Consider the following 144,179-nt stretch of genomic DNA (forward strand, 5'->3'; position numbering starts at 1 on the left):
AACATCAGGGGTAGGGTCTCCTTGTATTTAGACCAAAGCTTTTCCGTTCCATGTCCCTCATATTTTGGTGGGCCTATGTAAACAATAATTGCCACTCTAACACCATTTTTACTGTGCTCCTTTGACTCTAATCCTTAAGAGAAACAAACCACTTAAACTTTTGAGGTAAACTTAAACTAATATGCATGTGCATGAAAATATAAAAAAAGTACTTTGCCTTCAATGTTTAAGGAGTTACATAAGTGTTATGTAGTTAGATTACTTTGTGTGCTGCTAAGAAATATTATGTACTACAATCTGGAGACTTGAGAGACAAAGCAATTGTACATAGGTTCTGTTTTATTTTTCTTAATGTTCTTTGGCTGAAAGTTCAAAGTTAAGATATCAGCAATAGGACTACTGAAAATTCTGTTTATGGATGATTGTCCTTTCACTGTAACTTTACCTTGTCCTCCTTTTTGCATCTTTGTTCTCATAATTAAAAATAAAAAATTAACAACCCCAAGGATTTTATGGTGCCAGGAAACTTTCCGCTCAGTTGTAGATGATAGATTCAGGCCTCTATCTTAAGATCTTGGTATTTGCACAAGTCTTAGGATGAAGCCTAGGTCAGCATCTTTCTTTACGGTTCTAGTAGTTCTGTTCCATCACTGTTGTTGTAATCAGTCTTCTGTAACTGGTGGACTTGGTTTTTGCACAAACCCTAAACATTATATGGGCCTGTTATACTGGCAGGCTGGGGTGCAAAAGGTGGTTGTTGGGATACACTCTGGGAACATGGTGGAGGGATATTGACACAGGTGGTAGGATTGGTCCTGATTCATTGTATCTCTGAAACCCAAGTATGAAGAACTTTAAAAATCACAATAGTTTCAATAAAATAAAATAAATATTAAGAGTTAAACTACAAAAAAGAAAAAAAAGAGAAGTCCTCTTCTATTTTTAAGGCATATGGGGAAAAATTGTTCTTCTGTACAAGATCCTTAACTGGATTGTGGACCAGGCTTGCCCTGCTCTCCCAAAGGATACCTTGAGCTCCATTTCTTGTCATTCTCACTCATCACACTCTATTTGGGGGACAGACACTCATTTTCAATCTTCTCTGTATTTTGACCAAAGTCCAAACTGGTTCTAGGTTACACAAAGGTTTTCTAGTTTATCTTTCTAGAACCAGAGCTGACCTGATATTCTCAGAGTCAGTCCCTCTCAAAATGTTCCACTCTCAAAGAGAGGAGTGCTGTGTCACCCCACCCTCAGGCCTTCACAGTGAGGAACTGGGGAGCCATAGCTGATTACGCAGTGTCTGAGTCAGGGATGTGGCCAACAACAGGGTCTTATGAGGAAGCTGTCTTGTGATTTCCCAGTCTTCAGAGTCAATCAAATGTGTATCAGAATAACAGGACTGGTCTAGAAAATTCTGAGGCTTGGCTCCATTCTGAAAGGTCCAAATTGGGCTAATTTGAGGGTAATGTTATATTACATTCTATAATATATTATATATCTTCCATGCTTCCCAGGAGATAGCACCAAAAGCAGAGTGTATGCTTAGTGTGTAGGAGGCCCTGAATTCTCTCCCACTATACCACGTGCCCCCCCCCCCCCAGTGCTGCCTGATGTTGGTCTGGTGGTCCTCAGCATGGCCAGATCCGAGTCTATCATAACTCTTGGTTTGAACCCTGAACATCTCACTTGCACAGCTGTTTGAGTATTTACAGGAGTGACTGCTTGGCTCTCTGAGCAGTGGGAGGTCAAAAACCCACCCATCCACCCAAGTTGGAATTGCTCAAATAAAGAAGCTGTGTAAACCCCCAGGCCCCTTATTTACTAAGTATAGAGTCTTGGAACAAAGGGCATGTGAGTGGATGGAAGAGCATGTGGTATGATTGGGCAGCACTGAAATGTGCTGGAAAACCTTTTCCCTTCTTAGCTTGCTCTTAGTCCTTCTGATTATGTTCAAGGAGAAAGTATCAATTGGGTGGATTTAGTAGTCGTCAAAGCAAGAATCATTGATAATCTTCATTTTGTTATTGTTTTGGGCCACACCTGGCAGTGCTCAGGCTTACTCCTGTATCTGTGCTCCTGGATCACTCCTGGTCCAGGTGCTTGGGAGACCATGTGCAGTGCAGGGGATTCAACCCAATTGTCTGCATGTGAGGCAAGCTCCTTCCCCATTGTTCTGTCTCTCCAGCCCTTGTTTAATCCTCTTTAAAATGGTTTCCTGTTCCATGCTTTGTGAAACTGGCTTTGCATTAGTGGTAAAATCTTTTTCTTTTTCTTTCTTTTTTTTTTTTATAAATTCATGGCTGTACCTTGGAACTATCAGAGGATCTTTAAGAAACTCTACTGGGGCCCGGAGAGATAGCACAGCGGCGTTTGCCTTGCAAGCAGCCTATCCAGGACCTAAGGTGGTTGGTTCGAATCCCGGTGTCCCATATGGTCCCCCGTGCCTGCCAGGAGCTATTTCTGAGCAGACAGCCAGGAGTAACCCCTGAGCACTGCCGGGTGTGACCCAAAAACCAAAAAAAAAAAAAAAAAAAAAAAAAAAAAAAAAGAAACTCTACTGACTGGATTTTTGTCTTGGGAATTGGCATTTTCAAGAGTATAACAACCACCTTTCAGTTATAGTACAGTGGGTGGGGCATTTCCCTTTCACACAGCTGATCTGGGTTTGATTCTCAGTATTCCATATGGTTTCCCAGGCCACTCCAGGAGTGATCCTCGAGCAAAGAGCCAGGCATAAATCCTGAGCACTGCTGGGTGTGGCCCCCAAACCAAAACAATGGAACAAACCACCTTCAGAACAAATCCCACCTTTATTAAACTATCAATGAGATATTCCTCCTACTTTTGGGCATGTAGAGGATCCCAGCTAGGGATCTAATTCAAACTCACATCCTGGTTCATCTGGCATCTGTGAGCTCGATGATTTCTCCTTTTCTCACAGCTCCAGGCTCACCACAGCTGACAGAAAGGCTGTGGTGTGGCGTGTGGCCTAAGAAACCTCATGTTAAAGATTTCTACAGCTCTGTTATGATCCTGCTTCTCAGGGACCGAGAGTACCTGAGTCTTCAGAATTCAGAAGTTTCTGGCATATAAGATTGGCCTTTCTTTCCCAAAGAGGGGAGAAAAAGATTTTCAGGACCTTGGACAGAAGCAAGGCCATCTCGGAAGTGCCTGGGAATTGAATTTCCCCCTGCTTCTGAACTAGTAGATCCCACTACTTACCGGTGATTTGGGAGAAATGGAGGCATCTGATACCGCACTGTGTCCCCAGAAGGCTGGTGGATACTTTAGGGCAACGATCAATGATCATATTTCTGATCAACGATCCTGCAGAGCTGAGTTGCCCTATTGAGCAAAGACAGGGCTGAAACTGATCCGTCGAGACTGGATAAGTTGAACAGGACACTGGAGTTTCCTGGGGTCCTTTCTAGGACCCCAGGGTGTGTCTTCTCCAGCACTTTCTCTGCATTCATATCTTCAACCCACAAGGTCATTTGACTATTTATTTATTTAATGCTGAGTAAGAGGCCCCTGAGCAGCGACTGCATTATGTACTGGTAGCATTTGGCTAGTCTCTTCTCCACCATTTTCAGCACCAATCCTGCCTGGCACAGCTCACAGAGCTTCTTTCCCTCCTGTACCAAGACAGTCTTGCCATCACCAGCCAGAAAGTCACAGTCGACTTAGTAACTGTCACCAGTTAAACCTTGGGGGCACTGGCATTGTCAGGGAGAGAGCAAGGCATTTCCTAGTGCAAGGAGGAAACCTCTCTACAGGTATGACAGCACACCTCACCCCCATGTACTTGGAGGCCATGAGCCAGTGGGCAAAGGTGTTTAAACAAATCTAGATTGGGCAACGATACTTAAATATTTCTGGGTTGACTTCCCTGTTTGCACAGGGAACCCTGCTGATAATTTGGGATAATAAGGGAGCAAATGCCTGAGCCTGATGTTCAATAATGTTCCTCCTTAGACTCTTTTTTTTTTTCTTGTTCTTATAAATTTTTTGGTTGGCTTCATGCTGGGCTTGTTTATAGAAGATGCACTTGCTTAACCAAATGTTAAATATGAAAACTCAGCATGTTAAAAAGAAAAAGAGCAAGAGGGGCCGGAGTAATAGTACAGTGCTAGGGCGTTTACTTGCCTTGCACGTGGCCAACCCAGGATGGATGGTGGTTCAATTCCTGGCATCTCATATGGTCCCCCATGACTGCCAGGAGCAATTTTTAAGTGCAGAGCCAGGAATAACCACTGAGCACTGCTGGGTATGCCCCACCCCCCCCCAAAAAAAAAAAAAGAAAAAGAGCAAGAGTTGCAATCTTCCTGTTTTTTGTTTCTGCATTTGCAAGAACAAGGGACATTGAAACTGTCTCAAAGGGGTTGGACAGGAAACATTTGGGGAGGGTACCACAATTGGTCATTAGGGCTTATTTCTGACTCAGGCATTACTCCTGACAGTACTCATTGGCTACATGTTAGGCAAAAGCCCCACCCATTGTATGATCACTCTGGCCCCTTGGTAGGAAAAAAAAATTAAAGTAGGCACTTTGAAACTGTCTCAAAGGGGTTGGACAGGAAACATTTTGGGGGGTACCATAATTGGTCATCAGGGCTTATTCCTGACTCAGGCATTACTCCTGACAGTACTCATTGGCCACATGCTAGGTAAAAGCCCCACCCATTATATGATGATCAGTCTGGCCCCTTGGTAGGAAAAAAATTAAAGTAGGCACTTTTCTTGGGTCTTACCTGCACAGAGAGTTTTATTTTTGAGGCCTGATACTTTTTATGCAGCATCTCAAGAGGTACCCAGGCAGGGCCATAAAATAGAGCCATCGAGTATTAGGGCCTATTGTTTTTTGATTTCCCCCATAATGGGTTTAGAGACCGGTTTCCGCCTCAGTATCCTCCTTTGATGAAAAGACTAATTGGAGCACTGGGCTAATGTGGGATCAAGAAAGATGTCATAGTGATTCTCAGAATCAGATGGAACTGAGCTCCCCTGTTATAAAGGACTCATTTACCCTGAATAAGGTCACTGTAACCTCTGCCACACTTAGTTATTTTCACCTAAAAAATGGGGTAGTAACACCACCTTTCAAAACTGGTGTGTGTGTGTGGGGGGGGGGTTAAGGGAAGAGGATTGTGTTAGTTTTATGCTTATAATTCCCCAGTGGATTCCCATATGGGGGGCCCTGGGCTCTTAGTTCTGTATGACTTTGCTTCTGCTTACCACACCCCCTTTGCTTTGTTCCTTAGACTTCTTTCCCTGAATCACTAACTATTGGCAGTGCCAGTCTGTTGACTCTGCAAGCATCAAGGTCATCTCCAGTGCCAGACCTTTGTCCTTTCTGATCCCTGGATTCACACTGTGTTCTTTGAAGTTGGGCTCTGGCTCTGTGACTGCCTCCTCAGGAAGATGGACTTGTCTAATATCGCTGCTGGCCCTGGTTGTTCACTCTCATTTATTGCTGCACACTCAGCAGGATCTGAAATGTACCTATTTGCTTCCCTGTGGACTGTCCCCAAGTGTTGTGAAGGCAGTGGGAAAGGATTAACTCTGCACCAAGATTAGATTCTGGTTCTTTGTACAAACTCCCAGATGAATGAAGAACCATGAATGTCCTGTACACGGAGATGGATGAGTGGACACTCCATGTCCTGAGTCTTGCATTTCCCTCCAGAATGTTTCCTGCCAACTGACAGTCTGGTTTCTGGAGATGTTCTAACCATCAAGATCAAAAGCCAGCTTGTGAAGATATGGAAAAGATGATTTTCCTCCCTTGGTCTCATCCTCCTCTCCCCCTAGACCACACTCGATAATGCTCACTCAGGACTTATTCCCGGTTCTGTGCTCAGGAATCATTCTAGGTGGGCTCAGAGAGCCATATGGGATATAAGAATTGAGCCCAGGTCTGCCACATGCAAGGCAACCCCCCCCCCCCCAGTGTATTATTGCTCTGGTCTGTGAAACAGATGGTTTGGGAATGTACTAGAAAACCTCTGTGGAGAGGATTTGTCTAACTTGTGAGTCTTTAGACAGGAGGTGGGAGGGCTAGTAGAGAGGGAAGTTCATGGACTTGAGGTTTTCTTCTTTTCTATTTTTAAATTTTTTTTTGCCTAAGTGTCATAATTTCCCAGATCTTTTCCAGCTATTTCAGGATCCTAAGCGTTGAAGTGATGCTGACTCTTTTGGGATTGCTTCCTATCTACTTGACTCTCCATGTGTTTTTCGCTGTTTAGTACCTTGAGGGTCTGACCACTCTGGCTGCATTTCTCCAGCCTCTCTCCCCAGCTACTTCCATCAGAGCATGGTCAGTGGAAGCAATGACATGCTCCCGAGGAAAGGAGAATGGAGTGAGGAAGGAAGAAGGGGGTGGGAGTTTTCTATTTCCCACTTCCTGTTTGGCATCAGGCCCCAGGCAGTGATGTGAGGATGGCCCACTTGTAGATATTCCCTCAAGCCCAGCCCTCATTCATGCAGTCACGGTAACTTGAATTTCTTGTGTGACTCCAGAAGGCAGGTCAAGTTTCCTGTTATTTCTAGTTCCCACTCATTTTTCATACTGCATTTTGGTTAAATTCATTAGGCCATTTTGGGGGGGGGCGATTAGGGATTTGGGGCCATGCCCTGCTGTGCTCGTACTTACTCCAGGCTCTGTGCTCATGGCTTACTCTTGGTAGTGCTTGGGGGCCCCTATAAAGCACAGAGAATGAAACTGGAGTTGACTACATGTAAGACCAGTCCCTTCACTTTCATGTTTTCTGCTCTGTCCCATCCTCACTAGTTGTCACAGATTCCAGGTCGACATCTTGATTGAAACCATGGGATTTGGTTCATGTCCCAGCAAGGCTTTGTTAGCTACTCCATAGAGTCAGAGAGGCAGATACTAAGAGCACCCATGCAAAACCATTTGTGGATTTACTATGCAGTATCACCCTTGGTCTTGACGTTTTCATTCCTCATTCCATAGCTCCAGCCTCTCTGGTTCTCTCTCCAGGGGAAGCAGTTTTTTTCTTTTTGTCACATCCTTTACAATGCACTAACTCCTCCATAGAACTGATGTGAAGGTATCACTCTTCCCTGTGGCCTCGTTTTGCTCCTTTTTTAATCAGAAAAAAATTTCTTTCTTGGGCATGACAGTGACACATTCTCCCAATAAACCCAGGAAATTCACAGTGTCTATTTATCCCAGCAGAAAAGAGTCTCTTTTCTCCCCCCACCCCCCTTGCTGTGTCTGGCAAGTACTTGGATTAATTGCACCCCCTCAATTCCCCTCCCCCCTCAAATCCCCTCCCCCACGTTGAGGTGTCATGTTTAGTCGAGTCACTAATAAAAGGCTTATTATTTAACAGTTCTACCTCCATAGTCCGACTTTTATCTTGCTCCCTGAGTTGGGGAACAAAATTAATGAGGACACAGTGGACCCACTGAAGAGATTTCTGTTTTCGACCTTCTCAGCACATTTGTAGCATTTTTGTACTTGGCTCTCAGGGTGGAAGTTCATTTCAGTCTCTGAGTCGATGCAAAGATTGGTGACAATAGTTTGTGGGAGGCTGTCAGAGCTGATGGTGGTTTGTGGGGGCAACGTATAGTGTGTTGGAAAGCCGTGGTTTGGCTTTCAGAAAAAACATCACTGAAAAAGAAATTTTTTTCCCTACCTTCCCAGGGAAAGGTCAAATCAAGTTTTTAATTATGATGTTGTTATAATAGATCTCATGCTCAGATGACCTGGGTTGGAAGAGTTGAAAATATGATGCAAGGTAGCCAGCTGGCAAACGGGTGCAAATCCAATGTGACCTTTGGGAGGAAATGAGTCAGAATCTTGCAGAGAAGGCAGGGAAGTGGGCCAGAAGGGGTGAATAAAGTATTAGGGGGTCTGGGTTTACAATGGGGCACCATAATTGACCTCTCTCAGTTTGGAATCATCACCTGTGAAATGTGTAACTGGAGTTTAATTTTTACTTTTCCTATTAATAATTGCTCCATGAAGTCATGAAGTAGGCATTGGGATTATAGTTAATGAAGTGGACATGGACAGAGAGAAAGAAAGAGAGAGAGGGAGAGAGCGCTACAAAGTGGCTCAGCCTTTAAAGTTGAAGCTATCTGATTGATTTTGGATCCTGACTTAACTGGCCACAAACGCTTCCATTGACCTTATAGGGAGCCTGTTGGTGAGGGGGGAGGCAGAATAAAGTTCCACACTGTTTTCTCTAAAGCAGTTTCTCAAGGACCTTCAAGGGCTTGTTCCAGGAGAGACATCTAGTAAGGGATGAGGTAGGGCACAAACTCCAGCTTGACTTCCAAACCCAAGTTCTCAGCCCTGGAACTAGATTTCCACTTAGCATTGGAACCATCGCTGTCTTGAAGACACAGAGCATGTGTCAAAAAAAAAAAAATTAGAGTCAGGTTGGCACCTGGTGAGCTCTGGGAGTTCACATACTAGGAAGCAGCATCAATGATCTCAAATTCTGCAGTCAATGGAGCTCACCAGGAGACGGAGAACACTTCTGGCTCATTATAATGTCAAAGTCAAAGTCAAGAGGCCCTATCATGGCATTTTAGAGTTCTGCTGTTCTCCAGCCCTTAGGGAGATGCTGAGCATTAGGTGAATACCAAGTTTGAATTTATTAACCCACAAACAAGTTGAAACACAATTCTTGAATTAAGACACTACCAACAGTGACTACTTTTCTCTGGTCACCTTTGCTTCCATGCTTGGTACTGAGACTCTTTTAGCCCCTTCTAGAAACTCCTCCACCCCCAACACACACACACACACACACACACACACACACACACACACACACACACACCCCACTACCACCACCACCACCACCATCACTACCACCATCAGCACCAATACCATAACCACCACCACTACCACTACCAACCCAAGGTGAACCAACAGGCAAGCTGGGCTGAATTATCTTGTGCCTGTCGCAGAGTCTGTACCAGGCAGCCGTTGGTGCTTTTGCTGGTCTGTCATTCATGGTCTGGTGCCTCCATCCTCCTCCACGCAGTCACTCCAGTCCTGGAGTTGTTCAGTAAAGAGACACAATGTATTTGTGTCCCTTCAAGCCCCAGTTAAGGACACATATTGCATGGAAAAAGGATGCTAGTTAGCAGTCATGGAAAAGGACCTCACAGGCAACTAATGTAAGGCAAAGGCCATAGGGCTGTGGGTAGTAGCTGTGAGCTTTTGTTATTCTCTAGGTTCACTTTCTAAAACAGGCCCAAAAGAAAATGCTGGTAAGTTGCTTTTCTTAAAAAAACAAAAATCTTTTCATTATCATTCACAGTAATGACTATCAATAAGAATAAGTGAAAATCTCTTCAGTGATCAGAAATACAAGGAGCAGGAGAATCGGGGGGGGGCACTCAGAGGCATTCTAACCAGCAGAAACCAGTCCTGAGGTACATTCTAGAACCATCTTTTCAAGATGTTAGCTCAAAATCATAAATATAGTTAGGAGGGAGCAAGAGCCAATACTACTGGATACAGCTTCTCTGGCTTAAGAGGTGGAATCAATGAGTTGATAGGGAAAACATTCCAAACACACAGTGGGTTATTTTTTACATTTTAAACAGCTACAGTTCATTTGCACAGATGATTATAAACAGGGCGCGGGATGAGTGGCGTGTCCCATACAGAGTCCCCAGCCTCCACATGTTCCTGCTCCAGAGGGACTTGCTCTAGTCCTGATACATATTGCACTGTGACTTGACCACATGGCAGCTTGGGCTACCAGTTTTCTAAACTCTGCATTTGGAAAACAAGTATATGGAGAGAGAAAGAGAGTAGGAGACTGGGAGAGAGGAAGAGAGGGATAGACAGAGTGAAAGAGAGACAGAGAGACACAAAGAGAGAAACAGAGACAGAAAGAGAGAAGGAGAAAGAGAAAGAGGATTGGGGTAGACTCAGCCACTGGTGTTCACCAGGAGACACCAGTTTGCTAGTCCCTCAGAAGATGCCTTTGAGCTTATTCTTGACACAAAGGGTGACTCTAATGTTTCTTGGACACCGTAGGGCCCAGAATCTGGTTGGTCTTTAACAGCAAGCTATCTAGCCACACTGGCTCCCCCTCACCACCCAAATCCAGCATCCCATTCCAGTGCTTGTTCCTCCCCAAGGGAGTGCTTAGTCTTCAGCATGGGTCCTTCCTGAGAAGATCCTTTGCAGAAGTACTTGGGTTCTGCTGGAGTTTCCCCTTTGCATGGGCTTAAAGCTCAGCTGTAATTTCAAAGGAGTAGGAAGGAGAATCACTGAGATAAGACCTGGCATGATATAGTACAGAGACTTTGGCCGAAGTTGAAGGATGGTGTCCTGGGAGGGCTCCTCTGCCCAACTCACTTATGCAGATTCCCTTCAAAAGGGGATCCCAGCCTTCCAAGTTGGGAACAAAAATACAGTAAAAATTCAGAAGAAGGCACCTCAGAGTCTCTGATCTGCTTTTTGTTTTTGATAATGCATATAGATTTTGGACTTTTTAGGGCAGAGCGTTGTCACATCCAGCTGTGCTCAGGATTACTGAGCTTACTTTTGGCTCTGTGCTTTGGGATCCCATTTGACAGACTAATGATCAAATCAAGGTCAGCTTCGGTGCAAGGCAAGCACCTTACATACTGTACTATCCCCAGTCTCATGATGTGATTCTAAAATAGTTTTCAGAGACTTTTTCCAGAACAGGAATAGGGAAGATTGGAAATGGTTAAAGAAGAAGAACCCCAGGTTATATTTCTGTTTCTAAATGTGCCTGGCTTCAGAAAAACTGGGTGAAGGGAGGAAGAGAGAGAGAGAGAGAGAGAGAGAGAGAGAGAGAGAGAGAGAGAGAGAGAGAGAAGAGAGAGCATACAATTCCCCAGGAAGCTTCTAGTAATTGCATTCTGAAACTGTTCTGTTTGGGTAGGCAAGGGGAGAACAAGTGAATAAATCCACATTTTTTTTTTTACCATTGTGCAAAGGGTTAAATAGCTTCTCTGAAACTTGCACCACTGTTGGAGCCACAGGTATCAGAGGACAGGTTGGCAGGCATTGTGGGCACCTTTCCATGGCAATTACGTCTATATGTGTGGCCCGAAAGGCCACACCAAATGCATTGTGGGGTAGAACTGAGAATGTCTTTCCCCACTGGAAAATGCCAGTTTCTGGCCCTGGAATATCAGATCAGAAGCCACTGATCAATCACTCTGGGGAGTGATTCAGCAAGCAGGTGGGTGGAGTTGACAGCTGGATACAGGAAAGGAATCTCCTGGAAATGTGGGTGGAAGCACCCTAAGAAGCTCAAGGATAAAGGGTTCATTCACCAAGGATGTAGGAAGGCATGGAAACAATGGCAAGATTGGGCTATATATATTTTTTGTTTTCCTGGGCTCAAGAATTCCTCCTTTCCCCTGCTCTACCAGGCAGGGTTTTTTGTTTTGGAGGCAATAAATAAAATCTACCTATATACATATGCTGAATAGAAAGATTACACCACACACCCTTTAAGTCTGAGGGTCTGATTTATGTGGGTTTGGAGTCTTTCTGCAGACGTGCTGCCAGAGTTTGGAGAATTCAATACACCTCTGTTCCCACAATGTCATTCTGCTTCTCAGGCTACTTCAACACCACAACTCTGTCTAGGACAGTGGGCACCTTGGGAAAAAAAATCCAGAATTGATTGCCAGTGTTTGCTTCTTAGGAACAGCACAGGGAAGCGATGGATGGGCTCAGCTCTTAGAAGAAGAACAACACGGCTTGACTACGTGCTACTGTGGCATGGTGTGGCACAAAAAAACACACTTGGTCATGGTGGAGGGTGCCAAAGGCTAAGTCCTAAACTATTTCTCTATGGTGTTGCCTTTCTGACCATACAACCTTCAATGGCATTTGCAAACTGGCAGGAGCTGGGACTGTCACTACAGCTTGGTGAAAATAGATGTGCAAATGGAAACATGCTTCTCTTTCTTCTCCTCCACCTCGTCTCTTCTACCAGGCCGGGAGTTGCTCAGTCTGTTGGAGACAGGAAATTAGGAGAGCACACTCAAGGTGGATCAGCCATAGGAGGCGCCACTCTTCTCTCTGGAAATGGATCAGATAGAGGCACTAAGTGCCATCAGCTTGACCGTCATGGGGAGACTTTTATAGGTTTCCCATTTTTGTCGTACTGGTATACCAGCATCTTGATACAGTGTGAGTTGGCTGGGGAGATCCAGGGGCTACTTGTTATGGAAAAGTTATGGTTGGTGTAGAATTGCACAGGTTGCTTCTGGCACTTAAAGAAGGCCTTGAGCGTGGCGGCTGCCATGGCGCGGAACCGCTTGCTGATGAAGCAGTAGAGGAAGAAGTTGATGGCTGTGTTGAGAAGGGCCAGCATGTTGGCGACATCGGACATGATGTGCACCAGCCAGCGGTTCTCGATGGGTGCCCCGTAGAGATGATAGAGGATCATGATGATGCGGGGGGCCCAGAGGGTGGCAAAGATGGAGGTAATGGTGAACAGGATGGCAGTGGTTTTCCCTGTCGAGTAGCCACGGAGGCGGAAATTGCTCTTGCGCCGGAGTTTGTACACGATGATGGAGTTCAAGATGAAGAAGATGGAGCAGGGCACCAGGTAGACGGTGAAGCAGTGAATCCAGATGAGTACGTGATGCAGGGAAGTGCTGATGTAGTCTTCGGTCCAGATGTTGGGCCACCAGTAGTAGGGAATGCTGGTCAAGAAGCAGGTGGTGTAGACGCTGATGATGACTTTCCGAGTGCGGGCTGGGTAGGAGACAGTGTGATACTTGAGGGGGTGGCATACAGCGATGTAGCGGTCAATGGTTAAGGGGACGGTAATCCAGATGGAGGTGTGGATGGACGAGAACTCCAGTACTTCTATGATCTTGTCGGGTATCCGAGGCAACTGCATATTCAAGATGAAGTCTTCTAGCAGGAAGTCCACGAACACGATGAAGAAGAGGACCAAGATGTCAGCAGCGGCCAGTGCCAACAGATAGTTATAGGAAGACTTCTGCCTCCTGGCCACCAGCTGAGAAAGGATGATAACCGTCAGGATATTTGCTGTGGAGAGAAGAAAAAATCTGGCTTAGCTCTGAAGCAAGATGACATATTGGTTGCTTGGGACCCTAGGTACCATATTATTATCTATATTCTTTCTATATATCAACATATATTTTACCATATCTGGTCAGTTCATTGGCAACCTAGATGGAAGTAAGAGAGGGACTTTGCAGGGATCCCCTAGCAGTACGCATTATGCCCATATCTAGAGATGAGCTTGACTGCATCTGAGTATATGGTGATTTTACTTGTTACTCACAAAATTTTGGGAGATGACGTACACCTAGAACTGGAGCTCAGGAGCTTAAAGAACTCACTTAGAGACAAATAACAAGTTATGGGAACAGAAACCAACCTTCGATCCTTTCATCCCCAGCCCTCAGCTCTTTTCTTTTGGTTTTGTTGGAATGGGGGAGGGCAGGAAGTTGGGACTGGAATGGCTTCTATACAGCACCGGACACAATGACCTTTTATGAACCATTTTAGAACTTGGGTGATAGGACCTCTAAATCCTTTTAAAGTGAATTTAGAAGGAAAGGAGCAGAGAAGATCATGCCCTTCAGTTAATTTAAAAATAAATCATATTTATTTTTAGAGTAGGTCATCTACAAATATGGTACATAATTAAAAATAATAGCAGGGAAAAGTGAATTTTCTTCTGCTTTCGGGTTCCAGACACCTAAGTACCTCTCTCCCTTTGGGGAAGTCACAGCAAACAAATGATCTGAACTTATATATGCACATATATAATCTATAAACGGTGTGTGTCTGGTGTTTGGCCCCAGAGTAGTAATCTATCTTGGCTCTTGAGGTTAGGTTTATTCTGAAAATGCATCCATATAATTTCTGATCTGCTTTAAAAACCAATGTCTCTGAATAAGACATATCTGGAAAGCACTGGAGACTGGCTATAAAATCATTCTTTTGTACTTTTTTTCTCCTCAGTTCTCACAGGCAACTCTGAAATTGGAGCATTTTGCTTTTACTTTGTAAACAAGGGTCTCAGATAGCTTATGTTCCCTGTGTGTGTTAGAGCTGGGTTGCTTTCTTTCACTCTCTCTTATTTGTTCTCTCTCTCTCTCCCCCAGCCTTTTAAAATATTAAGCAAGAGTTAGCATGGAACAGTGTCTTGTGATAAACACATCCTAATGTACTTGCCACTAAATTAAGTTTTCCATGTTTACTTCAGTTATTTATTCCCCCCCAATGGAACCTATAGATCAGGCTAAATCTTCCTTGAAATTGGCATTTCTCTCTCCCTCCCTCCTTCCCCCTCCCTCCTTTCCTTCCTTCCTTCCTTCTCTCCCTTCCTTCCTTCTCTTGCTTCCTTCCTCCCTCCCTCCATTCCTTCCTTCCTTCTCTCCCTTCCTTCCTTCTCTCCCTTCCTTCCTTCTCTTCCTTCCTTCCTTCCTTCCTTCCTTCCTTCCTTCCTTCCTTCCTTCCTTCCTTCCTTCCTTCCTTCTCTCCCTCCCTCCCTCCCTTCCTTCCTTCCTTCCTTCCTTCCTTCCTTCCTTCCTTCCTTCCTTCCTTCCTTCCTTCCTTCCTTCCTTCCTTCCTTCCTTCCTTCCTTCTCTCCCTTCCTTCCTTCTCTCCCTTCCTTCTCTTCCTTCCTCCCTCCCTCCCTCCCTCCCTCCCTCCCTCCCTCCCTCCCTCCCTTCCTTCCTTCCTTCCTTCCTTCCTTCCTTCCTTCCTTCCTTCCTTCCTTCCTTCCTTCCTTCCTTCCTTCCTTCCTTCCTTCCTTCCTTCCTTCTCTCCCTTCCTCCCTGAAGTTACAGCGCTAAAGTTTTCAGGGCTGAGTTGGAGCACTCTTGTTTTCTATGATTCAGAACTTTCTATCTCCCCGTTTCTTTCTTTCTTTTTTTTTTTTTTCCTTTTTTTAGTTAGCACTGGGCATCAAACTCATGATAGAAAAACAGGAACTTTTGCCACTGAGCCCTCCCTGGGCCTGAGAGTGAACTTTAAAGAGCAAGTTCTACATTTGAGTGAAATCCTATTGATCAACTTTATTTTTATCATGGTTTCAAACCTAAGAAATTATACAGTTTTAACCTGTGTTTATTCTGTACGGGGTGAATGGGACTTGTTGGACCACACCTAGCTGTGTTTAGGACTTGCTTCTAACTCTATACTCAGGGCTCACTCCTGGCTGTGCTCTAGGGACCATAGGAAATGCTGGGTATAGACTGTATAGGCTGTATACAAGGCAAGTCCTTATTCTCATAATATCTTTATACACCTTTCTTCTTTGTTTTGCACTGGGGCCCCTTGTACTTGTTTGTGGTTGCTGAATTGGTATTTGAGAGCCCACCAGGGCCACTTCTGACAGTGCTTATGGGGCATGTAGTACACAGGGCATAAATTTCAGGGTCTCAGACAGAACAGGCATACACCACACCACTGAGCTATCCTCTCAGCCCTCCTCCCCGCTTTTAACAAATTCAGTCTTTCCCTGTTCCTTTTTGCATCCAACAATGTGCTTTGAAGACCAAGTTTGGTTGATACATGGAAGACCAATTTACTAATTTTAATGACTATGCAGTATTCCACCTTGTAAACTTTCTGTAATTTATCCACACATCTACATGTTATATACAGACATAGTCATATCATACACACACATAGTCCTATATGTATACATATGAATTAGATACATATACATTATACACATACATAAAATGTATATTCAAATCAGTTCCAGGATGTTTCTATTTTAAATTACTGTAGTTAACACATATGTATATATAACATATACACATATATGTATATATTGCAAATACCAAGTTGCATGTATGGTATACAGGTGAAAATATACTTATTATGTTTTAGAGGCTGCTTATCTTTGTTTTGACCATATGCTGCTAAGTTTCCCTGTAAAGTGGTTTTACTAATCTTCCTTCTAATAGCAGAGTGAGTTCAGTTCCCTCAAAACTTGATATTTTCAGGCTCTTTCTTTTCTCTTCCTCCTCCTCCTTTATTGTTGCTGTTGTTTAAAGTGTGTATCTGAATGTGTTGTTGTTGCTGGGAATCAACCCCACTGTCTCTTATACGCAGTCATGTATCCTACCACCCAGCCATACTCCTTGCTTATTTAAAGCATTTTTTGAAGTTATTGCATAAATTATCCAGGATAGGGAGAATTATGCATTTTAAAAATACTCTGTTATTTCTGAGCAGGGCCAAATAAGTGTTATATTGTACTCACTAGAGAAAAAAAAGGGTAAACTCTTAAGTCATGACTTAACAAAAGGAACATATTTAGACCAAATTCTTTGTATCTGTTAACCAGAAGTGTTTGAAATATGTTATTAAATTCAGCTGCATGTACACATATGTGTGTATTTGCATACCTAATATGCACTATGTCCTGGGAAAAGATCTGAAATAGAAATGGTCCATTTTGTTCTTCTTAGGGCTTATAGTTTACCAGGCAAGGAAACTCCAACTAATGAGCCCATGAAGAAAATATATAACCAGGGACTGGAGAGATAGCACAGCAGCGTTTGTCTTGCAAGCAGCCGACTCAGGACCTAAGGTGGTTGGTTCAAATCCTGGCATCCCACATGGTCCCCTGTGCCTGCCAGGAGCTATTTCTGAGCAGATAGCATGAGTAACCCTTGAGCACTGCCGGTGTGGCCCAAAAACCAAAAAAAAAAAAAAAAAAAAAAAAAAAAAGATATAACCAGAGGCTTTAGTAAATTCTAGTCGTGATTTGTGGGAGCTTTTGGGCAAGTGATATTCAAGCCAAGAATTGGTGGACCAGTAGCAGGGAGACAAGCCAAATGGGCAGGTGGAAAAAGGGTTCTGGGCCTTAGAGACAGCATGTACAAAGGCTCTGAGGCAAGGTCAGTGGGGGAGAGTCAGGATTTTGAAGACAAAGAGGATGTGTATAAATGTCCAGCTGTCCCATATGCATTTCCTAATGCTCTTTTATTAAACAGCCTTGCTGTGTTCTGTTGAAGAGTGTTTCCAAAATGTTTTATTCATTCAGAAAGCCTTTTCAGTCAGTCTCCAGCATCTGTTTTGTGTGAGCACAAGCCCAAGTGGATACATGTAGGCACTGTGGACAGAAGTCCCAGGCAAATGTATGTGGTGGAGAGATTCCCACAAGGAGAAGGCCTGGTGGAGCAAGATGAGCCAGCCAAAGTAAGCCAGCCAAGGCTATGGAAGCAGGTTCAGTCTGAAGTCAGGCTCTTCTGATCCAGTAAAACATATATAGAGCTTGAGGGAGGTCCATCCACCTGATCAGGCTTTCTGACTTTGGATAGAACCAAGAGCATCAGAGTTCAATGATGAAGGATGGGGTGACTTCTGGGCTGGGATTTCTGGGGCTCTATTCCTCTGTACCTTGGTTGTCTTATTTTCTTCGTGGGTCACACCTGGCTATGCTCAGAGGTTTCTCCTGGCTTTGTATTCAGGAATCACTCCTGGCAGTGCTGAGGATACCATCTGATATCAGGATACCACTATTTGCAGACTATCCTTCTAGCCCTGGTTGTCAGTTTTCCTCCTCCTCCTCTTCCTCCTCCTCTTCTTCTTCTCCTCCTCCTCTTCTCTTCCTCCTCCTCTTCTTTTTTCCCTTCCTCCTCCTTCTTCATTGTCAGTTCTTTCTTCTTCTTCTTCTTCTTCTTCTTCTTCTTCTTTTTCTTCTTCTTCTTCTTCTTCTTCTTCTTCTTCTTCTTCTTCTTCTTCTTCTTCTTCTTCTTCTTCTTCTTCTTCTCCCCCCTTTCAAAAATGGAATTAATACCAAAAATCTTACAAGATCCTTCTTAAATAGTGGAGATTAGCCAATCAGACAAGTTTCCTTTCATATTGGGTCAGTCAGAGAGTGGTGGAAACCAAAGAGAAATGCTCATGGGTGCTGGGAGGTATTTCAGTAGTTAGGGTACCTGCCTGTGCCTGCTGGGTTTGAGCCCTGACACCACCTTCCCGGTCCCTGCCATTGCTTTCTGTGACTCCAGAGACCTTCTTCCCAATAGCAGCAGAGTGGCCCTAGCATAGGCCTCTTCAAACCCTAGCACAAAACCACAAGTTGGGTTGGCTGAGTATCCTCAGAGCAGTTCTGGGGTCCACTGAGAAATTCTTGGGAGGCCAACAAAGCAAATACACAAGAACAGAAAATTCTTGAGAAGCTGAGATGGCCACCTTAGAACAAAGTCAAACTGGAGACAAATGGGTTGTTGGCAGCTGGAAAGGATGCATTTGTCCAGGAACTAGGGCAGGGGATGCCCACAAAAATATAGGGGAGTAAAACCTAGACTTTGGGGACAAACAGTGTTTATGGTGGAAAAGAAGCATCTTTCTGGTCTGTTTATTACACCTCGCCCAATTCAGGCACAAGGAATCTGGCCCAAGCCCAATAAGGAGTGAAAGTTTGAGGGGGCAGTCTTGGTACATGACCTGGTTTGTGCTCATTTTAGCTTCTCAGAGAGGATTCCCAGCAGGCAGAAAAAGGAATTTCTGTACCCTCAGCTTGTCTCAGAGTTAGAAAAGTGCTCTCATTTCTCAGAACCTCTTTTTTTTCTCTTCCTGAGGCAGCACCCATACCTTCTGTTTCCCAGCCCTGGCTCCAACTTAGAAGGAGGCAGTGGGAAGAAGAAATGTTGGAGTTTCCAGAAATATTTCGAAAAGTGACTCTCACTATGGTCATTTACTCCCTGGAGGAATCCCTGTTCGAGGTGTGGTGCTGGATCTCTTCCTAGGCAAACTCTTTCTAGAGACTTCAGTCCCATCTAATTACTGCTTTAAGTTAGGCACGTCATCAACTCCAAGTGAAATTGCTAGGTATTCATATCTGACATTTCAGTTAAGTTTCTAGTAATTGCCTCTCTGGAGAAATAAACCAAGTCTCCCACTTCTTATGCTGGTGTAGATGAAGAACTTGAAGAGAGCATTTGGAGGCGATGGATCCAGGGCCCCAGAAGGGAGGGGAACAAAGCCCGTGTGTAATTTTACAGAAATGCCATGGGGAAGGTAGTTTTCAAGTTTTTTCATTTCCACATGACACTTTCCCCTAAAGACAGGAGGAGGTGGGGACAACATCTGTATGTACATCTAAGGGGGGCAATTAAGTAACAAAATCCAAGTTCCTATGACCAAAAATTCCCATTTTATAGTGTTTTTCTCAAACAATGACCCCAAACCATCATAGTGGAAAACTATTCCCCCCACTTGTCAGCCAGTCTCAATGAATTGATGGTCAAGGTGTCAAAGCTTCGTAAGAATAAATTCTTTCTGTCAATGGTGTCCTGGACAGGGTTAAGCTCTCAGAGGAACATAAAGCCAGTGTTTTGTGATGGCAAAGCTTCAGGTGATGTTATGGGGAGAATTCATTTCCTGTCCTTGGCAGCTTATTGTGTTCAAACTTGAGAGGATTTGGGGTGTGACTGGAAGTAGGACGTATGTTGGGTCACCACTGAATGGTTTATTGGAGCAGAGGTCCCTTTGGGGTCCTTCTGTGTCACTGAGGACTGAGTTTCCTGCAGGATCCGTGCATAAAGGTAGCCTGGACCAGATGTAGCATTCACTGCTGAGAGCTCTGAGTTCGTTTTTGTTCTGCATCATTGCCTTCTGGGTGTCTATGAAAATGATTATTTCGGTGACTAAAGTAAAACGCATTTGCAAAATATATTTAAACACTTGATCAGTGCATAGTAACATTATTTGATATCAGGTTTTGGAACATTTACTATGAACAGGGCGCTTCTCAGTACCTTCCATGGAACATTACAAACATTCCATTCATCTGACATACTCATTTGACACGTTTGTTGCTGTTTTGGAGGGTGCTTGGGGGTTACACAGTTCCCAGGTCACCTACTTGCAATTCTGATTTAAGAGCACAGAGAGGTTAAGTTATTTGTTTGAGGGTATCCAGTGAGCACATGATGAGCCAGTGCCTCTAACTAAGTGATTTTGGTGTGTTTGTTTCTCCTATTTCTGAAGTAAAAAGCCAAAGTCTGCCCTGATCCCATATTTCAGAAAGAACACAGTATCTGGTATCAGAGGGAAGGACCCCAGTTGGACACACAGAAAGCCTTGTTTAATCTTCACCCCTGGAGTTAGGGTTGGTTTTCTAGACTGTGGTTGGAGTGACACTGCATGACCTAGTCATTGAATACTGGCTTTTGGGATGTTCCCTCTTGGAACCCAGCTGGGCCAAGGCCAAATGACACAGTGAACATCTGGTTGAAGGTCCTGGACAAGCTCATGGCTGACATCCAACAGCAATTGCAGCCTGGTGAGAGAGCCATGACTAGTCCACTGTCTCATCACCCTCTGCCTGCAGCTGTGTGAGACACTACAGCAAAAGCCACCTGGCTGAGCCCAGTCAGTCCAAGGCCCAAGATCATCATCAACTACTGTTCTCATCTTTTAGTTTTGGAGTGGTTGGCACTCATTGCTGCTCACAGATCATTAGCACAGATGTTCCTTAGCCATGTTGGTGCTCCTGTCTCCAAGATGGTTCCATACCTATAATCATCATAAGTATAATTAGGAGTATTGATTATCATCACAAAATGAGATCATTCAATTATACTGTTGGGCAAGCTTTTCTTTTTATCCAAATTAGAAATAAGTCATGGATTTCCCCCACCCGGAGGTCAATAATATTCATGAAATATTCACCTATGGCTGGACTTAGTTTATTTTTGGTCATAATAAGGCTCCATCTTTGTCTATTTCCGTAGAGTAAATGTCCCAAATAGAAATGCTGGTATAGGAGAATAACAAATTTCTCTCTCCCTTGTCCTTCCCTAAAAGGCAGCTAAGAGAATTTGTAAGAAGGCAAAAAAGTTCAAGTTGAAATTATCAAAGGATTTAGATAAGACACCTAGAAGAATTTAGTGATTGTACTGAGCCCAGTTGCTTGGGGCCATGCAGGCCTAGGGAGAAGCAGCTGCTTATCTGGAATGATTACTTTTCATGCTTTCCTTCCATGGGTCCCTGTTCTCCATCCTAAATAATCTTGTGGATTTCCACAGAGAGTCATCCCTACCCTCCTCTCTACCAGGTCTCCGTGACTGCTATACAGCCCCCTCTCCATTCAAGCTCCCATCAGTCCTGTTCTCTAGAAGCTCAGCTCTTCTCCTGCAGTTGCACAAGGACCCTTGACATCCAGAGCAATTGCAATGGGGGTTATTTCAGCAACTCTTGGAAGGAGGCTGAGGGACCAGGTTTTAGGAGAAGCAATTTCCAACCTCCCAGCCCAGCGTCCTGATTGAGATTGGTTGGGGGAGTGAGCTAGACCTTTGTGTGGGTCAGGGCATGGCTGCTTGGGTTCAGTCATCCTTGTGACCTGCACAGTTCTGGGACTTGGAGTAAAGGAAGTGGTGCAAAGGAGAGGTAAGGCTCACCAGGCTTAGTGCTTGTCCCTAGGTCTCTTTGATCCTCCTGGGGATCTCCTGTTGAGTCTTTTTGAAAAGGATTTCTTTAGACCCATGTCTACTCCTCCAGGTGGCACTGCCAGCTGGCGAGTGTTCATCCTTGTGCATCATTGTTCCATTTGCCCTAGACCAGAGGGTGGAAATGGGGAACATCTTTCCTGCCATGGAATGTGAGGAGCATGAAACAGGCTGTGGGTCCTCACTCCCTGGGAAAGAAGATTCTTCCAGATGGGCATCTGTAGGTGAACCCAACTTCCTTTTCCTCTAACCTCTTCTTTATTTTTTTAGGGGGTCACACCCGGCAGTGCTCAGGGGTTACTCCTGGTTCTACGCTCAGAAATCGCTCCTGGCAGGCTGGTGGGACTATATAGAATGCCGGGATTGAACCACCAACCTTCTGCATGCAAGGCAAACGCACTACCTCCATGCTATCTCTCCGGCCCCCGTCTAAGCTTTTCTTTTGGTATGGAAAAGCCCACCTGGGTTACAGGACCTTCCCCCACTCTGGTGAGTGGGATTCCAGAAAATAAAAAAGCCTGGTTTGGAGTTTTGGAGAATGAGCACAGGACAGGTAGACAGTACTTGGCAGAGAGAAAACCTGAAGCAAAAAGCAGGCTGACTCCAGTTAATCTTTTCCTCACTGTTTGGTGTATTATTTCTCTGCTGCTGCTACCCTGCTTCATCAGACCTGTCTGCCTAAGGGGCTAGAAACATGGTGCCTGGGGCAGGCTCACTTGTGGAATTTTATTTTTATTTTACAGGCATCCAGGTGGGATCAGTTCCTACATCTATGTCATAGATGTCATAGATTCTATGACATGGGTTGGTTCCTGAATCTGTGAGACAGGCATGCTTGGAGTCACCAAGCATGCTTGGAGGCTATTATGAAGATGCATGGATAAGTTGGGTGCATGCTGGGCACGGTGAGCACTCAGCCCTTCTGAGCTTGCTGAAACTTTCTAGAGTGGAGGTGGGGAGGTCAGGGGCTTAACAAGCAGTGCTTAAGAATTCTGGGGACCCCATGAGCAATTCTGGCCAACCAGGCTGTTGGTCCTGCACAAAGCCTGATGATTTGATCCTGCTTGGACCCTGTGGTGGCTAGAATACATGGGGGGTCTCCAGGACAGCACCCCACAATGATCAGGAATAATTAAGCCTAGTCTAGTACATGCTAGGCATGTGCCCTAACTGCTACACTCTCTCTTCACTCCCTTGGCTTTTTGTTTGGTTTTGGGGCCACATCCAGCAATGCTCAGGGCTTACTCCTGGCTCTGCACTTAGGAATCACTCCAGTGGTCTTGGAGGTGTCAATAGGATGTCAGGGAATGAACCCAGGTCAATAAAAGTTATGCAAAGCTAGAGTCCTCCCCACTGTACTGACACTATGGCCCTTTTGGCTTGTTTATGGCCAGTTCAACAAACAAATACTGAGTCTAAGGAATATCCATTCCCTCTGTGGGTCGTTTTTTGAGTGCTTAATACCCTGCCCAGAAATTTCTCTCTGCTGCTATCCAATCTCTCTGCTGCCACAGTGCCTGCCTCCTGCCCCCACCAGTTTCTCTGCTGGCTAGGGAGGGATGCCAGTCATTATCTGTGGGACAATGCCCCCAAGAGTCATTATTACATGATGACTCAGCTCTCAGTTAAATTCTCTGAAACCACTTTTGTTCTGGTCAAATGTTTACTCCTTATTTTGATCACTCTCTCATTTTCCTGGCAGCTTCTCCATGTTCTTCTCTAGGACTTTCCTGGTAGAGAGGGAGGCCTCTTTTGGTTGCTCTCTAGACTACCAGAGTGGATGGTTTTAAAACTGGGATCTGCCTTTCTTGGATTCCTCTTTCTAAAAGGGATTGATGCCAACGGGGTGAGAGAAATCATCCATTGTGAGGCCTGAGGCCCCTGTTGAAAGGTATTATATCACCATGTCTGGGTTCAGAGTGTTGGGATGCATTAATGATGCCTGCTATGGGCAAGGGTGGGGGAGCTGGACTTCTGGTACAGCCTCCTTGGCTTTTCTCAGAATTTAACCACAGAGTTGTTTTCAGTGTCAGTTGGAAGAAGAGATTTGGCAAGGCTGCCATGTCTGGCAGTTGGGACAAGTGGGTCTGCTTCCAGGCTTCCAATCATTTGTCTGTCTCTTGATTGTCCAATGGGCTTCAGCTTTGTGGCCGAGAGGCCGGTGTCTTTGGGTATCTATGACAACAGTCTCAAGTGGGACCACAGTCAAGTTCACCAACAGACTCAAAACTGTCCCATTTGTTTTCTTTATTTTTCTCTTTAGATTTTGGGCCACATCTGGCTCTGCACTCAGGAATATCTACTGCTGGTGCTTGGGGGGACACTCTGGGCTGCTGGAGAATATTGCTGGGTTGGCTTCATGCAAGGCAAGTGCCCTCTCTGCTGTGCCATCATCCAACTCCTCTCCTCACTTGTTTTCTTATCTGTAAAGAGTGATTTTCTGATGTCAGCCTCTTTGAGTTCTACAATTAGCTTCAACAGGAAAGTGTCTGTCACTATGGGCAGCACTCAAAGCTGCCTTATAGCATGAGTTCTGTTTATTGACCATAAAAGTGTGGTAAAAGAAAATGCCGGGACCCGGGGAGATAGCACAGTGGCGTTTGCCTTGCAAGCAGCCGATCCAGGACCAAAGGTGGTTGGTTCAAATCCCGGTGTCCCATATGGTCCCCCGTGCCTGCCAGGAGCTATTTCTGAGCAGCCAGCCAGGAGTAACCCCTGAGCACCGCCGGGTGTGGCCCCAAAACAAAACAAAACAAAACAAAACAAAAAAAAAGAAAATGCCCAGGATGATTGTGCATCAGGCACAAGTCTCTAATGTACAGGCCAGAGAGGGATATTCAGAGGGTGAGCATTTGCTGGGCTGGGGGTGGGAGGAGAAGCAGTGTCTGGGAAGGTGCAAAGGCTGGGAATTTTCTGGAATAAGTTTCAGATGTGGAGATGGATGCAAGGGGGTTTTCTCAGCTCTGGCTGAGTGTGTGTCCCACAAGGGACAAAATGCCCCCAAATGAGAGGCATTGTGTCAACAGCCTATCTGTCACTTTCTAGCTGGTGTGTACTTGCGTAAGTTGTAAGATGGCCACAAACTTCAGAATCTTTTTTTTTGTTTTGTTTTGTTTTGGGCCACACCTGTTTGATGCTCAGGTGCTACTCCTGGCTAAGCGCTCAGAAATTGCCCCTGGTTTGGGGGGACCATATAGGACGCCGGGGGATTGAACCGAGGTCGCGATCTTTCCTTGGCTAGCACTTGCAAGGCAGACACCTTAATTCTAGCGCCACCTTCCCGGCCCTCAGAATCTTCTTATAGGAAAAGCAGGTGGCAGTGTATTATAAGGGGTCAGGTAAAGAGGGCAGATGTGGGGATCACAGGGTGAGCCCTAGCAAGGCTCTAGCTGCAGTGTGTGGAGGTGACCAACAGCCTGGGTCTGCTGCAGGTGAGAAGCCTTTGAGGAGGAAAATGATTCTAGGATCATTCTAGAATGAGTCTTTCTTAGACTCAGTTGAGGCACATACCCTTTGACTTCCCCATGCTGTAGCATTGTTGGGGTTCTCATGGAAACCTCCAGATACCCTCTGGATATTGGTGGTGACCGTTGTGCTCAATTGTGATGGGGAGGATGGGACTCCCTCCTCCTACCCTACCTCCTTTTTCTCTCTCCCTCCTTTTCTTCTTTCTTTCCTCCCTCCCTTCCTTTCTTCCCTCTCTCCCTTCCTCCTTTCCTTCCTTTTATCCTCCTTCCTTCTTTCTCCTTCCCGCCTTCCTTCTTTTTTCCTTCTATCTTGCTTCTTTCTTCCTTCCCTCCCTTCCCTCCTTCCTTTTTTCTTTCTTCCCTCCATTGCCAGGGCATGACTAAGCTTTTAGGGGGGGGCTCAGCCCACCAGATGTATCCTCAGATTTTCCTGGTAGATAGAACAAATTTAGTCCCCATGGGGTTCCTCAAAAGGCCCACTGTGGATGCCTTTTTCCCCTGCGTGGATGGTTGAGGAATTTCCAAAGAGATGCCTGGCAGTACATTTCCAGCCAGTATTTGACTATCTCTCCTTTGTATATATCAAGCAAAATAATGGCCTCAATCAAATAATTTGGCTCAGAAATTCCAGCACCAAAGATTATTTGAGAACCTTTTTTCTGGATATAGCCAGCCCTAAAAGCAAAGACAATTTTTCTCTCTTTTTCAAATATGTCTTTGCAGCTGCAGTTTCTGGTAATCAAGGGCATAACCAGAATGCAGATCTTGACTATTGACCCTCCTTTAGAAATAGGGAAACTCATTTTTGGGGATTCAGCTCCTCCCTTCACTTAACCTCTAAAACAATAGAGTCCATCCTAAAAGATCAAGTTTCTAGATATTTCCTACTTCCTCCTAATCCTGATTTTACATTTGAAGTAAGTTTGAGTGTAACCTTCTCTCTTGTAACTTAGAATTTTTTTTCTTTTTGTTTTTCGTTTCTTATTTTTATTTTATCAAACCCTTGTGTCGAGGGCTGACTTTCAATAGATCGCAGTGAGGGAGCTGCTCTGCTATGTACGTAATGTAACAGAAGTTTTACAGTCACACCCATAGCTTAGGTATTGTTGCTTTTGTACTATGCTTTGTGATTACAATTATTCTTTACCTTTGGCTAATTTTACCCCTATAAATTCTCCTGCTCGAAAAATTAAACTTGTCACACTCTGCCAGATGATGTGTTGACCCCACATACTCTGTGTGGTTTCATTATTTCATATTCAGCCGCTCATGTTACCCATTTTCCTCTCGTGACAGGACTCTGTCCCACTAGGATTGCTGAGACACAAGATGCCTGCAGCACTCCATCCCTCTCTTCCTCTCTTCTTTCTCTTTCTTTCTTTCTTTCTTTCTTTCTTTCTTTCTTTCTTTCTTTCTTTCTTTCTTTCTTTCTTTCTTTCTTTCTTTCTTTCTTTCTTTCTTTCTTTCTTCCTTCCTTCCTTCCTTCCTTCCTTCCTTCCTTCCTTCCTTCCTTCCTTCCTTCCTTCCTTCCTTCCTTCCTTCCTTCCTTCCTTCCTTCCTTCCTTCCTTCCTTCCTTCCTTCCTTCCTTCCTTTCTCACATGGTAATGCTTGCGGCTTACACCTGGCTCAGGAATTACTCCCTGGGGGACCATATGGGGTGTCAGGGATTGAAGCAGTGTTGACTGTGTGCAAGGCAAATGCTCTAACCACTGTACTATCTCTCAGGCCCCTCACTGCTTTCTCAATGCTCCACTAGGATCCACTCAGAGTCTCTCCACTGCCCCTGCAGTAACAAATGCTGCTCTTCACTGCCTTCTCTTTTGAGCTTGTCCCAGGGCGCTCAGCTTCAGCTCACGTTGTCCATCAGGCTTCCAGCTGGCGATGCTTTGCACACAGGATCCTCATCTGTTTTCACCGCTTTGTGGACCCGGGGTGATGGTCACTTGGTGCCAGGGGACCCGCAGGACGTCAGAGGCTTCCGGGCTCTTCATCTGGAGTTCACTGGGTGTCAGAGGCTAATTGTGGCTCTGCTCGGGTTGTCGCTGTTTGATTAAACATCTCGCACTAAGCACCATCCATCTGCCTCTCCATGGCTGCCAGGGGGAGGTATTTTTAGCTGTGGGCAAATAGCTTATCAGTTGTGCAGACAAAATGCAGCCAACACCAAGCCTTCATTTGCTGCTGCCTGTCTTCCTCGGTGCAGGGCAAGGACAGAGAGCGAGACCTCAAGGAGTTTGGGGTGTGAGGAGTCATTCAGTAAATACTGACTACATAGGCTCCACCAGTACTGGGTGCTGTACCAGACAGGGCTGCTACCATGTGCTAACACATCAGCAGGCCATATCTACAAAGTGCTTTCGGTTCCTCACCAGCCATGGCCAAGCCACTTTCTCTGGACTTTCATGTGCCACTCAAGAAGCCTGGTGCCCTTTCCCAGTGCTAAGCCTACTTGCTTCAAGGGAAGCAGAGAACCCATAGGGGCGGCTTGATAACACAAGTGAGAGATCCACAGAGACTTGGGTGTTTTCTTGAGCTTTGAGGAAGAGCTTAAGAGTTTGCAGGATGATGTTAGGATGTAGGATGAGGACTCAGGAGGACCAATACCCTGATCCACAGTGGTCATGGGCAGAGAGAGCATGGATCTGAGATGGACTTGGGGGCATAGAAGGCAAGTGAGACATCAGGTAGTCCTCTCAGCTGCCTTTCTAGCCTTGAGGATCTTGCTTGAGCCTCTTCCCTCTTTAGGCGGGATGTCCTGCAGCTAAGCCATGCTCTCTATGCCTATTGGCTGCTGGGGCAGGGATGGCAGGAAGTCAGAAGCATGTGTTCTGCAACTGAAGAGGCAAAGCAAAAGAGGTGACAGTTGGAGTAGAAGTGGACATAGGCTGCTTTGTTGAGGCAAAGGTTCTAGAGCAGTGGTCCTCAAACTACGGCCTGTGGGCCACATCCTGCATTTGTTCTTATTTTGTTTTTTTCACTTCAAAATAAGATATATGCAGTGTGCATAGGAATTTGTTCAATTTTGTTTTTACTATAGTTTTGCCTTCCAAGGGTCTGAGGGACAGTGTTGGCCCCCTGTTTAAAAAGTTTGAGGACCACTGTCTAGACGCAGGGGTCTTAAACTCAATTTACCTGGGGGCCGCAGGAGGCCAAGTCGGGGTGAACCTTGAGTGCAAAGTCAGTAGTAAGCCTTCAACATTGGGGGTGTGTGAGCCAAACAACTAAAACAAAACAAAACAAAGATTCCTCTAGGGCAGGGCCACAAAATGTTGTACGGAGGACCATTTGCAGCCCGCGGGCTGAGAGTTTGAGACCCCTGGTAGAGTATGTGGTTCATTTTTTACTTAGCAGGTTCTATGGCAAGAGATGCCTACCAAAATCATCACCCCTTTGATCAGGGAGTAAGCTTCCTTGCCTAGGTGCAGGGGGGAGGCCCCGGTTCTATTCCTGGATCTGTAGGCTCCTTTGAAGACTACCAGGAGCACCTCTTGAGTAACAGAGCTGGGAGCAGCACTCAAGCACTACCAGGTGTGTCCCCCCCCAAACAAGTCAGAAAAGTCATGTAACCCTGGTGAATGCCATTCTGATGAAGTGAGAGGCATTTTCTGGGGTGCCCAGTTCCATCCCTGAAAAAGGCCAAGGACACAAAGAAAACATTCTAGGGCTAGAAGGCTGATGTTCAAACTTAACCACTATAACCACTTAACTACTATATGGTCTAGTGATGTGACCTTGGGCAATTGATTTAACCTTTCTGGGTCTTGGTTTTTGCTTCTCCATCAAGATATGGCATCTGTCCCAAGCATGTGGACATTCAAAGGGAACATTCAAAGAGAACATTCAAATAGTGATGGCACTATGCACACAATAAACATTTTAGCCAGTGGTCCTCAAACTATGGCCCGCGGGCCACATATTGTATTTGTATCTGTTTTGTTTCTTCATTGCAAAATTATATGCAGTGTGCATAAGAATTTGTTCATAAGTTTTGTTTTTACTATAGTCAGACCCTCCAATGGTCTGAGGGACAGTGAACTGGCCCCTGTTTAAAAAGTTTGAGGACCCTTGTAATTTAGACCCACTTACAGGTTAGAGATGGTACAAAGTGTACAGGTCTCACTTGTTAGGATGACTATAATGACAAGCCCTTACACTGTTACTATTATGCTGTAGTGCTCAGTAAGTGTCCAAAGAAGGAATGAGTAACTAGTCATGAATGATGTAGCAGAGTGTGACCTCACAGATGGGTTGACAAAGAATTTTGATTTTTTTTTTGTGTGTGGGATTGAATCCCAAGCCCTCTGGAGGGGTGTTCAGGGCTTACACCTGGCTCTGTGCTTATGGGTCATTTCTGGCAGTGCTCGATGAGTCTTGGGTGCCAGGGATCAAACCTGTGTCACTCCTATGCAAAACACCCACCTTAACTGCTCCCTGTGCTTGCTTTCCAGTGCCAGTGTTAAGAGTTTTGAGTAGCTGGCAAGATTACTAAGGGTTTAGTGCAGAAAATGAGTCAAGTGATGTGATCAGGGGAAATTGGAAATTAATTTAGTGTTTGATGCACGAGATAAGTTTTTGGAGACTATTTGCCCCTTGAGAAGATGTTTTGTGCCAGAACTTCCCATGTGAATCCAATTTGGTTTGACAGAAGCATAATGTAGCCCAACTGTCACACCTGGATCAAGCTCATGAGAGAACAAGACCCAGTGCTGGAGCTTGAGATGCTTTGCTCTTACTAAATAAATGATCCCAGGGCAGCTCAGAGACATATCCTGCTCCATGTTTCCCCTCATGGCTTGGAGCCAGGATGTAGAGACTCAAACAGCAACTGGGACGGGTAGTAAATAGGAATGCAAAATAGGGATTTGTGGGGGAAATTTACCCTACCTGTTTTAGGAAGACGGGCACCCTTTCATTGCATCATGATTTCCTATGTGGTGAAGTCTCCTACTGTTTTGAGAGAGATGTGTGAGCAACATATAGAAATACACATGTGTGCTCACACATACACCTGGTCCAAGGTCATTGACTTAAGCTTCTGTGTTAGAAACCAAATCCAGTCTCTTTGCATGACTGACTAGACACTGCTCCACCTCCACCTCTGCCGCTTGTTGTCAGTGCCCCTGCATTTCTTTTGGTGAGTGGTTACTGAGGGCACAGTGCCCTTTCCCTAGATAGATTATTATTGCTCCCTCAACCCTTCCTAAATATCTTTCTGGCATACCTCACAGCCAAACAGAATTTTTATGTCTAAAACCTTCCAAGATCTTAGTGCACTGAGTCAAGTACCTCACTGGATGAAATTCATAATTTGGGGAAAGGTCTTTCCTTCAAGAAGTTTTATCATCCCTATTCTTCAGAGTCCTGTCACAGGGCAGTCAGAGAGGTTTTTCACCATCAGTGTTGAGGAATAAAACGGTGATGGTTGGATGAATTGGTGGGTGGGTAGATGGGTGGATGGATTAATGGATGGATATATGAATGGGTGGGAGGATGGATGATGGCTGAATAGATAGTTGGATAGATAGGTGGATGAAAAGGTGGATGAATAGGTGGGTAGATAGGTGGATAACAGGGGATGGGTTGGTGTAAGTATAGGTGAATGGGTAGATGGATGGGCATATGGATGGATGGATAGATGGGTAGGTAGGAATATGGCGGATGGGTGCTTGCTTTGGCAGCACATATACTAAAATTGGAAATATACAGAGATTAGCATGGCCCCTGCACAAGGATGACACACAAATTAGTGAAGTGTTCCATATTTAAAAAAAAGAAATATGGTGGATGGACAGATGAAGAGATGGATGGATGAGTTGATGGGTAGATGGATGATCAGAATGATGAGATGCACACATAGACAGACAGATGAATGGATGTATGGTTGAACACATGATAAATGGTTGGACAGATGGGTGGATGGACGATCAGATGGATGGGTATGTACACGTGGATGGATATATGGAAAGATGGAGGGAAGGAGTAGATATTTATGATATTGCAATATAGGATGATGACTATTCCTTTCTTTGCTTTTTTTTCTCTCTAAACTTATTATCTCCTTGTGGTCTCTTGGAAACACCTTTGCGTTATTTACCACACCACCTGAAATTTCATTTAATTGGTCATTGACACTTAGCTCAGTTTCCTTCACTGTGCAATGGATACAATAGTCTTTCCCCACTAGACTTGTTAAGTCACAATGTCCATGACTCTTTGACTAGTAGCTACTCAAAAATTCATTGCAATAAGTCATGTGATAGGCAGACATTAACACATGAAGAGGTTAAGAAACTCAGTTCTAAAAAGCCAAACTTTGTGGAAGAAGTTGGTCCCATTCCTAACTTCATGATCCTGGTTGTTTCTTAAATACATTGTGTTTAACGCTCCCCATCTGTAAACTGGGTGTCATGATATCTGTCTCAGGGGGTTCTTGTGGGAGTTATACCAAGTAACATAACCTGAAGCCTGCTAGTGAGAGGAAACAGCAAGTGACAAAGCTGAGAGGCAAGAGAGCTGGAATGGCAGTTGGAGGAGCCAGCACAGACTTGAAGTCACAGCCTGGGGGCTTGTGAATGCTCTAGACTGTGAATGTATCGTTGAGCATTCTGTTTTGTTTTTTTTTTTTATGTCACACCCGATGATGTTCAGGGGTTACTCCTGACTCTGCACTCAGGAATCACTCCTGGTGGTGCTCAGGGGATCATATGGGATGCTGAGGATTAAACCCAGGTTGGCCACATGCAAGGCAAATGCCCTCCCTACTGTACTATCATTCCTGCTCTTTTTAAGTTTTTTGAGTCAGCGGCCATTTTTATAGATTGGGGTCCTTTATGCCAGTGGAGGATGGGAGTGTTTTGTTTTGTTTTTGAAAATTAAGCCATGATCGTGCTGGGCCCACCTCTCCACCGAGCTTACCCTGTATCCAAACCCTCAGCATATCTTGCTTCTCTCTGACCAGGGCTCTCCCTGCTGGAAAGAGTGTGGAGAGGAATGAAATAGACAGTGGTTGTCTCAAACTGTGGGTCAGGGTTAATTCCCTTTGACAGTCACAGAGAAGGAGAGTCTTTAAAAAGTTAGAGACCCTCTAAGAATAGAGACGAGGAGGATTGGTCCACAGCAGGAAGCTTGGCACAAAGAGTGGGGGAGTGCAGTGAAGGCAGGGCAGGGACCACTATGACAATGACAGTAGGAATGATTACTCTGGAAAAGAACTGGGTGCTGAAAGGAGATACAGTGATAGGCAGGATACCCTTTCAGTAACATACTGCAAATCACAATGTTTAAAACAATAAAGGAAAAGAGAGAGGAGACAGAGAGAGGAGAAGAGAGAGAGAGAGGAAGAGAGAGATAAGAAAAATGTCACAGAGGTAGGCAGGGGGAAGGGTTGAGGAAACTAGGGACATTGGTGGTGGGAAATATGCCCTGGTGAAGGGTGTTGGACACTGTAGGACTGAAGCCCAATCATGAACAACTTTGTAACTGTGTATCTCACAGTGATTTAATTAAAGAATTTATTTAAAAAAGTTAGAGAATTTTGCTAGGTCAGATTATGAGACCAGAGAGATAATATAGGGGTTAAGCTGCCTGGTCTGTGATCATTGGGCTGAGGAATGGAGGTGCCTTTACAGCCTTCGTGGAAAGCTATAGAACTGGGTTGCTTTTGTAGCCCTCTCAGATACAAAAACTGACCAGAGCCCCCATCTAATATTTTCCTGCATGATGGGGACCCCCCCTTCCCAGGATCTGGATGTTCAAGAACATGAGACAACTCCCCAGTCACACAGTGGACTGGTGCCAGCTCCTGAGGCAACCGGACAGGTGGACACCTGGCCCCAGCCTGGGACTCACATTCCCTGGCAGATGTGGGGCTCCAGCGGCAACCCATATGCCTAGGATGATGTGGACAGATCGGGGACAGGCCTTGTCCGGAGATGCTGTCTAATTACCTGGGGGCCTCGGGAAGCAATTTTCTGTGGTTGGAGAAATTGGTTTTTGTGCTTTCAGCTCATGCACACAGCCGATGACATGTGGGTCAAGGAGGGATAATTATATGGAAATGGCTTTATGTTTGGGAACTTCGACAAACACAGAAAGAGAGACAGAAACAGACAGAGACAGAGTGAGACAGAGAGGCAGACAGACAAAGAGACAGAGGCAGACAAAGAGAGACAGACAGACAGAGGGAGATAGAGACAGAGTGGGGAGGGGTGTCCTTGCATGGCAAGTGAGGGTCAGTAGGTGAAGGATGATATCTTGCCCACTATGCTGGCAGGACTAGTCTTTCTATCTGGCCTCAACACCTCTACCCCCAACTCCTTGGGGGAAAGGTCATCAGGTCTTTCTGGTGGAGTGATCCTGAGCAAAGTCTCTGCTGTGTGACCTTGGGTCAATTGCCGAAATTCTCTGTGCCTCCTTTTGCACCTCAGAAGTAGGACTGACATAGAAAGCATGCAAAGATGTGGCATATGGCCCCCACTAGCCAGAGCCTATGTTCCCCTCTCTGCCCCCTTCCACACACCCCTCCTACCTTCCCAGCTCCAAGAAACGACTATACTAGCACCTCGTCCCCTTCCCTATGACCCCCTTCCGCCAACACTCTTGCTCTGCTTCCCCAGGCCCTTCTTCCTGCTCTGCTCTGACATTGCTGTGTCTGGATGGCACAGATCAGCCCTTCACAGCCTAATGCAGCCTCCAGGATGACAAATGGATGATGGTCCCCTGAGGCTCAGCTGCCCAGGGGATCATCCATTTCTCCTCTGACACAGCCCCACTCTCCCTTGAGAGGAGACTGTCAGTGCCTCTAGGACAGGACCCAGCAAGCTACAGGAGGAAAACCAAGAGACACTTTTACCCTCCTCCTTGGAGAAAGAAGAGAATGAGTAAATAACAGTCCCAGTAGCCGTGAGAGCGATGCTGATGAGAAGTCATTCTTTACTTTTGCCTGCTGGGAGGGATGTGGCCTTAATAAGAAAAAGAATTCCCTTCTCTTTAGCAGGTTTGCATTATCTGCTGGTGACAGTGAGGAGGGTTTTTTACAGTTCCAAGTCGTGGCTGCTCATGTGTTCACTTTAAAGATAGGTGTCAGGGCAATAGGACAGTGGGGAGGGTACTTGCCTTGAACGTGGCTGACCTGGATTCGATCCTCAGCATCCCATATAGCTAGCTCCCTGAGCATTGTCAAGAGTGATCCCCAAGTGCAGAGGTAGGAATAAGCCCTCTGCTGGATGTGGCCCCCAAACAAACAACTAATAATTAAAAAAAAGATAAATGCCATCTAATTCTGTATACTGAGCAGGGAATTTAGGATTTGGGAGACTTGCCCAAAGTTGCAATGGCTAGACCAGACTTTCAACTTAGGTTTTGTCCACCTGTGAGACTTGAAAGAAGGATGGGATTCCAGGGCTCTTCCAGTGGATGGCAGCCTTTCTGGAAGGCTTGAAGCCCTGGGTTCAATCCCAACACCATCCCACATGCCCAGGACCACTTTGGTTACACTTCCCACTGGCGTTGTAAGCAAGTATGAGGCCTTTGGAACTAACGAAATGAAAGCAAGTAAGTGTGTCACCCCCAGTTATCACAGCAATGGGGAGAGGGGTTGGAACTAAAGGAGGAAGAAAGCATTGGGATACCCAAGTGACTGCACACAGTATCACCCCACTAGCCTGCAGAACTAGTCTAGTTCCTCGATGCCCTGAGCAGACTGTTCCCTGGATGCCCAGAGTTTCCCAGAATGGATGGGCCACTCTGCAGTTGAACTAAGGTGGGATGGCCTCTTGTTGGTCAGAGAAAACCACAAGGGAAAAGGCACAAAAGTGTGAAAACTTGAATCGTTGGCAGGAGTGTCAATCAACAGGCATGGCTGGTGCTAGGTTGAGTGGGAAATGAGGCCTGACAAATTCAGAATCTGGTGCCATCACCTCATCGAAACTGGAACCCTCCAGTTTCGTGGGGGCCGAAGGAGCCACCTCCCACCCCCCACCCATGAAGCAGTAGCCTTGCCCAAAGAGAAAACGTCAGGCAAATGTTAATTATCACCAGGAATTTCCAGGGAAACTTGATTGGAATTGGGAGCCAGAGAGCAGAAAATGAAAAATAGCTGTTAAGTTCACTTAGAGCCATATTCTCCAAAGCACTCAGCAGTGAAAGATTCTAATCTCATCACGTGCCTCTCCATTTCCCCCCCAGATGAATATGGTAATAGATTTCAAAAATAAAATACATATTTGGTCCATTTTCTGGGCCTCATCAATGAGCATACCAGGTTTGGACACTAAGGGTAATTTGAACTGGTTGCCTCTAAATTCATATCAGGTGGATACTTCATCTAGATAATCTATGAAAGATACAACCCTGTCTTTTCTCTCTCCTTGGGCAGTGGTTTAAAGGGGGCAGTTTCTGGCCTTTTATTCAGACTGTTTCCAGTATGAATCCCATCTCTGACACCCAAGGGGTGCTTGGTAGAATATTTGTTTACTACAGCTTCTTTGTAAAACGTTTTAAAATAAAAACACTGTGGTGTACAGCATTGTTCGTAATACAGGCATGGAATGTTCCAACACCAATCCCACCAATGGTGGGTCCTTCTCTCCATCCAAGTCCTCATATTCCCCATCCCCAAGTTGTTCCTTAGCAAGTCCAAACAAATTCACTTCATATTGCTCGTTACAACACAAAGGCAAATGGCATTACCAAGAAGTAGATCAATAGGAGTTCATCTGAAATCATTGTTATACTTTACAGTAGTTACCTACCTAAGTCTCTGTTATCATCATGGAATGCTTGAGGGTCCATGGAACATCCTTAGATCTGCTCAGCTCTCTACCTCTTGATCCCCACAAGTCTGTATTTGTTAGGAAACACAATCTGTTTCTTTATTTGACTGCAATACTATCGACAAATCAACATCACTCATGTCAAGCCAACTTTACAAAATATCAAAGGTACTACATGCATCTTTCCTTTTTTTTTTTTTTTTTTTTGGTTTTTGGCCACACCTATTTGATGCTCAGGGGTTACTCCTGGCTAAGCACTCAGAAATTGCCCCTGGCTTGGGGGGACCATATGGGACACCGGGGGATTGAACCGCGGTCCTTCCTTGGCTAGCGCTTGCAAGGCAGACACCTTACCTCTAGCGCCACCTCACCTGCCCCATGCATCTTTCCTGATTAGATATTTAGTATCCTTTATTGTATCTACTATTCCATAAATAGATATATTATACTAATATATTATCTAATGCCTTATACTCTCCAATGAATGCCCAAAGAATAGATCAACTATACTAGTATCTAGTATTCATTTAACTCCATGCTGTCATTAAAATGTCTGAAATGAAGGGATACTTAAGAAGGCTTAGTTATCATTATTTGTAGATGATGTAATAGACTTATTAGAAAACTCAAGAGAAGAAGCAGAAACATTATTCAAGCCAGAAAGGGAGTCCCATAGAGGACCAGAGAGGCCAAAGCAATGGTCTAGTGGATAGGGTGTTTGGCTTGCATGCTACCAATCCAGGTTCGATCCCTGGCATCCCACGTTGGTTCCCTGAGCTATGAGAGATAAATCTCTAAGCACCACTGGATGTACTGTCCACCACCCAAAGTAAAATACAAAGAGGACCAGAATCTTTATATATATATATATATACTTTATATATATACTTTATATATAAATATATCTAAGGGATATGTCTATGTCTGTCTGTCTGTCTATCTAATCTAGACCAGAGTAATACCATTTTAGTAATACCATGTTTTATAGCATAAGTTTAGACACTAAGCCCTATGAGTAATCATCATAAGAAAGAACATTTTAACTTTATGGTGCTTTATGGTGACAGATCTGAAATTCAAGGTTTTAGGCTACTGGACAATGTATACAAATATGGGTCCGTAGGCCACACATACAAAATTAATAAATGCTAAGTGTTAATTACACCTCAATTAAAAACAAATGAAGACCAAAGCTCTTTGATGACAGTGATGGTTGGATCAAAAATGGACTAACAATAGAACTATGACTTGAGGTGGACTGGTTGAGTGGGGAAGGGGGGAGCAGCCTAGGGATAACAGTGGAGGGATCTTAGAACTTTGGTGGGGGCACAGTGTAGCAGCAATGCAAGTTAGAAACCATAATATTGGTTTGGTTACTAAATATGGATATCAATAAAGAACCTCCAGAAATAAACATTTCTTTTTAAACAGAGGTGGACAATCTTGAACACTTCCATGGTGCAGTAATGGTATATCCAAGTCATACACTGTTGTAACTTTGTTACCTACTACACTATAATAAAAATAAACTGTTTTTGTTTTATTATTTTGCATATGAGAAAAGGACCAGATGGGGTGTCTTAGGTCAGCAATGTGCAAGGCAAGCACCCTACCCCTTGTATTATCTCTCCAGCCCCATATATATTTTTTAAATGGATTGAGTAACAAGAAAAAAACCTGGGCCAGAGAGATAGCATGAAAGTAAGGCGTTTGCCTTTCATGCAGAAGGACGGTTGTTCGAATCCCGGAATCCCATATGGTCCCCTGTGCCTGCCAGGGGTGATTTCTGAGCCTAGAGCCAGGAGTAGCCCCTGAGCACTGCCAGGTGTGACCCAAAAACCAAACCAAACCAAACCAAAACAAACAAACAAACAAACAAAAAACCAAGAAGAAACCTAACTCCATAAAAAAATCGGGAGAAGAAATGAACAGACACTTTCTCAAAGAAGAAATACAAATGACCAAAAGGCACATGAAAAAATGCTCCACATCACTAATCATTGAGAGATGCAAATCAAAATAACAATGAGGTACCATCTCATGCCAGAGACTGGTATACATCACAAAGAAAAGCAAGAACAATCAGTGCTAGCGGGGATGTGGGGAGAAAGGAACTCGCAGTGCTGATGGGAATGCTGTTTAGTCTAGCCTTTATGAAAAACAATATGGAGATTCCTCATAAAACTGGAAACAAGAAACATATTGAGCTCCCATATGATCCAGCTATACCACTCCTAGGGATATATCCTAGGAACACAAAAACACAATACAAAAATGCTTCTGCACACCTATATTCATTATAGTGCTATTTACAATAGCCAGAATCTGGAAACAACCCAAATGCCCAACAATAGGTGAGTGTTTAAGAAACTATAGTACACATATACAATGGAATACTATGCAGTCATCAGTAAAAATAAAGTCATGAATTTTTCCTATACAAGGATGGACATAGAAACTATTATGCTGAGTGAAATAAGTTAGAGGGAGAGAGATAGACACAGAATAGTCACACTCATCTGTGGGATTTAAGAAAAATAAAAGACAGCATGTTAAAATACCCAGAGACAATAGAGATGAGAGCTGGAAGGACCGGCCCAGGATATGAAGCTTACCACAAAGAGTGGTGAGTTCAGTTAGAGAAATAACTACACTAACAACTATCATGACAATGGTGGTGAGTGAGAGAAATAGAATACCTGTTTTGAATACATGCAGGGGTTGGGAGAGGAGGGAGATGGAGATGTGGGGCATTGGTGATGGGAAGGTTGCACTGGTGAAGGGGGTGTTCTTTTTTATAGCTGAAACCCAACTAAAAACATGTTTGTAATCATGGTGTTCAGATAAAGATTATTAAAAAAGCACAAAAAGCCCTCCAAAATGGATTGAGAAGATTTCATTCACAGCAATTTTAGGTATTCAGTAGAGGGAGGGGCACTGACCTCCTTTTCGTACCTGGGTTTCACTTTGTCCCCCAAGCAGCCTCACCTACTGCTCAAAGTCTCCCTCAGTCTCTTCTCAAAGTCTCTGGTCTGCTTCTGGCCTTTGCCAAGTAAATAACTCAGATGCCCCATGAAACACACATGCCCAGTTCTTCCAGAGCCCTTGAGACACACACCTCTGCTTCCAATAGGGACAAGTGTCACCATTCAGCCTCCCTAAGGATGCCTCTGCCCCTCATCTAGCCCCATTCCAGGAGAGGCCACAGTTGGAGGTCAAACAGAAGAACCTACTCAAGTGATCTCAGCACTGTCTTGAGCACTTATCTTTTCGGAGGGGAGGTAGTGTTGTCTTGAGTGGTTCTCAGGAGGCCCAGGGACTCCTCTCAGTGATTCTTGGGCCACCAGACCAGTGGGATCAATACAAGGACCAGAGGAGGCAGCACCTCTCAGGCTCTGAGGTGCCAGAGATTACTCTGGCCATCCTAGTGGTACTTGGAGGCCACCAGGGTCAAGCCCAGTGATTCTTGGGGGACTACATGATAGTGGGAATTAAACTTGGGTTAGTTGCATGCCAGGCATGTGCCTTAGTCTGTATATTCTCTCTGGCCCCCCATAAGCTAATTGGAGATCCCCACCCCTGGGTATGGGAATTTCCTCTGGTGGAGCAGGTGGGAACACAGATCCTCATTCATGGGTTCTGGATCTGAGTCCCTGGCCTTGCTCTTGCACTTGACCACATGACCTTGAATTGCACTTAGAAACTTCCCAGCTGCTTCAATTCCTCCTCTACAGAAACAGCTAATGTAAATTTTCTCTGGTCTCCAGAAGAGAAACTTTCCTAGATAAGAAGTTATTTTCTGGATGGATCTAGAAATGCTAATATTTCCCCCCACACATTAATATTCTCAGATACCAAGAATAACCTACTAAATCCTAAATCAGAACATCCTACTTTGTGGGGGAAGCAGACATGAGTCCCCACCCTCCTCACATTGGTGGCAGGGACTTTGTGATGAAATCTGGCACCAGTGTCCATCAACCAGTAGGTAATTTAGGGCTATGAGCCTTAACTTTCTGTCCGTCACTTAAGCCATGGTCATAACGCAATTTACGTGCCAGCCATCGATCCTGTTCCATGGCAGACAGCTATGGAATGTGGGAGGGATGATGCGGTACTGGGGCCACTAGTTGGGGCCTCCTACATCATCCAGAACTTTTTTTTCCAGAAAAAATAAAGATTGCATGCCAGTTTAAAAGTTTGAACCCTATAAAATGAGAATTGTGAAAGGTAAAAGAAAATGGCCAGATGGTGACAATTTTACATGGTGTAGCCGAATCATTTTTAGTTTCTTTGTTTTAGAAGCTCCTAGGCATCACGTATATCTAAAGCCTGAGACAAGTGAATTAATTCATCTTTTCTTCCCTAGTACTGGGCAGAGGTTTTGATTGATGGATGCTTTCCTTGCACATGTCCTGGGAAGACACAACCATATACATTGCTGCTCGGGTCCCAGAAAGGAGGTGGGGGGATTCCAGATATCAGGGTGCAAAATCAGCCCTGATAGCCTTGGTCTCAGCGTAGAGCTGGAGGCATGCTGCCTTCCCTATGGTCCCAGAGTGCAGACTTTCTTTCCAACACATCGTCTGCTGCTCTGGCTATAAATGTAGCTCACTTCTACTGTCCAGCCAGACTGTGCCCTCCTGCAGGGTGGAAATGCAGGCTAAGAGTCTCGGTGGCATCAGAAGCTGGAGCCCAGTTCTTCAATGAATGGGTGATGGAAAGTTTGATCAGGATTAAAAGATGTGGCTCCCTTGCAGGGATCCTTGCCCTTTCCTGCTTTGTGGATTAAGTGAGGTTCCTATTCTTTCTAGCTCTGTGTATTAAATGGAGTTCCAGAATGTGTCTTTAAACTTCATGGTAGTAAGTTGGGAAAGCAGTGGGAGCCCTCAAAGCACCAAGAGCATAATAGGTGTGAAAGCCCTTTGTGAAGTTTAATTCACTTCTTCTATTGACCGGCATGAGTCAAACCTTTATGACTGTTACCTACGACTCTCTCTTAAGATGGTCGGTAAACTGGTTTTGGAATTCTGAGCACCGGGCTGTTCTTGATCCCATTTCTAGCTGATAAGGGAAACCCTGGCTGGCTTGGAAGGTGACAGATTTGTCAGTGGAATTGTTTCCTTGCAATCTGCCACTGGAAAAAAAAAACAACTCAATTTTCATTTTGTAGGTGTGGGGTAGAGAGGGAATTCACCTGCCTGTCCTTGCTTAAAAATAATTTCAAGTAACAAAACCATCTGTTTGGTGAGAGGGCAATGGGGACACCAGGAGTACCCTTCATCAAATAGGAAGACATAGTATCTCAAAATGTCTGCAAAGACGAGGCTGGGAGGATGAACCAAGACAGAAGGTTGCAGAAACAGTATGTCTTCTCTGATGCTCTGAGTTCTGATGTCTGCAGGAGGCCCGCAGTGAGAGCAGGACCTAGCAGCATTGCTTGGGCTGTCACTTCTCAGTTCCTCTGCTCAATTCTGAATGACCTTGGTGGGTCACTTCCCTCCCAGAGCCTCCCTGTCTCCATCACAGGAGGAATTAACATCTCTACTTACTCCTGTTAGGTGACCTGGAGCAATGTGTTTGATCTAGGGCTGGCTTCAGAGAAAGTGCTCACTAAATGATGGAGGTAGTGATGGTGGTGGTGACATTATGATGTGGATGATATTGGTGGTGTGATGACATTGATGGTGATGTTGAAATTGGTGACCTTGATACTAATGATGGTGATATTGATGATGAAGGTGATATTGATGGAGGTAAGTGATGTTGCTATTGGTGGTTGATGATATTGATGATGATATTGATATTGATGTTGGTATTGGTGGCGATCGTTGTCCCATTTGTAAGGGTCCCATTTACTCCTTTGTTGATTGTTTGTGTATCTGCAAAGAGCTCCCAGAATGAGAAATTGATTCCCATCCCCTTATCCCCTTTTGGGGGGAGATCTTGGTAATATTTATCCGCAGTAAATAATCCATACGGACAAGAAGGTTAAGGGGTGAAAAGTTGCGCAAAGAGAGTCCTTTGTCAGCCTGCTGCTAGCTCCAAAACACACCTGGAGCCAGCCAGCAAATTCTCCAAAAGGCCCTGAACACCTTGCTCCCAAACTATTTATTCAGCTCTCAACAGCACCCTCACCTGGAAGGTCAAGGTGGGACAACAGGCAAAGAATAATCTTATGGAAAAATTTTTATTTATTTATTTATTTATTTTGGTTTTTGGGTCATACCTGGCAGTACTCAAGGGTTACTTCTGGCTCTAGGCTCAGAAATTGCCCCTGGCAGGCACAGGGGACCATATGGGATGCCAGGATTTGAACCACCGTCCTGCATGAAAGGCAAACACCTTACCTCCATGCTATCTCTCGGGCCCCTGGACATATTTTTATATACAACAGTGATGATGTTAACCCTTGGTGGTAGTGTAATGCTGCTGCTGTTGAAAGTGTTGTAGCATTGGTAGGGATGGTAAAAGAAACGGTAATAATAGTGGCGGAGATGATGATGAAGACTGTTATGATCAAGTTGTCGTCTCCAGTTAATTCCATGTAGTATGGAAATCACCTTTACAAGTTTAAGAAGGCAGTCATCTATATATACACGCATGTTCCTATCCATCCATCCAGTGCCAGCACCCACCCCCTTATTGAACTGAACACATGCTGCATTGTAGTCAAAAGGAGGTCTGAGACTCTGTCAGAGACTCTGTATCACTCAGACTCTTCCTGCTGTTCCCAGCAAAGATGGAAGTTGCAGTCCCTGTGGGAATGGAGGTGCCTCCCCCTCAGCCTATTATAGACTCATCACACCATGCATGATTGACTTGCCTGCTGCCTAACTGGAGTGGAGTTCTTTAAGGGCACAGACCATTTCAGTTTCAACCTGCCTTTCCCATCCCTGATAGCCCTGTGGGTGCTTGGTAGACAGTAGAGCCCCAGGAAATAAAACTTTTCTTTTAGGAGAAGAGCCTGGTGGGGGTCTGAGGGGAAATCCATGTTAGTCTTAAAAATACCTCTTGGAGGGGCCGGCGAGGTGGCGCTAGAGGTAAAGTGTCTGCCTTGCAAGCGCTAGCCAAGGAAAGGACCACGGTTCGATCCCCCGGCATCCCATATGGTTCCCCCCAAGCCAGGGGCAATTTCTGAGCACGTAGCCAGGAGTAACCCCTGAGCATCAAACGGGTGTGGCCCGAAAAACCAAAAAAAAAAAAAAAACCTCTTGGTGGGGGCCCAACTGTGAAAAATTGTGAGTGCTGCCTGTGTGTGTCTGTCTACTGTCCTATTGCGTGAACCTCTTGGGAGTGGGCTAAAAAGAGGCTCCAGAAAACTCGCTCTCCCAGAGGCCCATTCTAGGGCAGAAACGCCAAGGAACTGCTCCATAACGTGAAAACTGGCTATAAGCAGTACTTTGCAGAAGCCAGGTCCCCTGTTTGTGACGTCAGGCTGGGAAAATCTACGAAACTACGCCTGCCCAGTGGGGCCTGACTGAAAAATTGTGAGTGCTGTCTGTGTGTGTCTGTCTACTGTCCTGTTGCATGAACCTCTTGGGAGTGGGCTAAAAAGAGGCTTCAGAAGAGCACGGCTGCTTCTCTTCACTACGCGGCCGTGCACTCTTTCTAAGGAAAGAACACCATCGCAAGAAGAAGAAAAAAATCACACTAAGAACTGTGCTGGAATTTGTTAGTCTACTAATAATAATTGTCCAAAGTTTAACCTGTTCATATTGTCTGATACTGAGAAGTACTTAAATAATCATATTTTTATAATTACATGATTCTTTGTTAAATGAAGTAAACCTGGACAAATTATGGAAGCAACAAAAACAAGCATAATGATAATGCAAATTCATCCTTTGTTAAAAAAGTATATAACATGTGATATATAATAAAATTGTTGAATCCATTCATTTGAAAACCTAAAAAAAAAAAAAAAAGAACTGTGCTGGATCACTAAAGCCCAGCATTTCTCTCTGGACTGTCTTCTCTGCTGCGTGCTCAGGCCTAAGATTTGGTCCTGTGTGAGGCTTCATCCACGGATGACTCCCCTCCCTTGGAGGCAAGTCGGCCCATCCAGAAAGGGTGGAGCCAGAAGAGTGTGCTGCCTGCATCATTTAGCCAATGAATACCACCACAACACGTAGAAAAACCCACAATACAAGTGTGACAATGGGGAAACAGCGCAGGCCAGCATCAGACATAGAGAATGAAGATGACAATTCTGATGACCAGATAATGACCAACCAACCAATCAACCTCTCAGATAAGGACTTTAGACGAGCAATATGGAAGATGCTCAAAGAACTCCAAGAAACCATGGATCGAGTTGAACAGAACACTAATAAGAACCAAGAAAATATGAAGACAGAAATCACAAAACTCCAAACTGAAATAACATGTCAACTAACAGGCCTGAAAAACTCAGTAAACAAAGTGAATGAAAAAATGGATAAGCTCTGGGACAGGGTATCAGAAGCTGAGAACAGACTTGGTGCTGTGGAAGATGAAATAAATAACAATTCCATACAGCGGGAGAGATTGGAAAGAAAACTTAAAGCAAATTAACAGACAGTGGAAAAATTAGTCAAAGAATGGGAACAGATGAAAATAGAAGTCTATGATAAGATCAACAGAAACAACTTAAGAATCACTGGAGTCCCAGAGACCCAGGAAGAAAATTTCCAGGAAGTATCAACTGTCAAGAACATCACTAAAGAGAAACTTCCAGAGCTAAAGAATTTTTGTGATCAAATCCTGCATGCTCGAAGAGTACCAACCAAAAGAGACCCCAGAAAAACCACCCCAAGACACATCCTAGACACAATGATGAATCCCACAGATAGAGACAGAATTCTGAGAACAGCAAGATCAAAAAGGGAAATTACATTCAAGGGAGCATCCTTGAGATTTACAGCAGACCTGTCACCAGAAACACTCAAGGCCAGAAAGCAGTGGTGGGATACTGTGCAAGACTGAATGAAATGAATGCTTCACCTAGAATTCTGTACCCAGCAAAACTCACTTTCTGGTTTGACGGAAGACTACATGGTTTCACAGACAAACAACAGCTCAGAAACTTTACAGACTAAAAACCAGTCTTAAGAGAAAAGCTGAAAGACCTAATTTAAGACAAGACTAACCAAAAGACACACCAAATTTCGATATAAAGATGGCATTAAATGCCAGGACATTTCTTTCTCCCAACGTCAATGGACTAAATGCACCAGTTAAGAGACACAGAGTGGCTAAATGGATCAAAAAACTCAATCCAACCTGCTGCCTACAAGAAACGCACCTGAATAGTCAGAACAAACATAGACTCAAAATAAAAGTCTGGAGAAAAATAATCCAAGCAAACAACACCCATAAAAAAGCTGGAGTGGCCATACTAATATCAGATAATGCAAACTTTATACTCAGGAAGGTTGTAAGGGACAAAGATGGACATTTTATATTAATCAAGGGGTATGTAGAACAGGAAGAAAGAACTCTCCTAAACATATATGCACCGAATGAGGGGCCAGCAAAATATTTAATACAATTGTTGACAAATCTGAAAAATAATATCAATAACAACACAATAATTGTGGGGGACCTCAACATGGCTTTGTCAACACTGGATAGGTCAATCAGACTGAAACCCAACAAGAATATACTAGACCTGAGGAGAGAAATGGAAGAAAGAGGCCTAGTGGATATATATAGGACACTCCATCCCCAGAAACCTGGGTACACATTCTTCTCAATGTACATGGGACATTCTCCAGGATAGACTACATGCTGGCACATAAACCATACCTCCATAATATCAAGAGGATAGAAATTTTGCAGGCTACCTTTGCTGACCACAAGGCTCTGAAATTATTTGTGAATTCCAAAGGGACACAGAAGAAAAACTTTAACACCTGGAAGTTAAACAGCCTCATACTGAATAACCAGTGGGTCCGAGATGAAATCAAGGAGGAAATCAAAAGGTTCCTGGAAACAAATGACAATAAAGACACAAACTATCAGAACTTATGGGACATAGCAAAAGCAGTACTGAGAGGAAAATTTATAGCTTTGCAAGCACATATCAGGAAGGAAGAAGGGGCTTACCTGAGTAGCTTAATGACACAGCTAATAGAACTAGAAAGTGCTCAACAGAAGGACCCAAAAATAGGGAGACAGAAGGAAAAAACAAAGCTGAGAGCAGAAATCAACGAAGTGGAAATCCAAAAAACAATCTGAAAGATCAACGAAAGCAGAAGTTGGTTCTTTGAAAATATAAACAAGATTGATAGATCACTGGCAAAACTAACGAAGAAAGAGAGAGAGAAACTTGATAACTCGTATTAGGAATGAAAAAGGAGAGATCACTACTGATATGGCAGAGATCCAAAGGGTAATCAGAAACTACTTTGAGAAACTCTATGCCACTAAAAATGAGAACCTGGAAGAAATGGATAAATTCTTGGACTCTTATAATCTTCCACGGTTGAAGGAAGAGGATGTAGCATATCTAAACACCCCCATCACCATTGATGAAATTAAAACAGTAATCAAATGTCTGCCGAAAAACAAAAGCCCAGGTCCAGATGGATTCACTAATGAATTCTATCAAACTTTCCAAGAGGAACTACTGCCAATCTTGGCAAGACTCTTTCATGAAATTGAACAAACAGAAACACTTCCAAATAGCTTTTATGAAGCCAACATCACCTTGATACCTAAACCAGACAGAGACGCTACCAAAAAAGAAAATTACAGACCAATATCACTGATGAATGCAGATGCAAAGATCCTCAACAAAATCCTGGCAAATAGGATTCAATGCCTCGTTAAGAAGATCATCCACTACGATCAAGTAGGTTTCATCCCAGGAATGCAAGGCTGGTTTAACATCCGTAAATCTATCAACATAATACACAACATCAATAACAAGAAATATAAAAACCACATGATCATATCAATAGATGCAGAGAAAGCATTTGATAAGGTCCAACACCCATTCTTGATCAAAACTCTCAGCAAGATGGGAATGGAGGGAACCTTTCTCAATATAGTGAAGGCCATCTACCACAAGCCAGTGGCAAATATTATCCTCAATGGAGAAAAACTGAAAGCCTTCCCTCTAAATTCTGGCACAAGACAAGGCTGTCCTCTCTCACCACTCCTATTCAACATAGCACTGGAAGTACTTGCTATAGCGATTAGGCAAGAAAAGGATATCAAGGGAATCCAGATAGGAAAGGAAGAAGTCAAGCTCTCACTGTTTGCAGATGACATGATACTCTACTTAGAAAACCCTAAAGACTCTATCAAAAAGCTTCTAGAAACAATAGACTCATATAGCAAGGTGGCAGGCTACAAAATTAACACACAAAAATCAATGGCCTTTCTATATACCAATAGTAATAAGGATGAAATGGACATTAAGAAAACAACCCCATTCACAATAGTACCACACAAACTCAAATATCTTGGAATCAACTTGACTAAATATGTGAAGGACCTATACAAAGAAAACTATAAAACTCTGCTCCAAGAAATAAGAGAGGACATGCGGAAATGGAAACACATACCCTGCTCATGGATTGGCAGGATTAACATTATCAAAATGTCAATACTCCCCAAGGCATTATACAGATTTAATGCCATCCCTCTAAAGATACCCATGACATTCTTCAAAGAAGTGGATCAGACACTTTTGAAATTCATTTGGAACAATAAACACCCTCGAATAGCTAAAGCAATCATTGGGAAAAAGAATATGGGAGGAATTACTTTTCCCAACTTTAAACTGTACTACAAAGCAACAATTATCAAAACAGCATGGTATTGGAATAAGCATAGGTCCTCAGATCAGTGGAATAGGCTTGAATACTCAGAAAATGTTCCCCAGAGATACAACCATCTAATTTTTGATAAAGGAGCAGGAAATCCTAAATGGAGCAGGGAAAGCCTCTTCAACAAGTGGTCTTGGCACAATTGGATAGCCACTTGCAAAAAATTAAACTTAGACCCCCAGCTAACATCATGTACAAAGGTAAAATCCAAATGGATTAAAGACCTCGATATCAGCCCCAAAACCATAAGATATATAGAACAGCACATAGGCAAAACACTCCAGGACATTACAGGCATCTTCAAGGAGGAAACTGCACTCTCCAAGCAAGTGAAAACAGAGATTAACAGATGGGAATATATTAAGTTGAGAAGCTTCTGCACCTCAAAGGAAATAGTGCCCAGGATACAAGAGCCACCCACTGAGTGGGAGAAACTATTCACCCAATACCCATCAGATAAGGGGCTAATCTCCAAAATATACAAGGCACTGACAGAACTTTACAAGAAAAAAACATCTAACCCCATCAAAAAATGGGGAGAAGAAATGAACAGACACTTTGACAAAGAAGAAATACGCATGGCCAAAAGACACATGAAAAAATGTTCCACATCACTAATCATCAGGGAGATGCAAATCAAAACAACGATGAGATACCACCTCACACCCCAGAGAATGGCACACATCACAAAGAATGAGAATAAACAGTGTTGGCGGGGATGTGGAGAGAAAGGAACTCTTATCCACTGCTGGTGGGAATGCTGTCTAGTTCAACCTTTATGGAAAGCGATATGGAGATTCCTCCAAAAACTGGAAATCGAGCTCCCATACGATCCAGCTATACCACTCCTAGGAATATACCCTAGGAACACAAAAATACAATACAAAAACCCCTTCCTTACACCTATATTCATTGCAGCTCTATTTACCATAGCAAGACTCTGGAAACAACCAAGATGCCCTTCAACAGACGAATGGCTAAAGAAACTGTGGTACATGTACACAATGGAATATTATGCAGCTGTCAGGAGAGATGAAGTCATGAAATTTTCCTATACATGGATGTACATGGAATCTATTATGCTGAGTGAAATAAGTCAGAGAGAGAGAGAAAAACGCAGAATGGTCTCACTCATCTATGGGTTTTAAGAAAAATGAAAGACACCCTTGTAATAATAATTTTCAGACACAAAAGAGAAAAGAGCTGGAAGTTCCAGCTCACCTCAGGAAGCTCACCACAAAGAGTGATGAGTTTAGTTAGAGAAATAACTACATTTTGAACTGTCCTAATATTGAGAATGTATGAGGGAAATGTAGAGCTTGTTTAGGGTACAGGCGGGGGTTGGGGGGGGAGGAGGGAGATTTGGGACTTGGGTGATGGGAATGTTGCACTGGTGATGGGTGGTGCTCCTTTTATGACTGAAACCCAAACACAATCATGTATGTAATCAAGGTGTTTAAATAAAAAAAAAATTAAAAAAAAAAAAAGAAAATATAAACAAGATTGATAGATCACTGGCAAAACTAACGAAGAAAGAGAGAGAGAAACTTGATAACTCGTATTAGGAATGAAAAAGGAGAGATCACTACTGATATGGCAGAGATCCTAAGGGTAATCAGAAACTACTTTGAGAAACTCTATGCCACTAAAAATGAGAACCTGGAAGAAATGGATAAATTCTTGGACTCTTATAATCTTCCACGGTTGAAGGAAGAGGATGTAGCATATCTAAACACCCCAATCACTATTGATGAAATTAAAATGGTGATGAAATGTCTGCCCCAAAACAAAAACCCAGGCCCAGATGGATTCACTAATGAATTCTTTCAAACTTTCCAAGAGGAACTACTACCAATCCTGGCAAGACTCTTTCATGAAATTGAACAAATGGAAACACTTCCAAGTAGCTTTTATGAAGCCAACATCACCTTGATATCTAGACCAGACAGAGATGCTATGAAGAAAGAAAATTACAGACCAATATCGCTGATAAATGCAGATGCAAAGATCCTCAACAAAATCCTGGCAAATAGGATTCAATGCCTCATTAAGAAGATAATCCACTACAATCAAGTAGGTTTCATCCCAGGAATGTAAGGATGGTTTAACATCCGTAAATCTATCAACATAATACACAACATCAACAACAAGAAAAATAAAAATCACATGATCATATCAATAGATGCAGAGAAAGCATTTGATAAGGTCCAACACCCATTCTTGATCAAAACTCTCTGCAAGATGGGAATGGAAGGAACCTTTCTCAATATAGTTAAGGCCATCTACCACAAGCCAGTGGCAAATATTATCCTCAATGGACAAAAACTAAAAGCCTTCCCTCTAAATTCTGGCACAAGACAAGGCTGTCCTCTCTCACCACTCCTATTCAACATAGCACTGGAAGTACTTGCTATAGCGATTAGGCAAGAAAAAGATATCAAGGGAATCCAGATAAGAAAGAAAGAAGTCAAGCTCTCACTGTTTGCAGATAACATGATGCTCTACTTAAAAAACCCTAAAGACTCTACCAAAAAGCTTCTAGAAACATTAGACTCATATAGCAAGGTGGCAGGCTACAAAATTAATACACAAAAATCAATGGCCTTTCTATACACCAATAGTAATAAGGAAGAAATGGACATTAAGAAAACAACCCCATTCACTATAGTGCCACACAAACTGAAATACCTTGGAATCAACTTGACTAAAAATGTGAAGGACCTATACAAAGAAAACTATAAAACTCTGCTCCAAGAAATAAGAGAGGACATGCGGAAATGGAAACACATACCCTGCTCATGGATTGGCAGGATTAACATTATCAAAATGGCAATACTCCCCAAGGCATTATACAGATTTAATGCGATCTCTCTAAAGATACCCATGACATTATTCGAAGAATTGGATCAGGCACTTTTGAAATTCATTTGGAACAATAAACACCCTAGAATAGCTAAAGCAATCATTGGGGAAAAGAATATGAGAGAATTACTTTCCCCAACTTTAAACTGTGCTACAAAGCAATAGTTATCAAAACAGCATGGTATTGGAATAAAGACAGGCCCTCAGATCAGTGGAATAGGCTTGAATACTCAGAGAATGTTCCTCAGACATACAATCACCTAATTTTTGATAAAGGAGCAAGAAATCCTAAATGGAGCAAAGAAAGCCTCTTCAACAAGTGGTGTTGGCACAACTGGCTAGCCACTTGCAAAAAATTGAACTTAGACCTCCAGCTACCATCATGTACGAAGGTAGAATCCAAATGGATTAAAGACCTCAATATCAGACCCGAAACCATAAGATATATAGAACAACACATAGGCAAAACACTCCAGGACATTGAGACTACAGGTATATTCAAGGAGGAAACTGCACTCTCCAAGCAAGTGAAAGCAGAGATTAACAGATGGGAATATATTAAGCTGAGAATCTTCTGCACCTCATAGGAAATAGCGCCCAGGATACAAGAGCCCCCCACTGAGTGGGAGAAACTATTCACCCAATACCCATCAGACAAGGGGCTAATCTCCAAAATATACAAGGCACTGACAGAACTTTACAAGAAAAAACATCTAATCCCATCAAAAAATGGGGAGAAGAAATGGACAGACACTTTGACAAAGAAGAAATACAAATGGCCAAAAGACATATGAAAAAATGCTCCACATCACTAATCATCAGGGAGATGCAAATCAAAACAATGATGAGATACCACCTCACACCACAGAGAATAGCACACATCACAAAGAATGAGAACAAGCAGTGTTGGCGGGGATGTGGAGAGAAAGAAACTCTTATCCACTGCTGGTGGGAATGCCGTCTAGTTCAACCTTTATGGAAAGCGATATGGAGATTCCTCCAAAAACTGGAAATCAAGCTCCCATACGATCCAGCTATACCACTCCTAGGAATATACCCTAGGAACACAAAAATACAATACAAAAACCCCTTCCTTACACCTATATTCATTGCAGCACTATTTAGCATAGCAAGACTCTGGAAACAGCCAAGATGCCCTTCAACAGACGAATGGCTAAAGAAACTGTGGTACATATACACAATGGAATATTATGCAGCTGTCTGGAGAGATGAAGTCATGACATTTTCCTATACATGGATGTACATGGAATCTATTATGCTGAGTGAAATATGTCAGAGAGAGAGAGAGAGATAGAGAGAGAGAGAAACGCAGAATGGTCTCACTCATCTATGGGTTTTAAGAAAAATGAAAGACATTCTTGCAATAATAATTTTCAGACACAAAAGAAAAAAGAGCTGGAAGTTACAGCTCACCCCAAGAAGCTCACGACAAAGAGTGATGAGTTTAGTTAGAGAAATAACTACATTTTGAACTGTCCTAATAATGAGAATGTATGAGGGAAATGGAAAGCCTGTCTAGAGTACAGGCGGGGGTCAGGTGGGGAGGAGGGAGACTTGGGACATTGGTGATGGGAATGTTGCACTGGTGATGGGTGGTGTTCTTTACATGACTGAAACCCAAACACAATCATGTATGTAATCAAGGTGTTTAAATAAAATATTATAAAAATACCCCTTGGTTCAGCACTTTTTGTGAGCCAGGCTCTTTATGGACATGGATACATATGTTCAGTTCAATAAGGCAGATAGATGTTCTTGTTCGCTGTAAATGTAGAGAAATAGATATTTAGAGAAATTAACTCCACACATCTAGGAAGTCTAGCTGGAATGCAAATAGACATATAGACTGACTGGAAAGATGAAACAAAGTCTGAACTGTGATGGAGTAAATGAATGTGTGTGTGTGTGTGTGTGTGTGTGTGTGTGTTTGTGTGTGTGTTCTATATAGTAAAATTTGAGAAAGGCATCTATACAGTTAATTCAAAATAATTTAAGAGCAAGGCAGGGATCATACAGAAGACATGCTTCCAGGTATAAGAATAAAAATCTTGGGACTGGAGAGATAGCATGTAGGTTAGGCGTTTGACTTGCATGCAGGACGGTGGTTCGAATCCTGGCATCCCATATGGTCCCCCGAGCCTGCCGGGAGTAATTTCTGAGCGTAGAGCCAGGAGTAGCCCCTGAGCACTGCCTGGTGTGACCCCCCCCAAAAAAAAAAGAATAAAAATCTTTGCATTGGGAGGACAAGAGGGCAAGATGGGGACTGGGGCCTACCAGGTACCACAAGTTTCACCTATGCGAGTGATGATTACTTGTTTCTAGGTGTCTACAGGATACCTCCCATGAGGAGGTTTTTGTTGTTGTTGTTGTTTTAGAGCCACACCTGGCAGTGTTTGGGGGTTACTTCTACATCTTTGTTCATAAATCGCTCTTGGCAGGCACAGGGGACCATATGGGATGCTGGGGATGGGACCTGGGTCAGCTATGTGCAAGGCAAATGTCATACCTGCTGTTCTATCATCCCAACCTCTACGTAGGAAAGTTTTGCTAGAACTGGAAATTCCTCAAGGAATGATGAGAATCTGGGTTTTGGGATATCTGTCTCTGAAACTGATAGGGAGAGTTGCTTTGGAAAGAAAATAAACAGGCTCACTACCCCACCCAAAGCCCGAGTTTCAGCCAGCTGTTGGCTGGCTATGACCACCCTAAACCCTTACCAGGACATAGATGAGGTGCTTAGCAACACAGGCAGCTGCAGTCAGAGGGGAGACACATTTCTAGATGATGTTGAATAGAGCAAAAAAGGCAATGCTTCCTTTCCCAACCCTTTGCCTCTGGCTGGATGAGCAACTGAGTGAGTTGGGAGACACCAGCTCTTCCCTCCTCATAAGCTCTCCCTGGTAGGTTGTCAGATGTCTTTAGAGACCTAGTCTTGGGGACATTCTTTCTTCTTGGCTAGGCTCCCAGCCCCCCCCCCAGGACCTCCCTGTGTGGAATGAGAGCATCAGGGTGTCCTCATTCTTCCCCTCCAGGTTTCTTCTCTTTGTCCCTTGTACTGACCACAGGGTTGTTATCAGCCTTGCTCACTGCAAGGCCCAGAAGCTGGCCTTTTGCTGTCCTGGGGCTGCCTAGAATACAGACTCTAATTTTTTGGGAACCTTGGTGATGGTGATGGGTGGGAGTAACATTAGCTTGAATCCAGACCATCTCTTTCACTGTGCAGGTGCTGGGTAGGGCTCCCCTGTCCTGCCCACACTCTCCTCCTATAATTTTTTTTTTCTGTTTTTATTCTTGTATCCTGGGGATGTTCCTTCACAAGACTCAAATCTGATCACTTTTCCTGCTTAAAAGGCTCTTGAGTACTGTAACACTTCGTGGGAAAACCCAGGTGCCTGTTGCGGGTTGTGTGGTGGGCACAAGGCCCCTGTGTTTACCTCTTGCTGCACTCCACTTCATCCAAGTGCACATGCAACTTGGGCTCACATTGCTGCTCCCTCTGTCCAGTCCCCCAACTATACCAGGGCAGGGCCCTCCTTATTCAGGGGTGAGGATGGGGCCTGGGTGGGCTGCTTCTTTCATGCTATTTTTTTTCTTAGGTCAGACACCAAGAGCCCTGCTTTCCTGGGCCTGCAGGATTTCCTGACCCCAACAGTGTGTGCTGTCACCCCACTTTCAGAAGCAGATACAGGTGCAACCCCAGCTAGCATCGGTGACTCTGGGCCCTGAAACCATGCTATATTGTTGCTCTGAGTGTCTTGGGCTAGAAGGCTGTGAATGCAGTTTGTGGGGTAGTAGATGCAGGCATCCTGGTTTAGGGTAAAGTGAGCTCCTAGGATGCCTGCAGCAGCCTTCTGAACCCAGGCCATTCTCTGCTCCCTTTCAGTCTTCATACCCACCCAGTCTAGCTGTTACTCTGCTTTCAAGAAGCCAATGACCTTGTCAGCATCTCTATTTCTGTGCAGAGTAGGGGATAAGGCCAGGAATGCTGAGAGAAGCTGCAGGGCATCCAGGGCTGGGCTAGGGTGTGTGAGTGTATGTGTGTGTGAGTGTATGTATGAGTGTTTATAAATGTATGTGTATTTAAGTGTGTGTTCATGTCTGCATGTACATGGGCATTTCTCAGTTGAGTATATTAGTGTATCTCTGAGTATGTACATATCTGTGGGTATTTGAGTTTATGTGTTCTTGTGTATTTGTGTGTTTATATATGTGTGTCTCTGTGTATTTGTGTATTCACATATGTCTCTGTTGGTGTGTTCATGTGGATCTTTGTGTATTAATGTGCATGTATCTGTTTTTATGTGTTCACGTGTGTCTTTGTGTGTTCATCTGTATGTGTTTGATTTGTGTTTACATATATATTTTTGTGTGTCTGTGTATCTTTGTGAATTCATATGCATTCATGTGTGTATTTATATGCATTTAGTGTGTCTGTGTGTCTATGTGAACACCTGCTCATATGTCTGTGGAGATCTTCAAAGAAGTGCTCTTCTTTGTGTGTTTTGTGCATAGTTGGATTGGACACAGTAAGATCTGTCAGTGACAGGGATGCAATCTCTGCTGCTGTCCTCACTGCCAAAAGCTCAACTCGAGCAGGCAGAAGATGTTGGGGTGGAGTGGGGGTGCCCTGGAGGAGGTGCTGTTCCAGCTTGGGGTCCCTCACACTGTTCATAAAGCTCTGATTTTCAGCTCCCTTCTGATTGCACCTCACAATGTACTGTACCCCAAATCTGCCCCTCACCTTGTGGGGTTCCCCATTCTGTCCCTTCTTCCCCATAGCAACTTCATCCACTGATCCCCTTTATAGGTGCTGCTGGTCCCTCAGGACAAATATTTTAGCATCTGGGTTTCTCCTTTAGGAACTTTGCACAGCCACTTAGCTCCTCAGGTTTCTAGTCATGCTGTGTGTGTATTATGGCCTTGAGCACCCAAATGCAAATGGGGTCTCTGCATATTTGGGTTTGTCATGTGCCCTTCACAGCACCTGACATTTGACAAGGACAGATGGATGAAGGAGTGGTTGGATGAATAGACCACTGCTCAGTGGGTGATGTGATTGAATGGATGAACCGGAAGTGGGTGAATGGATGGGTGAGTGGAGGAATGAGTGAGTCAGTAAATATAGAGACAAGTGTCTAATTGTCTTCTATGGGGCAAAGAAAAAATAGACATTTGGCTTAAAGCTTTCTTTCCTGTGGTCCAGATGAGAAAAGCCTTAACTTCTGCTTCCAATTTGACAGAAAAGTCAAGCTCTAGGCTCATCCACAGAGTGAACTAAGTTCTCTCTCTTGGAAGTCCTCTGGGATCCAATATAGCCACTACCCTGCAATATCCTGACCTGGTGTTTCTTTTAGTAGAAGCTAGATTTGGCAAGGTCAGCCTTGTCATTATGGTCAAATCTGCTTGATGTGGAATCCTAAGATTAAGGGTCAAGTTCATCACCTAATAGCTGTGTGACTTTGGGGGGTCCTTCCTAACCCTGTCTTGGCCTCAGTTTTCTTATCTAGAATATATTAGATGGGACTCTCCAGACAATGACATGCTATGAGTTTGTGTCATTGCTGTGCCCCCTGTACTATTAATTTCGTACTAAGGTCTATTTCAAAGTGATTTGCTATTTCCCCCTTACATAGACGCTTTCTGTAATATAGAATCTCATTTTTCTTCCTAGCAGTCACTTAAAAAATTGAAAAGCAAATTGAATAAAAAAATTGAAAAGAAAATTGAATAAACAAAACTACTCTTCACAATATATTTTCTTTAACCACACACCTCCAATCTGCAATCCATCTAAATAATAGTTAGGATTTTTTACTTCATTTCTGGATAATTATCCAAAATTGGTTTCATAATTTACCTGACCTGTGCCTCTCTAGGGACTTGATTTTCACTGGGCAGCCTTGATATCGAGGATGACTATCCTAAAATCTACAGGAGTTGACATCTGTGCTAGCTCCAAGGAGACAGAGATTTTCTTTTTTCTTTTTTCTTTTTTTTTGGTTTTTGGGCCACACCCGGTGGTGCTCAGGGGTTCCTCCTGGCTGTCTGCTCAGAAATAGCTCCTGGCAGGCATGAGGGACCATATGGGACACCGGGATTTGAACCAACCACCTTTGGTCCTGGATCGGCTGCTTGCAAGGCAAACACTGCTGTGCTATCTCTCTGGGCCCCTTTTCTTTTCTTTTTCTTTTTCTTTTTTTTTTTTTTATCACACCCGACAGCGTTCAGGGGTTACTCCTGGCTCTACGCTCAGAAATCACTCCTGGCAGGCTCGGGGGACCATATGGAATGCCGGGATTCGAACCACCATCCTTCTTCATGCAAGGCAAAACATCCTACCTCCATGATATCTCTCTGGTCCCGAGACAGTGATTTTCTAATAAGAGAACCAGGCACCAGATTTTCAACATTCCATCTTTTGACAATCCCTAGTTAACTGATCTCCAGTAAAAAGAGACCTTCAGTTGGGTAGGTGCACTAAGAAAATGTCTAGTGCTAAGGGGCGAGGTGAGATGGATTACCTTTCCCTGATCAACCACTGGCACTGTATATGGTCCCATAAGCACTGAGTTAGGCATAAGCCCTGAATACTGCCAAGTGTGGCCCCAAACTAAATCAACAAAGGCAAGAGATGCTTGGTGGTGACCAGGAGGAAGTCATGAGATGAACTGGATGGTCCAAGCTTGGGGATCCCTGAACCCAAATCTGAATCTACTATGCCATTAGGTTCAAAGAGTTCTTTTCATTGATGACTTGTGTTCCAAGTTATTGTCATCCCACTCAGTGGCGTTTGCCTTATAAGTTTTCCTCTCAGAGAGGCCAAAGTCTGGTTTTCCTGCACCTTCTCTCAGATAGCTGCATTTGTCTACTGGTCTTTACCTCCTTCATTCTTTACCCCATCCTCCAAGCATCTTGTTTCTTATTTTCCACCTCTAGTGATTCTTGATGCATATGAGTTGTTCAAAGTGGTGACTATAAAACCAGGGATAGTAGGAATAGACAATGGAAAGTTCTGTTGCTTCATAATAGAACAAAACCTCATAGATACCATTGGGCTGATTAATCTTGTAAATGAAACAGAGAAGGAGAAAAGCTCTAGGAAAGTATTATGTATACAGTGCTCCTTTGAGGGGGAGTGAAAATAAGGGGGAGTTGAAATCTCTTATTCATATTGCTTACAAGTCCTCTAAAAACACACAAAACATGAAGGAGAAAACTGGGTTACTAATTAAGTGTATCTATCAGGGGTTTCAAACTCAATTTACCTGGGGGCCGCAGGAGGCAAAGTCGGGGTGATCCTTGAGTGCAAAGTCAGTAGTAAGCCTTGAACATTGGGGTGTGTGTGACCCAAACAACTAAAACAAAACAAAACAAAAAAAGATTCCTCTAGGGCTGGGCCACAAAATGTTGTACGGAGGGCTGTTTGCGGCCCGCGGGCCGTGATTTTGAGACCCCTGAGAGGATTTGGGAACCAGATAATAGAGGTGAGGGGTTGGAAGAAGAGTCGACAGTGTGTGCCTTTTAGTCTTTTTATGTTTTTTTAATACTATAGTTACTTAATGTGCACACATGTAATGTACAAAGCTATGATAATATAATTTCTTTATGCACATACACACAAATACGTATACATGTAGGCAGCAAATAGAAAAATAAATTTATTCTTCACTTCCTTTCAATTGCTATCTAAATGAACCTACGTCAGTTCTAGTTTTTCAAGGGAATTTGGAAATAGGCATTTTAACCCCAATTTTCACACTTCAGAATTTCAAAGTTATAGTAGATTTCTTGCATCTGAATGTTATGTGTTAACACTTGCATATTAAGGTTGTACATTAACATTTGGATAATAACATTGTGCATATTATCATGCATATTACTCATTCTTGGGAGCTTTTGCAGTCTTTGAAGTTTTCTAAAAAGACGATCATCTAATCTGAGTAGAAACAATTTAGTTACTTTTTCTGTTGACTTTAATTTTTTATAGTTTTCTTGCCTTATTGCACTGGCTAAACTAGAAACAGTGAGAGTAGCTATCATTGCCTTGTTCCAGATCTTAGGAGAAAAAAATTCAGTTTTTCCTCATTAAATGTAAGGTCAACTATAGATTATTTATAACCTTATCAGTTCAAGAAGTTCTCTCCCTCCATTTCTAGACATTTAAAACATTAAATAGATGTTGAATTATTTTTAACCAATATAAATTTGGTGTTGGAGTTTGTCAAATATTTTTTCTTTGCAGCAGTGATGACCAAATGAAGTTCTCTGTTTTTGTTTGTTCATGTAATGAATTACATGGACTGGGTTTTTAATGTTGAACCAATTTGCCTTCCTGGGATAAACTCAAGTGGGTCCTGATGTATCACCTTTCTTAGATATTGCTGGGTTAGATTTACTGTGTTATTGATGATTTTATTTTATTTTACTTTGGCCACACTCGATGATGCTCAGGGATTACTCTCTGGCTATGCACTCAAAAATCGCTCCTGGCTTGGGGAACCATATGGGATGCCGGGGGATTGAACCGCTGTTCATCCTGGGCTAGCATGCACAAGGCAGATGCCTTATGCCCTGCTCCACTGCTCTGGCCCCTGATTTTATTTTTTTAACCTTAGTGTAAATCTGGTTGTGAATTTTCTTGCCATGTCTTTGCTTTTGATATTAAAGGAAAACAAATATCCTAAAATAAGTTGGTATTTTTCTACTTAATTTTCCTGAAAATTATTCCTGTTTTGGTTTTTGATTTTGGGGTCACACCCAGCAGTGCTCAGGGATTACTCCTGTGCTGTGCACTCAGAAAATGCTCCTGGCAGGCATGTGAGGATGCTGGGATTTAAACCACTGTTTTCTCTGTTCGGCTGCATGCAAGGCAAATGCCTTACCACTGTGTTTTCTCTCCAGCTCAATTTTCCTAATTTTTGATGAATAGAAAACATATCTATCAGGGAGAGATAGTACAGGGGTTTGCCTTGAATTTGTTGCACTTGACATGCACATGGCTGACCGTGGTTTGTTCCCGACATCTTATGGGGCACCTGAGTGATCCTTGAGTGCAGAGCCAGGAATAAACCCTGAGCATCCTGTTAGGTGCGGCCCATCCCCTCCCACAAATAAATAAAAAGTCACAAAGAGAAAGAGAAGAAAGCAAAGTGGCTTAGAGAATATTTACTCTGGATGCCAAACAGTGCATTCTTGACTACTGTCTCCTCATCACAGCCTTGAAATGTATGTACCTTGATTATCACCCTCACTTTACAGATGGGGAAACTGAGGCCCGGTGTGATGAAAGTCACTTGCTCAAGATCACATAGCTTATAGGCTGCAGAGCCAGCACCCAAATTATTCCCATAGTTCAAACTATGTTACCTGCTAGGCCCCATCCCCGCCATTCTGTATCAAGATTTCAACTTTCAATCTTGTAAATTCTCTTGTAGGAATTTTCCCTGTCCACCTTAGACCATGGCCAGCTATGGGGGAACTTGTGGATTTAGGCTGTTATGTCCCTCATCTTCTCACTCAACATCCCTGGTACCCTGTAGAAAGTGAAATTTCCAACATCTTTCCAGTCTTAGACTCATGGCTAAGTAGCTCCTTCCTTATCAGACTTGCTCACCTCCTCTCCCTCCTGTTTTCTGCCTTCAGACCCTCAGCCCATTGGCATAGCCTGTCTTTTTTCAGTGCCCTCCAACTGAGCTGAAACCCCACCCTATCTCCTTAACTCTGCTGAATAAGCCCACAGCCTTTGTAAATGTAGAGAAATCTTGCTGACTTCAAAGAAGTGAGATGCCAAGTTAGAACTGCAGGGGTCCTTGTTTTGGAAGGTGAAGAGAATGAATTTTCACCTGATGGAGAAGGGCAGATAGTGCAGTGGCCAGAGCAGGTGTTGGCATGCTACACGGACTATTTGGAACCCTGCTCCTCTGGATCTCAGTTTTCCCACCTGTAAAATGTGCTCAGGGGGCCTGTAGCAGCACAGGAAGGTGGCGGGAGGAAGGTCAGTAATGATGTGGAACTTTTAAGTTAAAGACATTTTATTGATTTGTTTGTTTATTTATAGGTTTTAGGCTGTTGTCAGTGATGCTCAGAGATTACTCCTGACTTTGCACTCAGGAACTACTCCTGGAGTTGTTTTGGGGATTCTAGGGGCACTGGGGATTGAGCCCAGCTTGGTTGCTTGTAAGGTAACACACTACCCATTGTGCTATTAAAGTGCCAGTAATAAAGGCACTTTAAAGTAGAAAGTTTTCCTGGGTAGGTTATGACACCAAGTCATCAGGACACAAAGTTCAGGCATTTTAGTGTTTGGGTCACATCTGGCAATGTTTAGGGGTTACTCCTGGCTCTGCACTCAGGAATCATTCCTCACCATGCTCAGAGGACTTATGGGGTGCTTGGGATCAAGCCCAAGTTGGCCATGGGCTCAGTTGTTTTAATGTGGGTTATCTTATTGGCGGGGGTGGGGTGAAGAGGAGATGTGACTGGCACTTCCATTCTATGGGTTGGTAAAATGGCAGTTAGTCTACCCTGAACTACTTACATTAGTCTTGGGAGCTATGCCTAGACTTGGGATTGGACCCTATTGCCTTTCCTATGCTCTTCCTCAAAATTGAGAGCCTCAGGGTGGTAAGAAACACCTTTCCTCCTCCCCATTACTAGCTTCTCCACCCCCTTGCACTTAACTCTTCCCCACCCACTCCTCAGTTCCCACTCATGTAGCTTGCCACCACCAAGGCAAGAATCTGAAGCTTGGGTAAACCCATTGCCAGGAAACGAGATTCAATTAAAATCTCAGTTTTCAACAATATGCTCAAGCCCTGCGGTCGGTCGTTCTTTCCCGCCTGGCACAGACGGATAATGAGGGTTTTGCTAATTGCTGGCTGCAGGGCCCTGGCAGGGCAGGGAATACCAGGATGAGCACAGCCTGGGGAATAACACACTGAACTGAGGCCCCCAAGCCTTCTCTGGTACAATTCCACCTGATGAGCCTCTTAAGGCCCCCAGCCCTGGCATGCTCTGGGCCTGAAGGATCAGGACAAGTCCATCCTTCACTTGTACCAGCATCTCCATCAACCCCTCTCGGCCCAGCCAACAGCAGCATTGCTCAGGCCACCCACTTTGCAGATGTGCAAACTGAGATCCACAGCCCAGCTTCTCTCTGGAGCTGGGGTATCTTGTCACAGGAAGCTTCTATGCTCATTCACAGGGTTGGAAATGACTGGCCCAGAGTCTCATCTTGCACATCATTAAAGAAACCACAACTTCAAACCACCGCACTGAAGTCCTCGAGTCCCTCATGAAGTGATTATGCCGAGTCCCTGAGCACATGTCTATGAGCCCTGGAGCTCATTCCCACATAGGCTGCCTCTGATTTCTAATCCCAGGCCCCCATTATCTCTGGACTCTTACCTCAAAGAGCTCCTGCTTGGCATTGTGTCTGGCATACAGTCAGCACTAGTGCTGTGCCCTCAAAGACTCTGGCTGGCTGTTACGGCACAAGTCTTTTCTTTCCTTTTTATAATCGCATCATCGTGAATTGCAAAGTTACAAGGATATTTGTGATGGAGTTTCTGGTGCACAATATTTTAACACCTATCCCTTCACCAGAGTCCACCACCTTCCCTCCACCAATGTTTCCAGTTTCTCTCCTGACCAAATCTCGATGGGGTTCTAAGAAGGGGAACTTTCTCTTGGTCCCTCCATCCATTCTTGATTCCTGTATATGGCATGGGGGCAGGGAGGGGATCTATCATTTCAATCTCTCTGTTCTCTTGGGAATGTTTTTCTCTAAGGAAAGTGAGGCTGGGGAGTTGGGGTGTGTGGAGATGAAGAGCCTGGGTGCCATTCTATGTTCTCAGGGGGACACAAGGGGGCTGTCACCTCTCTGGTTCAGCAAATGTCAGCTAGACCCAGATCCTCTAGGGCTCACATCCTGAAAGGGAGTTGGTGGGGGTGCAGGGTCGGGTGGAGCTCAAGCTGGATGAAAATCAACCTGCACTTGGAGGAAGTGACAGAGCACAACCCGGAGAATCAGGGGGAGACTAGTAAGAGTACTAGCAAGACCACTCATGGAGTGGGGGAAACTATTAGTCTTTCTTGTACCTGCCAGACTGGGGAGGGGAGTTATTGAAACAACCTTGTAGTGATGGTGGGGAAAGGCGAGGGTGACCAGGTTGGATGGGAAAGGTCACCTCATCAAGGGAAGCTCTCCCAGTCCTCACTCCCAGGGTGCCAAGAGGGATACGCAGCATCCCTGTGATTTGGGGCTCCCGTTGGTCTGTGTTTGCTCTTCCCGTGCCCTCTGAGCCTTTCTCCCTTCTGCCTGACAGACAGCTTGAGGACTCTTTCTGTAGCAGAGAGCCAGTTAGAGGACAGGGACGGAAACTCGAGTCCCAGGACCCCCTAGGGCTCCCCTTTTCAGCTCAGTTCTGTTCAAAAATTCAGCGCAGGTCTCCGTCCACACTTAGGGCAGGCTGCGAGGCGAGGTGAGGGACCAGCCAACAGCTGCAACCTCCGCAGCTCCTCCGGGGCTGATGGCCCTGAGGCAAGGTTGGCGGGGTGGGGTGGGATGGGGTGGGGTGTGCTAGGCGAGTCTTCAAGGAGACTGTGACCCCCCTGGGGCTGTGGCCTCAGCTGGCAATGAGCAGCGTGTCTATACCCTTGCCTGGGAAGGCATGGTCTTGGACACCCTCTTTCCTGCTTCCCTGCTCAACTCTCCTAGCTAGGGCTAAGCCTTTGCTTTTCCCCCAGCATCCCGCCTTGCATCCGCCAGACAGTGCCCGACAGATTCTGGTAGAGAGGGACAGAGATGTGCCCTGGGCTGGCGCCACCGGAAAGGAGAAGAGAGCGGGCCCCCAACCTCCAGACGCATCTATTCAAAGAGGGGGCAGTTAAGACCCGCATTAGCCCTCGGCGCCTCCCTCCGTCTCCCCATCTCTCCTTAGAGGGGCCACGCGGCTCACACCAACACCGGCTGTTTGTTGTCCGGTGCGCACGAACACCCTCCTAGGCTCCCACCGGCGCGCGTGGGGGAAACACGCGGCGCATCTGCACCGTCCCCGCCGGGCCACGCAACTTCTTTGCACCCACCACCCGTCCCGGGCTGGAAACGTCCGCAGTTGGTGCCCTTTTTGGAGGAAACTTTTGCAGGGGTGGGGAGGTGGGGAGCATGGCACACGTTGGAGGGAGCTGTCCAGGAGGGTCGTGCCTGGGGTTCGTGCCCTCCCTAGTTCTCACCAGGTCCCACATTCCCCCTCACCTGGTAAACCGAGGCACAGCAAGAGGCTGTAGTAGATGATGGGCACGAAGCCCAAGCCGCAGGCCGAACCGGGGGACCAGGACAGCGAGGTGTTGGCGACGAGGTGGGCGTGCGTGTGCTCCATGAGCGCGCCCCGCGCTGCCCCGGCCTGCCTGCCAGCCCCTCTCTGGACGCCGGCTGGGTGTTGGCGCCGGTGGCGGAGCCGGCACGGCAGGCAGCCCGAGCAAGCAGCGCCTCCCGCCCGCCCGCCCGCCGCACCTGCTCCGCCGCCGGCCGCTCTGATCGCTGGCTTCGCTCCGCACTTGCCCGCCGGAGGTCCCGGCTGAGCACTGGCGCCGAGCGCGGGGCGCGGGGACACGGGCGCGGTTCTCCGAGCCGGTGCGTGATTGTGTGCGCGCGCGCGTGTCTCTATGCGTGCGTGTGAGCGTGTGTGTGTGTGTGTGTGTGTGTGTGTGTGTGCGCGTGCAGTGTGTGTGCATGCAATGTGTGTGTGTGTGTGTGTGTGTGTGTCTACGCGCGCCTCCCTTCTCAGACCTGCTCGGCTCCCGCCTAGGAGCCTGGGGGGTTGGGACGCGACTTCCAGCTACCAATCAGCAGCTGCCTGGACACGCGGGTGAGGTGGGTTGGGGTTGGGTGGGATGCCTGGGAGCCTGGGGAGGGGGGGGGGGCTTCCCAGCTGCTTCTCAGCGCCTGCAGGAGAAGGAAGAGAGAGACCTGGGAAACCCCAGAAGACCGTGGGGAAGGCGCGCTATACCAGCTCCTGCGCCCCAGGGCGGGAGGGGTTCGGTGGAGGTGAGACCGGCTCCTGTGCGCGTGGCTCCCGCCCCTCCTGCTTCTCCAACCTGTCCTCAGTTTGCCTCTCTCCACTCTCCTTCCAGACACCTCTCAACCCCCACCCCCACGCGTTACCCACCCAGCTCCTGGGTTGGAGCCCCTTTCCAAAAGGAGGCATCACCCCAGGGCGGGGTGGAAGGGATGCTGAAGGATGCGGATGCCCCTGGCTGGTGGGTTTGCGGTGGGGTCGAGCCTCTATCTGGTTGCAGGTGTGGACGCAGCGAGGTCAGGGGTGGAGGTCCCTTAGCTCCGGTGCGTTCTTTGTTTGCAAAAGCCGCCGGCTGACCAGACGCCAGCCTGCAGGGAATAAAAAGGTTGCATCGCCTCAAACACTCTCACCCACGCTCTTTCACAGGGGCATAAAACCCTGGGGGGGGGGACTTTAGCGCAGTCAGGAGGGGCCCCTTTTATTTCACACCCCCTACCCCCACGTGGCCACCTGGACAGGTTCTGCTCAGGAACGGGGACAAGCAGGTGGCAGGCACCCTCATGCAGGCTGGTGGCAGGAGGAAAGATGCTCCAAGCTTAGAATAGACAGATATAAAGACCTGCTCAGCTGGGCTCACCCCAGAATTGGGTAAGACTAGGGTGCAAACCAATGTGCCTAAGCATTGACATGTTCTGCATGTGATCTACATGTGATCTGCATGTGATCTAAGCTTGTGATCTACACTTCTAGGGACCCCCTAGGCAATTTGCAGGGCAGGAGCAGTGATGGACTCATAAGCGTGAAGCTTAGATTCAGCCCTCACCCCCCATACACCCCCCCCAGAAAGGAGCTGATAGCCTCTTTCCAGCCTCTTCAGGCCTTCAAGAGCCTTCGGAGCCCCCTGCCTTCAGGCCTTGCTGGGGGGCACGAGTTTAGTTGCCATCACTACTAGAGGTAGCATTGGGGTGGGGTGGGGACTGGAGAGCCTCGAGCCCTTTGAAGGCCAGACAGGACCCACAGAAGAGCTTGGCAGGGTCTGGGGTGCCCAGGGAGACTATGGCCCCTGAAGGAGACAGATGTTCACAGGGCCAAGAATGCCCCGTGAGGCAGTGAGGCGGGCTCTGTGCCCTGGAGCCAAGTGAGATCCTGACATTTTGGTGGTAGACTTGCTCAGTTCTCAGTGACTTCCCTGGTGAAAACAGAACAATAATCTCGGAGCACCAAAGAATCACAGTGGTAGTGGAGAGATTCAATATTTAATTGCTTAAAAAAAAATTTCAAGATTGGATTTGTGGGTGGCAGTTAGTGGGGCCTGAGGCCTGAGGAGGAGGGGGGGGGAGATGTGCTTGTAGATAAGCTCCTTCCAGACCATGAGCAGCAGTTTCTGGGGACTTAAGAGCAAGCTCTGGCCTCTGTTCCCGGTGCATGTTCTCAAGGAAGTGGCACAAACCTGGTTCTGTCTTCACCTCTTCCCCTGCTCTTCTCCTTAAGGTTGTGGCCGGCAATCAGGATTCATGATCACTTCCCCTGCTCTCTGCTCTTCCACCAGGACGAGCTGGCAAGCGTGTCCCCTGCCTCAGCACCTAAGGAGACCTCGAGGACCTTGAATATGGCCTGGAACCCTTCAGTTACTACATGCCTGCTACAATAGACCCTCAATAAACATAAAAGGGCTCTATCCATAATCAGGGCCAAGGATACCCAGGGAGATGAGTATATCTTTGTGATCTGAACAGGTTGAATTTATCACAATGAGTCATGGGGTATCATAACACCATGTGTCAGAACATGGGATGTCATCAGTTAGACCTGGGATTCACAATTTCAGTGGCAGCCCCCTAATCATTGATATTTGAATGGCTGCTCTGAGTAGTGCTCTGTGTGGTTTGGAGACAAGACTATAGGGATTCTGGCTAAACTCAGAAACTTGGCAGAGGAACTGGGTAGAGTGTGTGTGTGTGTGTGTGTGTGTGTGTGTGTGCGTGCGAACACGTGAGCACGTGCATGTGTGTGTTGCCAAACTTGTTTCTGAGCCTCTATTTTTCATCTGTAAAAGGGGGTGAAAGTAAGCTAGGGAGGCATGATGCCAGGGATATTGAGCTGGCAGGGAAGGAGATGATGCATCAGGGATGCCAAAGAATGGGTTCTAGATCTCTGTTGATGTGTACCTCAACTGCTGGACCATCTCACCAGCCCTGGCTCTGACACCAGTTTTTAGGCATTTTCTTATCTTTGCTTTGTCTGTTGGGGAGGTAAAGATTTTGTGGAAGGGGGTGAGGAGTGTCTGTCTAGTAGGTAGGACACATGTATGTGAGGTGGCTGCACTGGAACAGAACAGCCCAGATGATGGCGTGGATACTGTCCCAGGAGGGAGGAGAATGGGATAGGGAGAAAGGAGAGGAAGCGATGAAAGGAGGGAAAGAAGAACCAGAGACAAGGAGACAGATAGATGCCTGCACAGAGTCCTGTTGAGGTCTGTGTCCCCCCACCCTCATTGATTCTCACCAGTGTTATTTTCACTAGGAATGAGACATGGAGCCTCCCAGAACTGCTTTGCTGCCCCCCCTCGCCTCATTCTCTGGGCTCACCTTTTCTACTTGCACCCCTCCCCTGACATTGTACCCCACTGGCACAGACATGCTTCCCTCAGTGACAGCATCCTGCCTGGGTTTGGCCACTTAGGGTCACATTTTACCTTTTCTCAGAGGAGGCAAGTAGTTTCTCCAGGGAGGGGGATTTCAGAGGATGTGATGAGGTCATGAAGGCCTTCATGTGTGTGAACTGGTGTGAACCCCAGTTCAGCATCAACTCAAATGTCTTACCTTGGCTTTTTAAAAAATGGACAAAATGGGGCCGGAGAGACAGCACAGCGGCATTTGCCTTGCAAGCAGCCGACTCAGGACCTAAGGTGGTTGGTTTGAATCCCGGTGTCCCATATGGTCTCCCGTGCCTGCCAGGAGCTATTTCTGAGCAGATAGCCAGGAGTAACCCCTGAGCGCTACCGGGTGTGGCCCAAAAACCAAAAAAAAAAAAAAAAAAAAAGGACAAAATAATAATAAAAAAAAGTTCCAACTAGCTTCTTATGAAAAAGAAGCCTAGTGAGTATTATAGCTGTAAAAGAAATACTTAGATTTTCTGGCTTTCAGGCCTGGCTGGATCCAGGAATAGAGACTGTGCCATCTCTTCCACTTCCCTTGCCCTAAACAAAACTCTGCTCCTTTCCATCCATGGCTCTGCTCTACTTCAGATTAGCTGTTTAATTAAGCAGGCTCTCAACATAATAATAATAATAATAATAATAATACATAAGTTTCCTTGGTTTGTCCTATCAGCTAGATAACCTGCACTGAAAGAAAAAAATTTAGCATGGATAAAGATATACAGGAAGCAGCCTAGCTCAGGAGCCCATCTCAGAGCCCTCCCTATCCATTGTACTCAGTCCTAGAAAGAGTAGATTTGCTGCTCAAAAACAAACTAACAAACAAACAAAAAACAGGGTTCTACCCATTTATTTTTCCTGTCCTTTAACCTCTGATTTTTTTTCTTTATTTTCTATCAAAAATACCTGAGCTAGGGGCTGGAGAGATAGCATGGAGGTAAGGCATTTGCCTTTTATGCAGAAGGACGGTGGTTCGAATTCTGGCATCCCATATGGTCCCCCGTGCCTGCCAGGAGCGATTTCTGAGTGTAGAGCCAGGAGTAACCCCTGAGCGCTGCTGGGTATGACCCTAAAACCAAAAAAAAAAAATAATAATAATAACCTGAGGTAGAGCGATAACACAGCTGGGAGGGCATTTGCCATGTCCATGACTGGTCAACTTGGGTTTAATCCCCAGCATCACATATGGTCCCCGAGCCCACCAAGAATGATTCCTAAGTGCAGAACCAAGAGTAACCCCTGAGAACCACCAGATATGGCCTAAACAAACAAACAAACAAAACAAAAACCCAAACAAACAGTGAATAAAACTTTAGTGTCTGAATTCTAGGGTGGCACAGAGCCCTCGTAGGGGCACTGACACTGAGTGAAGATGTGTGAGCAGTGGGCAGAGATAAGGGAGCAAGGTCAGGCCAACAGTAGGGTGCAGCTCACAGGGAGATGAGGGTCCTCTAAAAGAAAATCCCTGTCCTATTGGTAGACTTGAGAAAAGGGTGAAGAATGGCTTCGGATGAGGTGAAGGAATGGATATCTGTTGGTGGGGAGGGCATCACTGTTGGTACCTGTAGGGATGTGGTGTGATGGGGGGACTCTGTTGCAAGAGATGTAACTGAGACCATGTGCATACAAAGCTTGCAGGTAGCTTAGGTTTGAGCCTCCCATCTCTGAGGCCCCAGATGGAGTCAAGACACTGGGACATTTGCTGGAGAGGAAAAGGGACCTAAAGGTTGAAGGGGGTATAGGTTGTGTGTATTTATTCCCATGTGTGTATGCACATGCCTAGCCTTTTTTCATATATGTGAACACACAAGCACACACACGAATATACCTTGAAGCAGGTATGTGGGTGTGTGCCCACATGTATGTACATCTCTGGTCCTGGGCTCATGAATGCATCCACATGTCCTAGTCTGGATGAGGGTGAATTGTCCAGCTGGTCTCAGTATCAGGAAAAGCCCTGGGAAGGATCCTACCCCTTCCCTTCCCCATCTTCTTTTCTTCTGTCCTCTCTTCTCCTTCCTCTCCCCCTCCTTCCCCTTCCTTGCTCTTACCATTCCTATCCTCCCTTCCCTTCTCTCCTCCTCCTTTCCCTTCCACTTTCTCCCAGTCCTCCCCTTCTTTCTTCTTCCCTTTCCTCCCTTCCCATCTTTCTCCCTTCCATCCTTGTCCTCTCTCCCCACCCCTCTCCTTATCTCCCCTTCCTACTGTCCCTTAGACTCCCTTCCTTTCCCTTTCATTCCCTCATCCTTCCCACCCCTCTGCATTGATTTGAAGTGGGAGGTGGTACATATTTGGCTGCAGTGTGTGTGTGTGTGTGTGTGTGTGTGTGTGTGTATCACAAACTTGTGCTGGAAATCATAAAGGCCCCAGGTTGTTACCCTCAGCAAGCGGGGGTGGTACTGGGGACCAAACTTGTAGCCTCAAGGCAGTTGCTCAGTCACTGAGTCATAATCCCACCCTCTCCACTCAAGGGGCTCTTCATTGTCCTTGAAGAGTCAAGATTTCTATGCTCAAGTCATCTTAATACCGGGAGGAACTGGGAAGAGATAGAGACCAAGAGAACAAGAGGAGAGGAAGCAAAAGAGGTGGGGAGCAGGGAAGAGAGATGAGCAGAGAGGAGGGAAGCCAAGAGAGAAGAGGGGAGGAAGGACACGAGAGCTGGAGAAAAGAAAGAACCAAACAATCCATTTCCTACCGGGTGGCAAAAAGGACAAAAGACCTTGGGTGATTATTTCAGCACTTAGCCTCTGTGCAGGAAGCATTCTGCTTGGAGGGGCTGCAGGGAATCAAAATGTAAATACCCTCCTGTCCACTGATTCTGATTTCCTCTGAGCAGGTGATCCTTCCTGCCAGATGTGGGCTCAGAGAGTGAGTCCAGCCTTTGTCATCCCTTTCCAGCAGCAGGTGGCCAGCAGGCATTAGAAATCTACAGAATCAGCCCCTGCCTGCTGGCGTTCAGTAGCTTGAAGGATCCCACCAAATGTAGGCGAGGAATTAGACTTTTGTCCATTCCTCTGCTTGGGGCCATGGCTGTGGTTCTCCCTTTCTACTCTCAGACCCATGGCCTCTGATTTTCCTGGGAACATCTCCCTACCTCCTCTCCTTTGTGCTTGGGTGCAGCAGCACTGTTCTCTGGGCACCAAGACGACAAAAATGAAAGCTTCTCCCCTGGATGAATGGATGATAGAAACATCTTTGCAAAAAAGTACAGTGGATCTGCTTTAAAGAAAGTGATCTTGCCCTAAGGGCCAGTGTGGACACCACATTGGATGAAATAAACGTGACAGAAAGACAAATGCCAGTGTCATCGGCTAGTCACTGATATGAAAGGATCCAAAAGAGCTCATGGAGGAAGAGGAGAGGGTAATGGGGCCAGGGGGAATGACTCCTCCAAGGGTACAGAGTATTAGTCATGTAACATGGATAAATTGGAGAGACTTGAAGGCTGAATCTTTAGGTGGTTAAAATGTATGACCCACTCACGCAGTGACTCAAAGCGCTGATCTTAGAACTCTCCCCTACTGATTGAACATTAGTGCTCTATGTTCTTATTCCACGTTTGAGAGACTCTCCCAAACAGATGACTAGCTAGCTAAGAAAGTTCTAAAGCACTTTCCAAATGAAAAATAAAAATATGCCACTGATGAAGGTGTTGCCTAGTATGGCTGTGGATACAGCTTTTGTTTAAATCTCAGCACTGCATATGGTCCCCCTGAGCACTGCAGGGTGTAGCCTCCAAACCAAATCAAACCCCAACAAATTGCCAAGGACTGGGGCTGGCACTCAAAAGGCAGAGAGAGTCCAGGCCTGAACTGGAATCCTGGCACCTCGGGCTCCTCCCACTCCTCTCCCCGGCACCACCAGGAATGCCCCACCTGGCCCCAGAGAAGTAAAATCAAACAAGAAGCACGTTTCATTATGAAAAGGCAAACCCGCCTTTGTGGAACTCAGAGCAGGATTTTGTTGCTTGCTGGCCGACCATTGATCAGCGGTGATCTTTGTTCTCATTACAATAACACTTCACAATCGATAGCATTTCACTCGGAAGCAGTGGAGCCTCTGAGCCATTTTATTGGAATCCTCACTGCTGCTCCATGGAGGTGGCCAGAGTCTCCGTGATTCATTTTACACTTGAGAGGTTTGTGAGCTTGGGAGACAAACTGTGTGCTTCCCTAGAGACACTCACAAAACGATTCTGTTAGGTCTCCCCTCTCTCAATTGGAGGAGAGAATTGCAAGCCAGGGAATTGTGTTCAGGGAAGAGACCTGGTCCAAGTATTGGTGCTGGACTTTTCAAAAGACAAGGGCAATTTAGGGGATGGAAAAAATTCCTCATGTCAGAGACCTTGGGTTTGTACCATTTCCAAGACTTCTCTACCCTCAAACCACAGAATATTCCCAGGTACTCAAACAAATGGTTAACTCCTGGAAAAAATCAGAGAAAGTGTGAATATTCTTTCCAGCCAGTTAATCAGGAGAACATTTTTCCCAATCTTTAGTCTTATTTTTTTTTTCTTTCTCTCCAACCACTACACTCCAACAGACCCAAAGTTCAATTTTCTGTAAGAGCCTCCAAAATAGTCTTAAGAGGGAGGTCTGGGGTATTAAAGAGCAGAGAAACGGAAAGTACTTACCAGAATCTTCCCTGCAGGGATGAAACATTGAAATGTTCAGGGAGTCTGACTCATCAATGAATGGGCAGGTAAGGTGGCTTCCGCTGAGCTGTGACAGTGCCCAGAACAGAGCAGCAGGCGGGCATGGCCAGCAGGTAGGCAGCAGGGCCAGGCTAGGGGCAGGCAGAGGAAGGAACTGGAAGGCTTGGGAAAGTTCCAGGCTATCTTGAATGAATCCCCCAAAAGCACAGACAGTCTGGTCTGGAACAGTGTGGCTGCTATATTCTATTACATTCTACATCCAGAGTGAGGAGGAGTGTTGACTTCCCCATCTCTGTCTGAAGCTGCTCCTCAGCTAGCAGAGAGGCTGCTGGGCTCAGAGAAAGGATTTGCAGCAGCACCCAAGGTGACCCGGACACCTGGCAGCTAATGTACTTTTAATTGATTTATCACTGGTTAGCCATACTGGATTTTAGGGAAGAGCATCACACCTCTACATCTGAGCACAACTCACTGGACCCACTAGCAAGTTCTAGAGATGTAACAGGGGGTCCCAAAAGACACCTCTCCCTTTTTTTCACCCCATGCTCTTGGATTTCCTAAACAGCAATCAATCATCCTCATTGAATGCCTCATTTCATAGAATCTAGGAATTGACTTAGACTTACTTTACTCTTTTCTCCCTCCTTCCTTCTCTCTTTCTCTCCCTCCCTCCCTTCTTTCCTTCCTGACAATTTCTGTGAGTTGTTACTATTCTTCCAAACAATTTATGATTCTGAAAAAGAAAGAGCAGGATTGGTTGGTAGAATGAACTTTCAAACTCTGCAGTTCAATAGATCAGAGTTGATCTAAGAACCAAGAGATCTCTATTGGTTTGATGAAATTGTTTCTCTTTGCTAGATCTCTCTATAAGGAATCTGGAGATTAAAATAAATCAATTGCATTGAGGAGCTATTTGGAAATATCTTCCCATTAACTAGCATTGAGTCATATTACGGTCCACATGCCTGATTTCTGCCTCTTGGATTGTTATGAATGTGATATTTCTCTTTATGTTGACTTGCTTAGAAAGACCTCTGTTTTAGAAATTAAGTATTTACATTTTAGCATTAAACTAGTATTTATCTTTCAACCTAGCTTGCTCTTTCAAGAAGAAAGTTATTTAAGAAATCATAAGTTTAGTCCAGAGCATCGTGCAGCAGGTAGGGCATTTGCCTTGCATGCTGCAGACCTGGGTTTGGTCTCATAAGGTCCCCAAGGAACGATCCCTGAATGCAGAGCTAGGAGTACTCAGTACCCTGAGCACTGTTGAGTGTGGCCACCAAACAAAAAAAATGTAAATATAAAAAGAAACACAGTTATATAAATATATATTTTATATATATATTTATATAAACAAATATATAAATATAAATATAAAAAGAAACAATATATTATATATTTATATAAATATATAAATTATATATAAATATAAATATAAAAAGAAACAAGTTATTTCTAGAACATACCCAGATTCCAGGTTGCAAGTCCACGGACAGGAAGGGGATGAACTCCCTTACTTAGGGAATCAATTGTTACTTAATATTGAGTCTGAGAGTACCTAAGATGGTCTTCTCTATTTTTTTAGTCCACACAGGCTGTTCTAACAGAACCTCATATGTTTTTTTTTTGGGGGGGGGGGGCTATAAATAGCAGACATTTGTTGCTCATAGTTCCAGAGACCGGGAATTCCTAGGTGCCCAAACCAGAGGATGAATCGGTCTAGGTCCCATTTCTTGAGAACCTACTTTCTTTGTGGGTCAGCTGAAGACCCACTTCCTGAGGACTCACTTTCTATTTCATGCCACATTCCTATGCCCTCAGAGGGTGTGAAATCTATGGATCTCTTTCATAAAGGTAAAGATCCCTTTCATGAGAACTCAACCCTTACTGCCTAAGTGCTTGCGTCCTGTTGTCCACATTCTGCTACCATCATCGTTGGGTCTCAGGATTTTGAAAATCAATGATTTTTGAAAGGGGGCAACATTTCAGACCATAGTGGCTTCTCTGGCTCTATCCTGGGGCTTTTTTGCAATGGTAGACTGTGACCCAGAGGACATACTCTATGCATTGGTTCTTTTTTGTCACAGTTGCTTTTTGAGGGATTTCAGGAAATCCAGACCTGGAGACCACATCTGCAATGATGAATGTGTTTTTATAAAAATGAACTGGTTTGGTTTGTGGAGGGTATGTGGGGAAAAAAAAATCAGTGTTCAGTTTAAAATTCAGGTCAGAACTCATCTGCTAGTGGTGGTTTAAGGTCTAAATGAAGCATTGAAGATCATGATGTGTGATGGGAAGGAGGGGCAAAAAATTTAAAATTTCTGAGGTCCTTTAAATTTTGGACTCTTTGCACACACCATATAATTTATTTTTCACATTTTTTTCAAAATAGGAAATGTTTGTTTAGAAGTAATCTAGTATTTTTCTTGTAAAGTTCTGTCAGTGCCTTGTATATTTTGGAGATTAGCTCCATATCTGATGGGTATTGGGTGAATAGTTTCTCCCACTCAGTGGGAGGCTCTTGTATCCTGGGCGCTATTTCTTTTGAGGTGCAGAAGCTTCTCAGTTTAATATATTCCCATCTGTTAATCTCTGCTTTCACTTGCTTGGAGAGTGCAGTTTCCTCTTTGAAGATGACTTTAGTCTCAATGTCCTGGAATGTTTTACCTACATGTTGTTCTATATATCTTATGGTTTCGGGTCTGATATTGAGGTCTTTCATCCATTTGGATTTAACCTTCCCATCGAAAAATGAGGAGAAAAAATGGACAGACACTTTGACAAAGAAGAAATACAAATGGCCAAAAGACACATGAAAAAATGCTCCACATCACTAATCATCAGGGAGATGCAAATCAAAACAACGATGAGGTACCGCCTCACACCACAGAGAATGGCACACATCACAAAGAATGAGAACAAGCAGTGTTGGCGGGGATGTGGAGAGAAAGGAACTCTTATCCACTGCTGGTGGGAATGCCGTCTAGTTCAACTTTTATGGAAAGCAATATGGAGATTCCTCCAAAAACTGGAAATCGAGCTCCCATATGACCCAGCTATACCACTCCTAAGAATATACCCTAGGAACACAAAAATACAATACAAAAATCACTTCCTTACACCTATATTCATTGCAGCACTATTTACCATAGCAAGACTCTGAAAACAGCCAAGATACCCTTCAACAGATGAATGGCTATAGAAACTGTGGTACATATACACAATGAAATATTATGCAGCTGTCAGGAGAGATGAAGTCATGAAATTTTCCTATACATGGATGTACATGGAATATATTAAGCTGAGTAAAATAAGTCAGAGAGAGATAGAAAGATGCAGAATGGTCTCACTCATCTATGGGGTTTAAGAAAAATGAAAGATATTCTTGCAATAATAACTTTCAGACACAAAAGAGAAAAGAGCTGGAAATTACAGCTCACCTCATGAAGTTCAGCACAAACAGGGATGAGTTTAGTTAGAAATAACTACGTTTTGAACTATCCTAATAATGAGAATGTATGAGGGAAATAGAAAGTCTGTCTAGAGTACAGGCGGGGGTTGGGTGGGGAGGAGGGAGATTTGGGACATTGGTGAGGGGAATGTTGCACTGGTGATGGGTGGTGTTCTTTACATGACTGAAACCCAAACACAATCATGTATGTAATAAAGTTGTTTAAATAAAAAAATTAAAAAAAGAAAAAAAAAAGAAGTAATGTTAGTAGATATCAATTAGGGAAATGCTCATTTTGTGGTAATATATTGAATATAGGTTCATTTTATTTCTTCTTGATATTCTGGCATTTAGGACCTTAGTTCTGGAGAGATTTCTCTAGGGGAGCAAATGACTCTTTTTGAGTATTGGCATACAAACCAGTGAATCCAGAGCCCAGACTCTTCTTAACCATGGCCTTGATCAAACTCTCTCTCTCTCTCACTCATTCTCTCTCTCTCTCTCCCTCTCTCTCTCTCTCTTTATTTTTTTTTTTTTGGTTTTGGGGCCACACTTGGCAGCCCTCAGGGGTTACTCATGGCTTTGCACTCAGAAATTGCTCCTGGCAGGCTCGGGGGACCATATGGGATGCCAGGAATCGCATCCAGGTTTGTCCTGGATCAGCCGAGCCCAAAGCCAATGCCCTGCCACTGTGGTATTTCTTCCACCCCTCATACTTTTAAGTCAATACTCTGCCTGCCTTAAAACACTCCAGGTGAAGATTTGCTATTCAACCAAGAACCACCTCTAGAGAGCAGGATTCATCAAAAGTCTTAACAGGACAGAAGAAAAAAATTCCTAAGCTGATTCATATTTTTCTTTTAAAATCATAAGGAACATCAAATCATGCACCTGATACTGGTTGATGGAATGAATCTCTTTATCCTAACACTCTGTTGAGAGATTTACAATTGACATGTTTATTTAAGAATGAGGAAACATGGGGCCGGGAAGGTGGTGCTAGAGGTAAGGTGTCTGCCTTGCAAGTGCTAGCGTAGGACGGACTGTGGTTCGATCCCCAGGTGTCCCATATGGTCCCCCCAAGCCAGGAGTGATTTCTGAGCTCATAGCCAGGAGTAACCCCTGAGTGTCAAATGGGTGTGGCCCAAAAACTAAAAAAAAAAAAAAGAATGAGGAAACATAGGTTCCAAGAGACTATTGGCTATTTGGTATTTGTTCAGAATCACACTGCCAATGAGTGATAGAACTGAAGTTGAAGCTTAAAGGTCCAATTCAGGAGACTGTACTTGGAGCGAGCTCACTAATGTTCCTAGGTGTGAAGCATCATCAGTTTAAAAATGCTTTCTGTCTTCCACTCTACTGCATATCTAGGAAATGGAGTTGATAACAATATACTACTTTCTGGGTTTGTTGTCGGGAAAGATAATAAGACTCCAAGGTTTAGTAGGCTATTTGGAATTGTGTATGTACACAGCAAGTCTTGTCCATATTAGTAAGGCTATTATGATGACCAATTGTATCAGGATGCGAAGGGCTGCAAGAGAGAGGGCACTGACTCAAAGAAACCAAGCTAAAGGAAGTTTATTTTCTTTCATGGAAAGAATCAAGAGATGCTGTTAAATCTATAGTTAAATGCAATCTTCAAGGGTATGGAATTTCATTTTTCTGTTCTTTATCTTAGATGTTTATTTTTCTTTTTATATCTTAGATGCTTTGCTTATCCTTCCCAGCTTGTACTTCTCTTGCCTGCAAGATGATAGTAGCTCTTCTGAGCATGTCACATGAAAGAGGAACCATATCTTTCCCTGTACATCTCTATTTGTTTGAGAAGAGTTTCCTAAAAGCACCCCTTACTTGCTGAGACTTCAAATATTATTTTAAGGTCTGAGTTATAGCCCCATCCTACACCTCAAACAGCTGCTGGAATTGGCAAAAGAACTGAATATAAGAGCTTTGGAACTCAAGATTTATATGTGACTCCCACTTCCCACCTTGAGTGGCAGAAGACAATTTACTCCTCTGAGTTTGATACACTTTTAATTTGTGAAATGGGGAAACAATGACTGATTCTTACCATGGCAGATCTCAATAGCAAGAGCCAGTTAAGTACCAGACATCATATTGGCTAATCAATTTTTATCCCTTATTCAATCTAGTCACAGCACAGTAAAATAAGACCAAGTATTTAAAAGTTTATTTAAGGACCTGACTCACCATATTATAGGCTGTGACTCTGGATAAATAGACTAATTTTTAATTTTTCTTCGAATTTCAGTGATGATCATGGAGAGCTAAGCATAACTAACAATATACATTACCTGTTATTTTGTGCTTGCTTAAATCTCTAATACCGGGGGCCGGGCGGTGGCGCTGGAGGTAAGGTGCCTGCCTTGCCTGCGCTAGCCTAGGACGGACCGTGGTTCGATCCCCCGGCGTCCCATATGGTCCCCCAAGCCAGGAGCGACTTCTGAGCGCATAGCCAGGAGTAACCCCTGAGCGTCACAGGGTGTGGCCCAAAAACCAAAAAAAAAAAAAAAAAATCTCTAATACCACTTAGAACTTTACTGGCCTTAGTCTATTTAATTCTCATAACAACCTCTATTATCTAGCTATTGATTCCATTTTATAGATGAGGGGCCTGGTAACTTGACAAGATTAAATGACTGAAAGGTGGTGGCACCAAGAATGAAAAGATTGAAGTGAAGCAAAATCTATCTTACAAAGTCCATACTTTCAATGCCCACAAGGCAATGCCTCTAATTTCTATATCAAAGATCCCAGTTTTATCATCTCTAAATGGGCAGGATGATGAGAACTTTCCTCACTAACTGCAGGGGAATGTGGGGGGGAGAATCCAGTAAAACTGTGTCTGAGAAAGTCCAATGAAGCCTCTGAATTGTAAGATATCACTCTTGTTGTGGATTACAGAGGGTTATAGACACAATAAATAATTCTGCACCCTTAGGCTATAGTTCCTTTTTATTTTTTATAATTAATTTTAATTTTCCCTTTATTTAAGCACCATGATTACATGCATAATTGTAGTTGGGTTTCAGTCATAAAAAGAACACCCCCCTTCACCAGTGAAACCTTCCCACCGCCAATGCCCTCCTTCCCCACCCTCTGCCTGCGTTCGAGACAGCCATTCTACTTCTCTCACTCATTAACATTGTCATGATAGTGTAGTCATCTCTCTAACTAAACTCACCACTCTATGTGGTGAGCTTTACATTGAGACACAGTCCTTCCTTATCTCTGTTGTCTCTGGGCATTATTACAATAATGTCTTTTGTTTTTCTTAAAACCCATAGATGAGTAAAATGAGTGAAACTATTCTGTGTCTATCACTCTCCATCTGACTTATTTTACTCATCATAATAGATTCCACGTGTAGAAAAATTTCATGACTTCATCTCTCCTGATGGCTGCATAATATTCCATTGTTTATATGTACCACAGTTTCTTTTTAAAATATTTTTATTTATATGATTAGATTACAAACTTGATTGTGGTTGGGTTTAAGTCATATAAAGAACACCCCCTTCACCAGTGCAACATTCCCATCAACAATGCGCCAAATCTCATACCTCTCTATTCTCCCCCCACCTTGCCTGTATTTAGACAGACTTTCTTACTTCCCTCATTCATTCACATTGATATGTTAGTTGTCAATGTAGTTATTTCTCTATCTGCACTCACCACTCTTTGTGGTGAGCTTCATATAGTGAGCTGAATCTTCCAGCCCTCATCTCTATCTTCTCTGAGAATTAGTACAAAAATGTCCTTTATTTTTCTTAAAACCCATACATGAGTGATACAATTCTGTGTCTATCTCTCTCCCTCTGACTTATTTCACTCAGCATAATAGATTCCATGTGCATCCATGTATAGAAAAATTTCATGACTTCATCTCTCCTGACGACTGCATAGTATTTCATTGTGTATATGTACCACAGTTTCTTTTTTTAAAATAATTATCTTTATTTAAACACCGTGATTACAAACATGATTATAGTTGTATGATTACAGTCATGTAAAGAACACCCCCCTTCACCAGTGCAACATTCCCACCACCAGTTTCCCAGATCTCTCTCCTCCCCACCCCCCTACACCTGTACTCGAGACAGGCTTTCTACTTCCCTCATTCATTCACATTGTTATGATAGTTTTCAGTGTAGTCATCTCTCCAACTGCACTCATCACTCTATGTGATGAGCTTCATGTCATGAGCTGCACCTACCAGCCCTCATCTCTCTTGTCTCTGAGATACTGTTAAAAATGTCTTTCATTTTTCTTAAAGCCCATAGATGAGTGAAACCATTCTGCATCTTTCTCTCTCCCTCTGACTTACTTCACTCAGCATAATAGATTCCATGTACATCCATGTATAGGAAAATTTCATGACTTCATCTCTCCTGATGGCTGCATAGTATTCCATTGTGTATATGTACCACAGTTTCTTTAGCCACTCATCTGTTGAAGGGCATCTTGGTTGTTTCCAGAGTCTGGCTATTGTAAATAGCGCTGCAATGAATATAAGAGTAAGGAAGGGATTTTTGTATTGTATTTTTGTGTTCCTAGAGTATATCTCTAGGAGTGGAATAGCTGGATCGTATGGAAGCTCAATTTCCAGTTTGTGAAGGAATCTCCATATCGCTTTCCATAAAGGTTGTACTAGACGGCATTCCCACCAGCAGTGAAAAAGAGTTCCTTTCTTTCCACATCCCCGCCAGCACTGCTTGTTTTCCCTTTTTTTGTGATGTGTGCCAATCTCAGTGGTGTGAGGTGGTACCTCATAGTTGTTTTGATTTGCATCTCCCTGACGATTAGTGATGTTGAGCATCTTTTCATGTGCCTTTTGGCCATTTGCCTTTCTTCTTTTTCAAAGTGTCTGTTCATTTCTTCTCCCCATTTTTTGATGGAGTTAGTTGTTTTTTTCTTGTATACTTCTGTCAGTACCTTGTAAATTTTGGATATTAGCCCTTTATCTGATGAGTATTGGGTGAATAATTTCTCACACTCAGTGGGTGGCCTTTGTATTCTGGGCACTATTTCCTTTGAGATGCAGAAGCTTTTCAGCTTAATATAGTCCCATCTGTTTATCTCTGCTTCCACTTGTTTGGAAAGTGCTGTCTCCTCCTTAAAAATGCCTTTAGTCTCAATGTCCTGGAGTGTTTCACCTACATGTTGTTCTATATACCTTATAGTTTCAGTTCTGATATAAAGGTCTTTAATCCATTTGGATTTTACCTTTGTACATGGTGTTAGCTGGGGGTCTGAGTTCGCTTTTTTGCAAGTGGCTAACCAGTTGTGCCAACACCACTTGTTGAATAGGCTTTCCTTGCTCCTTTTAGGATTTCTTGCTCCTTTATCAAAAACTAGGCGGTTATATGTCTGAGGAACCTTCTCTGAGTAGTCAAGCTTATTCCACTGATCTGAGATACCACAGTTTCTTTAGCCATTCATCTGTTGAAGGGCATCTTGGTTGTTTCCAAAGTCTGGCTATTGTAAATAGCACTGTAATGAATATTGGTGTGATGGAGGGGTTTTTGAATTGATTTTTATTTTATTTTTGTGTTCCTAGGGTATATCCCTAGGAGTGGTATAGCAGGATCATATGGGAGCTCAATTTCCAGTTTTTTGAGGAATCTCCATATTGCTTTTCATAAAGGCTGAATTAAACGGCATTCCCACCAGCAGTGAATGAGAGTTCCTATCTCTCCACATCCCCACTAGCACCGATTATTCTTGTTCTTTGTGATATGTGCCAGTCTCATACCACAGTTTCTTTAGACATTTATTTGTTGAAGGGCATCTTGGTTGTTTTCAGAGTCTGGCTATTGTAAATAGTGCTGCATGAATATAGGTGTGAGGAAGGCATTTTGGCATTGTGTTTTTGAACTCCGAGTCTATATTCCTAAGAGTGGCATAGCTGGTTCATACAGGAGCTCAATTTCCAGTCTTTTGATGAATCTCCATATTGTTTTCCATAAAGACTGGACAAGAAGGCATTCCCACAAGCAGTGAATAAGATTTCCTTTCTTTCCACATCCCCACCAGCATTTATTGTTCTTATTCTTTGTGATGTCTGCCAGTCTCTGTGGTGTGAGATGGTACCTTATTGTTGTTTTGATTTGCAGCTCCCTGATGATTAGTGATGTAGAGCATTTTTTCTAGGCTATACTTTCTGATGCTGAGTTAGACTCTTCTACATCTTCTTAAGGAGTCCAAATACTTTACTTACTCCTTTCCTTTCTAATCCCCCACATTAATGACTATACACATACACACACATCACATTCTCTCCCTAAGTCCTGGAACCATAGCTCTTCTTTCAAGGTCACAACTAGGTAATATGATAAAGCAATTGGTGTCAAGGAGCTAATAAAAAGATTATATGGGAAGTGTTAAAGGTATTATAATCCTGATTGTTTCCTCTCTCCCTCCTTTGACCCCTTCTTTGATTTCTAAGATGTCACATTAATAGTATGTGATGTTAAAATGATTTTTCTTCCCCATCATTTTTCTTTTCTTTTTAAAATTTTTTTATTTAAACAACTTTATTACATACATGATTGTATTTGGGTTTCAGTCATGTAAAGAACACCACCCATCACCAGTGCAACATTTCCATCACCAATGTCCCAAATCTCCCTCCTCCCCACCCAACCCACGCCTGTACTCTAGACAGGCTTTCTATTTCCCTCATACATTCTCATTATTAGATAGTTCAAAACGTAGTTATTTCTCTAACTAAACTCATCCCTGTTTGTGGTGAGCTTCCTGAGGTGAGCTGTAACTTCCAGCTCTTTTCTCTTTTGTGTCTGGAAGTTATTATTGCAAGAATGTCTTTCATTTTTCTTAAAGCCCATAGATGAGTGGGACCATTCTGCGTCTCTCTCTCTCTCTCTCTCTCTCTCTCTCTCTCTCTCTCTCTCTCTCTGACTTATTTTACTCAGCATAATAGATTCCGTGTACATCTATGTATAGGAAAATTTCATGACTTCATCTCTCCTGACAGCTGCATAATATTCCATTGTGTATATGTACCACAGTTTCTATAGCCATTCATCTGTTGAAGGGTATCTAGGCTGTTTCCAGAGTCTTGCTATGGTAAATAGTGCTGCAATGAATATAGGTGTAAGGAAGGGATTTTTGTATTGTATTTTTATGTTCCTAGGATATATTCCTAGGAGTGGTATATCTGGGTCATATGGGAGCTCAATTTCCAGTTTTGGGGGGGAATCTCCATATTGCTTTCCATAAAGGTTGAACTAGACGGCATTCCCACCAGCAGTGGATAAGAGTTCCTTTCTCTCCACATCCCCGCCAACATTCTTTGTGATGTGTGCCAATCTCTGGGGTGTGAGGTGGTACCTCATAGTTGTTTTGATTTGCATCTCCCTGATGATTAGAGATGTGGAGAATTTTTTCATGTATCTTTTGGCCATTTGTATTTCTTCTTTGTCAAAGTGTCTGTCCATTTTTTCTCCCCATTTTTTTTGATGGGATTAGATGTTTTTTTCTTGTAAAGTTCTGCCAGTGCCTTGTATATTTTGGAGATTAGCCCCTTGTCTGATGGGTATTAGGTAAATAGTTTCTCCCACTCAGTGGGGGCTCTTGTATCCTGGGCGCTATTTCTTTTTGAGGTGCAGAAGCTTCTCAGCTTAATATATTCCCATCTGTTAATCTCTGCTTTCACTTGCTTGGAGAGTGCAGTTTTCTCCTTGAAGATGCCTGTAGTCTCAATGTCCTGGAGTGTTTTGCCTATGTGTTGTTCTATATATCTTATGGTTTCGGGTCTGATATCAAGGTCTTTAATCCATTTGGATTTTACCTTCATACATGATGTTAGCTGGGGGTCTAAGTTCAATTTTATTTGCAAGTGGCTAGCCAGTTGGGCCAACACCACTTGTTGAAGAGACTTTCCCTGCTCCATTTAGGATTTCCTGCTCCTTTATCAAAAATTAGGTGATTGTATGTCTGGGGAACATTTTCTGAGTATTCAAGCCTATTCCACTGATCTGAGGGCCTGTCCTTATTCCAATACCATGCTGTTTTGATAACTATTGCTTTGTAGTACAGTTTAAAGTTGGGGAAAGTAATTCCTCCCATATTCTTTTTCCCAATGATTGCTTTAGCTATTCTAGGGTGTTTATTGTTCCAAACGAATTTCAAAAGTGCCTGATCCACTTCTTTGAAGAATGTCATGGGTATCTTTAGAGGGATAGCATTAAATCTGTATAATGCCTTGGGGAGTATTGCCATTTTGATAATGTTAATCCTGCCAATCCATGAGCAGGGTGTGTGTTTCCATTTCCGCGTGTCCTCTCTTATTTCTTGGAGCAGAGTTTTATAGTTTTCTTTGTATAGGTCCTTCACATTTTTAGTCAAGTTGATTCCAAGATATTTGAGTTTGTGTGGCACTATTGTGAATGGGGTTGTTTTCTTAATGTCCATTTCTTCCTTATTACTATTGGTGTATAGAAAGGCCATTGATTTTTGTGTGTTAATTTTGTAGCCTGCCACCTTGCTATATGAGTCTATTGTTTCTAGAGGCTTTTTGGTAGAGTCTTTAGGGTTTTCTAAGTAGAGTATCATGTCATCTGCAAACAGTAAGAGCTTGACTTCTTCCTTTCCTATCTGGATTCCCTTGATATCTTTTTCTTGCCTAATTGCTATAGCGAGTACTTCCAGTGCTATGTTGAATAGGAGTGGTGAGAGAGGACAGCCTTGTCTTGTGCCAGAATTTAGAGGGAAGGCTTTTAGTTTTTGTCCATTGAGGATAATATTTGCCACTGGCTTGTGGTAGATGGCCTTAACTATATTGAGAAAGGTTCCTTCCATTCCCATCTTGCAGAGAGTTTTGATCAAGAATGGGTGTTGGACCTTATCAAATGCTTTCTCTGCATCTATTGATATGATCATGTGATTTCTATTTTTCTTATTGTTGATGCTGTGTATTATGTTGATAGATTTACGGATGTTAAACCAGCCTTGCATTTCTGGGATGAAACCTACTTGATCGTAGTGGATAATCTTCTTAATGAGGCATTGAATCCTATTTGCCAGGATTTTGTTGAGGATCTTTGCATCTGTATTCATCAGTGATATTGGTCTGTAATTTTCTTTTTTGGTAGCATCTCTGTCTGGTTTAGGTATCAAGGTGATGTTGGCTTCATAAAAGCTACTTGGAAGTGTTCCTGTTTTTTCGATTTCATGAAAGAGTCTTGCCAGGATTGGTAGAAGTTCCTCTTGAAAGGTTTGAAAGAATTCATTAATGAATCCATCTGGGCATGGGCTTTTGTTTTTGGGCAGACATTTGATTACTGTCTTAATTTCCTCAATAGTGATGGGGGTGTTTAGATATACTACATCCTCTTCATTCAACCGTGGAAGATTATAAGAGTCCAAAAATTTATCCATTTCTTCCAGGTTTTCATTTTTAGTAGCATAGAGTTTCTCAAAGTAGTTTCTGATTACCCTTTGGATCTCAACCATATCAGTAGCAATCTCTCCTTTTTCATTCCTAATATGAGTTATCAAGTTTCTCTCTCTTTCTTCATTAGTTTTGCCAGTGGTCTATCAATCTTGTTTATTTTTTCAAAGAACCAACTTCTGCTTTTGTTGATCTTTTGGATTGTTTTTCGGGTTTCCACTTCATTGATTTCTGCTCTCAGCTTTGATATTTCCTTCTGTCTCCCTATTTTTGGGTCCTTTTGTTGAGTACTTTCTAATTCTATGAGCTGAGTCATTAAGCTATTCAGGTATGCCCCTTCTTCTTTTGTGATATGTGCTTGCAAAGCTATAATCCTCTCTGTACCGCTATTGCTGTGTCCCTTAGGTTCTGATAGTTTGTGTCTCCATTGTCATTTGTTTCTAGGAAGGTTTTGATTTCCTCTTTGATTTCATCTCGGACCCACTGGTTATTCAGTATTAGGCTGTTTAACTTCTAGGTATTGAAGTTTTTCTTCTGGGCCCAGAGAGATAGCACAGCGGCGATTGCCTTACAAGCAGCTGATCCAGGACCAAAGGTGGTTGGTTTGAACCCAGGTGTCCCATATGGTCCCCCGTGCCTGCCAGGAGCTATTTCTGAGCAGACAGCCAGGAGTAACCCCTGAGCACCACTGGGTGTGACCCAAAAAAACAAAAAAAAAGTTTTTTCTTCTGTGTCCCTTTGTGTGTGTGTGTGTGTGTGTGTGTGTGTGTGTGTGTGTATATATATATATATATATATATATATATATATATATATATATATAATTTCAGGGCCTTGTGGTCAGCGAAGATAGCCTGCAAAATTTCTATCCTCTTGATATTATGGAGGTATGTTTTATGTGCTAGCATGTAGTCTATCCTGGAGAATGTCCCATGTACATTAGAGAAGAATGTGTATCCAGGCTTCTGGGGGTGGAGTGTCCTGTATATATCTACTAGGCCTCTTTCTTCCATTTCTCTTTTCAGGTCTAGTATATTCTTGTTGGGTTTCAGTCTGGTTGACCTGTCCAATGTTGACAATGCCGTCTTGAGGTCTCCCACAATTATTGTGTTGTTATTGATATTATTTTTCAGATTTGTCAACAATTTTATTAAATATTTTGCTGGCCCCTCATTCGGTGCATATATGTTTAGGAGAGTGATTTTTTCCTGCTGTATGTATCCCTTGATTAATACAAAATGTCCATCTTTGTCCCTTACAACTTTCCTAAGTATAAAGTTTGTATCATCTGATATTAGTATGGCCACTCCAGCTTTTTTATGGGTGTTGTTTGCTTGGATGCTTTTCCTCCAGCCTTTTATTTTGAGTCTATGTTTGTTCTGACTATTCAGGTGCATTTCTTGTAGGCAGCAGAAGGTTGGATTGAGTTTTTTGATCCATTTAGCCACTCTGTGTCTCTTAACTGGTGCATTTAGTTCATTGACTTTTAGAGAAAGAATTGTCCTGGGAGTTAGTGCCATCTTTATATCGAAGTTTGGTAAGCCTTGTCTTAATGTATGCTGTTTATTTTTTTTTTTTAAGAATGGTTTTGAGTCTGTAAAGTTTCTGAGCTGTTGTTAGTCTGTAAAACCATGTATTGTTCCTTCAAACCTGAAAGTAAATTTTGCTGGGTGCAGTATTCTAGGCGAAGCATTTATTTCATTGAGTTTTGTCACTATGTCCCACCACTGTCTTCTGGCCTTGAGTGTTTCCGATGACAGGTCTGCAGTAAATCTCAAGGATGTTCCCTTGAATATAATTTCTCTTTTCGATCTTGCTGCTTTCAGAATTCTGTCTCTATCTGTGGGATTCGTCATTGTGACTAGGATGTGTCTTGGGGTGTTTTTTCTGGGATTTCTTTTAGTTGGTACTCTTCGGGCATGCAGGATTTGATCGCATGTATTCATTAGCTCTGGTAGTTTCTCTTAAATGATGTTCTTGACCGTTGATTCTTCGTGGAGATTTTCTTCCTGGGTTTCTTGGACTCCAATGATTCTTAAGTTGTTTCTGTTGAGCTTATCATAGACTTCTATTTTCATCTGTTCCCATTCTTTTTTTTTTTTTTGGCTTTCGAGCCACACCCATTTGATGCTCAGGGGTTACTCCTGGCTATGTGCTCAGAAATAGCTCCTGGCTTGGGGGGACCATATGGGACGCTGGGGGATCGAACTGCGGTTTGTTTTATGCTAGCGCTTGCAAGCAGACACTTTACCTTTAGTGCCACCTTCCAGGCCCCAATGTTCCCATTCTTTGAGTAATTTTTCCGTTGTTTGATCATTTGCTTTAAGGCTTTTTTCCAATTTCTTCTGCTGTATGGAATTGTTATTCATCTCATCTTCCAGTGTACTAATTCTTTCCTCAGCTGCTGTTAGTCTGTGGAAAGCTCAACCATGTTTTTCTTCAATTCATCTACTGAGTTTTTCAGACTTGTTATTTGACATGAAATTTCAGTTTGGAGTTTTCTGATTTCTTTCTTCGTATTCTCTTGATTCTTATTAGTGTTCTCTTCTATACTTTGAGTTCTTTGAACATCTTCCATATTGCGACTCTTTTTTTTTCTTTTTTTGGTTTTGGGCCACACCCGGCGGTGCTCAGGGGTTACTCCTGGCTGTCTGCTCAGAAATAGCTCCTGGCAGGCACGGGGGACCATATGGGACACCAGGATTCGAACCAACCACCTTTGGTCCTGGATCGGCTGCTTGCAAGGCAAACACCGCTGTGCTATCTCTCCGGGCCCCATATTGCGACTCTTAACTCCTTATTTGAGAGACTGACTAGTTGGTTGGTCATGTTCAAGTCATCAGAGTTGCCATAGTCATTCTCTATGTCTGGTGCTGGCCTGCATTGTTTCCTCATTGTCACACTTGTCTTGTGGGTTTTTCTACGTGTTGTGGTTGTATTCATTGCCTAAATGATGTGCACGGCCAGGAAGCGAAGCGGAGCGGCCGTGCTCCTCTGGCTCCACCCTTTCTGGGCTTGTAAACTCACCTCCAGGGAAGGCTTCAGGGAAAGCGAGCCGTCCACAGATGAGCCACACACAGGTAAAATCAGGCCAAAAATGGAGCACAGCACAGAAGACAGGCAGATAGGGGTGCTGGCATCTGAGTTCCAGCAGAGTTCAGTGGCTTCCCCTTTCTGGGTGTGTAAGCTCACCTCCAGGGAAGGCTCCAGGGAAGGGGAACCATCTGCAGATGAGCCACACACAGGATGAAATCAGACCAAAAAATGAAGCACAGCACAGAAGACAGGCAGATAGGGGTGCTGGCATCTGAGTTCCAGCAGAGTTCAGCAGCTTCCCCTTTCTGGGTGTGTAAGCTCACCTCCAGGGAAGGCTCCAGGGAAGGGGAATCGTCTGCAGATGAGCCACACACAGGATGAAATCAGACCAAAAATGGAGCACAGCACAGAAGACAGGCAGATAGAGGTGCTGGCATCTGAGTTCCAGCAGAATTCAGCGGCTTCCCCTTTTAGGGCTTGTAAAGTCAGCCATTTTACTCACTCCTCACTGGATAGCTTCAGAATGCAGGTTTTTGGGGGTTCGCTTCCCAGGGCTCTGAGGAGAGCTTCAAGAATTCAGAAAAGACAGAGAAGCACAGGACAGGGTTCCCTTTATGTCCTCAGTTTCCTCAGAAGAGCACAGCAGGGCGGAGACTCCGCATGTGAAGCAAGCAGCACTTCACTTGGCAGTCCCCACAGTCAGCCATTTCTTACTCACTCACTCTCTCCTTTCTTCCCCATCTTGCCTTCCTCCACTGACTTACTCCCAACCAAGGAGTAATTTTTCCCCCCAGGAGTTGCTGCCCAATATCAATATTTTGGTCATAGCTTTTGGGAAATTGGGTAGTGCTGTTGGCATCTACTGTGCAAAAAGCCAGGGAATGGTACTTAACCTCCTACAGTGTAGAGGACAGAGCCTGAGAACAAATAATTATCAAGCTAAAAATGTCAGTAGTGCTGAGGTTGAAATTTCCCATTCCATTATATCCTGATTCCTTTAGAATTCTTAATTAAGAAAGATGTATGTGGGAGGATGATAAGGTCCTATTTTGGCCTTCTGCTTTAAAGGTGTCTCATAGGTCATCGATGAATTTACTAGCAACTTATTTTGTTACCTACCTTGCTTCTAGATCTCAATTTTTTTTTGGTGACACATGTCGGCACTCAGGGGTTACTCCTGGCATGTTCGAGGGACCATATGGGATGCTGGGATTTGAACCACCATCTTTCCTGGATCAGCTGCATGCAAGGCAAACACCCTGTGCTATCTCTTCGGCCCTAGATCTCAATTTTGAGCCAAATTTTGAAGGTTGTCCAAAAGGGATGAAGAAACTCATTGTGATCAGATTCCTTTACTGGTTTTTTTTTTTTTTAAACTGGAAGGCAGAAAAAATTTTATCCTTCATTTTAAGACCAGACTATTAAGAGATATATTGAGAGGAAGTTCAGAAAGTAAATCATGTAACTGGGATGTAGCTCAAATTGAGTGTCTCCCATTTACAATCAGAGTTCTAAGCTTTGTTTAAGGAATGTTCAGAAAGTAAATCATGTAATTGGAATGTAGCTCAAATTGATGTCTCCCATCTACAATTAGAATTCTTGGTTAGCTTTGTTTAAGGGATGTTCTTAGAGAATTTCTTGGGTACTGGAGGCTTTGTGCCTTACCTGGATGGGATCTGTTGAGGGAAAATTGATGGATAATAGATATATTTTCTTTCTGTGTGTGTGTGTGTGTGTGTGTGTGTGTGTTTTGGGTCACACCCGGTAGCGCTCAGGGGTTATTCTTGGCTCCAGGCTCAGAAATTGCTCCTGGCAGGCAGGGGGGACCATATGGGATGCCGGGATTAGAACCAATGACCTCCTGCAGGAAAGGCAAACGCCTTGCCTCCATGCTATCTCTCTGGCCCCAGATATATTTTCTTAAGGATTAGACCTTCCTAGAAAGCAAATGGAAAATGAAATAATGACATTCTTAGGCTTTCTCAAGAACAAATTTATCAAGGAAAGACATTTTAACTAAGAAGGATAATAAAAATTAAGTTCTAAATATATATCTTCTTTTTGTTTTGGTTCACCGCTGGTGATGCTCAGGGTTTACTCCTGGCTCTGTTTTTAGAGTCTCTCTTGCAGGTGCACATGAGATCATATGTGGTTCTGGGCATTAAACCTAGGCTGGCCACATGCTAGGCAAGCATTTTAAACCTTGTGCTATCTCCTTATCCCAACATCTATTCTTAAAATGGTGATTAATAAAATTTTCTTGGGTCTTCACATATCACTTAGAAAAATAAACAAGAAGAAAAAGAAAATCAACAATAATTTATTCTAACCTCTCTTTGTGTTTAATGTTCTAAGGTGTTTTATTTAAATTTGTTTTGTTTAGAAAGTTCTCTTTAGTCATTCTTTTTTTTTGGGGGGGGGTCGCACTCAGTGATGCTCAAGAGATATTCCTGAATTAGTGTTTAGAAATCATTACAGGTGGTGATAAGGGGACTACTCAGTATTGGAGATCGAAGGTGAGCCTCCTGCATGCAAAGCATGTATCTCTCCACTTTCTTTCACAGTTCTTTGAATAAGAAATATTTGAATAAGACAAATTCTCTTTTCCTTTACCTGAATGTCTTGAGTTTCTCTTTATTCCTGAGGGACACTTTGACTAGGTCAACTGTGGGTTGACATTTTCTTCCTTCAGCATTGAACATAGTCTCCCTATCCTCAACCTTCATGGTCCTGAGGTCAACTCTGCTACCATTTTCATTATTTTCTTTCCCTATAACTAAGGTCATTCTCCCTTGTTCAATATTTAAAAAAATTCTTAATTTAGTTTGCAGAAGTTTAATTATGGTGTGTAATTTTGGGCTTGATAGTTTCTACACTTCTTGAATCTATAGATCTATGTCTCTTGAATTTTGGAAATATTCAGCCATTATTTCTATGAGTACTTTTTAATTCCCGTGAAGCAAGAAAGTTTTTGTAGAAACTTATTAGAAAGATGTTATGGAAAAGAAAGAGAGAAGTACTTCTTTGAAAGACAAGATAGGCTTCTCCAGAGAGGAAAAAAGCAAGTAAAGCGATATAGAGATAAGCAAGTGAGATATTTGTTCAAGAGAGAACATGGTCTTTAAGAATAACATCGGCTTGAAGATACCAAATAGTAAACCTTGAGAACTTTTTAGATGTACCATATTTCCATTTTTATTTTAGGGCTCAAGTAATAAGAATCTTAAATTTTAAGTAATTCTATGGATTCCTAAATATCTGTTCATTTAACTCTTATTTTCTAATTTGAGTCTATGTTCTGACTATTCAGGTGTGTTTCTTGTAGGCAGCAGAAGGTTGGATTGAGTTTTTTGATCCATTTAGCCACTCTGAGTCTCTTAACTAATGCATTTAGTCCATTGACATTGAGGGAAAGAATTGTCCTGGGATTTAATGCCATCTTTATATCGAAATTTGGTGTGTCTTTTGGTCAGTCTCGTCTTAAAGTAGGTCTTTCAGTTTTTCTTTTAAGAATGGTTTTGAGTCTGTAAAGTTTCTGAGCTGTTGTTTGTCTGTGAAACCATGTATTCTTCCGTCAAACCGGAAAGTGAGTTTTGCTGGGTACAGTATTCTAGGCGAAGCATTTATTTCATTGAGTTTTGTCACTATGTCCCACCACTGCTTTCTGGCCTTGAGTGTTTCTGGTGACAGGTCTGCTGTAAATCTCAAGGATGCTCCCTTGAATGTAATTTCTCTTTTCGATCTTGCTGCTTTCAGAATTCTGTCTCTATCTGTGGGATTCATCATTGTGACTAGGATGTGTCTTGGGATATTTTTTCTGGGGTCTCTTTTGGTTGGTACTCTTCGGGCATGCAGGATTTGATCGCATATATTCTTTAACTCTTATTTTCTAGTCTATTTTTTTCCATTGTTCAGATGGAATAATTAGTCTGTTTTATAATTCATTCCTTATTTCTTCTCTTATCCATTCCTTGAGCCCATTCATTATGTTTATTGGTTATTTTACAATGGCTTTTAAATACACTGCAAGAATTCACTATCAAATCTTGAATCTTGGTGATGGCATCCATTTATCATAGTTTTTTCTGTTAAATTTGAGAAAATCCTGATATGGGTTTTTAATTAATTTTTTTATTTTTAATTATGAGAACAAAAATGCAAAGAAAGAGGACAAGGTGGGGGTTGTTTTCTTTTTAGCAAAATTTTGTATGTATATTTTTGTATTATGTCATGAAACTCTAACTACAGTATTATATTTTAACTATTTTTCTCTTATACTTAGGTGAAAGCAGAGGTTGTACTTATGTTTATTATCTCTATAATATCTAGAGATTTTCTTTTTTCTTAGCATGAGAAATAAAGAAAAATATATCTATTGACCTTTATGAAGACTAATTTATTTTATTTGATAAGCATATACTAAATAGCAGAAATGTAGTACAAAGTGTTTACACATTGAGTTAGATTCAGCTAAGACTGAATTCTGAAACTGACTTTATAGTCTGTCCAGAGAAGCCAAGATAACATGTAGCATTTATTTTAAATTCTATCACTTAATCTTTGCATCACTTCTGTGAAGTTGATTTTGTCACTGAACTTTTGATGTGATAATAGACTGTGTGAAACAAAGTGTTTTTTTGGGGGAGATTAGTTGGTTCTCAACTTGTCACCTTGCTATGGATAATAAGCAGATAAAAATTCTACAAAAAAGAGGACTATGGTTGGCATGAGAAATTAGAGGGGTAGGCAGACTGATGGACTGGAAGTCACCTTGGCATGGGCATCACATGATCTTGGAAAACTGTCAAGAGTGGGGGCATCAGGTTAGTGTTTGATTTCAGACAAGTCTGAATCTGCATGAGCCTTTCCTTCGAGTGAATGCAGAAATGTCCAGTTAATGGTACTTAAGTTGCCTTTTATTATTACAATTTCCTAATAAAACAGAGACACATTCAGTTCCAAGAATGTTCTAGATGCAATATATGTAAGAATAACAATCCATTAAATTCAGGAATACTCACAGAGAACAAATGCAGAGAACTGAAAGGTTGAAATGTGTTGGCAAATACCTTGGTCAATGCAAAAAAAAAAAACATACCAAGTTGTTTACATGGAATTAAGGAGGAATTTTGTCTCTCAAGAAATGACTCTATTGATTTATTTTAAGATTTTGGACCATACATTCTAGGTTTTGGACTATACAATCCTAGGCATGTTAGTTAATTCCAGTGGGCTTCAGTTTCAAAGGAGGGTATTATTGTACCCATTTTATAGGATCTATTCATGAGTTATTTAAAAGTTTCTCTATGTGTATATGAATATATGCATGCTTGCTATAAGTATTCAATAAAGATAGCTATTATTATTATTATTATTATTTTTATTATTTAAAAATCCTAATTCAGAATTGTTTCTGAGTCTGAAGGCTGAGTGTTTCTTTGTTTTTTTTTTTTTGTTTTTTTTTTTTTTGCTGGTACGTGGGTCATGTGACCTCTTCCTTTTTCTTCCTCATTTCTTTTCCTTCATCATCTTTACACTGTTCTTTTTCTTTCTTTTTCTTTTTAAATATAAAACGGAAGGACTGGAGTAGTGGTGCAGCAGTAGGGCATTTGCCTTGCACACAGCTGACCTAAGGGGGACCATGGTTTTACCCCCTATGTCCCATATAGTCCCCCAAGCCAGGAGCTATTTCTGAGCACCTAGCTAGGAGTAACCCCTAAGCATCAAAAGGTGTGGTCCAAAAACCAAAAAAGAAAAAAAAAAGGAAATGTGTCATGAATTTGCATGTCATCCTTGCACAGGGGCCATGCTGATCTTCTTTGTATCATTCTAATTTTTAGTATATGTACTGCTGAAGCGAGTGCCTTTACAATGCTCTTTGTGTCAGGCACTAGCTGGGGGGAGATGATTATGCCTCAGCTCATGGTCTTTGTCTGAAGGAGCTGAGAATCCAACAGAGGAGACAGATGCATCACAAATAGTCCATTGGGTGGAGAAGAGTGAAGGGACTTAAAACAAACTGGTTGGCATTTTAGACTCAAACACAAAGAGTTTAAATTTTCTGGTTAAACCCCTTACATATCATTTTATCTTTTTTAGGTTTCAGAGTCCTTTTTGGTAAAGTGGGTAGGGTACCATGGTAAAATGTGCCTTACTCTTCTTATTCTTGGGCCAGGGATGTGGTTCAGTGCTAGAACACACATCTGTTGCATGTATGATGCCCTAAATTTAATCTCTGGCACACCCAAAGTACAAATGAAAGAAGGAATTTTAAATTTTATTTTTTAAAAACAATACAAATTTTATAGGATCCCGCAATACCTCTCCTAGGCACTTATCCAAAGAATATTAAAACACTAATTCAAAAGATTATTTGTGGGGGCTGAAGCAATAGCATTTGCCTTGCATGAAAGGACTTCAGTTCAATTCCCGGCATAAGGGCCCACAGCCTCCCAAAAGCGACTTCTGAATGCAGAGCCAGGAGTAACCCCTGAATGCCACCAGGTGTGACCCCAAAACCAAAAACCAAAAAAAACCCCAACAAAAATACCCCCAAAGATCATTTGCACCCCTGCTCTTTCAGGGGCACTAGTCACAAAAGTCAAAACACCTAAACGCCCATCCACAGCTAAAAGGATAATGAATCAGAAATCTATACACACATTAAAATACTACTCTGCCATTAAAAAGATAATAATACCCTTTATGACAAGATGGGTGAGTCTGGATGTGGTTTTGACTCTGTCTGTCTGTGGATGTGGAAAGTTGATTGCACATTATTAGTGTTAGGGGTGAAGCGACCTCCTGAAATTCCCTGACCTTGCCAATCTAAGAGAGGTCCATGAGAAAATTAAAACACAAAGGTTAAACATGCCTCCTAGAGATCTTCTGTGCTCTGAATAAAGTCATATCTGCAGTGTTAGCTCTACATCCTTAGCTCTTTGTCTGGTACATAGAAAATCAAAGATGGAGAATTCTTTGTCTCTTGTAAGATGAGAACACGAACTTCACATCGAGTTTTGAAGATGAAGTGAGCAAATTTGAAGACATGCTCATAAAATATGAGTGGCTCCAGCTGGATTTCTGCACAGGAGATGGCCCTGAAATTCACTGCATTCACTGTTACCTAAGTGGATTATATAATAATATGTGATGAGACGTGATCATGAAGGCAGATTCTGTTCTGTGCTTCCTCTTTGTCCAATGGAACTCAGATTCCAGAGCTCCCTGCCAGCCCAGAGAGGAGGGAGCACCAAGAGGAATGGAGAGTGTAGGCTTCAGAGATTAGACTCTAAAGAGCAGATGCAATTTCTTCTCTGAGCAGTTACTTTGAACCTCCTGCCTATCTCCCTATTCCAATTCCACAGATCACCTCCTGCAGTCCTCACAGGTGTGGAAGATGGAAGTGAAGGTTATAAGGGCCATTGAAAAGGCAATGTGTGTGTGTGGGGTGGGTGGTGGTGTGGTGGTGGTGAGAGGTTGAAGAGGGGAAAGCTGCTGTGTGAACTGAGTGTATGGGAACAGATGAGAGTGGTGTCTGAGCTGAGCTTATACCTGGCTCTGCTCACAGCTTTGTAACTTTCTGTTTCTGTCATTCATTCTTTTTTTTTTTTTTTTTTTTTTTTGGTTTCTGGGCCAAATTTCAGGGGTTACTCCTGGCTGTCTGCTCAGAAATAGCTCCTGGCAGGCACGGGGGACCATATGGGACACCGGGATTCAAAACAACCACCTTTGGTCCTGGATCAGCTGCTTGCAAGGCAGACGCCGCTGTGCTATCTCTCCGGGCCCTGTCATTCATTCTTTTAATTAGTATTTTTTTGTTTAGTAAATAAATTCTTTAATGGAATTGGCATGAAATCCACAGTAACAAAGCTATTCTTGATTGAGTGTCAGTCACACAATGTCCTACACCCTCACCAATGCACATTTCCACCACCAATGTTTCCAGTTCCCCACACCCTCCACCTTCCCCCCTTTGCCTGCCTCTGGAGCAGGCATTTTTTTTTTTTGAGTATTGCCAAAGGGGCTCAGTGTCATGTGAGGTGCTGCAGGACAAGGCGTCAATGTGATGCTGTTACCATGCACTTGGATTTATTCTTTGAGTTCCTGGGTTCTTGAGGAGTGAAGGAAAGATTTAGACTTGCAAATATAAAAGTCAGATACATAATAAGTGGCAGCTTATTTAGCAGGTTAAGTAGAAGGATCTGGTCCCTTCCCAATGTCTAGGTCTCTCCTTTAACCAAGGTGCAGCATCATTCTCCTTGATGCACAGAGGTAAGCATTTGGTACTGTTCCTCTGTCATCTGCTGGGCTTCAATATACAATAATCTTGTTTTGATTTATTCCGCTCTCAGTCTAGTGTTAGGGCTCCTAGTGTGGAAGTGCAGAACCCTGTAATCCCACCTCTTTACTGCTCTGGGATCTGTCATTGGTCCTCACTAGGTCTGTAACCTAACAGTCCTGGTCCCCTGGGTTTTTCCTGGGACTCCATTCATGGCTGTCTGGCATAGGTAAGGAGGCCATGAAAATTTTCTTACTGGAGACTTCCTTTTATTTCCCAATTCCTAACCACCCCTCTCTTATTCTATTGACTATTTTTCAAAAAAATATTTTTTTTATTTTGGTCCACACCTGATGGTGCTCAGGGCTTACTCCTGGCTCTGCCCTCAGGAATCAGTCCTGGTGGGTTTGGGGACCATATGGGATGCTGGGGATCAAATCTGGGTTGTCCATATATAAGGCATTTGCCCTCCCAGCTGTGCTGTCATCGTTCCCCTTTGCCTATTTTGACCAAATACGTTTTCAGGCAGGTTAGGTTTGAAGTTGTCAATTAAATGAATTCATTTATGCAATGTCCTTCCCTTCCATTCCCTCCATAGCAAAGTCATTTCCATCTTCCCAAGAATTTGCACAGGGACCCCAAGTTCAAATGTGTATGGGACTGGGTGAGGGCAATGTGAACTGCTATAAAACAGGGCAAAACTAGACAAGCAACCCACTCACATCTTGGCAGCTTTCTATCTGTTTTGATGATTAATGTGCCAACATAACAGTTCAAAATGGGTGCTCTTAGCAGTGGAGGTCACTATGCAAGGATTTGGGGAAAATGGGATGAAGGTCTTTCTGGCTTTGTTCTGTGCTTTCAGGATTGTGCTGGGTATTAATGTTTATTTAGCCAACAGTGAGAGACAACAGAGGATATGGTATGGATGTTTTCAGGACATGGACTAGAAGTGACCACTGTTGCTTCTTTGGGTTCTGAGGTTGGGACTCATCACATGGCCATGGCAACTGTGAGGCAGCTGTGAAATGGGCCTGAGCTGTAAGCTCAGGAAGAAGAGAAGAAAGGTCTGGTGGAAGAGAACTCACCTGCTTCAAGTGTCTGGCTGAAATGGTCAAAACAGGACAGCTCGGAACTCAGAGCCTTTGAGATCTCCCAAGACGTGTCTAAATTCAGAAGATGGTTTCCAGGTGGGAGATGTTGTGAAACCTTTGGCTTTATTAAGGAAAGCAGAAAATCTTAGTTTGAAAACATCGGCTCCTGAGTTCCTAAATAGTGGTAGTCAACTCAAAAGCATAAAGGCACAGCATGGGCTATATTTTGCAGAACAAATGAACCAAAACTGTCCCTCCTATGGTGCTTGGTGTTGGTTTCAACTCCTTATCCCACTGGAGAGACCTAAATCAGAAATTCTAATCTAGCACCAACAGCATTATCATTTGTTATCGTTATTAATGTGGTCACCTGATATTTGCTGAACATCTCTCAAATTCAGGGAACACCAGATGCTGAGGCAAACTGTGTAAGACAAATGCCTCTCGTACCTTTGAGGAGCTTAATATTCATTTGAGAACTCATAACAGCAAACATGGAAGAGAAAAATCAGAAGAGAATGGGTGGGTCAATGGGTATGCAAGATACAGGCACTCAAACTACTGGGGGCATGTGTTCTAAAGGATGAGAAGTTTAAGAGGAGAAACATGGGGTGAGATACATTCTCCTGGGCAAGAGGGATAGATAAGCAGTTAACTGATCTAGGTTTTTAAAAATTCAAGTGCAAAGGCTCAGAGGCGGGCAAGAAAAATTCAAGGCATTTCCCATGAGCTTGAAAGAGTAGAAAAGCTATAAACCACATGTGGGGTTCCAGGGTACAAATGGAGACCCAAATGTCTGATCCTTGAGTAGTTCTAGTTATCAGTTGAATTTTAGAAGTAAAAGACAGGGGAGACACATGGTCAAAAGTCAAATGATTGAAATAAATCCGAAACTCCCATCAATACTACAGATGGACAAGGGAACACTTAATACGGCATTTTAGTATTTGAGGCTCAGCTAGTTGTCAAGGTGGAGTCAGAGGTCAGGCTTTCTGGCTTGTTGTATATGAAAGTGAGACCTACCCAGAGACCTGTGTAGATGTGACAGCTGTCATATCATATTGCAATCCGGTCCTTGGTGGCTGTGTCCCTCTCACAACTAACATGGTGCTAATTTGTACTAGTACCCCTGGATCCAGGCCCTGGAACATGAAAGGCAGCAAGAAAATGGTCGCTTGGCATTGCCAGGAAACAATGCTTCATTTTGTACAAAGATATTGCATTGGGTGTTATCGGGGAGATAGGATTGACAAGTTAATTAATTCGTATTTTCTCTTGCCTAAGTGTTTTCCAAGCTGAAATTTCTGCTTTAGAAGGCAGTGTTTGCTTCCAAAATCAGCAGGAGCACTGAAACAATCCTTCCTGGCATTTGAATGCGGGTGGCTTTTGTTTTAAAGACACAGAGCACGGGAGATGGAGAAGTTGCTCCCTGCTGCTGGGCTGGTGTGAGGAGCGTGATGCTGGCTTCTCTTTGTGCTGGTCTGGCACACTTGCTCTCAAGAGCTTGGAGATCATTAATCATTTCCCCCTATACGAAGGACTAGGAGCACTGTTGACACTATGGGACTCCCTCCAAAGGGAGTCCTTCTTCCCAGAACTAAGGGCAGGAAAGAGGAGAGAGAGAGACTTTTACAAGGGTTTGGCTTTTCTCCCAAGTGCCATGGGAAGTGCTGGGAAGGTTTTCAGCAGGAGAACGGTATGATCAGAACTGGGGTCTTTAACTCTGAAAATTGTAGGAGATTTGCACAGGGTGCTGGTGGTAGTACACTCATTCCATTGCTGAACAAATTATCTGGAGACCTCACCCTGGCTTCTCACACCCAAGATTCTGTCTTTCTGTACATTCATCGGGGTCTCTCATCCAGTAGGGCAGGTTAGTATCGGTTCGTTTTCTGTTCAGGGAATGTTAGGCTTTGCGAATACTTGTAAGTGCTTAGGGACAAGACCTTCTTAGGGATCATCGGAGATATAGGGGTTTTAGAACTTTCCCAGAACTGCAGTTTGGTAGGAACCTATATAGGTTGAAGGATCATCCAGTTAAGGAAGAAGTTGGGAATTCAAGTGGGAGGAATGAACCTCCATTCCCTTGAGCTGTGAGAGCACAAAGTTTATGGCATTTGCCTTGCGTGTGGGCTGTCTTCAGTTCAACCCCCAGTACTACGTGGTTCCCTGGCCCTAGGAATGGCCAGGATGGTTCTGAAGCCCTGTGAGCACTAGGGAGCCTGAGGAGAACCACATTCAAGTTCCTTGGATTGGATCCAGCAGAGAATCCTTGAGGAAGGCCAAGAGCCTCTCTGCTGTGTTCCCTCTATTCTCTCTCACTGGCCTCTGGCTTTGCCTCCAGTAAAAATTAAGGAGGAAATGGGGGTTTCATTTCTGGGGTCTGGAGGCTTTGATCGCCCTGGAACTTTTCCTACCTGTAGGGGTCAGGGCTGATCTGGAGAACCGCTATGATACACTTTCTGAGTCAGGCAGCCTGGGGGTGGGGTCTGAGATTCTGATTTTCTTAGATTTGATAGAGGGGGACACCTGAGTGCTTAGGAGACCCAGGGACCCCTCCAGATGATTCCCAGTCAATCAATTGTGGTTTCAATGCGAGCGTGGGTCCAAGGATGAGGAGGTATTCCTGGCACCCCAAAATTTCTTGGGATGTGTGTGTGTGTGTGTGTGTGTGTGTGTGTGTGTGTGTGTGTGTGTGTGTGTGTGTGTGTAGGGCTGCACCAACCGATGTGTAGGGGACCATGGATTGAACCAGGGTCAGCCACAAGCAAGGTAAGCTCCCAAACCCCTGGCTTCTCTTGGGTCCCAAGATTCTGCAATTCTGTTAGAATTTTATCTGATTTTTTAAAAATTTGGGCTACAGCTTGCAATGCTCAGGGCTTATTCTTGAGTACATACTCAGGGATTATTTCTGGAGGGACTCTGGGGACTCTCTATGATGCTGGGGAATGAACCCAGGTTGGCCAAGTGCAAAGCAAGCATCCTACCTGCTGTACTGTCGCTCTGGCCCCCATATTCTGCAATTTTAAGGGGACTTCTGGGTGACTCTGGTGATCCTGGTCTAAGGATTGCAGTTAGAGAGAGGAAAATTTTTCAGGCTTTTCACCTTTTTTAGGGCTTCTCTAGCTTCCCATTCCCATTGGCTGGGGAGTGACAGAAAAATGCCTTTCAATGAGGAGTCACTGAGGCCTCCAACCTCAAGGTCACCCCTACAGATAGTGGAATCCTGGGGTGATGGGCTGAATCTTCTAGAACACTCAGCGCCTTTCTGAGTGATAGCTCCTTAGGAGCAGAAAATTGTTCTGCAAATGTGGGTTTCCGCTTAGCTGCCCCTGGCAAAACTGAACCTTTACAACAGGGGCTGGCTCATCTGGGTGGGCCCAGCCCACAGGACACCCAGAGGAATTGGGCCAACGAAAGGATTTGCATTTTCCTCGCTTCTGAGGGGTCGCTGCCAACTGCACCACTGCTGAAAAGGCTGTGTGGAGGATGCGGCTGGGAATCCAATCTAGCTGTGATGAGGTGATGGGAGGAAGGCTTGAGCCAATTGCACTGTCTCTGCCCTCCCTTAAGTCACCTGGACTATGACTTCAGACTTGCTGCAAGATGGCAGGGGCGCTGTATTGGTTGTGTTGGCCCTACTTGCAAGGCGACCTCTCTGCTTTAAGGAACCTGGCCAAGAGAAGAGTCCAAGGTTTGATACCCATGGTTCTTAATTTTGGGGAGGTGGAGGGTGTTGAGTAAACATGCCCTAGAAAAACAGAAAAAAAAAAAGCCAGTGTAGGTGTGATACATTGTTTTCTGTAATCCAGAACTGATCCTGCAGCATCTCCAAGGCCTGCACACATCTCTCGGTTCTCTTTTCCCTGAGGGTCAGGATGATGGCAGTGACTGGCCTGTTTGCACTATGGATCTCACTTCCTGGTATTGTGGGTTGCCATGGTGAGCCCTTATCTGCATATACATTTCAAGAAACTTCTCTGTTTATGATGAGTTATTTAGAAGAACCGGACCACGCTGTCTGTGTGCACTTAATATTGGGCAAAAGGAAAAATTCTCAGTTTGAAGAGGTTTCTAATCAGAAACGACAGATGTTTGCAGAAGGCAGTGTTTTCTTTGAATCGTTTTGATAATACCATTAAAAACAAATCCTAAGGTAGCAAGAAGAGCTTTAACTTGAGCCATATGTGCATCTGCTGAGAAGTGGTGGGAAGATGGGTTAATGGAGCCAAAGAAATCAGAACTGAGATTCTGCAACCCAGGTTCCTGGAAGTGGCCTCTGCTCCTCTTTTACCTTGGGATTAGACCAAGAGCATTTTCAGAGATTAGAAGGAACTTGATCTTTTCTTGAATATAACCCCAAATATAAAAGGGATTAAAAATATAGCTTTTTTTTCTTTCTTTCTAAATGCCTCCTCTCTGCAAAGGTACATTTCTTCTTCCTTTGGAGGATGCAGTATTGTGCCGATTATGTGAAGTTGAATCTCTTCATCCTCTGGAGGTGCAGAAATGTGTGAGATCTGCCTCCCACTGGCCTTGTCAACAGGCTGTTTAGGAAGCAAGAGTTAAACTCTTGATAGCCGGAAATTAGCCATGGGAGGGGATGATTTAATCGGTGACATCTTCACTTCAAATGTCATGAATCTAAGGAAAGTCTGTTTACCCACACACCACTGGTTCTAAAAAACATAGTGAATATTTGTGGGTTTTGCCTGCTCACCCTCTGCTCTTTCTTGGGGAATGACTCTGCACTCATGTCAGAGTCATTGGAGTCCAGTGTTTGGAGTGGGACTGACTATAATTTCCCTCATTTCCATCTGGGAATGAGGATCTGAATTTGACTGGCCAATCAACACAGTTCAGCCCTCTGGTCTTTAAGGGACCCATTTAAAAATGCATGAGAGCAGCTGGAGTGATAGGGCAGCACTTACCTTGCAGGTGACACAGGTTTGATTCCCTGACATCCCATATGGCCCCCCAAATACCACCAAGAGAGATTCTGAGTGTAGAGCCAGGAGTGATATCTGAGCATGAATCATCATGCATGGGCCCCAAAACCAACAGTCAGACAAAATAAAAACTCCCCCAAAGCCATGAGATCCAAGGTTCTCCTTGGATCCATGTGATTCAAATGGGAGGGCACATGCTGTACATATAAGAGGTCCTGAATTTGACCCCAGCACCACCTGTTGGTATCCCTAGATGTGGCTCTTCCCCCCAAACACAGAGTTAATTACAGAGCATTTTTGGTAGTCCTCTGGACAAGAGTCTTGCTGCCGTGAATGTTAAGACATCTAAGACTTGAGCTTGTGGAGGAGCAAAACGTCTGGAGGAAACTTGGAGAGTCAGATACGTAAGTTTCCAACAGCAGGTTATGAGAACATAGCCGATCCCTGCATGCTGGACCTGGAAATTTGAAGATTCCCCTGAACTCTGGGATAATAGAGACTTTTGCTGTAACCCCAGTACCATCTTTGCTTAGCATAAAACCTGTGCATGTTGGGTTGTATGTCTGTCCATATGCAACAGCTGTGTATGTGTGGATATTCTGAATTGTACCTGGAAAGATTCTTACAGGATTCTCTAATCTTCAAACTCTGGACTCAAGGGTACATGCAGGTCAGACAGTTTTGTTTGTTTGTTTGTTTGTTTGTTTTTGCAGGAGGTCGTTAGGTGGGTGGTGGCACAAGTAGAGATGTTCAGGGTTACTCCTGGTTCTGCACTCAAAAATTATTACTGGTGGTGGTTGGGATGCCTCAGATTGAACCTGGGTTAGCTGCATACAAGGCAAACACTCTTCTCGCTATATTATTGCTCCAGCTCTAGGTAGAACATCCTAAGAAGGAAATGAAGTTGTGCCTCTTCTGTTTCTGGTTCTGCCTTAGCACATGGAAGTCATCATGCTCTCAGTACCTTGCCTGCTTCTATACTGCACAGACCTTTGCCCCAAAAGCCACTTTTCCATATCTAGCAGGATGAATTGGTGCCACTGTGAAGGATCTCTGAACTTCAGTTTCTCCACTTGGAAAGTGAGTATACACAAATTAATACAAATACACATGAAACTTTCTCTAGGATAGACCACATTTTAGAACACAAGTCTTACTTACATAAAATCACAAATATAAGAATTATACCAAGCACTCTATCAGATCACAATACTACAGACATCAAGATTGATTGTAAAAAAAATATGTGGAGAAAATCTAAAACCTGGAAAGTAAACAACATGCTGCACATTAAGAACTGGATCAAAGAGGAAATCAAGGAAGAAATAAAAAAATCCTTGAAACTAATGATAATGAAGAAAATAATTGCCAAAACATATGTGACACAGAAAAATTAGTAATTGGAGGGAAACTCATAGCAATACAGGCTACATTAAAAATGAATAAAAAGACAAAATCAACAACCTAAAGGGATACCTTAAATATCTGTAAAATTAACAGTAAAGGAACCCAAACACAAGCAGAAAAAAAGAAATAATAAAAACCAGAAGATAAATCAACAATATAGAAACAAATAAAACAATACAAAGAATTGATAAGACCGGGAGCTGATTTTTTGAAAGAATAAATAAGATAGATAAACTGCTGGCAAGACTCACAGGGAAATAAAAGGGAAAATACTCAAATAAATTGAAATAAAATTAAGGGGAGAGATTACAATAGAACTCCAAGAAATCCAAGACAATATGAGAGCTTATTGTGAACAACTCTACTCTATTAAGTTAGAGAACCTAGAAGAAATGGACAGTTTTCTGGAAAAATATCATCTCTCAATACTGAGTGAGGAGGAAGTAGAAAGTCTACACAGGCCAATCACAAGTAAGGAAATTAAAATAGTAATTAAGAAACTCCCCAAGATGGGGCTGGAACAGTGGCGCAAGTGGTAGGGCATTTGCCTTGCATGCGCTAACCTAGGACAGACCATGGTTTGATCCCCTGGCATGCCATATGGTCCCCCAAGCCAGGAGCAATTTCTGAGCGCATAGCCAGGAGTAACACCTGAGAAATAAAAAAAAAAAAACCCAAAACCCTAAAGCTCCCCAAGAATAAAAGTCAGGACTAGATAGGTTTATAGGTGAATTTTATCAAATATTCAGAGAAGAGTTACTACCATTGATCCTTGGCTCTTCAAAAACATTGAAAAGACGGGTATCCTCCCTAATACCGTCTATGAAGCTAATATCACACTCATTCCCAAAGCTGACAAAGATACCACCAAGAAAGAAAACTACAGACCAATTTCACTAATGAACATGAATGCAAAAAATTCTTAAAATCTTAGCAAGCCTAATTCAATAACATATCAAAAAGATTGTACATCATGACTAAGTGGGTTTTATCTCAGGGATGCAAAGATGGTGCAATATATGAAATTCAATTAACATTATACACCACATCAATAAAATAAAGGATAAAAACCCCACATTATCATATCAATCAATGCAGAGAAAGCATTTGACAAAATACAACACCCATTCATGATGAAAACCCTTAGCAAAATAGGTGTGAAAGGAACCTTCCTGAAGACAGTAACTGCTATTTATAAAAAGTCCACAGCTGACATTATTCTTAATAGCAAAAAACCTGAAAACACTTCCACTAAAGTCAGGCACTAGGCAATGATGTACCCTATCTCCACTCTTATTCAACATAGTATTAGAAATCCTAGAAGTAGCAATCAGACAAGAGAAGGAAATCAAAGAGATTCAAATAGGAAAAGAGGAAGTCAAGCCATCTCAATTTGCAAATGACATGATGATATACATTGAAGATCCTTAAAGAGTCCACAGAAAAGCTCCTAGAAATAAATCAATACAGCAAAATGACCAGCTACAAAGTCAATACACAAAAGACAGTTGCATTCCTTTATTTATTTATTTTTGATTTTTGGGCCACACTCGGTGGTGCTCAGGGGTTACTCCTGGCTGTGTGCTCAGAAATAGCTCCTGGCAGGCCCGGGGGGCCATATGGGACACCGGGACTCAAACCAACCACCTTTGGTCCTGGATCGGCTGCTTGCAAGGCAAACACCGCTGTGCTATCTCTCCGGGCCCTGCATTCCTTTATATAATGACTTAAATAACAACTCAGAGGAGAAAGAGATCAAAGAGTCCATCTCATTTAAAATAGTGTTAAAAATTATCAAGTACCCAAACACTTCAGAGAGAAATTGAAGAAGACCTAAGAAACAGAAGAACATTCCATGCTCATGGGTTGGAAGAACCAATATCATCAAAATGACCACCTTACTTAAACTACTATATAGATTTAATGCAATCCCTATTCAAATTCAGACAACATGCTTCAAGGACTTATAACAATCAATTATAATGTTCAAGGGGAACCATAAAACCCCTAGAATAGCCAAATCAATATTAAAAAACAAGAAACTGGGAGAAGAATAAGTACAGAATGATATCATTTATATGTGGTATTTAGAATAACTGCACAAAGAAACACAATGGTCTAAATGGTAGGTGTCTTGAACACCATTGGCCCCAGTGTATAGCGAGGAGAAGGAAACAAACTGAGTGGAAGAGGAGAAACACAAAAACTTATATTCTCTTTTATATTTCAAAGAGGCTTGCAGCAACGAATACAGCTATTTAGACTGAGCAGGTGTTCAATCAACTGCTTTTTATAGATGTCTCTAATAATGTTCTAATGCTTTTATCCACAGAAATAGGTGAAGAATGCTTTTGGAATCGATGAACTCCCATTACAGTACTCACTATAACTATTTTTTATATAACTATTTAAGCACCATGATTACAAGCATGTTTGTAGTTGGGTTTCAGTCATAAACAGAATACCCCCCTTCACCAGTGCAACGTTTCACTATAACTTTTTAATCTTTTTATTCACAGTGATTCTTGGAGTTATAGGTTGGGTGCCCTAGTTTTGCATTACACTGCTATATTATATTAAACTCCAAATTCAGTGCTCATTATTATAATGCCTTGACAGATTTTCTAATTTATTCATTTTCCATTTGATTATTCCTGCTAATATGATCTAATGTTTATGTCCACAGATAACATTGGAATAGGCAATGGCATATCATACACTCTTGCTACAATGCTCGTTCATTTTGTATGTTTTTGCAATTTATTTTCTATTCAAACTAGTTTACTATTATATATGTGTGTGTGTGTGTGTGTGTGTGTGTGTGTGTGTGTGTGTGTATCATGTTTTCAGTTTGCTTTCAGGGAAGGAACCTGGATGCGCTAGACCCGTTCAAAGGTACTGCACGGTGTAGACTCCTTTTACAGTTCTCATTACCCTATTGCTTAGTGATTTAGACTTGAAAATTATTTTTGTTTTAAGAATGCTCTATGCATAACCTAACCCAGCAAGCCTTTACTCTCACTAAGGATGATTTGCCTAGGAATTGGAAAACCATTCCATCTTACTTGCCAGCTTTATATTTTTAAGTGCTCTGACCCATTCCACCTGGGTCGGTTTTTCAACTGCAATCTATGATTTGATCTTCATTTTCTGTATATGAGTGTGTTGCATGTGTGTGTTAGACACTTTTATGTCTGTCTAGTGTCTGTCTGTATTGTACATAATGCCTCTCTATGTTGTATATAGTCCTTCCTCCTGTTATATATAACCCTTCCATTTTTCCCTCCCCTGTGTATCACTTTACAAATCCTTTCCTATCTTTCACTCTCTCACCCCTGATTTGTTTTTTCTCCCCATTTAACCCTTTTAACCCTCACTTCTTAACTCCTCAGAAACTGGAGTGTTCCTCCCACCCCAATCATCTGTCATCTGGCTCTCAAAGTGAAAGGACAGCATCCCACCTAGAGGCTGATTTGCTCTCAGTGGCCCCCTTTCTTTCACCTCCCTTTACTATGGACTATTGCTCACTACCAGATTTGAGAGACCCGCAGTTCAAGAGCATTTCTGATCTGTGACTGCTGCAAGCCACTTTTCAGACTCTACAAGACCATGTCACAGGCTGAAGCTATGCTCTGGATTTCATCTTCCCACCCCAGACTATTTTAAGAGACTTAAAGGGGATATATGTATTTCCTTCCTATATTTCTTCAGATGTATTTCCTTAATAGGTATAATTCTTATTGTGTATTTCATTATGTAGATGTAGTTTTTCCCATCCTTTTTTTATTTTTTAATTTTTTTAGTAGAAAATTCTAGTAGATACATTTCTCTTTGGTTCTGAGTTTGTGTTAGAATCAGAGTACAGGAATTGCTTAGCTTGTTATTTTTACCCCCATATGCATCAGTAGTATCAAGTAGCATTGTTTCTTTTTTGTTTCCTTTTTGCATAGACTCATTAAAATGGGGAAATTGGATCGGATATCTGCTATTCACCCCAGAACCTTGATTCCCATCTTTAAAACCGACATGGTTTTTTGCACCAGCATCAGGAATTGAACTTCTACAGGATAAGGCCCTAATGCTGCCCTGACACTGACTTGCTCCAGGGTGGGTTCATATAACACCCTGACAACTTACAAACAGCAACAACTTGCTTTCAGGGCAGGTTTCCCTGCCTCCCCACCTAACAATGATTAGATGAAACCAGAAAACACTCTATGACACTCTGACTTCAACATAACATATGTGCAAACCAAAAATCTCTAATTACAGAAGCTTGACTGTGACAGTTATGATTGAGAGGATTTTTTTCCTTGGACCACAAAGAAAGGGGTTAGACAACTTAGTATGCCTGGAGCCTATAGTTGGTCTTATGATAGGATATTTACTGTGTAGGGACACCCTATTTTTAGACCAAGTTTTTCCTTTATATTTTCCCAAAATTTTGATGCATTTATGCAAAAAAAAAAAAAAAAAAGACAACAAACCTGCCACCCTTTTCTCCTTTTTTTTTTCATTTTTACCTTTTAGATAGAGGCTGCCTTTTTCATAGGACCTTGGGATATGGATTACTTTGTTTTACTTTATATTTCTCCATTTTTTTTTCAAGGTCTCAATTCAACTTTAATAGAAACAAAAGGCATTATCTACTATACATACACATCAGTTGGCCTGCCCCCAAGTACAACTCAGGCTATTCTCACCAAGGAAGACTGGCCCCTCCCTAACCCCTAAAGGTAAGACTGCTCCAATCCCAATACATATGGGCTGAGTCTAAGGTCTCATGTTTAAAGTATGACAATAGCAACAAGGTTTGTTCTTATACTTTTCACTGCAGCCTGGCCGTAAGACTAGCCAGGGCTCACTTCTGCTTAGCAAAATATTCTTTGCTCCTCTGGACATCAGGCTTGATGGTATCACTACCAGGCTTCCAGCCAGCTGGGCAAACTTCACCATGTTTATCAGTGAACTGGAAGGCCTGAACTAATCTCAGAGTCTCATCCACAGAGCGGCCAACAGGGAGGTCATTTACAGTGATTTGGCGAAGGATACCCTTATCATCAATGATAAAAAGGCCCCTGAAAGAGATGCCTTCATCAGCCTTTAAGACACCATAATCCTGAGCGATGGATCGCTTGGGGTCCGACACCAAGGGAATGTTCATGGGTCCCAGTCCACCTTGCTTCCTGGGTGTGTTGACCCATGCCAAATGACAAAAGTGGGAATCCACAGAGGCACCAATCACTTGGCAGTTGAGCTTCTTGAATTCTTCTACCCGATCACTGAAAGCGATGATCTCCATGGGGCACACAAAGGTGAAGTCAAGAGGGTAAAAGAAGAACACAATGTATTTTCCTCTGTAGTCAGACAGGCTAACATCTTTGAATTGACCATCTGGCATAACAGCTGTGGCTTTGAAGTTGGGGGCAGGGTGCCCAATTTTGGCATTTCCTGAAGACATTTTGCTATATGGCTCGCAGCGACCGAGCAGGTGATCTCCGGCACAAGACAGGAAGCGGAGTCCATATTTCTCCATTTTTTTTTAAAATAAAATTGGGAGGAAAAAAAGAAAGGATGGGTGTCAGGGGGTAAGTGATCTCAGGTTTTTTGGTGGAGAAAAAAAAGGACAGAACTAAATATCCAAGCCAAAAGTCAGCAACAGTAAAATGAAGAGACCCAAACTATAGCAATCTAAACTTAAAATGGGTTATTATACTGGCAGACCAGGGTGCAAAGGGTGGTGGTATAGGATGCAATCTGGGAACATTGGTGGAAGGAGGTTGACACTGATGGTGAGAATGGCTCCAATTCACTATATATCTGAAATTGAACTATGAAGAACTTTGTCAATCACAATGGTTTAAATAAAATTATTTTATTTTTAAAAAGAAAGAAGCAATGAGGAAACTGAGGCTATCAAAAATAATAGTGTGGCAACATACATTTGAAGAGGTTTGAATCTGTTCCACCTAAACCTGGCCTGTGTCGGAAAACAACGGGACCTCAAAATCTAAAATCTAAAAGTCTAATCCTCTTTAAATGAACAAGAGGCTGTTTTGCATTATTTGAACATACTGGTTTTTTGAAGTTCAGTGTGGTTGGCTTAGGATCCACCTCTGGACTAACTAGTCACTTTCCAACTACCCAGAAGTCACACGGTTTTCTATTTTAGTGTAGGGAATGAGACTCAAAGTACTTAACCAACATTTTTTAGGAGATAGGCAAGAGGAGCAATTAGGCATCTGAATGGAGAAATTCTAGTAAGTGGGGATTGTGAGAGAGAAGGCAGGAAACAGTAAACAGGATGAGGATAGATCCAACAGGCCTGATGGACAGGGGGGAAGTGTCTGGACTCTATATCAAGGCATTATGGCAGAATTACATGTATAAGAGATTATCCAGGGTCTAAGATTGGGAATTCCGTGATGTTCTCTATGCCCTGTATTTGATCCCCAGATTGTCATGACACTCAGGGCAATGTTGAGATGAAGGACAAAGTGGAGATGGGAGTCTGGAGTCTCCCAGCACCATAGATTGTGTCCAATACAACAAACAACTACAAGAAAAGACCATCTGGGCTGTGGTTGGAGGAGCCCAGTGGGAGTCCAAGTGTTATATAAAGTGCTGAAGTAATTGGTTCAGCAGTGATGGTGGCTTAGATATGGCGAAAGTACTGAACATAGGTTGGAAGGATCTAGAATTGATATAGAGGGAAAATGGGAAGATCTGGTGAAAAGTTTCTTGTTGTTATGTGCTTGCGTGGGCTGATACATGAGTTACAGAGTACAAGGGTGTGAAAGACAAGGAAGAACATGCCAATTTCAAAATATTGAGATCAGGTGATTGAGTAGAAGCAAGTTGACCAGCTAGATCTCCAGTTCACAGTGAACTCTGGCACTGGCCAAGAGGCAATTTTACTAACTCTCATAGTCGAGACCATTTTTGAATTTGAGGAGGGGAAGTAAAAAGTGAAACTAGTTTCTCCAAAAGATTGCAGAGAAGCCGTTCATTGGCTTGCCACATTGAAGAAACTGCATTTTCTCTCAATTGCTTTATTTATTTACTTTTTTTTTTATCTACAAAGTGGAAACAGTACGTCTTTCTTTTGTCAGGGCATTGACAGAATAAAATGCAATGATGGCTGTAAAAGCATTTTGAAAGTAAGACACTTCATTATTATTATTGCTGCATTTTTTGGTAAGAGATGAGAAGTCTTCCACTTCGTTATTGAAAATCAAATGCCAGCCTCTGGATTATGTATATAATTATTCCAAAAGGAATTTTCACCAGAGTCAAAACAACAACAACAACAACAACAACAACAAAAACCTGTGGGTTCTGGCAACTTGAAGCAGTCCCAAGCATCCAGCCATTTGTCCATGCATTTGTTTATTCACTAGGTTGTTCAGCCTTTACTGAGCAATTACTATGTCCCAGTCCTTGTGCGGGTGTAGGGAATTCAAAGGACCAAATGTGTTTCTCATTATCAAGTACCTTAGGGGGCATGTTTCCTCTCCCCAAACTCTCATCACTCACATTTAAAAAGTTTATTGCTAGTTATAGAATTCTTGTGGGTGTTCACCCAGTAGTGCTCAGGAGTCCTGGAGCACCACTTATAAGTCTCCATCAGCAGAACTAGTAGTTCAATGAGAGTGCCCAATTATGTGATGCTGAGTTTCTCTGGTTACCCGGATCATACAGGACTCACCTGGCAGCATCACATCACCACATGCAACAACCCAGGGATGCTTTGGGAACCAGGGGCTTCAGGTGGAATGTAAGTTGGGTGCAAACTAGGCATGTATCCTAACCACTGGGCTGCTTCCCACATCCTCCTGAAAATTTTTTTTTTTTTTTTTTTTGTATTCATGGTGATGCTCAGAGCTTACTCCTGGCTCTGCACTTAGGAATTCATCCTGGCAGTTCTTGGGGGGACCATATGGGATGCTGGGGAATTTTACCTGCATTGGGCTTTATGTAGGCAAATCCTCTCCTTCCTGTATTATTGCTCTGAATACCAGAATATTCTTAAACACCATTTCATGCTCAAAATTTATTTTTTTTCTTACAGAGAATTGCTATCACTTTATTGATCAAGATGTAGATTGGTTATTGCCAGCCATGAGATAACTCAGAGGTCAGGAGCATATGCTTTACATGAGCAAAGATCTGAGTTCTGTTCCTAGTACCTCACTCAGTATCTTTTGGATGAGACCCAAATGTCACTGATCCTAATAATGTCTTATTGTCAGGTGTGTAACTGTCCCAATCAGTTGGCTGTCATAAAGAGTGATACCCCTGACCTCCTAATCACTGCATTTGAGCAACCCAAAGAAAGGAAGGTTCTCTGCAAACACTGAGAGTTTGGTTTCTTCCTTTTCTATCTGGATGCCCTTGATAGCTTTTTTTGCATAATTGCTATGGCAAGAACTTACAGCACTATGTTGAATAGGAGTGGTGAGAGAGGGCAGCCTTGTCTTGTACTAGATTTTAGAGGAAAGGCTTTTAGTTTATCTCCAGTGAAAATAATATTTGCCACTGGCTTGTGGCAGATGGTCTTGACTATATTGAGAAAAGTTGCTTCCATTCCCATCTTGATGAGTTTTTATCAAGAATGGGTGTTAGACCTTATTGAATGCTTTCTCTGCATCTATTGATATGATCATATAACTTTTATTTTTCTTTTTGTTGATGTGGTGTATTATGTTGATTCATTTATGTATGTTAAACCATCCTTGCATTCCTGGAATGAAACATACTTGGTCATGGTGGATGACCTTTTTAAATTTTATTTTGTTTTATTTTGTTTTGGCCACACCCGGTGACACTCAGGGGTTACTCCTGGCTATGTGCTCAGAAACCACTCCTGGCTTGGGGGCCATATGGGACACTGGGGATCCATCCTAGTCTAACGCATGCAAGGCCTTAATGCTTGCACCATTACTCTGGACCCTTGGTGTATGACCTTCTTGATGAGGCATTATATCCTATTTGCTAAAATTTTGTTGAGGATCTTTGCATCTGTGTTCATTAGGGATATTGATCTGTAGTTTTCTTTTCTTTTTCTTTTTTTCATTGCAGCATTTCTGTCTGGTTTTGGTATCAAAGTGATGTTAGCTTCATAAAAACTATTTGGAAGTGTTCCTGATTTTTCAATTTCATAAACAAGCATGAAAAGGATTGGCAGTAGTTCCTCTTGAGAAATTTGAAAGAATTCTTTAGTGAATCCATCTGGGCCTGGGCTTTTGTTTTTGGAAAGACGTTTGATTACCATTGTAATTTACTCAGTAGTGATAGGTCTGCTTAGATATGCTAGATCATCCTGGTTTAAATGTGGAAGATTATGAGAGTACAATAATTTTCTATATTTAGAAAACCCTAAAGATTCTCCCAAAAAGCTTCTAGAAACAATAGATTCATTTAGCAAGGTGTCAGGCAACAAAATTAACACACAAAAAAAAATCAATGGCCTTTTTATGCACAAATAATGATAGAGAAGAAATGAACATTAAAAAAATCCCATCCACATGAGTGTCACACAAATGCAAATATCTTGGAGTCAACTTAACTAAAGAGGTGAAGGACCTATACAAAGAAAACTACAAAACCCTGCTTCAAGAAATAAAAGAGGACACAAGAAAATGGAGACACATACCCTCCTCATGGATTGGTAGGATTAACATAATTAAAATGGCAATACTCCCCAAAGCATTGTACAGATTTAATGCAATCCCTCAAAAGGTGCCCATGACATGTTTCAAAATATGGATCAAACACTCTTGAAATTTATTTGGAACAATAAACGCCTGAGAATAGCTAGAGCAAACCTTGGGAAAAGGCATATGGGAGGCATCACTTTCCCCAATTTTAAATAGTATTACAAAGCTATAGTCATTAAAACAGCATAGTACTGGAATAAAGACAGACCATCAGATCAGTGGAAAAGACTTGAGTATTCAGAGAATGTTCCCCAGATATACAATCAATTAAATTTTGATAAAGAGGAATGAAATACAAAATGGAGCAAGGAAAACCTCTTCAACAAGTGGTGTTGGCACAACTGGTCAGCCACTTGCAAAAAAGTAAACTCAGATCTCCAGCTAATACCCTGCACAAAGGTCAAATGCAAATGGATTAAAGGCCTGGATATCAGGTCCAAAACCTTAAGGTATATAGAGCAACATGTAGGTAAAACACTATAACATCAAGACTAAACGCATCTTCACAGAGGAAACAGCCCTCTCCAAACAAGTGAAAGCAGAGATAAAAAGATGGACTTATATTAAACTGTGAAGTTTCTGCACCTCAAAGGAAATAGTGCCTACATTACAAAAGCCACCCACAGAATGGGAGAAACTATTCACCCAAATACCCATCAGACAAGGGGCTGATATCTAAGATATACAAGGAACTGACAGAACTTAACAAGAAAAAAAAAATTAACCTCATCAAAAAATGTGGAGGAGAAATGAACAGACACTTCCTCAAAGAAGAAATACAAATGGCAAAAGGCACATAAAAATGCTCCACATCACTAATAATTAGGAAGATGCAAATCAAAACAACAATGAGGTACCATCTCACACCACAGAGACTGGCACACATCACAAAGAATAAGAACAATCGGTGCTGGCAGGGGATGTGAGAAAAAAAGAACTCTCATTCACTGCTGGTGGAAATGCAGTCTTGTCCAGCCCTTATGGAAAACAAAATGGAGATTCCTCAAAAAAACTGGAAATTGAGCTCCCATATGATCCTGCTTTATACCACTCCTAGAGATATACCCTAGAGACACAAAAATACAATACAAAAATGCCTTCCTTACACCTATATTCATTGTAGTGCTATTTACAATAGCTAGGCTCTGGAAACAACCAAGATGCTTTTCAACAGATAAATGGCTAAAGAAACTGTGGTACATATACACAATGGAATATTATGCAGCTGTCAGGATAGATGAAGTCATGAATTTTTTCTATACATAGATATACATGGAATCTATTATGCTGAGTGAAATAAGTCAAAGGGAGAGAAATAGACACAGAATAGTCTCACTTATCTATGGGTTTTAAGAAAAGTAAAAGACAGTATGTTAATAATACCCAGAGACAATAGAGATGTGGGCTGGAAGGACTGGTTCACGATATGAAGCTCACCACAAAAAGTGGTGAGTGCAGTTAGAGAAATAACTACACTGACAACTCTGGTGACAATATCAATGAGTGAGAGAAGTAAAATGCCTGTCTCGAATACAGCCAGGGGAGGAGGGAGGGAGACTGGGGACATTGGTGATGGGAATGTTGCACTGGTAAAGGGGGGTGCTCTTTGACTGAACCCAACTACAATCATGTTTGTAATCAATGTTCTTAAATAAAGATAAAAAAATGAAAGAAAAAAAGGAAGGTTCTCCTGTCAAAAATTTCTTAGCTGGCAAGACTCAACCCCTCAACTTCATCCCTGTTAAGTGCTGCTGCAGGTAGCTGGAAAGTTAAGCTGTAGTTAAGATTAATGGAATGTGCTGGAGAGATAGCATGGAGGTAAGGCATTTGCCTTTCATGCAGAAGGATGGTGGTTCAAATTCCGTCATCCCATATGGTCCCCTGTGCCTGCCAGGGGCGATTTCTGAGCATAGAGCCAGGAGGAACCCCTGCGCGCTGCCGTGTGTGACCCCCCAAAAAAAAGATTAATGGAATATGCAAGATACTATGCTAATGAGAGATCTGTGGTTTTATTTTGACAATTGATCTGCTAGAATGCCTATTTTGGAAACAGGCAGGGTTTAGGGGAGGATGGAAATGGAGAACACTGGTGGTGGGAAAGTTACATTGGTGAAATGTGCTGTATGTACATTTGATGACTGAAACTCAACGACGAACATTTCTGAAACCACTGTGCTTAAATAAAGAAGTTACTATAGACAATTGATCTCATCCCAAAGAGTTTCATCTAAAAAAACTGGTACATATACACAATGGAATATTATATCAAGAGAAGAAACAGAAAAAGAAGATCTCTGAGCTTGCATCCCTGACTCTGGGCCATAAGCTTTGCAGGTCTGATGTTACTGAAGCTTAGAAACAGCCCAGGGAAATGGGTGCCATTACTGTGACTTCACCGTGCCTGAGTCTGGATGCCCCGAGAGGTTAAGTGAGGCTCAGAATGTGTTGTCTTGTGAGAGCTGCCCATGAAGTAGGGAGAACTGTAGGTAAAATGGTGAGCATGACACAGGGTGTAACCACCTGCTGGCCTCAGAGCTGTTGCCAGGAGGGTATCAACTTTGGGTGTACCCCAAAGCACTATTTGGTGGTGACTATTTACACATGACACATGTAGTCAATTCTGCTTGGCCATAGCCACCGCAGAACCTTCTCAGTACATTGATTTCTTTTGTTTCAAATCTCACGTAAGTCTCATAATGGACTCTCTATATAGGGGCTTCTTAAAGTTTTTTCCCTTGTCACCCCTTCCTGAGAAACTCAGTGTCGGTGAGTGGTGTCCCAAATGTCTAGGATTTAAAAACAAAACAAAACAAAACAACAACAACAAAGAAAACAAATGTCTAGGATTTGCGGGAGATTCTGAATACATCTTCAGTCATTGTGAGTTTAGAAACATTGGGCTGTGGCTCCATTTCCCATGTCTCTCCCCTTTCAGTGATACTATCCTTGGTGAGGCTGTGATCCACAGTTTAAAAAGCGAAGCTTTTTCAATTAAGATTCTTTCACAATTTTTTGGTCATTCCCCCCACCTCTAGCCTTCATATTCACAATTCTCACTCACACTGTTGCCCATTTATTCAACACTTTTGAGCTGGCTCATCTTTACTTATGCCCATCAATAATTTATTTCATTTGCACATTTCTCTGACTAAAGACAAAGATTTACTTGGCTCATTTTCTCTTATTTCTTCTTCTTGTTTCTTTACTACCACCATGTTAAGAAAGACAATATCAGTCTCAGAAAGTGTATGCCACATTGCACAATCAGGATGAGGGAAATGTTGAGCTGGGCTGGACCACCTCACAGTCCAGTCACTCATTTCCACCTGTTCTTCACACTTTCCTCTCATTTACTCCCATAAAGTCATTCATTTCCTCTAATACTGTATCTCTGCCTTTCTGTCCTTTGCTTCTCATTTTTCCTGTCAAGACCAAGAACCTCAGTTTTTTCATTTAAGCTTCTTTTTTTCCTCAATATATTTAACCTACTTGCTCCTCTGTTTCTCCTATACTTTAGACGTTCTTCATCCTGGAGCAATCTATCTCTCTGACTCTCCATACCTATCTCTCTTCTGGTGAGCTCTCCTGCACTAATTTCCAGAATGTTCTTTGAGTCTCAGATCTTCTGTTATTTAAGGGATTTTTTTTAAGGAAGGTGTAGCCTACAATCCCTTTTAATCCATTTTCAACTTTTAACTCCCTGACAGAAACTTCTCAAAATAAACTCTTTTCTACCATCTTTTCTTTTCTTCCTCCTTTCTGTTCTTCCTTTCACCAAATATTAATGGAGCATCCAGGCATGCAATGGGCAAGTAAGCATTGACCAAGAGCCAAGAATAAAGCAACATAATCCTAACCCGAAAGGGGATGATGCTCTTAGGGTCCGAGTTGACACCTGAATCAGCGCTGAGAGTCAGAGACCACCTCCTATAATACAAGATGCAAAAGGGAGTTTATTTGGCTAGCTAAAGTCCAAGTCTCATCCAACCAGTGGAGTTAACAAGGACCTCGGGTCAAATTTTCAAGCAGTTTATTTAGGATTTTGCAAGCTTCTACAACTCAAGCATCTCATTGGTTAATGCAAGCAGTTCATCCTTCACCATTTACATGATTGGCCCATTTTCATTTGCACACAAATCACATCATGTCTTAGTATTGATATCCCAACTCATTGCTGACTCAACTTTGTGTCAATGGGTCCTTGTCTGGTGGAACATTTGGGCCCACCTAGTTTCTCTATTTCAGCACAACAGTGGTGATTATTGTCCTTTAGAGGGAATATTTTGCTGTTTATCTTTGGGCTAATACTCTCTGCGTATGGGGAAGTTATAGAGGAAAAAAAGACTTTACAGTGGCTTTACTGTGGGATTAGGATCACCTTGGTTCTCACAATGCCTGTCCTAGTTTCACAGAGAAAGTAGAAACAATCAGATGGAGACTATCTCTTGTACTCACAGAAAGTGGCAGTTATTCTAATTTTCCTAATTATCATCCTCTTCCTCTTCAAAATTCATATCATCATCAGCATTCTTATGTCATGTTTGCTATGAGCCAGGCACAATTTTTACAGGATATTTACATAGTCTTATCCCACTGACAGAATACATGTAGTAACTCACCCAAGGCCCAAGACATAGATAATTATCATCACATCCCTCTCTACACAAAAGAACATGGGAACAGAGTGAGAGTGGAGACACTTAACACCAGCCATAGCATATTCAGAATAGGATCCATACTGTCCCCTTATTAGGGAAGAGAGTTTCTGTGCTCTACTCCAGGGTGACCTGTCCACATTTATATCATATCTAAAATTGCCAGATTTAGCAACTAAAAATCTGGTGTAACTCTGGCTCAGCCATCAAGCACTTGTCTTGTGTTTGTTAGGCCCTGGATTTGATTCCTAAGGCCACCCCCACCCCCCATATAGAAAGGAGTCCAATGAATTGAATTTCAGATTAATGAGGATTTAAACACGAGTATGTCCTGTGCATGATTGGAGATCTACTTGCTCTAAAAATACATATTGTTCATCTGTAATGAAAATATACCCAGGTATCCCATATTTGATCTGTAAACATTCTGTGGATTCTACTCCTTGCTCTTAGAGGTGAACTGCTCCATGACCCACTTCCCGACCCCCACACTTTACAGGAGTGCCACAGCCCTGTGTGTGCACTTGTGCAAAATTTGTACGTGATTTGGGCCTGGGAGATGGTACAGCAGGAAGGGCATATATCTTGCATGCGGCTTACCTGGATTTGATTGTTTTATTTAAACACAGTGGTTACAAAGTTGTTCATAATACAGTTATAGTATTTTTTTTCAGTTACAAAGTTGTTCATGATTGAGTTTCAATCATACAATGTATAATACCCTTCACCAATGCACATTTCCCACCACCAATGTCCAGAGTTTTCTTCCCCTATTCTCTTCCAAGCCTGCCTCTATGGCAGACATTCCCCCCTCCCTCTGTCCCTTCCTTTCTTCCTTTTAGACATTGTGATTTACAATATTGTTAGTGAAGGGGTATCATACATATCACTTTACTTCCTTTTAACACCCAGTTCTTGTCTAGAGTGGTCATTTCCAACTGTTATTGTTCTAGCCAGGAGTAATTCTTGCGCAGAGAACCCCTGAGCCACACTGGATGTGGTCCCCTCAAAAAACCAAAGCCAAAACAAAGCCAAACCAAGTAGGTGGGACTTTCTCAAAACCAAATCTTGGCTGCAGTTTTGGGGGAAGAAGTTTGGGAATTCAGGCGCTGATGCTCTGGGAGTGCTACAGTTGTTGTTTATGGAATCAAAGATCCACCCTCGGAGAGTGACTGAGGGGGAAATTTGAGCCGCCATCAGCAAGGCATAAACAAGAGAGCATGTTTGCTCTCTTCATGCTCCTGCCCAGAGAGCAGCACCTCTGGTAAGAAATAAGGTCAGCAAGGGGGAGGAAGACACTCCAGGCTGTTTATTGAATCCAATCATTTACATCTCATTGAACTCAATCAAATTAGTCACTTATCCTATTCAGATGGCTGGACAGGGATTGTGTCACACCATGTTAATTCAATCAGAAAGAGGTACTAACTTACAGACACGTCTTTAGCATTCTCTAACACTCAGGTTCAAGAACTCTGATGCCCTCCCATGTTCATTCTGGTCACGGTGACCTTCTCTGCAATGTGCAGAATGCCAGGGAAGGGAAAAGGGAGGGAAAACAGACGTTGTGAGCCCTGTAAAAGTCAAGTGTAGCAAGCATGGTATGGAATCAGTGGTGACGTCTGGGCAAGGCTGTCATTTATTAAAAGCACATTATCTGAATTTTGGGATCAAACTCCCACACTCACTGTGTGATTCTGGGCAAGCTCTCTGCTGTGCCTGATCCTTACCATCACTGCCAGTGCAAAGCAGAATGATAATATTGGTCAGGGCCATGTGTCATGCATGGGAGTTGGGAGAAAGCCATTTACTGTCCAGTTCTCGCTTCATCCTTCTCAATTCATGAAGAGGAAAGAAAGCGTGTAGCACTGGGTTCTCACATTTCCTTCTTACTTGCCAAACTGCTTCTATACTCTCATGGGTGCTAGGGTGTTAAGGATGGTTGGCACTCAGAAACCTCCCAGCTGGCATTTGACATCCTCTGCCATCCTCAGCAGCTGTGTGATCTTGAATGAAGTGGCTTAACAATTTTCTGCCCCATTTTTCTTCTCTGTAAAAGGGAATCATCATCATGGCTCTTCCCTGGGTTTGTTCTCAGGCGTCAAAGAGCTCATGAAGGTAGCAGAGGGCAGAGACTTCACTCCTGGTAACCAATCAGTGCATGTGCCTCTCCTGGTGGTGATGATTGGCATTCATTTCAGCCTCTTGTCTGCCACATCCTCCAGAGTCCCATGAGGACTCTGTTTACTTCCTGTAGGAGTCCTGTCTCTTGTCTCAGTGTCTTTGTACATGCTGTCCTCGCTGGAATTTTCTTCTCCACATTCTTCCCTGACCATTCTCCTCCTTGTCCAGACCTTCACTTATAGAGTTCTTTTTCAAAGATGCCTGACTTTGTTTACCTCCCGCTTGCCTCAGATTTTTTACTTGAGTGTAATGCTTTGCCTTAGGTTCTGTCTCCTCTGTGGAGAAGGCTGGGAATTTCCTGAAGGAAGGATGGGGGCATTCACCTATCTTGTTGATTCACCTACTTCCCACATCCAGCACAGATGAATGCCCTGACTATGTCTTGGGGACCTGGTTCAATTCTCTGTACATGCATGTAAGTGGAGCCTAGGGCTCCAGAATGAGGATCTGGTGAGACGCAAGCCTGGAAGCAAACATTAACACAGGAAATAATCCATACAGTGAAGAGGTACAAGAAGGGGTTCAAGAAATCCAGCACTCAAGCAAGGAATACAATCACCCATGCAGGCTTTCTGCTCCTAAGAAGGAATACTGCTCAGTGGAAGAAGACCAAAGAATGAGCCTCTGCCTTTCTCAGAGCCCTTATACCTAATAAATTTAATAGCCTAATTCTACACTGGCCAAACCTGTTTGTTAACAGGTATTCAAATGACAGGGAAAGTCCCTGAGGCAAAGCCATCCTGCTATGGTGTTCAAAGACAAGAAGAGAAGACATTGTCTTTCTGCTTTTATTAACAAGAATCAGGCCCTAACCTAGGGTGGGAGAGGAATAGCAAGTAGGGAATAATCCAATACCCCATTAACAGATCACACCCTAGGGTGGAGTTGATTAGGGTAAAACCAGTAAACCAACACATTTGAGATGCATGTATCTGTGAGATTAAAGCCCCAGTCAAGAAAAGAAACAGATATGGTAAGAATCAATCACATTCCCTACATTTCTTTGCGGTCCCCCACAGACATTTTGTGTCCCCACTGACCATATCCCAGGCTGGTTGCTTTCTGCCACAGTTTTTGTTTTTGTTTGTTTGTTTTTGTTTTCGCACCATCTAAAACCAAAAGGAAAAGTATGCAGATGAACTACATTTAGGCGAATGAGGTGAGTCTGGTTAATTTCAGAGCAAACCTATTTTGAGATTCATTTATTTTGTTCATATGCTTTCATTTCTTTACACTGAAAAGTAATATTCCCATGGTGGTATTTATCTCTTCCCTATTTACCCACTCAGCTATTGGTAGAAGTTTGGTTGTTTCTAGTTTGGGGTCATTGCTAAGAAAACTGCTAGAGACATAAACTTTTTGTCTTTTATTTTATTGCTTGTTTTTGGGCCATAACTGGTGGTGTTTAGGGTTACTCCTGGCCCTATACTTAGGAATTTCTCCTGCTAGTGCTCAGGATGTTGGGGGTTGAACTTGGTGGGCTACATGCAAGCAAGCACCATTCCCACCGTACTATTGCTCCTGCCCTCTGTTTTATTTTGATCAGTTATGGGACTCTGGGGCCAGAGTCACTCCCAAACCTTACTAGAAGTTTGGGGGATGTGCAGAGCTTGGGATCAAACTTAGAACATCACACGTGCAAGGCAAAAGCCCTGTCATTCGAGCTACAGTGCTCTTAAAAACACAAACAACTACATTTTAATACTCAATTTACAGTTAAGGACATGAGGGCAGATCAATAGTTGAAGGTCCCAAGGGCTGATAAGTGCAGAGTTCAATGCAGACAGAAGTTCTGTGAGTCTGGGCGTAAACCCTCTGCTCTGCTTTATAGGCAGGCAAGTTTGCAACTGGAAAATAGAGAGCACAGAAGAGAGAACAGGAGAGAAAAAAGCAGGAGCATTGTTCTGTCTCTCTCTGTTCTTTCCACTCATGATTGTCAAGATCAGGGCTATTCTATTCATCTTCTTCCCTTTTCAGCAATTATATATGAAACTTAAAATGAGCTCAGTAAGGCTGAAGCAATAGTATATTGCACACCAGCAGTCCTCAGTTTGATCCTGAGCACCCCATAAAGTTTCCCTGAGCACTGCCAGGAGTGATTCCTGAGTACAGAGCCCAGTAACCCCTGAGTATTGCTTATGTGGTTTAAAACCAAAACAAAAGTAAAAACAAAAAATATAACCTAGCACAGTAATAAAATTAATGATATCTGTGATTTAGGACAGAGAAGGAACATTATGACAATGAGAGTTGGAAAGGATCACTCTGGAAGAAAACTGGATGCTGAAAGGAGGCAAAGAGATATACATGATACCCTTTCAGTAATAATATTGCAAACCACAGTGCCTAAAAGGTTAAAAAAAAAAAAGGAATACAGACAGAGAAACAGAGAGACAGAGACAGAAAGACTGAGAAGAAAAATGCTACAGTGACAGTGTGTGTGTGTGTGTGTGTGTGTGTGTGTGTGTGTAAGTGAGTGTAGAGCATGGGGGGGCACTGAGAAAAGGTGGAGGGGCTCTGGGCAGGATATGGTGGAGAGCGTCCATGAGCTGTAATAACATTAACACCATTATAAAGCATCTGTCTAAGTAAAAACGTTAAGACATTATTATAATTTTTCTTTTGATTTTTTTGTTATTAAGGTTCTGTGATTGCACATTGTAGAGTTTTAATTATAGCAAAACATAGTACTTGAAACTAAATAATTTTTCTGGGTTATTGTAAAGCAAACGCTAGATAGATTATGATCTTACTAACAAATCCGTTGGTTGGCATCTCTAATCTGTGTCAGCTCTAAGAAAAACCCTTCCTGTGGACACTGCAAATCCAGCTGAAGTGCAGATAATTGTGTAATAGACAGGTGGGACGATCGTACATCAAGGTGAGAGTATTTCTGCAGTGTGCAAGGTCCCGAGTTTGATCCTTGGCACTGCCTGGCCCCTGAGAATCTTATGCCATGGACTAGAGAGATAGTTCAGGGGTTAAGACTCTTACGTTGCACACAGCCAATCTTCTATCTCTGGGCATTACATATAGTCTCCTAAGCACAGAGTCATCCTGAACAACCCAAGGTGATCCCAATCCCTCAACCCCATATATACATGCCATGATCATTGTCAAACTTTGGGAATAAATAGTTCTTGCATTTCACTCCTCTCTGTTCTCCTTCCTTCCATTGTCAATTATTTTGAAACACTTCTCAGGGATTTAATGATTTCATCCGTAAACATTTCAGCATGTGTCCATTAAAGTGTTTTAATACAACCCCAACACCACAACCAGCTGCTCCATGCTTTGACACCCCTCTCTCTGAAAGTTGGGAAGTGCTTCCTCTTGTACTACATTACTGTATTACCCCAACATCAGTCTAGCACCAGCCAACCATAAAAGGGCTCCACCCCTTTAAGTAAGACCCTAATTATGATGATCTATAAATACCTCTCCCCCGCCCAGGGAAGATTTGGGGTGGAGAGGTGTTGGCAATTAGAAGAGACAGTTGAAGCAACAATTGGACTGAACTCTTTCTACTACTGGCTAAGGCTTTTCTCCCTGATTTGGATAGACCTTTGGCTGTATCCTTTTGGACTATTTATCTATCCCCTTTATATTGCATACCTGTTCCTTTGACCTGGCCCTCAATCTGACCTTACTCTGGTCTTAAACCCATCTCTCTCTCTCCCTCTTCTCTCTCCTGGTCTAGGGGTTGTCATAGGCCCCTGGGCTTCTCTATTAAAAAGGATTGAGATATTTTGTCAGAATCTTGCCTGCAAATCACCCAGGGACATCGGCAGTGCAGGCCCATCTCTGGCAGCTTGGCTCTGACAGCTTCCCAAACCCATTTCTCCCCTAGTCTCAAATGCTGGCTATTCTCTCCCTCCCTTCTGGGCTCTCCCCCACCCCTTCTTCCCCCAGTCTGTCTGAATTCAGGATACAAACAAGGACCATATGTTGCAATCAGTGAGTTCTTTCTAAAGTCTGTTTAAATGTATATTCTCTCTCTCTTTCCTCCTCTCTCCCTCCCTCTATCTCTCTGTCTCTCTCTCTCCTTTTCTCCTTGCCCCTTTCAATGTATTTATGGAGAAAACAGAATCTTATTTTATTATATGCATCGATGGTACCATTTTACACTCATGGAATTCAGGGCTTCTCAAAGCTTTTTCACTTGCAGACCCTTTTCACCTGAGAGGGAAATGAACAAGGCCAGTGCTACCAGGAGCATCTCTGATTCAGTATGCATTTGGCTTTGAATCTATGTACGCAAGTGGAAACCTTTCACCATGGCTGAATGAGGTGTGACATCCCCATTTCTTGCCATGGCCTCATGTGGGGTCGAGAGCCCCAGTTTCAGAAGTCAGAATCAGAAACCTGTCCAGAGTTACCTTCTCCCCCCAACCCCCATTGCCGTGGGATTTTCTCAATTCAAGATCCGCACTGACCCTGCCTTGTCTCGGGGCTGATATTTCTGAGATCTCTTCTGTCCACAACAGATGGACAATGACCCTGTTCTGCATATGAGTCCCTAACCTACTCTGGAAACCACTGGGCTGGGCACCTTTTAAGCAAGCCCTCAGATTGTCCAGCGGATGAACCAAAATTTGGGAAGAAGCTGAGAGCAAAGGGTCTGAATGTGCTTGGAAACTGGTATAAGTTGGTTTCTTCTGTCCTAGACTATTGGTGATTCCCATGCTTGCATGAGTGTGAGTGTTTCCATGTATGCATATGTATGTTTGCATGTGTTAGTGTGCATGTATATGTGTGTGCATGCATACACTTGCATGTGTGTGGGTGTCGTGTGTGCATGTGTCTGTATGTGTGAACATGTGGATATGTGTGTGAATATGTGTATGTGAGTTTGTGAACAGAGTGTTGTGTGAGCACATGCGTGTGTGTTTTTGTTATAAAATTGAACCTTAGCAGATATTTGCCCAAACAGATGAGGAAGACTCAGGTTTTTAGAGCCCAAGTTCTGTATCATCCTCACTTCCTGGGTCACACACCAGGTCTTGTGGTTTGCTGGCTGGGTAACCGTGAACCCACCATCTACCTTCTCTCATCCTTGCTTCTGTTTCCAATGGGAGGAGATCTGAGGTAGGGCCCACTGCTAGGACCTGTTGTGAGGATGGAATAAGATAGAGTCATTTCTAAGTATTAGCTCCATCACTGTAACTAATGTTCCTCTCAGGTTCCCATGGGTCCCTGCACAGAGCAGAGCAACACCCATGAAAGCTTCCTCTATATCTCTCTTCCTGGGGGTTCATTACTACTACTCCAGGCTTCCTCCTTGTCCTAGCTAGGGAGTCACAAGGTGTCACCTTTCTTGACCTGCACTCATAAAGTCAATGAGCCCCATTACTCTTTACCCCACTACCCCCAGGGGCCCTTGCTGAGATGACACATCCACTAAAGCTAGTCCAAGCCACAGGACACATCTCCTGTCACTTGACTGCCAGATCAGTCATTTACCTCTAAGCAATTAAGACACTACAGCTCTGCAAAGGAAAATCTGCTATTTTAGAAGCTGTTGACTATCTATGGCCCACTGGTAGATGTCACAGCAGATCTGGACAGGAGGAGTCTCAGCCGTAAGACCAGTCATGCCAAGAGACTTTTTTTTTTTAAATAAAAAGACTTTTTTAATAAAACAGAATATTGGAGAGTGTTTCCCTGAGTGGGCACTAGGCTAAGCTCAATTTGATAGTCTTCCTTATTCAATAGTCATGGCTCCTCTGAGAAGATAACACAGCAGTAGGATGTTTGCCTTGCATGCAGCCACCCTCCCCCCAGTCCAATCAGGACCATCATCCATAGTCTTCTAAACTTTTCAGGACTCATCCTTGAGCACAGAGCCAAGAGTAAGCCCTAATCACAGCCAGGTGTGACCCAAATACCCCGCCACCCCAAAAGAGAGAGTTCCTATTTTCCACATGAGGTTTAGAGAAGTGAAGTTCTCTGCACGAATCCCATGGTACATTTCATCACACTCCCCCAACTCTCTTGGTACTCGGGTGCTGTCATCGGTCTGCAAATGAGAAATCACGTGGTCAGAAGCCATTGTTTTTCTTTCAAAGTCTGAGCCTCAAAATGCTGAAGGATCCAAAGATAGATTCAATATGCTGCTTCAGGGAAAAATTCATCCAATACCATGCTAATTACTGAGTTAAAGACTAAAGATGTTTCCATAGAGATGTGTGTGTGATATAATGAAGTATCTCATATATAATTTAGGTTTATGTAGAATATGTGTGTGTGCATGTATGTACAATACCTGTCTGTTTGCTCCTCTCTTCCCCATATCTATTAGCCCAACATCTCAGCCAGCTTTCATCCCTCTCCCATCTGGACTTCTGGGTCTATAGCTATCCCTGATTTCATTATGCCCTGGAAAGCCATAGACTAGACACACCCAGACACAACATCTTGCCGAGCATCAGCTGACATGTATTGGACGAGCTGTTGCTGAGAGTGTTTTTGCTGAATGCTGGGACTGTGCCCAGGACAGGAAGTCAGAAACACCAGTTGCGGACTTCATCGTGACTCTTCAGAGAAGTAACTTCCTGAGGTGTCTGGGGCGGCTTCTCAGGCTCAAGTTATCTGAAGTGGCTGGGTTCTTTTGGGTAGGAGAAGTCACACACTCTTCCACTTATGGGCAGCTTGCTGAGTGTTCATTCTTTCTTAAAGAAGTTGATTGCCAACTGCCCAGATCAAGAAAAAGAGAGTGTCTGGCTTGGCCAAAGGAAAGCAGAGTGAAGAGGGCATTTGCTTTACAAGCAGCAGACATGGGTTTGATTTCTGGCACCCCATATTGTCCCCTAAGTCTGTCATAATTGATTCATGAGCACAGAGCCAGGAGTAACCTGTGATCACCATCAGGTGTTGATCATAAAAAACAAAACAAAACAAAACAAAAAAAAACTGTCTAAGGAGAAGAAGGATAAACAACCCCACCTCTGACTGTTGGCCTTTTGACATGGAGGTTACTTGAGGTACCCAGACATGTGGGGGCTTAGAGGACTCGTTGACATGACACCTGGGGCCTCTAGCACCTTTTTCTCTTACACCTTTCTCTTAATACACAAGTGTATTAAGTCTCTCTTTGTGTGATGAGACACTGGCTGCCTTTGTGTGTCACTCAGCATCGCGCTCTGGTGTGAGGTAGCCATGATTCCCTCCAAGAGAATATGAGTGAGAGTCCCATGGCTTTGCCATCTCAAATTGGACAGACAGAAGTTCAGACTCTCACATGAAGGCTCACAAGTTGAACAGGGCTTTTTCCAGAAGGTCAGAAAATGGCTTGGAATCTACACTCAGCTCCACAGCTACCCTTAGGTTGAAAGCTCATCAGCTTCACCCAGCCTCCTTCCTGGTTTCTAGCTTCCTCCCTGGACATCTGTTTGAGGTCCAACTAGCAGTTTGAAGACTTAAGTGGCTCATGTCCCAATTCTGCTCCCTTGAGATTAGACTCGCTTCCACTCACCTCTGCAGTTCAGCCTCACAGTATCTTCCTTCCAACCACACTGCCTACCTTCACATTGACATCCACTCCTGAACACAGGGATAGCCAGGCTTTGACCTCAGGGTCTTTGCACATGCCCTGTCTTCTGCCTCAAATTCCATTCCCCCTACCACAGCTATATGCTGCCGCTGCCTTCAACTCTTTATATTCACCATCTGTGTCCTCTCCCAAGGAGCTCTTCATCATTCAACATAGCCTAGACTCTCTCTATTTGCTTATGGCTCCCCATCCTTAGCACTATGAAGTCTACTCCAGGAGAGCAAGAGTACTAACTAGTTCTGGTAACTTGACCCTCTCTTCTGTGCGCATGAGGCTGCTAAATTCTTATACACAAGTGTGATGGAACCCAAGGGGTTAACAGTGCTCAGGTAACCCCAGTTATAGAGATAATAGAAACAGCATGTATATAATTTTGGATTAATAAAGTATAATATAAATATTGTATTAATTATATTATAATATATTATAATTATATATTAATATATTAACAATAATATAATATATTAATAAAGTATCTGCTTGCTGGTATTGTGGGGACATGGAAAAGTGATTCTGATGAGCCATGCATAGAAATGAGGGGAGTCATTGGGTAAGGGTCTTGAGATGTGTGTCTATGAGAAATATGTGTGTATGTGCATTTGTGTGTATAAGAATGCATGTAAGTGTGTGTATGTGTGTGTGTGTGTGTGTGTGTGTGTGTGTAGGGATGCAATGAGATTTTTCTTGTATGGAGTCTTCTTCTCTGGATTTTTATGGGGCCTTGTTCTATAGACTTTCTGAAAAGTCTCTGATATACTTTCAATAAATGCCTTTTTAAAATTATGTTTGTGTTTTAGGACCAGAAGCTCAGAAGCTGCTTTTGACTCAGGGGTCACTCAGAGCAGTGCTCAGGGATCAAACCTGGTTATCTGTGTGCAAGGCAAACATCCTCCCCTCTGTACTATCATTCAAGCCTTCTCTGGTTTCCTTTTTAGTTTTCTTTCTTTCTTTTTTTGGTTTTTGGGTCACACTCGGCATCGCTCAGGGGTTACTCCTGGTTCCACACTCAGAAATCACTTCTGGCAGGGACCATATGGGATGCCAGGATTCGAGCCAATGACCTTTAGCATGAAAGGCAAATGCCTTACCTCCATGCTATCTCTCCGGCCCCTCCTTTTTAGTTTTCATTAGCCAGCGTCTATTTCCAATTCCAGTTCATAGAAGAAAAGAAAGAAGCAGCAGAACAAGAGCACAGGAAGAAAGAGAACAAAGAGGTGGAGAGGAATAGGAATGCACACTACAAATATGATATACTGAGATAGTGGTCTAACTTTGTGAGAAAGGATTTTGTTTTCTCTCTTTCCCCCTTCTTAATCCTTTCTGAGGCCCAAATGTAATCCCTGCCCTTGGATTCCACAAACACCCTTGTATTTTGTTCATCTTGGTTGTGAGAATTCCTGCTACAGCAAATGCTGGTGGTTTTATTTGTGCTCCTGGTGCCACAGAAATTCTTGGATTATATGAACCCCAAACCCTCTTCCTGCCCTGATTGCACCCTGAGGCAGAAGCTCCATCAATATTTGTTTAATGGATAAATGATTGCTATTTGGCTCCAGACTAGAAGCAAATGTGCTGTTTATGCTAGCAGAGACATTCTGGTCTTCCTGGCACACCTGCTAAGCTTTGCCATAAACACAGTGGCAAGGTTCTGTGACAAGTGGCAAGGCTCATGAAACCCATGTGTGACAAAGTCTTGGAAATATTAGTGTGCAGTCATGACCCCCAGCAGCACTCATGAAGGGTCTTCACAAGGTCTAAAAGAAGTCCCGGAGATGCTCATCTGGTGGGGTCCCCTGGGTTCACTCCGGCAGCCTCCACCCTATACGCCTCATAAGTGAATGAATGTGGGTTCCAGCAGGAAGCTACAGGCTGGAGAACCGTTGCTTCTGACAACAAGCTTGTAATCCAAAACCCTGGGGTGAAAACCTCAGCTCAGCCAGTGTTGGTGCTTGAGACTAATTTTCCTCCTCTGTAACAGGGTCTCTTTTAAGGATTCCATGGAAAAAGTGCAAGCACACATACAGAACTGGGACTTGGCACTTAGGGAATGATGGTATCTTTTTTTTTTTTAACTTAAACCATTATGACTTCATAGAGTTCTTCATAGTTGCATTTTAGACATACAATGTTTCAGGACCAATCCCACAACCAGTGTCAACCTCCTTCCACCAATGTTCCCAGAGTCCATCCTTGCAACAGCCCACGGTCCCAGCCTGCCATTGTAACAGGCCTGTTTTTAATTCTGAGTGTTAAAGTTTGGGTCTCATGATTTCATTGTTGTTGACTCTGTCTTGGATATTTAGTTCTGTACTTTCTTTCTTTCTTTTGGGGGGAGCACACCTAGTGGCACTCAGGGGTTACTTCTGGCTCTGCACTCAGAAGTCACTACTGGTAGACTGAGGGGGCTATAAGGGATACCTGGGATCAAACCTGGGTCCATCTCAGGTCATCTGCATACAAGGCAAATGACCTACCACTATGATATCACTTGGGCCTCAGTTCTGTACTTTCTTAACACCACCAAATGTATCTGAGACTCCATCCTTTCATATTTGTATTTCTTCTCCACTCAATTTCTTTTCTTCTCACTATAATGAGTGATATTTTTTAATTATTAGTAGACATTCCAATTATTTCAGGAAGCTATTTTTGTGGGGGATGCGTGTGAGTTGGGCCACACCTAGTATTGCTTACTCCAGTCGGAGTAACCATTGAATACCTCTGGATGTGGCCCTCAAACCAAAAAAATGAAAAGAAGAATCAAAAGAAAAAATTGTCATGTGTTAATTGCTGGTACAAGCTATGAAGAAAAATGAATAAGAGTAGTACATGGGTGCACTGAATGGGTGCAGGGAGGGTACTAGGACTCTTCCTGGTGGTCGCTGAAGTATGTCAAATATCTGGTTCCAGTATATTCAAAGAGCACAACAAAAATCAGCACTCTTGTGGAGGATCTTCTGCATATATTCCCTAACCATCCTGAGAGGCAGTCAGAAGTGATGAGATCCATTTTACAGTTGATGAAATGATGGCTTGGGGGAGGTAAATGATCTCCCCAGGAGATCTAGCCCTGAGAGAGAGTGGGGGAGGGAGAGGGAGAGAGGGAAAGAGGGAGGGAGAGGGAAGGAGAAGGAGGGAGAGGGAGGGGGAAAGAGGTAGGGGGAGGGAGAGGGAGAGAGAGGAGAAGAGAGAGTGGAGAGGAGAGAGAGGAGAGTGAGAGTGAGAGGGAGGGAGAGGGAGAGAGAGAGAGAGAGGGAAGGGGAGGGAGAGGGAGGAGAGGGAGGAGAGGAGAGGGAGGAGAGGAGAGGGACAAGGAGAGGGAGGGGGAGGGAAAAGGAGGGGGAGGGAGCGGGAGGGGGAGGGAGAAGGAGAGGAGAGAGAGAGGGGAGAGGGAGAGGAGAGAGAAAATAAATGATTTTCTTTGGAGCCAAACGCAGCCAGGAAATGAAGGGACACACTTGAAGGATTATATATTTAATGTTTATGCCTCTTCCTCTTGTCCCTCAAGTTCAGTTTAGCATCTGACGGTTGAAACTGAAGATTTATGAGGATCTTGGGCATGTAACTGCTGGAAAAGGCTCCCCGTGGCTCTTGTCCTACCAGGCAATTCATCCCTGAGACAGTGGGGCTTTTAGGGTAGAAGAGACTTCTAATATTTTTTCTCTTCCTGCTGGAGCTTTTCCCAAAAGGTGACAAATGTTCGTTGTTTGCCAGCAAAGTGCTGTTGATGGGCTTGAAGGAGGTGAGGCTCCCATCTCTCCTCAAGTCACTTCATATGAGAAAAAGAAGGAATCATTCCCTCCTCCAGGCTGGAGACAGAGTCCCTAAAAAGTCAGTGATCCTTGTCCCAAAGTCATTTGTTCGCCTGCTCTCAATCTTTCCCTTTTTTTTTCTACAGGAGAGAGAAAAAGACACACCCCTTTTTCTCATCCTTTTCTGTAAATCAGGTTCCCTGAGGAGGTGAGGAGAATGGAAGGGATGATGGTCAGGGAGGAGATTCTGGGTCCAAATCACCATCAAAGGGGCTGGTGAGTGGCTGCTGACTCTGACAGATTGGACCCAGGAGATAGTCCCTGCATGAGTGTGTGAGAACCAGTTGCTGTGAGAATGGGGGTGCTGTGATGGGAGAGCTCCTTGAATAAGTGAAGGGGAGCACTTGCATTTGAGGGGGTTTCTTTGGATGTTCAGTTCCTCTAGAATAGAGCCCTTGTGGAAGTTTTTGGTTTGGGCTACACCCAAGGGACTATACCTGGCTCTCAGCACCTCCGACAATGCTTGGAGACCATCAGCAGTGCTAGGGATTTGAATTGGGGTTGTTACAATACTTCATGCAAGGCAAATGCCTTACTCACTGTGTTGTCTCTCTGGTGCTAACACCCACAGTGGGAGGTGTTTTGTTTTGTTTTGTTTTGCTTTTGAGGCCACATTAGGCTGTGCTCAGGGCTTACTCCTGGCTTTGTGTTCAGGGATCATTCTGGGAACCATATGTGATATTGGGGATCACGCCTAGGTCCTGCATCCAAGACAAGTGGCCTTAACCCCTATACTAACTCTCTGGCTCACTCCCTGTGAGAGTTTGAATCTGGGAGAAAGATGTCATGGAATTGGTATTTTCAGAGCTCATTCTAGAAGAGAGGCTGGAGAGGGTGTTAGGAGACACAGCTAGCTGTGCTCAGGGACTATTCCAGGCTCTATGCTCAGGAGTGACACCCCGAGCCGTGCTCAAGTGACCATAGGCAGTGTCGGGATTCTAATGGGAACACCGGCATTATAAAGCAAATGCTCACCTGACACTTCAGCTATCTAGCTGACCAAGTATGTGACTCTTACGCACATTAAATTTTTAATTTAAAATAAAAAATATAAGGGCCCGGAGAGATAGCACAGCGGTGTTTGCCTTGCAAGCAGCTGATCCAGGACCAAAGGTGGTTGGTTCGAATCCCGGTGTCCCATATGGTCCCCCGTGCCTGCCAGGAGCTATTTCTGAGCAGACAGTCAGGAGTGATCCCTGAGCACTGCCGGGTGTGGCCCAAAAACCAAAATATATATATATGAAGAACTTAAGCACTTTGATAAAGGGACCATTGTAGAGTTGAGGGCTGAGTGAGAGAGCAGGGAGGGGCCCAAAATGACCAGGAACTAGCAGAGAAGAGGACATGCCAGATGCCTGCCTGCCTTCCTTCCTTCCTTCCTTCCTTCCTTCCTTCCTTCCTTCCTTCCTTCCTTCCTTCCTTCCTTCCTTCCTTCCTTCCTTCCTTCCTCCTTCCTCCCATTCTTTTTACTTTACCTCCATTCTTCCTTTAATTATCCTTTTCTTCCCCTCCCCCTTTCCCACCCCTCCCTTCTTCCTTCCTCCTATCTTCTTCCCTTCTTCCTTCCTTTTCCCTTCCTCCTTCCTTCCTTCCTTCCTTCCTTCCTTCCTTCCTTGCTTCCTGCCTTTCTTTCTTTCTTTTTCTTTCTTTGTTTCTTCCTTCCTTCCTTCCTTCCTTCCTTGCTTGCTTCCTTCTTCTTTCTTTCTTTCTTTCTTTCTTTCTTTCTTTCTTTCTTTCTTTCTTTCTTTCTTTCTTTCTTTCTTTCTTTCTTTCTTTCTTTCTTTCTTTCTTTCTTTCTTTCTTTCTTTCTTTCTTTTCTTCCTTTCTTTCTTCCTTTCTTTCTTCCTTCCTTTCTTTCTTTCTTTCTTTCTTTCTTTCTTTCTTTCTTTCTTTCTTTCTTTCTTTCTTTCTTTCTTTCTTTCTTTCTTTCTTTCTTTCTTTCTTTCTTTTTTCTTTCTTTCTTTCTTTCTTCTTTCTTTCTTTCTTTCTTTCTTTCTTTCTTTCTTTCTTTCTTTCTTTCTTTCTTTCTTTCTTTCTCTTTCTTTTCTTTCTTTCTTCCCTCCCCAATGGTGATGGGAGTAGATAGCAGAAGGGCTGAGACACTCTGGTTGGTGCTCAGTTTAGCACTGCAAATTTGATAGTTGGGGGTTCATGTCATAGGGCCATACTCATAAAGCTAGAAGGGTGCTAGGAGGCAAGGGATGCCAAAGATGAAACTTGGGGCCTCACAGCTTAGGCATGTGTTCTTCCACTTGAGCCACTTCCCTGCCTCTGCCATGTAGGTCCCCAATAATCCATCTCAAAGCCAGAGGACTTGGGAGCATTTATTTATGTTCTGTAGAGAAGAAATTGGGGAGTAACAGACCCTGAGGGGCAAATATGTATTCTGAGTTTGAAGGACATAGTCTGTCTTGACTAGAGGGGTGGAGAGAGAGAGGGAGAGAGAGAGAGAGAGGAAAAAGAGGGAAAGAGAGTCAGAAGAGAGAGAAACAGCATGGAAATCACTTGTCATGCATGTGGTTATCCAGATTAAATCCCTGCTCCCATGAAGAGTCTCCTCACACCACCAGGAGTGATCACCACAGATATGATCCACCTACCCAAGGGAAAGAAAAAAGATATGCCCGTCTTCCCAATATCATCTTTTTTGCAGCATCTTGGGAGGTGGTGTTATTGCCTGAGGTCTCACTAGGTGTTTTTCATAAGGAAAGAACCCTTCATATTATCTTCCTCTTTCCTTATCCTGTCCTTTCCCTGGCCCTCCCCTGTCTCCTTCTCTCTGTTCCCTATCTCTCTTCCTTCTTCTGTATCCATATTTGGACAATAAAAGTAAATACATTTATTTATTTATTATTTACATTTTCAGACAATAAATAAAGTGTCACGTCCTGCCCTTTTCACTTACGTTCTGTTTGAACATTTCCTCTTGCCATGAAGTATTCTTTGCAAACATGTTGGGAGGTTGTGCAGATGGTTTGGAGCTGAGCACTGCAGTATGTGTCTCAGATCTTCTGGGGAAGTAGGTGGTGGTGAGGCATAAATTAAAAAGAAAAAGCAAGTGGTTCTGAATGCCCTCTCCACTCTCCACCCTTTTAATATGTGGGAATCTTTTGTGGCTGTGTTTTTCCAAAGTCACAGGTGGGTATAGAGATGGTAACAGGTCTGTCAAATGGTGAAACAAAAGTGCCAAGTTGGGAATCTGTACCCAGACTCTACCCTTTATTTATTTATTTATTTATTTATTTATTTATTTATTTATTTATTTATTTATTGGGACCTTGGAAAAAACTAATTGGTTAAGTTATGTTTTTCAGTGTCTCCTTCAGTTCTGAGTCGTATTATTTAAAAAGAAATGTGGGGTCTCTCAAACAGTGCTCCGAGGGCCTGGGGTCACTTATAGAATTACTTAACTTAGTAAACAATGTCTGGGGGTACAATGCTCAGGCCCAGTGTTACTTGGGGAACCTTAAGGGCTACACCAAACAGTATGAGGGGATGTACATGAAGTGTGGTGGGTCAACTATGCATGTATCCTTGACTCTTAAGCTAAGTTTCAGCCTCCTGATTCCTGAGGCCAGTCAAATACCCTCCTCATGTTTCTTGTCTCCTTTTTGGGGTCACATCCAGTAGTGCTCAGGAATCACTCCTGGAACACTTGGGGGAACCCTGTGAGATGCCTGGGGATTGAACCTGGGACAGCTGCATGGGCACACATTATCTGTTGTGTTATCCTTTTAGCCCCTATATGTTTCTCAACTTTTTCTAACCATGGCCCCTTCTCCTTGTCCCCTTCTTTCCATCCTGCTGGCTAACACACTGGTCTTGCACCATAGCCTCTCATCTTCATGATTTTCACCTATCTGCCCTAATTAGGGCCCCCTAGCGGTGTTAAGAAATGCTACCCCAAGAGACAGGAGCCTTATTTCAGAGATGGGCACCCTAACACATCACACCAGCTATCCCTTTACTCCACTCGAGTGGACAATAAAAATCCCCATGGTGGTCTGCCCCCATTTATGCCTATAGGGCGCATCCCACTAATGCACCACATGGCTTGTTATAGGTTAAGCAGAGGGATATTCATGGCCCAGAGGGTCATGTGACTGGTGCCTTGCCCTTCTTTTCTCCTCGGGTCCTCTTGCTTGCTCCCCTTCAGCAGGATGACTGATTCCATTGTCCACTCTGCTTCCACTGGATTCTCTCTCCCTGTCCTTCCTTCTGCTTGGCATGTGCCTCCCTCACTTTTGCACAGCTTGTTCCTGAGGAGCCAGGTGACCTCTGAGCGAGCCATAACAAACTGTATACCTTACATGTTTATAGTTATCTTATAGATATATTTAGTCTTGTTTTGTATCTGTACAGATCTGTATATGTTTATATGTATCTTTCCATAAATAACTAATGCTGATATGTATTTATATCATTCTATTTGTATTTATATACACATGCTTATATGTCTCTCTATATGTATATATATATATATGCAACTATATGTGTATGTATACATAAGCTTAGATATGTATAGGTATTTCCAGGTAGGTCCATCTAGACATATTAGATATATAGATGTTATCTATTTATATGTAGCCATATTTAATGTACACACAGTTACTGTTGAGTGGGTAACATACAATGCATATGTATAGAATATATGCACATTACATTACTTGCATATTTATTTGCATCATCTTTAAAAGGATGCAACCTCTGATAATAGGAAAGCAGCATCCCGGAAGTTGGGCTGCTGGAACTGCATTTTGGTTTCTGTCTCTTACCATGATGCCACCTCAGCTCTCTTGTAGCTACTCCCAGCTCTGAAGTCCCCTCCCTTACCTCTGCCCTAACTTCTGTAGACTGAGAACATCCTTTCCAGGATGAATGGGGGGAAGCATGGCCTTGTGGGCTCACCAGACACCCAAGCACACAAGCTGTGCCTATGCTACAAGCTTTAATTATTAATTGAGAAAAAAACTCAGCCTTCAAGCACCTGGAGGTCCAGGCAGATGAATGGTGCTCATGACCCACCCTGTTCTGTGCCCTGCTGGGCAGTGAGGAAGGAGGAGAAAGCTTCATCACTAGCTCTGCAATCCCCACGATGGTCAGTGTGTCTGGTGGGGCCAGGTGTGGTGCTACTGTGCCCGTTCACATGTGGGGCTTAGCATGGCAGACTTCTGTGTTCTGTCTGCTTCTTGGGCACTGCCATTACAGTCTGTTCTCCAGAGATCCTGGGACACTCTGTAAGAAGACTGTGATTGTTGAAGGTAAAATTCTGCTCTTCAGGGAACAGCATAGAAGGACAGGACTTGTTTGCTTGCAGTCTCCTAAGAATTAGCAAGGAGCACAAGCTTCATGGGCCAAGGTGGTGGATACATTCTTGACTCTCACACATTCCTCCAAATCTAACACTGGGGACGGAGTAGTCTACCACTGGACTTTTTAATATGCATAACCTGTATTTTTCTTATGTGTATTTGATGATATGAACATAAGGCAGCTAGATTAATCCACGTTTCTTTTTTATTCCCCTGGGGTGAATGTTATTAATGTGATACTATTAATCAGTGTAATGAGTATGGTTAAAAGTAGCTCCAAACTGAAGAGAAGATTTAGAATTTGAAGATCACTCATAGAATTCCAGCTCTGCACCTACTCCTTCTTTTTTTTTTTTTTTTTTTTGTGGTTTTTGGGTCACACCCGGCAGTGCTTAGGGGTTACTCCTGGCTCCACGCTCAGAAATTGCTCCTGGCAGGCACGGGGGACCATATGGGACGCCGAGATTCGAACCGATGACCTTCTGCATGAAAGGCAAACGCCTTACCTCCATGCTATCTCTCCGGCCCCTTCTGTTTACATTCTCTGAACTTGTTTTCCCATTTATGAAATGGAAATTAGAGTACAAGTTGAGGTATTTAGAGTCTGTGGGGTTAGTTATATTCAAAGGTTTCTGATGAACTGGGTCTTCCCTCTCATCTGTTCTTTCTTATGTGGACTGTACAAAGGGTCTAAACACACATGTAGGGGGCAGAGCAATAGCACAGCAGGAAAGGCATTTTTCTTGCACATTGCTAATCTGGGTTTGATCCCTGGGATCCCATATGAACCTCCGAGCTTGCCAGGAGTGATTCTTGAACTCAGAGCCAGGAATAACTCCTGAACATGACTCAGTTTGACCTCAAAACAAAACAACAACAACAACAACAAAAACAGAAAAAAACCCACACACATTTGTATTTACAAGAGGCCAAGTACAAGGGGAGAGAGAGGAAGAAAGGAGGGAAAGAGAAGGCAGAGACTCTTTGGATGCTGGGAGTTTAATGGTAATGCTTGCTTGTTGTAGGTAATTGGAGATACTAAAAAAAAAAAAAAAACAAAAAAACAAAAACAGAAACTGAACTACCTATCCCAGTTCCCTCTGAGAAGTAGGACCCTTTATCTAATCACAAAGTGAGTTAGAGAAAGTGGAAAGAAAGCACCCTCAGGACCAATCATGCTTTCTCTGGATGTTCAAAAATAGAAGAAATCAAGTCTGTCTTTCAAGATAGTGACCTGGAAGGGCCAGAGCCATAGTACAATTGGGTAGCGAATTTGCCCTGCATAGAGTCAACTGGGCTCCATATCTGACACTCCATATGGTCCCCTAACTCTGCCAGGAATGATCACTGAGCACAAAGCCCTGGGCATTGCTGGGCATGCCCCCACCTCCATACACACAGAAAGATAGTGACCTGCAACAAAGCTTGACCCAATGAAAACAACACTAACAATGCCTTGGAACTGAATGACATGAAGATGATGATGGAGCACAGAGGGACAGGAATTCTCTTCTCCCTTAATGAGGTGTGAAGAAATGTAAGCATAGCACTTAAAAGGAAAAATGGAGGGGGGGGGGGAGGAAGAGAGAGAGAAAAGTGTCTATCATAGAGGCAGGCTGGGGGAGAGGACTTTGGTGGCAGGAAATGTGGACTGGTGAAGGGTGTTAAAACATTGCGTGACTGAAGCTCAACCATGAACAACTTTGTAATGTATTCAACCCCAGGTGAATAGGCCTGAAGCAAGGGCACTAGAAAGATTAAGAAAAGAAGACAGATATGAGAGAGACAAGCATAGGGTCAAGGTGCTCCAGCCTTGTGGACCGAGTGCCCTGACTATTCTTTATGTACAATATTTATTGTTCAGGGACAATCAACATGGGAAGAAGGGCAGCTAACTATCTAATGCTAATCAAGCCTAAATGGGTCTTTAATTCTTAAAGGGGGTGTGTGAAGGGAAGAGGAAGCTAGGACAGAGTCTCTGTGGATTGTCTTCCTCCCAGAAGGGTGGCAAACAAAAGAGTGACTATAGGAAATTCAAATCAAGAGTCCTTAAATCATCTCTTTTCATCACTCCTCAGACTATCAACTCTCTAACTAAACTTATTTATTTCTTGGATGTCTTCATATTCAACATCTGATTTAATTGAAATCATAAAAAAAATGTGAGCAGAGGAAAAAGAAATGCTTGAAAATTGGTCTGAATTATGTCCTTTCTTGATGGGTTACAGGACCAAGCCAACAATCATTGAACTGAGTTCTCTTCCATGGAGCAGGAGCAGAAACATAACTCAGACATTCAACTTCTCCTTCCAAGAAGATGCTCTCTTAACACATTCCCCAGGATGTATTTTCCAGGAACCAGGCAGGATGGATGATACTATGATTCTTTGAAATGAATCATAACAACTCATTCATTATACGAAGCTCTTTGCAATAAGGCAGAATATTCACTCTCTTTCCCAACCATTTCAATTATTCCCAGTGATGTTGTCTAAAGGAGCTTTCTAGTGATCAGACCTTATCCCAGGAAAGGGACAAGGTAACTTTTCTCTAAGGAAGTTACCCTTCTCCTTCTCCTTAGGAATTCAAGTTTAAAGAAGTTCAAGACTGAATTATTTCCTTCCCAACCAAAATTTTTTCACTTATCTTCTCCTTTCCCTTTCTATTTCAATGACCTGGCAACAATGCTCTGGTGACTTTCTTGTCATGCCAAGGATCCCAAAGGGTCATTCCACTGGCCTTGAACTTGGATGTGGGATGGTATCAGGGATCCAAATAGTGGCCTCAAAGCTTACTAGCCAGGCTCTCTACCACTGAACTCTCCCCAGCTTCTCTTTCCCCATTTTTTACATCGCTCTTTCTTGGTTGCACTTATTGTATTCATTAGTAAAATCATGATAAAGTCACCGTACTAGTGATCATTGGGTTGCAATCATGGGTTGAGCCATGATTATGAGCCAGCATGTCCTAGGCAATTTCAAGGTGAATGTATTGGATGTTCACAATCACTTATGAGGTTGATGATCTGCAATGACTTTATCTCTGTAGGTGAAAAAATGGAGGCAAAAAAGTAATTGACCTGCAATCATGTGGTAAGTTATTCCCAAAACCACTTTACTCAGCTCCAAGGCCCTCTGTGGGAGACAGTGAGCAAACTTCCAGTGACCTGGGAAATGGAGGGAAACAAGAAAGAGAAGCAGAGGACAGGACCCCTGTGACCTCTCCCCCTCTAGTCAATGCTTTTCTTGGATATTAATGTAAAAATCTTAGAACCATGAACTTAAACTTCCCTGGGAAAAATATCCCAGTACAGGTATGACCCCTTAGTTCCCCGGTTCTAGAGGGGCCATTTCTCTGGGATTGCCTGCCCTGTCACTCAGAGCGGAATTTGGTCCAAGTAGTTGTTTTTGAAATAAATTTGTCTCTCCTTGCCACATCTGGATGTCTTCTGAGATGGCGTCCAGCCTCCTGACATTCTTCCTCCCGTCGGAATATTTCCTAAAATTGTCAATCCTCCAACATCCACTGACTGTGGAAGAAAAAAAAATCACATCGCTCTTTCTTGGCCATAGGCAGCTCTTGAAGAAAAACTCAATGTTGTTCAGAGCCCTGGCCGGTGTTGTCTTCGTGCTTTTGTCTCTGCACTCTCCTAGGGTTATAGGTCGGGTTGAGGAAAGTCAATTACTGATCCCAAAACTGAGCAAACTAATCTGAAGGAAACTGACTGCTGTGGAATTCATGTTGGGCGAAGTACTGGTTTCTCTGTATATTGACTCCAAACCATCTAGTTCATTTGCTCAGGTACTTTATTCCCTGAAAGAAAATTAAGAAGAAAAGAAAAAAGTGAGGATGAGGAAGAACAGTAAGAAAGACAGAAGAAGAGAACAAGGAAGAAAGGAAGGGCATGTTATACTCCTTAGGTGAAGCTAATTACTTAACTATCTCCAGTTGAAATAAGTCGGAGGAAGAGAGAGAGAGACTCAGAATAGTCTCACTTATCTATGGGTTTTAAGAAAAATAAAAGACATTATTGTAATAATGCCCAGAGATGAGAGTCAGAATGAAGCTCACCTCAAAGAGAGGCGAGTGTAGTTAGAGAAATAATTCACTAACAACTACCTTGACAATGTTAATGAGTGAGAGAAGTAGATTGCCTGTCTCAAATGCAGGCAGAGGGTGTGGGAGGAAGGAGATGGGGGACATTGGTTGTGGAAATGTTGCACTGGTGAATGGGAGTGTTCTTTTAGTGACTGAAACCTAACTACAGTCATTCTTTTTTAATTTTTATTTTGATCATAGTGGCTTACAGATCTTTCACATAAGTATTTTAGGTACATATTAACATTGAATCAGGCGAATACCCACTACCAAATTTGTCCTCTTCCCTTCCCCGTTCCCTTTCTGCAACCCATATCCCCCACCATCACGCCCCCCCCCCCCCGGGCTGCTAGAGTAGGTGGTTCCCTTTTTGTCTTGCTTATTATCAGTGATCATATATCTGTTTGGTCCTGGTGCCCTCTCTTGTTTCTCCCTCTATTTGAGAGGCTAAGCTAGATAAATCGAGTTATGTGGTTTTGTTTGAGGGAGAGAAAAGCAATAGAATGGGGTAAAAAATAAGAAAAAAGTTTAAAAAATTAAAATATGCTGAAAATGGGTGGAGTCCTTCTAGTGGCTATCAACCTCAGTTTGAGAGAGGACATGAAAAAGGTAATTGAAACACCATAACAATACAAAAATAAATGTCAAATTAACTATCCAGTGAGCATTACAGCAATAAAAACAAGCACCACACAATAGTCTTGGTTCTGAAATCAAATCATGCTGGAGTGCAAAAAGAAAGAGAAAGATAAGATAAAATAAAATAAAATTAGAAAGGAGACATCAACTTCAATATCTACACCAAAATAAGGACATCAAAAAAACAATCAATCAATAAATATATATGTGGAAAAATGATTATTTTGTGCTTTTATTTTCCTTTTTTTTTCTTTTCCCCTCTGCATAGGCACATTAACTATTGGGGATATTATAGAGGGAATTCCCTTGGCCTAGGAGATACAGGGTTTCTCCACCCCTGAAGTATACTGTCATGGGATTAACTATAGACTCCTTGCATGATCATTTACTCTCCCCTCAGTGCTTTTGTGGTGTATGGAAGACTACAGTCATGTTTTTTTTTTGTTTTTTGTTTTTTTTTTTTGAATTATGAGAACAAAAGATGCAAAGAAAGAGGACAAGGTAAAGTTACAGTGGAAGGACAATCAGCCATAACATAATTCTCAGAAGAAGTCCCCTTGCTGATATCTTAACTTTGAACTTTCAGCCAAAGAAAGTTAAGATAAATAAAACAGAATCCATGTACAATTACTTTGTCCCTCAAGTCCCCAGATTGTAGCACATTATAATATTTCTTAACAGCACACAAGGCAATCTAAAGCCATAAAACTTACGTAACTCCTTAAACATTAGAGGCATAGTATTTTTTACATTTCCATGTACATTCATATTAGCTTAAGTTAACCTCAAATTTTAAGTGGGTGCATTTAACCTCAAATTTTAAGTGGGTGCATTTTAAGGATTAGCGTCAAAGGAGCACAGTAAAAACGGTGTTAGAGTGGCAATTGTTGCTTGCATAGGCCCACCAAAATATGAGAGGCATGGAAAGGAATAACCTTGGCCTAAATACAAAGAGATCCTACCCCTGAAGTTTCCTGGCATAAGACCAACTCTAGGCTTCAGAACAGTCATGTTTTTAATCACAGTGTTTATTTTTGTTTGTTTTGGAGTTTTGGGTCATACCCAGTGACACTCAGGGGGGTTACTCCTGGCTATGGGCTCAGAAATAGCTCCTGACTCGGGGGACCATATGGGATGCTGGGTGATCAGTTCTATCTTAGGTCAGCCGCGTGCAAGGCAAACACCCTATTGCTGCGTCACCACTCCAGCCCCATAATCATGGTGTTTAAATAAAGATATTATTTAAAAAAAGAAAAAGAAAAACACACACACACAAAAGAAACATTATAGTCCCTAAATCCAGCTATCAATATCTTTGTAAACTATGGTTCTTTAATTATATAAAAATATTAAAAACAATTCAGCTTTGGGGGCCGGAGAGATAGCATGGAGGTAAGGCGCTTATCTTCCATGCAGAAGGATGGTGGTTCGAATCCCGGCATTCCATATGGTCCCCCGAGCCTGCCAGGAGTGATTTCTGAGTGTAGTGCCAGGAGTAACCCTTGAGTGCTGCTGGGTGTGACCCAAAAACAAAAACAAAACAAACGATTCAGCTCTTGTCCCTAGGAATTTTTTTCTTCCCAATGTTTGCTTCCTTTATATTTTTTGCTTTGCCACTGTTCATATCTAAAGACAAGACCAAATTCTTCATGGTGAAGGGTGTCTATCTTCTCAGGGAGATCAGGCAGGTCCCCCCAGTCATCCATCATTGTCTTCCCTTAAGATGGCCTTGTATCTGGCAAACTAAATGCCACTGTGGAAGGCACTTAAAGTGGCTGGATTATTTGAAATCCTCCCTTTGTTATTACATAATGCCCCTGTGTACTCTCTCTAATGTGCTTTTTATCTAGGCTTCAGTAGGAAGTTTAGTACAGGGGAAGTTTGGTGGGAGGGAGATTAGCACGGGGGAGCACTGGGACAATGGTGGAGGAAAGTAGACAACTGAGGAGGGTGTGGTGTTATGCATGAAAACCATCATTAAATACATTGTAAACCATGCTTTAAGAAAATTTTTTAAATGCCCTTTGGGGGAATCTTACTTAGATGATAGCAGAGTATTGGAAAGGAGGAAAGCAAGTCACTGGCCTGACTTGGGTTTGGGAGAGTTTTGCCTCTTACCTGGGAATTCTTCTTTCTTCTGGGATCCTGGGGGGCCCTCTGGAAGCACACAGAAGTGCCCCTTGAGGCCTACCCTCCCTGCGTCTCTGCATTGGCCCTACCCCTCTTTCGGCTCAGGCAGCAGTTAATTAACAGTCGCAATTAAGCAGAACCAAATTGCTCTTTAGATACTGTAAACTGTTGAATGGAAGAGCTTTTGTCTGCCAAACAGAATTAATCCCCAAATCATGGGAAATGCTCCTAACACAAAGGTAGACTATATGCTGTGTGCATTTTCTCCTGAAAATAAATGAAACCATTTGAATTATATATGTACAAATACATATATACATAATATATTTTATATATATATTTATATATATATAATTAAAATCATTTCATATATACATATATGTAAACTTTCCAGCACTCAGCAGCGAAGATAGTGGTTTGAAGGTGGTGACTTTCAAAAGCTGATCTGCAGAAAAATCTTGCAAACCAGGGTCAGTGAAGTCAGTAGAGAGAGGGGTTTAGTCACTTGTCTCACCTCACATCTCCTCCAATTTGATCTCACATATGGTCCCACAAGAACTGCAGAAGTCACTCCCTCACGCAGAACCAGTAGTAGTAACCCATGAGCATTGCTTTCTCTCCCCATTTTCCTCACCCCCCAAAAAAGGTTGAAACCCAGAGACTTAGGGAATTTTCATGTGCTCAACACCCTACAT

At 43.1% G+C, this 144,179-nt stretch overlaps 2 protein-coding genes and 2 non-coding genes across 4 annotated transcripts; 1 reads left to right on the top strand and 3 right to left on the bottom strand.

Annotated features, from left to right (window-relative positions):
* Positions 1–10,730: 10,730 nt before the first annotated feature.
* GPR139 (G protein-coupled receptor 139) lies at positions 10,731–63,774 on the bottom strand. Its single transcript, XM_049789191.1, has 2 exons — positions 63,651–63,774; positions 10,731–13,051 (listed from the first exon to the last, which is right to left on the bottom strand). Exons 1-2 carry the CDS (start codon positions 63,772–63,774, stop codon positions 12,117–12,119), a joined length of 1,059 nt encoding a protein of 352 aa, XP_049645148.1. The 3' UTR covers positions 10,731–12,116.
* LOC126031699 (U6 spliceosomal RNA) lies at positions 30,584–30,687 on the top strand. The gene has a single exon (XR_007503532.1). It is a non-coding gene; the product is annotated as a U6 spliceosomal RNA (small nuclear RNA).
* Positions 63,775–93,408: 29,634 nt separating the features above from the next.
* LOC126031767 (U6 spliceosomal RNA) lies at positions 93,409–93,516 on the bottom strand. The gene has a single exon (XR_007503597.1). It is a non-coding gene; the product is annotated as a U6 spliceosomal RNA (small nuclear RNA).
* A 14,463-nt stretch (positions 93,517–107,979) lies between these two features.
* LOC126030948 (peroxiredoxin-1-like) lies at positions 107,980–108,895 on the bottom strand. Its single transcript, XM_049789227.1, has one exon. The coding sequence runs from the start codon at positions 108,842–108,844 to the stop codon at positions 108,245–108,247; it is 600 nt and encodes a 199-aa protein (XP_049645184.1). The 5' UTR covers positions 108,845–108,895; the 3' UTR covers positions 107,980–108,244.
* Between the last annotated feature and the right edge of the window lie 35,284 nt (positions 108,896–144,179).

Source organism: Suncus etruscus, chromosome 15, assembly GCF_024139225.1.
Source record: "Suncus etruscus isolate mSunEtr1 chromosome 15, mSunEtr1.pri.cur, whole genome shotgun sequence".
Classification (NCBI taxonomy): Eukaryota; Metazoa; Chordata; class Mammalia; order Eulipotyphla; family Soricidae; genus Suncus; species Suncus etruscus.

Excerpts from the sequence above, each read along its gene's own strand:
- GPR139 (XM_049789191.1), bottom strand. The coding sequence starts at position 63,774 with ATGGAGCACACGCACGCCCACCTCGTCGCCAACACCTCGCTGTCCTGG. Across the intron at positions 13,052-63,650 it reads GCTGTGCCTCGGTTTACCAG|CAAATATCCTGACGGTTATC; the intron begins GTGAGGGGGAAT and ends TTCTCTCCACAG.
- LOC126030948 (XM_049789227.1), bottom strand. The coding sequence starts at position 108,844 with ATGTCTTCAGGAAATGCCAAAATTGGGCACCCTGCCCCCAACTTCAAA.